The 124527-nt window shown below is 42.2% G+C and overlaps 7 protein-coding genes, 2 long non-coding RNA genes and 2 pseudogenes across 11 annotated transcripts; 6 read left to right on the top strand and 5 right to left on the bottom strand.

Moving 5' to 3' along the window:
* Window positions 1-13732: 13732 nt before the first annotated feature.
* On the bottom strand, window positions 13733-17402 carry LOC120439468 (annotated as a pseudogene).
* A 5550-nt stretch (window positions 17403-22952) lies between these two features.
* Window positions 22953-24154, top strand: LOC120439498. Of its 3 annotated transcripts, none has more exons than XR_005612665.1 (4): window positions 22953-23013; window positions 23121-23543; window positions 23712-23894; window positions 23983-24154. It is a non-coding gene; the product is annotated as an uncharacterized LOC120439498 (long non-coding RNA). The 3 variants fall into 3 exon arrangements; XR_005612664.1 differs by having other exon boundaries at window positions 22955-23013; window positions 23121-23194; window positions 23480-23894; XR_005612663.1 differs by having other exon boundaries at window positions 23121-23894.
* Window positions 24155-33290: 9136 nt separating this feature from the next.
* LOC120439463 (tripartite motif-containing protein 16-like) lies at window positions 33291-36408 on the bottom strand. Its single transcript, XM_039610476.1, has one exon. The coding sequence runs from the start codon at window positions 36330-36332 to the stop codon at window positions 34641-34643; it is 1692 nt and encodes a 563-aa protein (XP_039466410.1). The 5' UTR covers window positions 36333-36408; the 3' UTR covers window positions 33291-34640.
* Window positions 36409-52254: 15846 nt separating this feature from the next.
* LOC120439497 lies at window positions 52255-59091 on the top strand. The gene is made up of 4 exons (XR_005612662.1): window positions 52255-52469; window positions 54254-54286; window positions 58375-58534; window positions 58751-59091. It is a non-coding gene; the product is annotated as an uncharacterized LOC120439497 (long non-coding RNA).
* A 647-nt stretch (window positions 59092-59738) lies between these two features.
* Window positions 59739-74853, top strand: LOC120433882. Its single transcript, XM_039600854.1, has 3 exons — window positions 59739-59749; window positions 63914-65477; window positions 74518-74853. Exons 1-3 carry the CDS (start codon window positions 59739-59741, stop codon window positions 74851-74853), a joined length of 1911 nt encoding a protein of 636 aa, XP_039456788.1.
* Window positions 74854-79400: 4547 nt separating this feature from the next.
* Window positions 79401-82083, bottom strand: LOC120439467 (tripartite motif-containing protein 16-like). The gene has a single exon (XM_039610481.1). The coding sequence runs from the start codon at window positions 82065-82067 to the stop codon at window positions 80394-80396; it is 1674 nt and encodes a 557-aa protein (XP_039466415.1). The 5' UTR covers window positions 82068-82083; the 3' UTR covers window positions 79401-80393.
* Window positions 82084-97555: 15472 nt separating this feature from the next.
* On the top strand, window positions 97556-97976 carry LOC120439486 (histone H2B 1/2). Its single transcript, XM_039610541.1, has one exon. The coding sequence runs from the start codon at window positions 97573-97575 to the stop codon at window positions 97945-97947; it is 375 nt and encodes a 124-aa protein (XP_039466475.1). The 5' UTR covers window positions 97556-97572; the 3' UTR covers window positions 97948-97976.
* Window positions 97977-100095: 2119 nt separating this feature from the next.
* LOC120439476 (histone H1-like) lies at window positions 100096-100770 on the top strand. Its single transcript, XM_039610531.1, has one exon. The coding sequence runs from the start codon at window positions 100132-100134 to the stop codon at window positions 100768-100770; it is 639 nt and encodes a 212-aa protein (XP_039466465.1). The 5' UTR covers window positions 100096-100131.
* Window positions 100771-102819: 2049 nt separating this feature from the next.
* LOC120439485 lies at window positions 102820-103262 on the bottom strand (annotated as a pseudogene).
* Window positions 103263-103529: 267 nt separating this feature from the next.
* LOC120439481 (histone H3) lies at window positions 103530-104093 on the top strand. Its single transcript, XM_039610537.1, has one exon. The coding sequence runs from the start codon at window positions 103563-103565 to the stop codon at window positions 103971-103973; it is 411 nt and encodes a 136-aa protein (XP_039466471.1). The 5' UTR covers window positions 103530-103562; the 3' UTR covers window positions 103974-104093.
* A 1098-nt stretch (window positions 104094-105191) lies between these two features.
* On the bottom strand, window positions 105192-107189 carry LOC116311581 (histone H4). Its single transcript, XM_031728731.2, has one exon. The coding sequence runs from the start codon at window positions 107179-107181 to the stop codon at window positions 106870-106872; it is 312 nt and encodes a 103-aa protein (XP_031584591.2). The 5' UTR covers window positions 107182-107189; the 3' UTR covers window positions 105192-106869.
* Between the last annotated feature and the right edge of the window lie 17338 nt (window positions 107190-124527).

Here is a 124527-nt window from a genome sequence, read left to right as displayed (position 1 = left end):
GGGGTTAAAGCAACTCCGCGTTGATTGAACTAATTGTTATCAGCCTTTCTGAAACCGAATATTCCGAGTTGGACAGTTTGGGGTTACTCAACCCTGAGTATCATTTTTAACTCTGAGTTTTCTAAACCGGCTTTCTGAAACAGGGCCCTGCAGGTCTGACAGCAGGTGTATCACTCCTGTTTCTACCTGGAGACAGCAGTCACCTCATTGTTCTGACACACAACACAAAACTATCCACAACACTACACACTAACTACACAAGACAACACATTAACTACACACTCCAAACACGCTAAACGTCACAAATCTCTCACATCTCAAAACTTGCTCTCTCTCTTTTTCTGCTCTCTCTCTCTCTCTCTCTCTCCGTCACTCTTAAAACTTCCCCTGTTTTGTTGTTGTTGTTGTTGTTGTTGTTGTTGTTGTTGTTGTTGTTTTTTCTCATAAGCAGAGAGTGCTTGCTAGCGCAGTAAACGTGATGAAACTATTGAGGAAAAAACGCCGCGTATATATTGTTTATCATGACTCTGGTTTTACGTGGTCTATCAACACAATTTATAAACTGGTATATATCACCTTGTTGCTTTGTCTTTAAGTGGTCATGTGATTGACTTACCACGACTACTTTATTCTTCCTCAGTCAAACAGCAGCACTCGTGCGATTGTTTTGCCTCCTTAGCTCCAGGGGGATGTTCTTCGTACCTCGCTTACTACATCCAAGATCAAATGACACATCCAAGATCAAATCATCGCGCTAACTTTGAGCTCGCTATTCCGGTTCTCCGAACGCACCTGTTGTTGACGATTAGTACAGCTGGATGAAGTAATCTGAGATCACTGGGTGGCTTAAAAGGGGCTACGCATCGATAGTAGAAACATTGATCGGCAACCCTGTGATTGGTCGGCGAAGATGTGGAAGGAGCGCACTCAGTGTATTACGGCAGCAGAGCAAGAACTCTTGATTGTGGGATATCAGGAGTTTCAGAGTTTAATTAAAACGCAGGAGAACACTGCAAAGGCTGCAAAAGCAAGGAGAGAGGGCTGGCAGAAAGTTGCTGACAAATTACACTCGTAAGTGATCCATGATATTACATTATATCATGTGATATTATATTATACCACATTATATTATATTACATTATATCCTCTTCCACATTAGAGCCACAACAGGACCCACTAGAACATGGGAACAAGTAAAAGTGAAATATAGGAATATTCTACAGAATGGTAATATTTATCACTTATATTGCTTTTAGTCTATGACAAGAGACCCTGAAATAATCTGTTTGTTTGTTCATAACAGCAACCCAGAAAAGGGCAGAGCACATAAAGACAGGTGGTGGTCCTGCACCCCCTCGTCACACCCCTTTACGTACTGTGCCATTTATTGACATTGTGGGGTTTTTGTGTGTAGTTTGACATAACACTCCATCACTTGTACCTGTTCCCATGCAAGGGTGACTGAAGCATGCACAGTAAGTCGGGAGATATATATATCGAGAGAGAGAGAGAGAGAGAAAAGTAAATAATACCCTCACGGGAGAATCGATATCTCTCTATGAGCACACTGTCGCGCTGAGCTAAAGGATCCCGTCTATCCCGCAATCTACGCTGAATTCTGTAAACCCTCCTTATCAGTCTTGCACCTTCCGCAATGGGTTGCTCGCGTACAAACGGACAGGACATGGCTGCAACAGACTTCCCAACTCCACCTTCGCTTTTGTAGCGTGGTCTCTGATCTTGATTGCACGTAGTAATTTACTATTACTACTCTAAAATATGAATTACATCTGGAATGATCAAATACATGTAATAGAATGATTAATAATACATTTCCCTTTTTTTCTGAAATGACCTGTATGTATCTGTATGAAAGCAATAAAGCATCAAATACTGCATTATCTTTAGTTACATTGATAATATTTATTTATGGTAAAACAGTAGCGAAATATCGCTGTTCCTTTCGTATAAATGCAGCGGACATACCTGAGTGGCCGCGATCTAATCCTGTTTACATAAAGTAAACCTGCTCCCGAGCAGGCTTACTCTTGCGGCTCTGTTGCTATGACAGCAAGTCCCAGATGAGCTTCGGAGAACCGAACGATCCAAGATCACGCCAAATCGTCAACATTCAAATCCGGCTAACTTACTTAGCGAGGTACGAAGAACAGGCCCCAGGTGTTGTGCTAGACAGTGATCGTGATTACCGTCCGCGGGAGCGCGCAGCTGCTTAAAGCCGTAGCGTCCAGATTACTTACAGCTACTTCCGTGTGACTGATATAAGATGCGGTAAGATGAACACAGCTTCAACCGTCTGTTTGTTGAAAAATAGTAACGGACCGCGTTTCCTTGTTAGTAACTGTAACGGCGTTGTAACGCTAGGAATAGTAATTAGTTAGATTACTCGTTACTGAAAAAAGTAACGCCGTTATTCCCATCACTGTTTATGATAAAGGGATTTGAAAGTAGATAAAACACATTTGTGTCGGCCTTGGTTCATTAGAGTCTTTGTCTTTAAATTAACTTTGTATGTTTCAGGTACTGCACTCTCAAAGGCTGAATGAACCAGCATTGCAGCCATGGGTCACTGTGAGCATCACAGGGAAGGTTGAAGCTGCCCACTGCACCTGTATGGCCGGAGTCGTGGAGACCTGCAGCCATGTCGCTGCTCTTCTGTTTAAAGTAGAAGCAACAGTGTTGATCCGTGGCACAAGGACTGTTACAGATGAACCTGCATACTGGGTTTTGCTGGGTAATGTGACCAAGATACAGTCAGAGGTTGGCCATAAGATAGACTTCTCCTCTTCAGCTGCCCCCCAAAAAAGGCTCTCAATCAAAACATAAACAGACCATCCATAGTGTCACGTAAAAGAAGCCGTCCTCAGAAAAGAAAAATCCCACCTGCCACTGTGGAGGAGTTGTCTCAATTGATGGGAAAAAACGCAAGCAAACCTTCACCATCTTATCCAGAAGGCTCACCTCTTCACCCTCACATGGATGAAGTAATCTGATTGGCATGGTGGTGTGTAGCTGGGATGTCGTAGTGCCCGATGTGTAGCATTGGAACCCAGTCAGGATTTGTTTCATCCATTTCATAGGCTGGTTTGCTGCAATAATGAAAAACAATTAGCAACTCTATAAATAAAATGTATATTTACAAAATCACTCATTAGGATGTTTGTTCTAATTTGCTATGACCTCAGAGCGCATTGAACATAAAACTAATAGGCTATAAAGAGTAATATGAACTTATTTAGAACTTACCTGAATGAAAATGTCTGGAGCACCAACAGATATCTGGGGATGGTAGAGAACTGAATATCAGCTCGTCTCACAGCTGTTGTCAAGGTTAGACGCCTTCTTTTGGTAACGTCCGATACATAAGCTCCCTCACGTTGCTTCCAGGTGGGGAAATGATAAAAAAAGAGCCCATTTTCCAGCTTATTCCCTTCCCAATCGTGCGATCTAACATTACAACCGACAACATAGCAAGTGTGTACCCAGTGTTGGGGAGTAACGGAATACATGTACCGCTGTTACGTATTTAAAAGAAAAAATACCTCAGCACAAAAAGCACATGCATTTTAATACACCATACAAACACAAGACAAGCAACAGGGGTGGGTATGGGTGAGAGTGAGCCGCTGCAGAGAGCGCATCCGGTCCTGCAGCATATCTGTGCTGGTCCAGTCGACATTCCATCTGTATTGGGAGAGGACAAGCATGGAAGGGGATGCTTCTCCCTTTAAACAGTGATGTTTAAAGAGGCGGGTGCTCAAAGTTAAAGAGGGGCACATGGAACCAGGCTGAAGAACAACAACACACTTCTTTAAGAATCTAATATGGGATCTCATCATACCATATCACTGTCATCAGGTGGGGACAATGCAAAGCAAACGTAGCCTGTGTTTTACCTGATGGGTACAATGTTACTGTTGAGGTGTTGCTGCTGCTCCTGCTGCTGATAGTGCTGGAGGGCAGGGCTGTGTTGATCTGAGACTGTAGACTATAAAAAGTCCATATGAGAGATGGGAGCTGATTTAACTTGTGTTATGAGATAATAATAAAATGCAAAGATTGATGACAGTGTGTGGAACCATAGGGCAACAAAACTGTGGGAAATAAACTGGGCTCTGCCTGTGAATCACTCTTTGCCTCTCTTCCTCCTTCATCTCCTCATCTCATCTATCACTCTCCACTTGCTGTCCATCTGAGAACAAGGCACAACCTGCTATTGCATTGAGCTATTATTTAATTATCCACACTTAAAAAGTTAAACCCAAAGCAATATGAACATCATTTCATTTGAAATATGGTTTTTAGGGTTTTTATTTCCTAAACTGTTTCTTGGCACTTAAACAGATGTTGAAGAGTTTGTTAAGGGGTTTATTGGTTGAAGCTCATTTAACTCATCTTGATAGAAAGTTCATCCTCCAGAAGGTGTCCTGCTACTGTTATTGGCTGTTTCTCTGAGGTATTCAACACAAGGTTGTGTATCATCAGGAGAGCTGCCGATAATCCCAGTACTAATCCAACAACAGAGGCCTGTCTGCACTTCATCAAAACAATCTGTAAAAGTCAATAAATTAATTAATAAATAAGATTTAAAAAAAGAACAGTCTACACAGTCGGTGTAACAGAAAAAAAAAAAACTCAACTTACTAGTGATACAAAATTTATAGCTGGTAGAGGTGAAGCCTTAACCTGTGTCCACCTCACACAGGTACAGACCTGAGTCATCAGTCCTGAGTCTGGACAGTTGAAGTCTGATTCGTCCTTCTCTGAGGGCGTCTTTGTCACTCTGGACTCGTCCTGAAAACTCTTCATCCTGAGACTCTGACACTTCAACACCTTCATGAACCTGATACAGGACTGAGAGTTTATCACTGATGAAGAGTTCACAGAGGATGTTGAGAGTTTTGGTGGATCTGTCAGGGTTGGTGGTGAACGTCCACTCCAGTGTGATGTTGTGGTTCTCCTCTGCCTGATAGGAGGTCTGTGTCACATTGACTACAAATGATCCTGTTGAGGAGACAGAGAGGGAAAGAGAGGAGCAGACACACTGAGAACTGGAACAAATCTGTTGTTGAGCTTTATTTGGAGTTCATAAAGTGAAGCTGTAAACTAACCAGAGACACATGAGGTGAGGATGATGAGCAGCAGGATCCTGCAGATCATCTTCTCCCTGTGAGAGGAGACAGAGGTGAAGAGTCATCAACACATGAGGTCAAAGGTCAGTCAGTACAGCTAGAAGAAGGAAAATCTACAGATCAGTCAGATAATAACATTGACTGATCAAAACTACAAGAACTACAACCACAGCAATAGAAACAACCAGAAGAAAAACCTGCACTTTGATTTATTCTGAAAATAGTTCACATTTGAAAGTCTTCATAGCTGCAGAAATGATTGTTATCCACAAGGTGGCGCAATGTTTCACCTAATGAAGCAAATGAAGCTATAAAAGTCTTTTTCTCTGGCTTTCAGTCCTTCACTGACTCATGATTAAGTACAGAAAAGTTGATCACTTTCACTGATATTAGTCGATATTATCTGAAAATGTTTCATTTTGACCTAAACAGTGTAACAGCAGTATAGAGGGCACCTGATAATTAGAAGCAAGACTGTGGCTACACATAAAATATGAGTAGTTTGATAATAATCACTTTCAGACATGTATGTAGACTATTTATCCTTTAAAAAAACTGTTTTAATGCAAGGTATTTTTGTTAAATACATTTTTCTCCAAGCACTTCTTAAACTGTCTGAATGTGTCAGTGTGGCTCTTATCTGCGCAAAGGTACAATACGCTATCAAAGCTGACAGCAACCACACTCACACCTCAATATTGTCATTATTCACACAGTGTATTTATTTTTCATTGGTACAATGTGTGGCTAGCACAAATGATAACCATGAACTGAACGTAATAGGGAAAGCAGCTGCTTTGTTATAGTTCTTACAGTTTTAATACAACCTCAACTTTAAAGTTTAAGTTTTTGTACTGAAGGAGTTGAAAATATGCTGCTAATCAACTCTGGTGCTCATTGGAGCTCCTTCAGTTTTTTGTGAAGCTCTCTCGGTGCTCTTTCAGTGTTTTTTGTATCAATAGCCAAACCCATCTGTTCTCTGATTGGATAGTTACATTTGTGATTGACATGACATTGGCCAATCAGATGAAAGGAACAATAGGGTCAAAATTCGTACTTGTAACTTGAAACTTGAGTGCAGTTTCACATGTATTTTTTGGCTAAGTCCACACACAAATTGTTTTTACACAAACAAATCCTGATTTACAAGTACAAAATATTTATGACCACAATTTGAGCCTATACTCACCACCTTTATTGGAATTTGGACACTGTGAGGGTACACTGCAAAGTGGGCAGACTCTGAGGGCACTGACTTGTTTGCAGTATTTATGCTGATGTAGTCTTTTTCCCACATAGAGCCATGAGGAACTTTATTTACCAATCAAGAAGAGAAAAACTCTTTGGGTGCATATTAACAAACATCATTTTCATTAATAAATCCTGTCAGCTACCTCAAATAGAACTCAGTAGATCTCATCATGCTGCTTGTTTCATCTCTGAACTGATGAGGTCAGCACTGAGCGCTGACAATAAGATCTGATTATTGTTGTGTATTAAATGTTTCAGGCTAAGTTGATCATTTTAATACCTTTTAAAAGACGCTGATATCAGAATCTGTGTGCCAATAGAGTTACTCTGATTTACCTTTTTGTGGTTCCTTCTTGTATATTGACACAATGGCTCATTGTTGTCATGCAAATGTATTTATCAATAGACAGGAAAACTAAAGATTCCAAAGAATTTGACTCTCGATTCTAATCTCTACTTGTAACCTCTGTTCATGACTAAGCATGACATACTCTTACTCACCATGTGGAACTGCAACTTCTCCTTCTATTTCCTTTTGGATTAACCTTGCATATTCTCTTTCTCAGGGGATAACCGTCCTTAGGCTGTTCCCACCCTGATATCCTTTGCTATTCCCTCCACAGAGTCTCTCAGGGCCAGTTCCTTGTGTTTTGAAATCTGTGCTGTGTGCAATTAAAGTTATAAATCAAACACCATCCAGTCGCAACTGAGTCATGCGAAAGAGTCCAGTCTTTTATCTGCCCCTGTGCCCTGACAGTGTCTGTATGCTTAAGTATCGAATCACAGACAGGTGTTACAGATGCATATGATATGATTCAGAAGCATAAACTAAGATGTATAAATGTGTACAGTGTGTAACTTTTGATGACACACAAATACAGAGCAATTTGTCCACACTCAAAACTATTTTACAAATGTGTACATCCAAACCTTGTGATCTCCTGCAATGACTACATGAACAAATTGGAGTTTATAATTCAGATCTTTAATTTCTACGGCACCTTCTGATTTCTGTAATAAAATATTATGGCCAACAGTGTTGAAGACTGCACTGAGGTATAACAGGACCACCACAGCCATCAATGAAACTCTGATACCACAAATCACCATGGCAACGGTTACAGAAAGTAAGGAGCCACTGTTTTAAATGAGTGCTTGAAACATGAGTGTGTCAGTGTGGAAACTGATAAGATATCTACCAAATCTACTCTTCTTTAAAAGAAACACTGTCATCTAGTTAGACCTAGTAAGACTGAATGTTGCCTGACAGCACTTAATAATGCAGGGACAGTCTCATTTAGATTAGCAAGAATGAAACTAGTTCAGGAGAGCACTGCTAGATAAAGAATGGGGTTCATGTCGATGTGGCTTGTGGTGAAGCGGGAAATCACTGATTGAAGATTAAAAACAACTCAGGACACAATAAATCTGTAAAAAAGAGCAGAGAAGAGACAAAATTGTAAGAAGAGAGTAGTTTGATGAAGAGACCGAACCTTTAAACTGATCTCAAACATAACCATCTCCCTATATTGATATACATACAAGCTCCTCCTCCATGTGCACATGAAGTTAGGTTTTGAACCAGACAGATCTGGTACAGAATGACACAGCAAAATAAAGTGAAATGTTATTTATGCCAAAAAATAGTTGGGGAATTAAAAAAAAGATTAATGTAAGAAGAACAAATTTTATATATATGTATATATTAATATAAAACTGTAAAACTTTACTAACAAAAACTGTATAAGAATAAAGAGACATGTCTAGATATCCTTTTCAGGATGAAAAGTAACACGACTTCATATGAAACAATGCAACAGAAGAGGGGTTATATATTATTATTATAACTATTATAAATTATTATAACTATAATATTAGTCGCATTATTATATTCTAGTATTCTGAACTGTTGCCAAATCTTTATAGAAAGGACAAACAACGGCCATTGGATGTTTTCTGTCTTCTCACAGGAGCAGAAGAAGAAATACAGATCACATGACTGGAACAAACTTTAAACTGTATTTGTGTAAAATTAATTAATAGTCTTTTTATTGCAGATCAATTTCAGATTCCTATGACCACACGTAATAATTTAAATTAAAATAAAGGAAAATTTGTTGTTTTCTGTGTTTAGCATGATCGGGAACAAGATTGAGTCTCAGCAGTTATTCAGTTTCATTCTGCACTGAAACTGAATAACTTTCTAACCACTAAACAGGGGGCCATTCTTCAAAGCAAACACCGGCTATGTGTGTTTGTACCTGTTTGACAGAGTTATAAAGTTATGAATGTGTCTTCTTCAGAGGCCGTCTGTTTTTTGACAACAGATCATTTATTGCATTATGACTCACAGCAGAGGCGTTACTTACAGTGGCAATTTTCATTAATCATTTCTGCCCGGGAAGCGGTGTGTAGGGACGGTGCCTTGCTCAGGGGTACCTCAGGGTAGCAGTTCAGTGGATTCGATCTTCCGATTATGGGGCCACCACTCTACCTACTGAGGTACCTCTGCCCTACTTTCAACAGTGAAAAACTTGCACTGCACTGCAAATAGTCACACCTTGTTTCAGAAGTAAACAGTCAGTTCACATGTGTGCCACACACTGTAAATAAACCAGGTGTCAGTACCAGTAATTTGAGTCAGTTGAAGATTTAAACAGAGAAAAGAAAAGAAAAGAAAAAAAAGAAAAGAAAATAGGAGTCCCCTTCACATGATGCCCTCCTGGTCGTGTACATCTATTAGCCTGAAAGAATGGGCGAACTCAGAAAACTGCAACTACATGAAAAAAGAACAGCAGGAGAAAATTGTTTTTCACAACAGCTGCAAAACACAAACAGAATGATCAAAGAATAAACAAAACAAGTGCATCACACAACAAAAACATCCATTTTAACAAACCATTTTAAAATAATTGTAAATGTAAAAAAATATTCTGTTTAAAGAAATTCATGAAATTGGGTGGTATCTATAACCTGCTTTTCTATAACTAATGAGCACTGTCGTGCAAACTCGGTCACTTCTGCTTGCATGACATGTTTCATCAAATAGAACAAATCAGCTGTTCCTGACATTACATATTGTCAAGAAGACTGAGATCCCTCGGCTCAGACAAAAGCTTGTATGTGTGTATTAGGATTTAGCCTAAACAGCAGGCACAGATATGCAGAAATGGAAAGGTTTTTGATTTGATTATGTATATTTGTAACTCCCTCCAAGTTGAAAAACGGACACAAGGCGTTCTTGATTTTTACTGGCATTTATTGCACACAGGTGCCACCAACGATGCCATGAGAACTGTACAAACAACATAAAATAATCAATTCCCACAGTAAATTGTTCTCATAGAGAATAAACAATAAAGCACATTATTAAACAACATAAAAACATTCACAATTTTACATTTACAAATGTTAACATATTACACTTGACTACCATAAACTCGACAGTTCAGTTGCAAACAAACATCTTATTTTTCCTATCACGACATATAAAATACAAATTGCATACCTCATTGGCCGCATTAACTTGCAGGGGTTAATGAAAACACATCTTGCAGTGTCACTCCTTTTCACAGCTGGAAAACTTCATTGCATGCGTCTGCATAGCTCTACCACCGAGTGAGAGAGGAAAGCATGCTGCCCTCTATGAGTGTGGCGTGTAACTGAAAATATTGTCAACCCCAAACAACAGACTGAACATTGTTTCCACCCTGGAAACATTCTGTAAACCATTTAAATGTGTATTTTCAAACCAACAATGTATACATTAAATCTGATATATTAAAATAAAGTATTTTAAACTTATTTATTGTAACTTAAACCATGAAATTATCTTAAACTGCATAACTGCTGCTGACGGCAGCCACAATATTAATTATTAACTGATTGAGCTGTTCCCTTTGCTGTTGCTAAATTGCTTATTAAAGTATCTTTTCTGCAAATAAAGTTAATTTTGTGGACATTCCCTTTTTTTGACGTAAAGGTCGAACTTGGGCATGAGTATTAACATCTACTTTTTTAAGGTCCTTATACGTTATTCTAGTGTTTTAAAACTAACAGATCCATGGGGTCTGTTTTCCAGGCCATTAAAGTAAATCTTAGCAAATTTCCAAGTGCCAAAGATCATTAGAGAGGAGCTACAGTTAATGAATGTGACTGTTGATCATACTTTACTCAGGGTTGCTAGTAAAGGATGCAGTTTGCTAAATGATTGTGAACTGTGGGGAGGCATTCAGACGGAGGTAGTGAGTGCTGACAGATAAATAAAATCTGTTAACCTATCGTGGTAATACCCCTGAGATCAGAGACTCTGATCCTTTCAACTAGAAAGCCAATTTTATGACTATGCTGCAGTTTCTTTTGGCTAGAACTGGACAATGAACCACCAGGTGGTGCAGTTGTACATTTTTATATTTGTGTTACATTTTGGGATATTTAGGCAGCATCTTGGAGAGTTAAATCTTTGGTTTCACCACATCTCAAATAAACACGACTTTTGGAGGCCAATCAGGTCTTTGGAAAGAAACCAGTTTGAGATAATCTGAGCTTGGTGAAATGACCCTTCTGAAAACAGCTGATAGAAACAATGCAAACTGTAATCATGAATGCACAGAAATGCTGTGGTATATAAATAATCCTCAGATGCCAACAAAGGGAGGAAAGTGTGCCAGACAACATTCTTCATACTATCACACCATCTACTTGAGTTGTTAGAACAAGGTAGAAGTGACAGTCGTTTACCACGTCTTGAAGATATCCTCAGTTGAGGTCAGAAGCTTCACTGGACTCAGTGCAAAAAGAGATACAAACTATTAAAATAATAGAAAACAAAGAAACATTTCACAAAGAGTGAAAATAATATCACAACCAAAACCTTCATCTTGTGAATGTTGCTACCTGTAAACTTCATGTATCCAGTGGTTTATACAGTATGAATATCACATTTCATTTTACTTTGTGTATGTTCATTTTTACTGCCATATTTAGAATATCCTTATATATTGTTAGATGATTTGTTATGTCTCCTACAGAAGTAAAGATTAAAAGATGGATTTATTCATTATTTCAATACATACAGTGATAAGTAGGATGTATTCTAGATGTTGTGGTAAAAACTACAATTACAGAAAAACAATTCTACATGCAGGAGCCACTTGATTAGGTACAACTGCACATTAAACTCATTGAAATGACCGCATGAGAGATGATATTGCAAGTTAACTTCACACAATGGCAGTTATTTTAGTCGTGCAATATCTCCAATCACTGTTTGCCTTTAGTTTCTCTAGTGTGCATACTGATGTATTGTAGAATAATTTGGGGTTTAGATTCTTACAGTCAGACACTAACAGACATTAACAGGGAAAGTGTCATGGTCTGGGTGAGTGCTGTTTTTTTTTTTTTCCACAGAGCTGGTGGTTACACCTCTGAGTGGAGTTGCTGCATTCCTGCCTGTTGGCAATGAAGGTGCTGGTAGTTAATACCAGTGCTCACCACTACTCTTTGCCAGATCTTCAGCTAACCTCAGTTAGTGCAGACCATCATGCTTATTGAAACCTGTCATAGTGATATTCTCTGCTTACCTTATGTTTCTTTGCTCACAGTCATCCAGCCGACCTTTAAGATCAAATTCCGACATCACTCACCTTCATTCTGATGCTGGTTATTGTGGCTTTTCCACCTCAGCTCATGCTAGCTTCATCATCACTGCCTGGAACCCTCATCCTCACACCCGAGCCACTTACCCCTCCTGTGCCAATAAGTAAGACAGTTATAGTTCATGATTCATTCAAACCTGGTCTTCACTGAAACACATTATGAACTTTGTCTCCTCTCATTGCAGTGATTCAGAAACTTCTGGTTTTGTTCCCCCCTCACGTCACAGAATCCCTGTGTTCATAATTATTCTAGTGCCTTATGTTATTTTTTACAGTTCATGTTTTCTACTTGCATTCAAGTAAATCACACATCTCTCACAGGTCACGTCACACCATGGTTCACAGTTCACGTCAAGCCATCTCTATTACACTCTGTAAATAAAGTCTTGTAAATCCCATTCACCAGTGCCTCTGTGTGTGATCTGCATTTGAGTCCGTTTGTCTGGTTCAGCTTTTGGACGTGACCGGAAACCGAAGGTAGCCAGTATGTAGTGATAGGCCGAGTGGAATGTGTAGCGCTCATTGTTATCATAAATGGTCAATCACATAATTTGTATTCTCTGCCATTTTTTTCATGTCACTGTTATAATGAAGTACTTTGTCATGTAGTTTTCATCAATCATACATTTTTTTATTATTGCTTTGTTGTGTAGTGTCATCATGCTTTTGTGTTAGTTTGCCCTTTTTGTAGGGTGGCTACAGTCCGGCTTTCCCCTACAACCAACTCAGATGAAATTCTCTTCATGTGCACCAGTGACTGTAAAAAAACATGGACGACCTAATAGCTCCCAAAGATTGAAGCCAATCTATATCGCCACCCGGTGTCTCGCTGCAGCAAAGGTTAAAAACTCGCCTTCTTCATGATAGCAGATGGGACTGGGGCCAGACTAAAGTAAAAAATCTCCTCAGATAAATTTTCCTAAAGATTTTTTTATTCATTATCAGCAGTTCTCATGATGCTGATTTGTCTTCAAGGGCTCTCCTTTATCATATGTTTGATTCTAATTACTACCATAATGCTGTTAAATTGGGCTGTGACGCCAGCTTTGACTGGGAGCTGCAGTCACAGAGAAACTTGAGTCTCATGTTTGGGAATAGCAGATCGAGCGGGGACGCTGAGAGGAGGTCCAGTGTTTATGTTACAAAACCACGACCGACTGTTTCAACCTGACAGCCTGAGGTGTTCTTCAGTAAACTGGACTGAATATGTGCAAACAGCAGCATCTTTTCTGTCTCTTGCCACATCTGTAAGGACAGTAACACCAATTTGTTTGTTGTTTTTTAAAAGCTTCCACTGCAGTAACCCCTCATTAACCATTAACTATGGATTCAAATAGCAAAGCCCAATATTTATGTGCTGAAACCAATTACAGCCATTTGGCAGCTTAAGTTCAAAGTTATGTTTAATTTTTCCACTGATGATTTGTTTTTTTTAGAACTGACTCTGTGTTTATTTATTTATTTATTTTACTGAGTCTTTATTAAATACTCAAAAAAACAGTCTATGAACGATACCTCATTAAGAATCATTCAAAGTTACATGTGCAGTACTCTGTACAGCTTACAGCCTTAGAGAGGAATGACTTCAAGCAGTAACACTTTGAGGTTCACACCAAGAAAACTGCAATTTAAGAAATATTTCTTTGCATTGTTTATTCCTTTAGAACAACAGCAACAAAGTTGGGTTTTTCCTTTAATAAGCACAGGTGCAGGTAATTAGTCTTTCTCTTGTGTGAACCTGGAGCTGTGCGAATGCCTCGTGTGCTCTGTGCTATTTGGCATCTTTTACTTTTCTATGACAGCTGTATGTGGGTCCCATAGCCTTCTATTGGAGCGGTAGGTCACAGAAAATGTTCCACTTGCGTTTTGGTAATTTGGTAGAGGTTTAAAGTTATTTGTGCCCCTGTAGGAAGAAAATATTGTTTTATTCCTGTGGAGAAACTTGTAGTGGACTCCGCCTCCACTTGCCGATACTTATTAGGGTGTGACCCTAACCCTAGATATGAAGCAAGGTGGGAGGGATATTCCTGCTGAGGTCAGCTGTTCAGTGTAAGTGATGTCCTGCTTTAATTTAGAGATTGCTGAGCTGCTGCTTTGCCTGGGTGGATTTCTGGCTGCTGGGCCGAGGTCCTTATACACTGGTGGCTATTTTCATTTGTTTTTAAATTGGTTTAACTAGACAGGAGCTGAAGGCTATTATGGAGTAGATGACCTGCTCCACCTCCTGAGCTATAGTCACCTCAGTAGTGTTGCTAGCAGAAGTTGAAGTAAATTATGTAGAAATATTCATATTCATTCATTTTCTTTTCTACTCACAAAAAGCATGAATTCAGTCTCCTTGTTATTAAGGGTCAATTTATTGATATCAAACCACATCTTAAAAATTTCCAGTTCATTTTCAGTTGCATACAAGAGATTCTTTACATTTTATGTCCAGAACACAATAAATTTGTATCTTCTGTATAAACAACACAGTTTTCCATTTTCCAACCAGGAACAGGCGACACATCTTATTCCATATCTCTCTAGTTTCCTGAATAACTGATATGATCTACTGTATGAAAAGCTTTCTGTAGGTCAAGATAAAAACCATCAGAGAATTCATCATTTTACTGATTTTAAAAGACTATGAAACTTAGATTGACTCTCATCAACACAGCGTCAAAGCAGTTTGAGAATTATTCACAACATTTAATCTATCAGTTAATTTCTGCCACAAACTCCCATCGATCTTACTGAGTTCACGAGACATCACACACTGGACTGACTGAGAGACATGAACTACTTTTTGTGCAGGTTTTCTTGTATTAAAACAATATTTTCTTCTCTGTAAAGGAAGTAAATAAACAACAGAAAGGAAGAGAAATCCTGCCAATTCAGAAAATAGAACCAACTACATAATATGTGGTTTGTTCTATTTAAACTACATTAGACTGGCCCCCAATAAAATCCAAATCTTTAAGAAATAAAAATAAATAAAGTTCCAGTGTTATTGTTGTTTAAGCAATGAAAAAACTTGAGGCTCTAAAACTGTTGAATTATTGCTTGATTATGTTTATGATCATTACTTCCTTTACTTACTTTGGGGTCCAGTGGAAACTGTTTTGAAATAAATTTCTCACATGTCACTCTGATCTGTTCACAAAGACTCAACAGAGAAAAAGTGTTGCATTGATTTGAATACAGTTTCAGCTAAATTTACAGGTAACTACAGACAATCAATCAGAAGATGTCAAACTCGCAGCCATAAAGTGATCTCTGTGCAGAGAAGGAACAGCACAACAGTGAGCTCTCAACAGCAAAGACAAGAACAAAAAACTGGAAGCTCAAAGGTCTATTTGACTTTAATCAGCTCTGCAGTTGTTGCAGCCCCCCAAAGCCAAAGTCCAGCATAGAGCGGCTGAGTGAATGTGGTCTGGACTCTGTGGAGGAGAGTCATGGTTTCAGAGACGCTGTAGAAAGACAGAATACCTGCTCTGTGATCCAGGTACACTCCTACTCTGGAGGACCGAGGACCTGAGAGGACAGTTCGGACTTTGTTGTGAAAAAATATGTAACTGTTTGTGTCACAACGTAATGCCCAAGATTTGTCATTGTATCCAAATACACATTCATCGCCCCTCCCTGCTCTGCTGATATTCTTGTATGCAACTGCTACACCAACTCCCCCTCTCCACTCCACCTCCCAGTAACAACGTCCAGTCAGACTCTCTCTACTCAGGACCTGAAGCCATCCAGTGAATCTGTCTGGATGATCAGAATAAGGCTGTTGTTGTTTCATAAATGTTACTTTTCTGTTCCCCTCAGATAATAACAGACGTGTGTGTGCTGTGTTTGGATCCAGTGTGATTTCACGTGAATATTTTAAGAATCCAGCTCTGGTCTTTGGCTCTGGTGGTGACAGTAAAACATCCTCTTCAGTGACTGTCAGTGAGATGTTTGTCCATTCCTCTCTCAGAATGTCCTGTAGTTTATCTCTGGTCTCTGACACAGCTGCTGTCACAGCCTCAAAGTAGCTCAGAGGACGAATATTGATGCTGGATGAGTGTGTAGACTCACTGAGTGCTGACAGTGAGGGGTAGTTGTGTAGAAACTGGTTGTGATCCTCTGTGTGTGAGAGCTGCTCCAGCTCGCCGTCTTTCCTCTTCAGCTCAGCGATCTCCTGCTCCAGCTTCTCCTGAAGCTCTTTGACTCGACTCACTTCAGTTTCCTGCTGGGATCTGACCTGCTGCTTCACATCAGAGCTTCTTTTCTGGATGAGACGGATCAGCTCAGTGAACATCTTCTCACTGTCCTCCACTGCTTTATCAGCAGAGCCATTGATGGCCTCCACCTCCTGTTGAAGCAGCTTCACATCTTTCTCTCGCTCCTGGATTCTCTGCTGGATGTTTAGTCGTCTCACCTCGAGCTCCTTCTGCTTCTCAGTCCTTTCTGCTGCAGCTGGGACTGTTTCATGGCCTTTATGTTCATCCATTGTGCAGAGATAACAGATACTCTGCTGATCAGTACGACAGAAAATCTTCATCACCTCATCATGACGAGAGCAGATGTTCTCCTGGAGCTTCTTGGAGGGGGCCACCAGCTTGTGTTTCTTTAATGGAGCTGCATCATAGTGAGGTTGGAGGTGTTTCTCACAGTAAGAGGCTGGACAAGATAAACAGGACTTGATGGCTTTCAGCTTCCTCCCAGTGCAGACATCACAGGCCACATCTTCAGGTCCAGCATAGCAGTGATCAGCTGGAGCAGCTTGGAGTCCAGTCTTCTTCAGCTGCTCCACTAAAGCTGCTAACATGATGTTTTTCTCCAGGACAGGCCTCGGTGTGAAAGTCTTCCTGCACTGAGGGCAGCTGTGGATTCCTTCCTGTCCTCTTCATCCCAGAAACTTTTAATACAGTTCATGCAGTAGCTGTGTCCACAGGTTGTAGTCACCGGATCCTTCAGTAGATCCAAACAGATGGAACAAGAAATAGTTTCTCGGTCCAGCTGAACTCCTTTCTGTGCCATTTCTCCTCTCAGTTTCTCTTTGGCAGAAACGAAAGCATTCTGACCTCTGATCTCATAACATACTTTTCTGTAGTGAATGGAGCCTGTCGGCTCTGAAACGTTACAACATGTTTGTTATACCCATCTTCAAACTGCAGATCTAAAGGGGAGGGAACAAGGAAATACATTTACAGTGTTTCAGGAAGAAGAGGGAGGAGTTATCAGGCTTTGACACAGTCCAGGAAGTGGAGCAGTTTGACGTAGACGCTGTTTGTTTAACACTTTGAACATGAACAAAGGAGGCGGATCAGTTTTTACATTTATAATATATGAATGACAAGTAAATAAAAAGCTGTCACAGCATGGCACATATTATACCATGAATTGTTTTTTATTTCAAAAATGTTCACATTCAGACACAAAAATCATTAAATATTTCACAGTTATTAATCCTTCAAATATGAGACATTTGGCTTTCAGACACAGAGCCAGTGTCTTTATCTTTACTGCAAGTATTTTTGTTTTTTACGCAGTTGAATATCAAGTTAAATGTGCTGCATAATGTGAACATTTACAGAATAAAAAAGTCAGACTCTGTAGAACAGCGTTTTTTTTTTCATTTATAAAATGTTTTCACATTCTTGTCTTTTAAACTCGCAGATACAGAAAAAAAATATTTGCAAACAACTGATATTTACACAGCACAGTAATGAAGGGCACAGTACAGGCTTTACAGTCTTTGTAATCTGTGAGTGTGCATAGGTTTGCTCTGAAGAGGAAATAAACAACAAGAAATAACATTTAGATTCATGTCACGTCTGTAGGTTTATATAACAGTTATAATTACTTAAACTAAAACTCGTACACATATTTCTGTGTTAAACTAAGTAGATCCTAACTCTGACGTTACAGCGTTCACAAAGACAAACACAGTCCAACAGCACCATCTACTGACTACACAGGTTTACAGCAGCGTGATCATGTGACTCTAAATAGAGATTGACAGACCACGTGACTTTCGCGCACTGCATGCCGGGAACTCGTGGAAAAACATTCAAATTACCGCATTAAATGCAAGCATTTGCAGCACCGCAAAACGTTTATTCTCCGGTTCCAGTACCTTCTTGGTTTTTCTTTCCTCACCAAAAAAGCAATGTACAAAACGAAGGAGAACAATGCCGGTCCGTACAAAGACAGACTCGACGAAAAGGCAAAGAAAAGGTACTTGGAAAAAATCAAAGGAGTGAAAGGGTCAGACCCTTACAAGCACACAGAGTGGACAAAAGACGTTAGCGTGCTGCCCAACTTTCACCACGCTCATATTTATAATTATACGGTTCTTGGAGTGAGTGCATACACTCATGAAGTTTTTAGTAACTTCAGGTCACTGCAACAAGCCCAGGTACAGTTTACCGACGGATGCGTACAGGACCTTGAAATGCACCGTGTAAAACACAAGACCATCGTACGCACAAAGGTAAGTTTACCAGTCTCACAAATGGTCTTCATAAATACACATTCGTTAACCGTTTATTAATAGGACCTTTGAGCTCACGGTAATTAATTTGTAGTGAAAAGAATTTCTGGTACGCATTACAGAAATGTAGCAGTGACAATAATATTGTATGCTGTAATCGTACTGGGCAATTAGTGATACAAAAATCTATATCCTGTGAATAAAAGTATATGTTTTCAGCGCCATATAAGACGTATTAACTACTACAAAACACTGACCTTTGTGGAAATGCTTGGAGCAGACTAACGTGAGCTGGAGTGTATTCGAACGTTATATTAGGTCTTCTGATAGCGGCAATCCAGGCCATCCGTCGCCTCTTCGTGACTTCGGAGACATGGCTTGGACAATTTCTTTTCCACGCCGGAATCCGATAAAAACCAATCGCATTTCCCGTCGGCTTCACGCGGCTGTCGTTCGCCCGGCTTGTGCAGTTAATAATACAACAGCTTCTTGCCATTTTTTGTGTCTTTTTATCGCTGTGTAACTGATTTCAATTGAAAGCCTGTGCCCGCTAGTACCTCTTGCCACGAGTTCCCAGAATCCTTTGCGGTTTTACCCCTGAATGACGTCACATTTTCAATCTCTATTTGCACAAACATGAGTATCAAGCTGCAAACTGTCTGTATCAGTGTTTCCATTCTGAAAGACGTGGAGACGTTTTACAAAATAAAATACATATGGAATAAAATAAACTAATAAATCATAAAACTTTTAGATTCAAATATTTAATGAATTAAGCAATTCCAGATTCCCAACTTATGAGGACAACATAAAGTCTATTCATCTATTTTAATGACACAGTAAGTATGTTATATTACTGTGAACATTTAGAATCATCAATATTTGAAGACATGATTAAAGACAAAAATAAATCAATAAAACTGTGTCCACAAGCACAAAAAGCTGAATTTATTAAAGGAAAAATCATCATTGAACCTCTTATAAATGTAAAAATGCTGCAGACGTTTGCTAAAAATAGATCCACAATGACTGCATCCCTGCATCTGTTTCCATCCTGGTAATAATTAAAACAACAATAATGATGATACAGTTAACAATAGATACATAACAATAAATAAAACAATAAAAACAAAACAAAAAACAATAAAAACAGAAATGCTGCTCAAAACATAAACCTGTTTAACAGATGCTGATCAGTACGACAGAAAATCTTCATCACCTCATCATGACGAGAGCAGATGTTCTCCTGGAGCTTCTTGGAGGGGGCCACCAGCTTGTGTTTCTTTAATGGAGCTGCATCATAGTGAGGTTGGAGGTGTTTCTCACAGTAAGAGGCTGGACAGACTAAACAGGACTTGATGGCCTTCAGCTTCCTCCCAGTGCAGACATCACAGGCCACATCTTCAGGTCCAGCATAGCAGTGATCAGCTGGAGCAGCTTGGAGTCCAGTCTTCTTCAGTTGGGGGAAGCAGACAACTCCACAGTCTTTTGTCTCTTCGAGGACTCTGGGAGGTAGCAAGGGAGTGTGAATCTTAAGGTGTGAAACAGCTGTGTACTGCCTTTTGTTCCTGGAGAAGGTATTTAACTGAGAGCCATGCTAGGCTCAGGGAGACTCTGCTGACCGTCTGTCCCGCGGACATGCAGGGGCTCCACCAAGCTTGGTTGTCTGTTCTTTGTGTTTTGTTAGCTACCGCTCACCGCTCGTCTGCAGGCTTTATTTAAATGGAAAAACTTCCACAACAGCAGGGTTCAGCAGGGGTAGTGTATTCACAGTGTACAAAATATGTGGTATAAATGGTCTATGAGCCACTGTGAGCTTGTGCTGTTGTGAACTGAAGTATTAGAATTAAATATTAAAAAAGGCACAGTGTTTGTTTGTTTTTACATTACAGGGCAAACAACTATAGTCCCCCAGAGTCAGCTTCAGAAAAAGACAACAGGAATCTGAGTCTGTGTCTGCAACAGAATAGAATGACGGCTGAGATAATCTATGGAGAAAACTAATTCCCCAATTACATCTAACCAAATCTTTATTTAGTTATAGTGTTAGACTAAAAGTAGTTCAACAACAGATGAGAATAAGAAAAGGATTTTAGTAGTTAAACATTTCTGACAATGTTTCAACAGCTCCAAGAAACATGTCTAAATTTACTCTGACTGTTGTATTTTTATTTTTAAACAATAACAGAGCAGTTATGACACCAAATGTTTCTTTTTGTGTAAAAAACTATTATTTTACTTTCAGTGTGATCCCAGCTGACATTACACAGGATTCATTTAAAGCCGATGTAAGAGTTTTAGATGTCGATCCAAAACCAACAGGAACTTTAAGTAACTATGTTGGGATACCACATTAAACTGAATATAGTCTTACTTTATATACATTTTTAAATATATTTTTATAATTAGGCAAAATAGAAATAGTAATTGCAAGTTTTATTTATTCAAATAATTATTAAGAAAAATATCCTTGTTGTAAACCAGGGGTGTCAAACTCATTTTAATTCAGGGGCCACATGGAGAAAAGTCTATTCTCATGTGGGCCGGACTGTTAAAATCATGGTATATATAACTTAAAAACAACAACTTCAGATTATTTTCTTTTTTTTTAAATACAATACACATAAAAAATAAAGCTAGAGCCTGAGGACAGTGTGTCCAAAAGCACAACATAGCTATTACTTACAAACCACCTCAGGTTATTTGAAAATTCTGAGGACAACGAACACACAACCACACAGTACCTCAGTGATTTACAGAAGTATATCACAGATCACAGAACTCTATCAGTGTCTCATGCAGCACGTTCAGTGGGGTTGCAGAGTTTATTTGACTCCTGATACTTGGGATCTTTTAACTTTCACCAGCTCATCATTATCAGGCTTCACATCCTGAGTGGCAGCCAACTTCAGGATGTGATTCAAGTGCTTGTGAGTGAGCCTTGAGCACAGTTTTGTTTTATTTATGCTCATTACAGAGAAAACTTGCTCACAAAGATATGTGGTTCCTAACATGCACAACAGTTTTGCAGCGAGGGCTGTCAAGTTGGGGCAACCTGGCAAGAGATTCTGAGAAAATGTGTTCAAGCCAGCTGCGGCAGATTTGCCCTTCAAATCCGAGTCACACTGCAAGTCTATTATTTCAAGTTGATTGCTGACGGGCAGATCAGAGGGATTCACGGTGAACGGCGAGCAAAAAACTTCAAAGCGGCTTCAAAGCACATCAGGTTTAAATTTTGTGGGCAAAACAAAGTAGCTCACAATTGCTATTGCGCCATCCAATGGACGCAAATGGAACAGCAGTTTCTTTTTTGAAAATTTGCAGCTCATTTTTAGACTTTACAAAATCATCTTGTGGGCCGGATTAAACCCGTTTGCGGGCCTGATCCAACCTGCGGGCCGTATGTTTGACACCCCTGTTATAAACTGAATGTATTCCAGTAAAGTAAATATATTTAAACAGAAACCACAAATATATATTTATATATATTTCATTTGATCTGATTCCATGAAGTATTATTTTGTGATCATTATAAGGTAACTAATAAAAAGTATTCAAATGTGCTAACCTGCAACACAGTGAGTGTGTTACTTCACTGCGTTGGCTGTAGCTCAGGTGGTAGAGCGGGTCACCTACCTCCAGTCTACATGCCAAATATCCTTGGGCAAGATACTAACCCCATGTTTGCCTACTGGTGGTGGTCAGAGGGCCCGGTGGCGCCAGTGTCAGGCAGTCTCGCCTCTGTCAGTGCACCCCAGGGCAGCTGTGACTACAATGTAACTTGACGTCACCAGTGTGTGAATGAGTGGATGATTGAATGTAGTGTAAAGCGCTTTGGGGTCCTTAAGGACTAAGTAAAGCGCTATACAAATACAGGCCATTTAGCATTAAAACATGTACAAACTAAAATGTATCGTCTTCCTTGTTGTTGTAAGGTAATATTGAGCTTTTGGCTCAATGATATTTTTAGCTTTTCAGGTTAATTTCTCATATTTAATCGTGCCATAAATGATTATGTTTAAGTTTTCTGTTCATTCAAAATAACAAACTACTGTCCTCTACTGTTCTCAGAGAGTTACCTATAAACTGTCCATGCATAACTTTTGACACACCGTGTGTGTGTGTGTGTGTGTGTGTGTGTGTGTGTTTGTCTTTCTGTCTGTTTGGAAAGAAAAGCCTTCAAACACTGTTATTATTATAACATGAACACATACAAATAAAAAAAAACCTTTTCCCTCTGGTGGACAAACTCTGTAACTACAACATGTTTCTAAAAGGCTTCAAGCCTACTTTGATATTTTTGCAGTTCCTCATTATGTCTGTTTGGAGATGTTGTGATGAGTGAATGAAGTCAGACTGTAGATTTTCCTTCTTCTAGCTGTACTGACTGACCTTTGACCTCATGTGTTGATGACTCTTCACCTCTGTCTCCTCTCACAGGAAAAGATGATCTGCAGGATCCTGCTGCTCATCATCCTCACCTCATGTGTCTCTGGTTAGTTTACAGCTTCACTTTATGAACTCCAAATAAAGCTCAACAACAGATTTGTTCCAATTCTCAGTGTGTCTGCTCCTCTCTTTCCCTCTCTGTCTCCTCAACAGGATCATTTGTAGTCAATGTGACACAGACCTGCTATCAGGCAGAGGAGAACCACAACAAAAGGAAGAATATTAATGTATTTCTTTATAAATCACCATATTCTTTTGATGTTGCATTTTGAAATTATATATTAAATACTTATAATAAATGGCACAGTTGGCCAAACGGTGCCAAGTGTAAAATGGATTTAAAGAATTTCTTGAATGCGAATCAGTTTGTAATGTCTGACAAGGAAAACACATATCATGTCTGTCAGCGAGGGCAGCAGTCTAAACACAGATACCCAGAGATAATGTTTTTCTCTACATGATACCATATAAAATATAAAATTAAAAATATCTGATCAAATCATTTCATGCAGGAATCTTACAAAATGCAACAACAACCTCTCACCAGATTGGAAGATGGAAGAAATTACATTGAAGGTAAAAAGAAACAGTTCTGTTGTCTCCTTCCTGGTGGTTTGGGAGTTGTTTTTGTCACGGACCCGGTTCCAGGGACTCAGGGTTATTATTATTATTATTATTGTTATGGTTGTTGTTTGAGGGTTGTGTCTTCTGCACTGCTGCTGTCCTGTGTTTGTGTACTGTCAGGTGTGTATGGGTGTGTGCATGTGTGTGAGGGTGTGGTAGTGGCAGGCACCTTCAGGCCTGGTGGGTGTGGCCCTGCCAGCTGACCGGTCACACCCAGGAATCTCCACACACACCTGGTGCCGATGAAGCCTCGTCAGAGGAGCTTCAAAACAGTGTGGACGCTGGATCGTTGAGTGACTTCCCGTCAGTCTCAGTTTAATGTGCAGGGTTCGTGCAAGTCTGCCGTTGGGTTTTGTACTCACGGCTGCCTTTTGTATGCGTGTTTCCCCAGGAGGAATTGTGGCGACCAGGAGGCAGCACACGGACAGTACACAGGGAACGGAGACAGAGCATAGAGCACGGGATAAGGGAGAAGACACGGAACGGGAGTTGGGATCGCACTGGGGATTTATTGTTGTTTGGATTTACACCACTGTAAATAAACGCACTGCCTTCGTCATCAAGTCCTGCATTTTGGGTCCTTATTCCCCTCATCCCCACGGTCTGCCAGCCAGACCGTGACAGTTTTGGACTTCTGAAACTTACCAGTTATTAAAGTAGGTACAAGCTGCCAGTTATGCTCGCTCTTAGACTGTTTGTGAACTCAAGAAAAGCCTGCACAAAACCTCTCTTTAGGCTGGAGTGAGTTTGTCTTACTGTCACTAACTCTCACTAACTCACTGTCAGACTGAGTTTGAAAACAACTTTTTCCAAAATGATGGACATATAAGAGTTTAGAAGTTGGCCTGTAGTTAGAAATCACATTTGGATCAAGATTTTTCTTTTTATTAATTGGTTGCACAACAGTATGTTTGAAAGCAGCAAGTACACAATCTGATGACAAGGAAGCGTTTAATAAAAGTAGAATACTAGGTCCAATGACAAGAAGAGATTCCTTGAAGACAAGAAGGAAGAATACACTGAGCAGAATTAGGAGGTCCTAAGTGAGAGTTTACTTCCTTTAAGACAGAAAAAGTCACAGGCTCAAACTGCTGAAAAACAGTAGTAGTAGTGCCCCATGTGTAGTGTTGGAACCCAGTCAGGATTTGTTTCATCCATTTCATTGGCTGGTTTGCTGCAATAATGAAAAACAATTAGCAACTCTATAAATAAAATGTATATTTACAAAATCACTCATTAGGATGTTTGTTCTAGTTTGCTATGACCTCAGAGCACATTGAACATAAAACTAATAGGCTATAAAGAATAATATGAACTTATTTAGAACTTACCTGAATGAAAATGTCTGGAGCACCAACAGATATCTGGGGATGGTAGAGAACTGAATATCAGCTCGTCTCACAGCTGCTGTCCAAGCTAGATGCCTTCTTTTGGTAACGTCCGATACATAAGCTCGCTCACGTTGCTTCCAGGTGGGGAAATGGTAAAAAAAAGAGCCCATTTTCCAGCTTATTCCCTTCCCAATCGTGCGATCTAACATTACAACCGACAACATAGCAAGTGTGTACCCAGTGTTGGGGAGTAACGGAATACATGTACCGCTGTTACGTATTTAAAAGAAAAAATACCTCAGCACAAAAAGCACATGCATTTTAATACACCATACAAACACAAGACAAGCAACAGGGGTGGGTATGGGTGAGAGTGAGCCGCTGCAGAGAGCGCATCCGGTCCTGCAGCATATCTGTGCTGGTCCAGTCGACATTCCATCTGTATTGGGAGAGGACAAGCATGGAAGGGGATGCTTCTCCCTTTAAACAGTGATGTTTAAAGAGGCGGGTGCTCAAAGTTAAAGAGGGGCACATGGAACCAGGCTGAAGAACAACAACACACATTCTTTAAGAATCTAATATGGGATCTCATCATACCATATCACTGTCATCAGGTGGGGACAATGCAAAGCAAACATAGCCTGCGTTTTACCTGATGGGTACAATGTTGCTGTTGAGGTGTTGCTGCTGCTCCTGCTGCTGATAGTGCTGGAGGGCAGGGCTGTGTTGATCTGAGACTGCAGAGTATAAAAAGTCCATATGAGAGATGGGAGCTGATTTAACTTGTGTTATGAGATAATAATAAAATGCAAAGATTGATGACAGTGCGTGGAACCATAGGGCAACAAAACTGTGGGAAATAAACTGGGCTCTGCCTGTGAATCACTCTTTGCCTCTCTTCCTCCTTCATCTCCTCATCTCATCTATCACTCTCCACTTGCTGTCCATCTGAGAACAAGGCACAACCTGCTATTGCATTGAGCTATTATTTAATTATCCACACTTAAAAAGTTAAACCCAAAGCAATATGAACATCATTTCATTTGAAATATGGTTTTTTAGGGTTTTTATTTCCTAAACTGTTTCTTGGCACTTAAACAGATGTTGAAGAGTTTGTTAAGGGGTTTATTAGTTGAAGCTCATTTAACTCATCTTGATAGAAAGTTCATCCTCCAGAAGGTGTCCTGCTACTGTTATTGGCTGTCTCTCTGAGGTATTCAACATAAGGTTGTGTATCATCAGGAGAGCTGCTGATAATCCCAGTACTAATCCAACAACAGAGGCCTGTCTGCACTTCATCAAAACAATCTGTAAAAGTCAATAAATTAATTAATGAATAAGATTAAAAAAAGAACAGTCTACACAGTCGGTGTAACAGAAAAAACAAAACACTCAACTTACTAGTGATACAAAATTTATAGCTGGCAGAGGTGAAGCCATAATCAGTGTTCACCTCACACAGGTACAGACCTGAGTCATCAGTCCTGAGTCTGGACAGCTGGAGTCTGATTCGTCCTTCTCTGAGGGCGTCTTTGTCACTCTGGACTCGTCCTGAAAACTTTTCATCCTGAGACTCTGACACCTCAACACCTTCATGAACCTGATACAGGACTGAGAGTTTATCACTGATGAAGAGTTCACAGAGGATGTTGAGAGTTTTGGTGGATCTGTCAGGTTTGGTGGTGAACGTCCACTCCATTGTGATCTTGTGGCTGTTTTCTGCCTGATAGCAGGTCTGTGTCACATTGACTACAAATGATCCTGTTGAGGAGACAGAGAGGGAAAGAGAGGAGCAGACACAATGAGAACTGGAACAAATCTGTTGTTGAGCTTTATTTGGAGTTCATAAAGTGAAGCTGTAAACTAACCAGAGACACATGAGGTGAGGATGATGAGCAGCAGGATCCTGCAGATCATCTTCTCCTGTGAGAGGAGACAGAGGTGAAGAGTTATCAACACACGAGGTCAAAGGTCAGTCAGTACAGCTAAAAGAAGGAAAATCTACAGATCAGTCAGATAATAACATTGACTGATCAAAACTACAAGAACTACAACCACAGCAATAGAAACAACCAGAAGAAAAACCTGCACTTTGATTTATTCTGAAAATAGTTCACATTTGAAAGTCTTCATAGCTGCAGAAATGATTGTTATCCACAAGGTGGCGCAATGTTTCACATAATGAAGCAAATGAAACCATAAAAGTCTTTTTCTCTGGCTTTCAGTCCTTCACTGACTCATGATTAAGTACAGAAAAGTTGATCACTTTCACTGATATTAGTCGATATTATCTGAAAATGTTTCATTTTGACCTAAACAGTGTAACAGCAGTATAGAGGGCACCTGATAATTAGAAGCAAGACTGTGGCTACACATAAAATATGAGTAGTTTGATAATAATCACTTTCAGACATGTATGTAGACTATTTATCCTTTAAAAAAACTGTTTTAATGCAAGGTATTTTTGTTAAATACATTTTTCTCCAAGCGCTTCTTAAACTGTCTGAATGTGTCAGTGTGGCTCTTATCTGCGCAAAGGTACAATACGCTATCAAAGCTGACAGCAACCACACTCACACCTCAATATTGTCATTATTCACACAATGTATTTATTTTTCATTGGTACAATGTGTGGCTAGCACAAATGATAACCATTATTACCCTTAGAGACCCTGAAGCTTGAAGTTTATTACCTTAAAAGGCAAGTGTTATAGAAAAGAGAAGTTAAATGTCTGTTTATAGTTATTAGAGATGTACAAGATGTACCCTTGTCTGTAAACAATGACTGTACACAATGTATTTTTGACCTGTATTGACGTGTATGTGTGGGCGTTAATTTTCTATGCTATAAAACCAGAACCCAGTGTATTTTTGTCAGAGCAAAACAGGGCATATGCTGATGGTTGTTCTCCTGTGTTAATAAACTCATCGCTTGATTGCACTTTTCTGGAGCCTCCGTCGTTTGTTGTTCTGGTCTCCAATTGATTGATCTCGCACGATAATGGCAAGAATATCATCAGCATAGAGGAGGAGTTTGTGTTCCTGCTGTCCACTTATGACGCCTTTAATCTCCTTGTTTGATCTAATACTCACTGCCAATGTTTCTATAAAAATTAAGAACAAAAGGGGGCTTAAAGAACAACCCTGACGAGCTCCACGTGACAAACTAAAAAAAGGTGAAACCAGACCATTTGACATTACCACAGCCTTTGGTTCTTTGTATAGCACTTTAACCCAGTTTAAAAAGTGTGGAACAAACCCGAACCGCAACAAGGTTGAAAAAAGAAAGCTCCATTCAACTTTGTCAAAAGCCTTCTCCGCATCTAAGAAGAAAGCTGCTATTGGAGTATCTTTAGACTGGCTCAACCACATCAAATGGAGTAGCTTTCGAATGTTGTCTGAGGAAGAGCGTGTTTTCATAAATCCAGTCTGGTTTGGATGAATGATAACACCCAAAACTTGCTGCAACCTTAAGGCTAGAACTTTTGTAAGTATTTTGCAGTCCAAATTCAATAGACTTATTGGTCTGTAATTTGATGGATCTGTATTATCTTTATCTTTTTTTGGTATTAGTGAAATCAGTGCCTCATTAAATGTAGCTGGGATCTGCCCATTTTCAAAAGCTTCTTTATACACTTTTTGTAGCACCGGAGCAAGAATGTCAATAAATGTTTTATAATACTCAGCTGGTAGGCTGGATTGAGCCGTTCCGTTTCTGCAAATAAAGTTAATTTTGTGGACATTCCCTTTTTTTGACGTAAAGGTCGAACTTGGGCATGAGTATTAACATCTACATGTTTAAGGTTCTTACAGGTTATTCTAGTGTTTTAAAACTAACAGATCCATGGGGTCTGTTTTCCAGGCCATTAAAGTAAATCTTAGCAAATTTCCAAGTGCCAAAGATCATTAGAGAGGAGCTACAGTTAATGAACGTGGCTGTTGATCATACTTTACTCAGGGTTGCTAGTAAAGGATGTATTTCGCTAAATGATTGTGAACTGTGGGGAGGCATTCAGACGGAGGTAGTGAGTGCTGACAGATAAATAAAATCTGTTAACCTATCTGTGGTAATACCCCTGAGATCAGAGACTCTGACCCTTTCAACTAGAAAGCCAATTTTATGACTATGCTGCAGTTTCTTTTGGCTAGAACTGAACAATGAACCACCAGGTGGTGCAGTTGTACATTTTTATATTTGTGTTACATTTTGGGATATTTAGGCAGCATCATGGAGAGTTAAATCTTTGGTTTCACCACATCTCAAATAAACATGATTTTTGGAGGCCAATGAAGTCTTTGGAAAGAAACCAGTTTGAGATAATCTGAGCTTGGTGAAATGACCCTTCTGAAAACAGCTGATAGAAACAATGCAAACTGTAATCATGAATGCACAGAAATGCTGTGGTATATAAATAATCCTCAGATGCCAACAAAGGGAGGAAAGTGTGCCAGACAGCATTCTTCGTACTATCACACCATCTACTTGAGTTGTTAGAACAAGGTAGAAGTGACAGTCGTTTACCACGTCTTGAAGATATCCTCAGTTGAGGTCAGAAGCGCTCCGTCTTCACTGGACGCAAAAAGAGATACAAACTATTAAAATAATAGAAAACAAAGAAACATTTCACAAAGAGTGAAAATAATATCACAACCAAAACCTTCATCTTGTGAATGTTGCTACCTGTAAACTTCATGTATCCAGTGGTTTATACAGTATGAACATCACATTTCATTTTACTTTGTGTATGTTCATTTTTATTGCCATATTTAGAATAACCTTATATATTGTTAGATGATTTGTTATGTCTCCTACAGAAGTAAAGATTAAAAGATGGATTTATTCATTATTTCAATACATACAGTGATAAGTAGGATGTATTCTAGATGTTGTGGTAAAAACTACAATTACAGAAAGACAATTCTACATGCAGGAGCCACTTGATTAGGTACAACTGCACATTAAACTCACTGAGAGATGATATTGCAAGTTAACTTCACACAATGGCAGTAATTTTAGTCGTGCAATATCTCCAATCACTGGTTGCCTTTAGTTTCTCTAGTGTGCATACAGATGTATTGTAGAATAATTTGGGGTTTAGATTCTTCCACTCAGACACTAACAGACATTAACAGGGAAAGTGTCATGGTCTGGGTGAGTGCTGTTTTTTTTTTTTTTTTTCCACAGAGCTGGTGGTTACACCTCTGAGTGGAGTTACTGCATTCCTGCCTGTTGGCAATGAAGGTGCTGGTAGTTAAGACCAGTGCTCACCACTACTCTTTGCCAGATCTTCAGCTAACCTCAGTTAGTGCAGATTATCATGCTTATTGAAACCTGTCATAGTGATATTCTCTGCTTACCTTATGTTTCTTTGCTCACAGTCATCCAGCCGACCTTTAAGATCAAATTCCGACATCACTCACCTTCATTCTGATGCTGGTTGTTGTGGCTTTTCCACCTCAGCTCATGCTAGCTTCATCATCACTACCTGGAACCCTCATCCTCTCACCCGAGCCACTTACCCCTCCTGTGACAATAAGTAAGACAGTTATAGTTCATGATTCATTCAAACCTGGTATTCACTGAAACACATTATGAACTTTGTCTCCTCTCATTGCAGTGATTCAGAAACTTCTGGTTTTGTTCCCCTGCCTGAAAACTCCGTTTTCCCTCACGTCACAGAATCCCTGTGTTCATAGTTATTCTAGTGCCTTATGTTATTTTTTACAGTTCATGTTTTCTACTTGCATTCAAGTAAATCACACATCTCTCACAGGTCACGTCACACCATGGTTCACAGTTCACGTCAAGCCATCTCTATTACACTCTGTAAATAAAGTCTTGTAAATCCCATTCACCAGTGCCTCTGTGTGTGATCTGCATTTGAGTCCATTTGTCTGGTTCAGCTTTTGGACGTGACCAGAAGGTAGCCAGTATGTAGTGATAGGCCAAGTGGAATGTGTAGCGCTCATTGTTATCATAAATGGTCAATCACATAATTTGTATTTTATGCCATTTTTTCATGTCACTGTTATAATGAAGTACTTTGTCATGTAGATTTCATCAATCATACATTTTTTGTTTTTTATTATTGCTTTGTTGTGTAGTGTCATCATGCTTTTGTGTTAGTTTGCCCTTTTTGTAGGGTGGCTACAGTCCGGCTTTCCCCTACAACCAACTCAGATGAAATTCTCTTCATGTGCACCAGTGACTGTAAAAAAACATGGACGACCTAATAGCTCCCAAGATTGAAGCCAATCTATATCGCCACCCGGTGTCTCGCTGCAGCAAAGGTTAAAAACTCGCCTTCTTCATGATAGCAGATGGGACTGGGGCCAGACTAAAGTAAAAAATTCTCCTCAGATAAATTTTCCTAAAGATTTTTTCATTCATTATCAGCAGTTCTCATGATGCTGATTTGTCCTCAAGAGCTCTCCTTTATCATATGTTTGATTCTAATTACTACCATAATGCTGTTAAATTGGGCTGTGACGCCAGCTTTAACTGGCAGCTGCAGTCACAGAGAAACTTGAGTCTCATGTTTGGGAATAGCAGATTGAGCGGGGACGCTGAGAGGAGGTCCTGTGTTTATGTTACAAAACCACGACCGACTGTTTCAACCTGACAGCCTGAGGTGTTCTTCAGTAAACTGGACTGAATATGTGCAAACAGCAGCATCTTTTCTGTCTCTTGCCACATCTGTAAGGACAGTAACACCAATTTGTTTGTTGTTTTTTAAAAGCTTCCACTGCAGTAACCCCTCATTAATCATTAACTATGGATTCAAACAGCAAAACCCAATATTTATGTGCTGAAACCAGTTACAGCCATTTGGCAGCTTAAGTTCAAAGTTATGTTTAATTTTTCCACTGATGATTGTTTTTTTTAGAACTGACTCTGTGTTTATTTATTTATTTATTTTACTGAGTCTTTATTAAATACTCAAAAAAACAGTCTATGAACGATACCTCATTAAGAATCATTCAAAGTTACATGTGCAGTACTCTGTACAGCTTACAGCCTTAGAGAGGAATCACTTCAAGCATTAACCCTTTGAGGTTCACACCAAGAAAACTGCAATTTAAGAAATATTTCTTTGCATTGTTTATTCCTTTAGAAAAACAGCAACAAAGTTGGGTTTTTTCCTTTAATAAGCACAGGTGCAGGTAATTAGTCTTTCTCTTGTGTGAACCTGGAGCTGTGCGAATGCCTCATATGAGCTGTGCTATTTGGCATCTTTTACTTTTCTATGACAGCTGTATGTGGGTCCCATAGCCTTCTATTGGAGCGGTAGGTCACAGAAAATGTTCCACTTGTGTTTTGGTAATTTGGTAGAGGTTTAAAGTTATTTGTGCCCCTGTAGGAAGAAAATATTGTTTTATTCCTGCGGAGAAACTTGTAGTGGACTCCGCCTCCACTTGCCGATACTTATTAGGGTGTGACCCTAACCCTAGATATGAAGCAAGGTGGGAGGGATATTCCTGCTGAGGTCAGCTGTTCAGTCTAAGTGATGTCCTGCTTTAATTTAGAGATTGCCGAGCTGCTGCTTTGCCTGGGTGGATTTCTGGCTGCTGGGCCGAGGTCCTTATACACTGGTGGCTATTTTCATTTGTTTTTAAATTGGTTTAACTAGACAGGAGCTGAAAGCTATTATGGAGTAGATGACCTGCTCCACCTCCTGAGCTATAGTCACCTCAGTAGTGTTGCTAGCAGAAGTTGAAGTAAATTATGTAGAAATATTCATATTCATTCATTTTCTTTTCTACTCACAAAAAGCATGAATTCAGTCTCCTTGTTATTAAGGTCAATTTATTGATATCAAACCACATCTTAAAAATTTCCAGTTCATTTTCAGTTGTATACAAGAGATTCTTTACATTTTATGTCCACAACACAATAAATTTGTATCTTCTGTATAAACAACACAGTTTTCCATTTTCCAACCAGGAACAGGCAACACATCTTATTCCATATCTCTCTGGTTTCCTGAATAACTGATATGATCTACTGTATGAAAAGCTTTCTGTAGGTCAAGATAAAAACCATCAGAGAATTCATCATCCATCCATCCATCCATCCATCCATCCATTCGCTTCCGCTTATCCTTTTTCAGGGTCGCGGGGGGCGCTGGAGCCTATCCCAGCTGTCATAGGGCGAGAGGCGGGGTACGCCCTGGACAGGTCGCCAGTCTGTCGCAGGGCTAACATACAGGGACAGACAACCATTCGCACTCACATTCACTCGCACATTTACACCTAGTGGCAATTTGGATTATCCAATTAACCTATCCCCACAAGCTGCATGTCTTTGGACGGTGGGAGGAAGCCGGAGTACCGGAGAGAACCCACGCAAACACGGGAGAACATGCAAACTCCACACAGAAAGACCCCGGCCTGATGGTGGAATTGAACTCAGGACCTTCTTGCTGTGCGGCAACAGTGCTAACCACCGTGCCACCGTGCTGCTGAATTCATCATTTTATTGATTTTAAAAGACTATGAAACTTAGATTTACTCTCATCAACACAGCGTCAAAGCAGTTTGAGAATTATTCACAACATTTAATCTATCAGTTAATTTCTGCCACAAACTCCCATCGATCTTACTGAGTTCACGAGACATCTATAAAATCGGGTTCTTTTATATTCTTTTACTGACAGAGAAAAACCCGACTCAGTAGTCAAAACTTTAAAATTATTTTATTCAATCATTACTTTCCAGAAAGGGATGTGCCTGAGGCTAATCCTGTGCAGATCAGAAGCATTACAAGCATCTCCCTATGTTATAATTCTGCTCGCTCCTCCCTTACTAAACCGTCACTTGATATATTTCAATACTACATGTCTGCCCTATAGCTGCAAAAAAACATCTTCAGCCTTGCTGCCACGTCTTATATAGTTTCGATCAAAACAACTCTGAAGCGCACTCTGCCTAGTTTCACTTCCTGTCTACATCCTGCACCCTGCAGCTCTGCACAAAACGTCTCATTCTAAACAGTTTCCTGTGTTGCTCAGTATTTGTGACCTTTCCCCCACTTTATAACTGAGAAGTAGCATCTCTAATCTGCTGACCTACCTTAAACAATATAAACAGAAAATAATCACTAAGAGTATATATATTTTACCTTAACACATCACACACTGGACTGACTGAGAGACATGAACTACTTTTTGTGCCGGTTTTCTTGTATTAAAACAATATTTTCTTCTCTGTAAAGGAAGTAAATAAACAACAGAAAGGAAGAGAAATCCTGTCAATTCAGAAAATATAACAAACTACATAATATGTAGTTTCTTCTATTTAAACTACATAAGACTGGCCCCGAATAAAATCCAAATCTTTAAGAAATAAAAATAAATAAGTTCCAGTGTTATTGTTGTTTAATAAGCAATGAAAAAACTTGAGGCCCTAAAACTGTTGAATTATTGCTTGATTATGTTTATGATCATTACTTCCTTTACTTACTTTGGGGTCCAGTGGAAACTGTTTTGAAATAAATTTCTCACATGTCACTCTGATCTGTTCACAAAGACTCAACAGAGAAAAAGTGTTGCATTGATTTGAATACAGTTTCAGGTAAATTTACAGGTAACTACAGACAATCAATCAGAAGATGTGAAACTTGCAGCCATAAAGTGATCTCTGTGCAGAGAAGAAACAGCACAACAGTGAGCTCTCAACAGCAAAGAGAGACAAGAACAAAAACTGGAAGCTCAAAGGTCTATTTGACTTTAATCAACTCTGCAGTTGCAGTTTTAACCACCAAAAGACCAGCTGCATTAAAACCAACTCCAGCATAGAGCGGCTGAGTGAATGTGGTCTGGACTCTGTGGAGGAGAGTCATGGTTTCAGAGACGCTGTAGAAAGACAGAATACCTGCTCTGTGATCCAGGTACACTCCTACTCTGGAGGACCGAGGACCTGAGAGGACAGTTTGGACTTTGTTGTGCCAAAATTGAAAACTGTTTGTGTCACAACGTAATGTCCAAGATTTGTCATTGTATCCAAATATACATTCATTGTTCCTCCCTGCTCTGCTGATATTCTTGTATGCAATGGCTACATAAACTCCTCTCCCTCTCCACTCCACCTCCCAGTAACAACGTCCAGTCAGACTCTCTCTACTCAGGACCTGATACCATTCAGTGAATCTGTCTGGATGATCAGAATAAGACTGTTGTTGTAACCTAAATGTTGCTTTTCTGTTCCCCTCAGATAATACCAGATGCATATTTGCTGTGTTTGGATCCAGTGTGATTTCACGTGAATATTTTAAGAATCCAGCTCTGGTCTTTGGCTCTGGTGGTGACAGTAAAACATCCACTTCAGTGACTGTCAGTGAGATGTTTGTCCATTCCTCTCTTAAAATGTCCTGTAGTTTATCTCTGGTCTCTGACACAGCTGCTGTCACATCCTCAAAGTACCTCAGAGGACGAATATTGATGCTGGATGAGTGTGTAGACTCACTGAGTGCTGACAGTGAGGGGTAGTTGTGTAGAAACTGGTTGTGATCCTCTGTGTGTGAGAGCTGCTCCAGCTCGCCGTCTTTCCTCTTCAGCTCAGCGATCTCCTGCTCCAGCTTCTCCTGAAGCTCTTTGACTCGACTCACTTCAGTTTCCTGCTGGGATCTGACCTGCTGCTTCACATCAGAGCTTCTTTTCTGGATGAGACGGATCAGCTCAGTGAACATCTTCTCACTGTCCTCCACTGCTTTATCAGCAGAGCCATTGATGGCCTCCACCTCCTGTTGAAGCAGCTTCACATCTTTCTCTCGCTCCTGGATTCTCTGCTGGATGTTTAGTCGTCTCACCTCGAGCTCCTTCTGCTTCTCAGTCCTTTCTGCTGCAGCTGGGACTGTTTCATGGCTTTTATGTTCATCCATCAAGCAGAGATAACAGATACTCTGCTGATCAGTACGACAGAAAATCTTCATCACCTCATCATGACGAGAGCAGATGTTCTCCTGGAGCTTCTTGGAGGGGGCCACCAGCTTGTGTTTCTTTAATGGAGCTGCATCATAGTGAGGTTGGAGGTGTTTCTCACAGTAAGAGGCCAGACAGACTAAACAGGACTTGATGGCTTTCAGCTTCCTCCCAGTGCAGACATCACAGGCCACATCTTCAGGTCCAGCATAGCAGTGATCAGCTGGAGCAGCTTGGAGTCCAGTCTTCTTCAGCTGCTCCACTAAAGCTGCTAACATGATGTTTTTCTCCAGGACAGGCCTCGGTGTGAAAGTCTTCCTGCACTGAGGGCAGCTGTGGATTCCCTTCCTGTCCTCTTCATCCCAGAAACTTTTAATACAGTTCATGCAGTAGCTGTGTCCACAGGTTGTAGTCACTGGATCCTTCAGTAGATCCAAACAGATGGAACAAGAAATAGTTTCTCGGTCCAGCTGAACTCCTTTCTGCGCCATTTCTCCTCTCAGTTTCTCTTTGGCAGAAACGAAAGCATTCTGACCTCTGATCTCATAACATACTTTTCTGTAGTGAATGGAGCCTGTCATGTTTGTTATACCCATCTTCAAACTGCAGCTCTAAAGGGGAGGGAACATGGAAATACATTTACAGTGTTTCAGGAAGAAGAGGGAGGAGTTATCAGGCTTTGACACAGTCCAGGAAGTGGAGCAGTTTGACGTAGACGCTGTTTGTTTAACACTTTGAACATGAACAAAGGAGGCGGATCAGTTTTTACATTTATAATACATGGATGACAAGAAAATAAAAAGCTGTCACAGCATGGCACATATTATACCATGAATTGTTTCTTGCCCCACATATGTTGCTGTTCATGTTTTTCATTTCAAAAATGTTCACATTTAGACACAAAAATCATTAAAATAATATCAAGTTAAATATGCTACAAAATGTGAAGATTTATAGAATAAAAAGTCAGAATGTGTAGAACAGGTTTTTTCACTCATAAAATGTTTTCACATTGTCTTTTAAACTCGCAGATACAGAAAAAAATATTTGCAATCAACTGATATTTTTCACAAATATATTGAGAGCTGCAGACTTGCATTTCAAATTTTACTCTTATTTATTATTTGTACTACTTAGAACCACAAGTCTGTGATTCCAGCCTCAGATCAGTGAATACAAGTGTTCATCATGATCCGGGGTGTCGCTGGTGTTTTGGGGAATGTTTTCTTACTCTGTTCAAAGCTCAGGTCCTGCCTCCAGGTGAAGTTCAGGGTCTACATCTGCCTCTCTCCACATGCGGCTCATCGTAGGCAATCAGCAATAAAGTTTTATGGTCCACCTCAGAGTATTTATCAGATTGTCAACTAAACAGTAGTTTTAAATCAGCCTCCATGTTCTTCTTGCTCCAACTGTTCCTCTGTTTAATTTTGCCTTGTCTCCAGTTTCCTGCACCTCCAGATCATTATCCACTCACCTCCACTCTTATCTGGATTTCTTCTGTCGCTGGTCCTTCCCTCCAACCAGCTGCCTGCCTGAATCTTACCTGCCAGTAGGCGTCGCTCTGTTTCACCCAACTTCCTGTGGAGAATCTTGAAACCCACCTGCCTGCTTTCCTGCTCACTGTAACCATCCATCAGTCCAGAAAAGAAGGTCTCCCTCCCTCCAAAACCCAGATTCACCAGCCTGCCAAGGAAGCAATCTTCTTGCAGTACACTCTTCTGTTACAGTGGATCCAGCCTCTCAGAAGTTTCCACCTTGTAATATTTTACAGCTCTCTATCTCTGTATTTAATAAAATCAGTTTGGATCCATCCAGTGTGATGGCAACAGTAGGTTACGGTGTAACACTCATCTTCTTCCTGTCCCCTGCAATGGCTCAACCACATACACTGGACTATCAAGACCTTTCCTTTCGGTGATGACATGAATCATATCCTCCCAATAGCTGTGCAGTTTCCCAGGACCCCCTCTGGGTGTGAGATTTCTCACCAAGACATGGTCACCTGGCTGAAGCACAAAGCTCCATGCTTCTGTCCCCTTCTTGCACTCTTTCTCATGTTCTGCCTCGCAATTGCATAGGCCTCTTGCATAACTCCTCTTCATTTCTCTGCATAGCCACTATGTGATTGACTCTTCTCTTCTTCTCTTTTTGGGAAAAGCAGGTCGATAGGTAAGGTTGGTTCACGGCCAAAGAGAAGGAAGAATGGAGAAAATCCTGTTGCTTCGTGCACAGTCGAGTTGTAGGCATGAACTACTTTGTTCAAATGGTCTTTCCATTTTGACTTCTGAGATTCATCAAGTGTCAGCAGCATACCTAGGGGTGTCCTATTGAAGGGCTCTGCAGGATTGGCCTGTGGGTGGTACGGGGAGGTACGAGAATGGCTGATACCGCAGTAGCCTTGAAGCTTGCGGAAAAGATTGTTCTCAAATTCTTTCCCCTGGTCATGGTGTATTTTGGATGGGAAACCAAAGAGCACGATAAAGTCATCAAAGAGCTTTCTTGCCGCAGTCTTCCCAGACTTGTCCCTTGTTGCGTATGCCTGTGCATATTTGGTGAAATGATCCACGACTACGAGTATGTATTCGTCACCTCCTTTGCACTTGTCCAAATGCAGATAGTCAATAGATATCATCTCAAACAGCGCAGAGGTTTCAATGCTCTGAATTGGTGTTCTGGTTATTCTGTTAGGCTTCTTCTTCTTTATACAGCGACACACCTGAGTGACATAGTGTTCCATTTCCTGCCTCATTTTATGCCAGAAGAAGCGCTCCCTGGCGAGAGTGACCATCCTGTCTGCCCCTAAATGTCCTCCTCATGTAGATGTTTATAGACCATGGGCTTTATTGAGACAGGAACAACTAACTGCTTTCTCCTTGTGGTCTCACGCCTCAGAATGCCATCTCCATCAATCTGCAAATGGGGCCACTGCAGAAGAAGGTCCCTAACTGCCTCACTCTCTGCCATCTTTTCTTTATGCTTCAGGTAGGTGTGTGTTCTTTTCAGGGACAAAACTCAATTTATGGCTATGTCCACATCCTGGGCATCCCTGATGTCATCAACTGCAAAAGGCTGAAGTGGTTCTGAGATGATGCATCCCTCTGGCAACGCGTTGACATTACAGGTGACAGCTGAGATCCAGTTCACTTCTCCTGTTTTCTCTCTCTCTAGAGGTTTCCCAATACATTTAATGGCATGGACCCTCACCCACTCATAGAGTCCCCATGGTGTTATAAATGCGGTACAGGGTCTGCTGTTCTCACTCATGAAACCCTGGTGATAAGCCTTTCCCTGGTCCAATACTGTGAACCAGGAGTTGACCCCAAGGTTTTCCAGGATCTCCTGTATTCTCAGGATGGGATGTCTGTCGGGCAGTGTCTTTGCATTCAGGAGCCTATAGTCCACACACAAGCGAAGACCACCATCTTTCTTCCTGACGCATAACAAAGGCGAAGAATATGAAGAACAAAACTTTTGGATCCAGCCCCGATTGAGTAAGTCTTGTATGTGTGATTTTACCTCCTGATAAAGGTGTCTGGGGATTGCATTATATGTCATTTGCACAGGCACATTTTTAGCTGTATCTCCAGCTCTAGATCTTTAATGCATCCCGTGTCCCAGTCATCTTTTGCAAAAACATTGCATTCCTCCCTCAGCATCTGTTTTACCTGCTGCTGTTGGTCACTTGTCAGATGGCTCAAGTCCACTGGTGGGTCCCAGGGCTCAGTTTGTGTTGTCTGACTGGACTGCACTGTGGGTGAGGAAGCACTTCTGTCTGATGTCTTAGGAGACTTACCCTCCATACATTTTACCTGCGGCATGTAGATGGCATCAACATTGTGCAGCCACCCCAGTGTAGTGCGACCACAGAGGGTGATATCATGGTCAGTCATATTTTCCACAGTCACTGCAACTTTAGCATTATCTTCTGAGGGGAGCTGAATTAGCTGTTCTCTAACAACTAGGCCTGCTGGCCATCGTGTCTCACAGTTCGGCTCCAACACTGCATGTGACCCATTCAACACACTCTTATTTAACCAACCACATTGCACTGTCATCATGTTACGCTTCGGGATGGTCGCAGGTCGCCTTCCTACTCGGGCTATGTGGAGATGACTGTCAGGCGTTTGTTTCTTTAGGACAGACAGGACAGCTCTTGCAGTTTTGCGCTCCACCTCGAGTGCTGAGCACAATCTGTCCAGCATATGCTCTGTGGGGATACAGTCTTGGCTGGTGTCATTTCTCAAAGCTAATTCTACAAATCACATTAAAGCCGATGATGGGACATTCAATGTCACCACTGGCGACTAGGATTGGAACTTGGACGGGCCTGTTGGTCATCCCAGTCACAGCATTTTTGGACAGGCTGAACTCAGTCTCTATCCATCCTTCATATGGAATACTGGTCCCATTAGCAGCCGAGAGCTCTAAAGCTCCCTCTTCGAGCAGCTCTTCCACTGACCACACTTCAGCATCATGCAGGTGTTTCTTTCTCCAGTTCGTCCCCACTATCGATACTTGTGGGCTGGTGTCCCACAATATTGTGGTGTCCACACCTCCTAAGAAGCCACGGACCTGGCATCTTTTGCCTACCAGCTTCGCCATTTGTTGTTGTTTACCAGTGAGAGGTGCTTTGAGGCTGAATGGGTCAGTTTGGTGCTTCTCCCCTTCAGGGTTAAGTAAGATTTTGATCACTGCTGGCACTGTCTAACATTTGTGCTCCTAGGCTGTGATTGGTATTTCCGGTGAGGTGGTTCGGCCATTCTCATGTGCTGAGGTTGTCTGCTGGAGGCTGGCAATGTGAGTGGTGAGGTTCTGCAGAGCCTCACATATAGCCTTGTTGCCTTGATCAACTTTATCCATTAATGTGTCTCGTTTGACCACTCCACATTGCTTGTTCTTACTGTTTGATGTGTGCATACTGCTTTCTTTCTTCACCTCTTGATCTTCCCCACTTACTGCTGCAACTTTGACCATCTTTGCTCTTGATGCAGCTGACAGCTTATTCTTTCTTTCCATTTCCAGACTGTACGCCGCAGTCATTTTTTTCCAGAAGAACCTCATCTGTGATCTTAGGATTTTGCAGGTATAACTTCACATCAGCTTGGATGGTGTCATCATGGAGTCCAGTGAGTACTGTCTGGAGAAACTAATTTTGGATGCGCTCCAAACTGTACTTTAAACCGGACTGAACTCTCTCTGAAGCAAGAACAAGTTGTTGTCTCAAATCCATTGCTTGCATCAAAAACTGGATTGGAGTTTCTTTTGGCACTGGTACAGCACGTGTGAGTGAGTTGTGGGATCTTTCTCAATGTAATGAGTCTGTAATATTTGCCTGACAGCTTGCAAAGTCAAATCTACTCTACTCTGAAGATAGCTTTTCAGTTTTGTTCCTGGGGTTATAGCTTGAATGATGGCTTCAACAATTTCTCCTTCATCATATCCCCTCTTCAATGCCCTCTGGATTTGCCTTTACAAGCTAGTGTATGTTAATTTGTCCTTTTGGTTTGGTTCTCTAATTTATCCCATTATTTTCAGATCCCGTCGGCACAGTGAGTGCACAAAAGGGACACTTTGAGTGGCTCTGATGTGTGCATCAGTGTAATCAGTATAACAGGAAATCGTGCATTGACAAAAGTTCCCCTTTGTTTGGAATGCAAAGTGCGATTAAATGCGTAATTTCTTTTAATGTGTTATTTTTTTTTCAAATTAATTAATTGCAATTAACGCGTTAAATACCCACCCCCTAGTATTTTTAAACTAGGGTACACCGCTCCCCCTTGTTTTCCCTTTCTTATTCTGTCCCTTTTCTTTTCCGTCTTCTCCTGTGTTTTGCTAAACAAGAAAGTGAGTCGCTACCTTGTTGTCCGCTGTTAGGGTCTCCCATGGCAAATTGATACCGGGTGAGGGAGCAGACAAAGAGTGACTGAAATGGTCCACCGTGTCCATTTCAATTGCTCAAAACGTGAAATTCGACACGCATGCAGAAATTACATTACCAGAAAGGTCATGTAAAAGCAAGAAGTCGATAGTGAGCAAAACAAAGCAAGTAAGCTACCTGGCTAATGTGTATTTACATGTAAATGTGTTAATAATGTCTGTTTAAACACTTTCCCATGAATATGAATATTAACATGTTGGCTTGGAATAAAATATCTCCCTCTGCTGTTACTGCAGATTACTGTAACTTCTGTCCAGTCCACGGTGGACTGGCATGTCTATTATACGTTTTGCCATGATATCGTATTGGTTGAAGCAAGGGCGTAGATTTGGCATGGACGGAAGGGACATGTCCCCACCAATAATTTGATCTCTTCGAGTAAAGAAAAACAAAACCGATAGAAAGAAAAAAACGATCTGTCAACATCTCATTCACCTAGCAGTGCAGAAAGAGTTAAATTACGTTCTTTACTGGAGTTGATAGGTTTCTAGCTTGAACCTATTTGCTGGAACATTGAAGACAATGGAATTACACAGCAAGCAAGACACGAAGTAGGCAAAGTTCTTTATGTTTCACATGCACGGGAGAGAACTGGACAGGCGCCGTTCTTTCGCTTGACCCCAGTTGCTCTCGTCCGCTCCCCCGTAACACTGCTCTTTTATTGTGGTTACATGAATATGCATAGGTTCATTAACATATGACATCTTACATAGGTATACATGTGAACAAAGAATACCATGTGTGTGTGTGTGTGTGTGTGTGACTCCCCAAAGCTGGTGCCAGGAGTCTAGCGGTCCATCTAAACAAAAGGCTCTTAGACTCAAACAGATATACGTGTGTTTGCTATACCATATATCAGCAGGAGAAGATACGACCTCTCCTAGGAGACGTGTGATCTATACCAGAACACTCTGAGGAGGAGTGAACACACTCCCCTCTTCATGCTACACAGAGTTGTTACAGACCTCCTAGGATGAGACATTCTTTCAATCTACAAATGATTATATACTTCTAAGCATATATGAGTAAATATTTCTAAGCATAAATGGCAATAAACAATACAAATCTAACAGGAGTCCTACCTCATGTGACAAATATGGCCAATGTGATTGGCTGTGCCTTTCAGGGAGCTCTGTTTAGTTTTAGCAGCGGCAAGCCTGCGCTGCAAAGACCTCCGAGGAGGAGAGGAGGATGGCAGCAAAAAGGAAGAACCTGGATATAAGAAAGTATTTTTCAAAGAAACCTGTAAGTCACTTAAAGTCAAGTTCACTCATAAAATGTGTCCGTCATAATAACGTTACAGGCTATGCTAGGCCATACAGGCCAACCATCCCGATTCTTCTGGGAGAATCCTGAATTTCAGTGCCCCTCCGGAAAATCTCCCGGAGCCACCATTCTCCCAAGTTTCTCCTGATTTTCCACCCGGACAACAAAATTGAAAAACCATATCCCAGATTGGCCCAGCCAATTCCAGTTTCCAACAATGGCTACTACTACTGCAGCTACTTAGTTTTCATATTACTCTTATCACTCTTTCTGGGTCGCAAAATAAACTTTGTTCCTGAGTAAATCGGTTTGGCTGAGATTAAAGTTATTAGATTAGATTAGATTAGATTAAATAAAACAGAAAACTGATTAAACAGAAGTGTGAGATGGTTGAGAATTTATGCCAGCGTCCGGTTATATTTTAGATAGCAAGGAGCAGAAGGCAGAATTTCACTCCACCGAGAGAGCTCGTGACGTAGTTCTGAAGGCTAGACCATCCAATTTCACAGTCGCTCATTTCCGGTCTACCAGACTTTCGGAGGACCCGGCCCACTTAGATCGCGAAGGCCGGGTCCTCAGGTGGACGCACCCTCTGAATTTGTACACCCCCAGCCTGTTTCCGGCTGGACAATAATAACGGTGACATTTAACTTATTTTATCCGATAAATAAACACTGTAAAATTCAAGTTTTTTTGTATATATATGTATATGTATATACAAACTGTATGTATACTATATGTATACAGTTTGATTTCATTACACTGATATTTGCAGTTCTTTCCATAACTCCTGTGTAGGACCAGAAGAGTCAAAACACATAAAATTAAAATGCTTCAGTAATGAAATGTGCAATAAAGTATGCACTTTTTAAAATCATTATTATTTATTTTTTAATAATACATTTTTAAAAAGATAAATATGTAAATGTATTTAAAAATCAAAGATTTATTTCTGATATTTGAAATGGTGATGATAGAAGGGTAATACATTTCCCTTTCCTTTTAGCTCACAGATTAGTGATTATATTTACAAATGAATTAGCTTTGGAATTAACTATGGGATTAGCTCCTATATTAGCTAACAGAGCATGGATATATCATGGATATATTAAGAATATGAAGGGACTGCAAGGAAATGTAGAGCTGAACGTCCGAGTGGGCGCCCGTGGACAGCCTGACCACCTGTTGAAGGAGTCATGCTAACATGACTGTCTGATCATCTTTGCTTAAAAATTATTACGTCCCAACAGTATTAGCTAGCTACTGTTTTTAGTAAGCTAATGTGCTCTTCAGAAATAAAGCTTGAAGCAGCTCAAACTGTAAGAAGCAGCACTAAGCCCTGTTATGTTTATGCATAGTGTTAGAGCAATGACTGCAATCTACAGCCTTTAATTTGTGATTAAAATGCTGACAGTAAATATATCAGCATGATCCCCATCCCTCAAGAGTGAGGCTGGTGCCATTCCAGATATGTTAACAGTGTATAATCTTCTGGATAATCAGTTCTCTGGGTGCTCAGCACCCCCAAAGCTCTGATCCTAGAATCGCCCCTGTTTGTAACCTTCACTAAAGCTGTTTCTGTGCTGTGATGAGCTCTGAAACCTGACTGAAACTCTTCAAATAAGCCATTCCTCTGCAGATGATCTGTTAGCTGTTTGACAACTACTCTTTCAAGGATTTCAAGGTTGGAGATTGGCCTATAATTAGCTAAGACTGCTGGGTCTAGAGATGGCTTTTTAAGCCTAACTTTAAAAATTTAGGCGTACCGGCACAAAAGTTAGGCGCACTCAAATTTTTCAACCGCATCGCTTAACACCGCAGTTTTACATGTGCACTTTCTTTGGGGGGAAGTCCATACAGACAATATTCATTTCTAAATTATTAACTAACAAACTTGTGCTTAAAGTGCTTTGTCAATATTGTAGAAAATGTTAAACTTAATCATCATCTTGGCTCCTCTGACGACCTGTTTGCTGCTGCCTGCTGCTGAAAGGCAGTGGGGAGAGGGGACACTTGGGCAGTGCATTTATTGCAGCATATAATGTGTTTTCTGGATACACTGCTGTTTTTTCAGCATTCAAAGATTGATGGCACCATGTCAGAGCTGGCTATGAATTTCAGACAGATCAGGTCTTAACTTAACAAAAAAGTTATCAATAGTTCTTTTCATCTTTTCTTATTACCCACAGCTACATCCACTTCTGTCGGGCCTAGGCTGCTCACTACGGCTGGTTATCATCACTGATTTCTATAATCCATTCGATTCTGGTTCTCAAAGTCCTGATTCGATTCAATTTAGCCTCAGACAGTCAGAAATATTATAATTCTGATCATTTATCAGTACTGATACATGTGAGACTTCATCAGAATTGTGAACATCACAGCAGATGCCTTTGTGTGAAAGTAACTGAGGATAAAACACAGAAAAACATGAAGGAGATTTTCCTGGTCTGGCGTTTTATAGCAGATAACCTTAAAAATATTCTGCAATATTCTGCAATTTTGCATAATTTTAAGAAGTTTAAATTTCTTCAGTATTGAACAGCAGAAATTAGGCTTTCTTGTCCGAGGTCATTTAAGTGAAAAAAAGAAAAAGAAAAGAAAAAGACAGCGGCCGAATGCGCTGTAAACAACGGTAGACTGGTGGGTAATAAGTGAATGAATAATGCAGAAAACAGAGATTTGAGACGGAAACTGTTCTTGAAGTACAGAGAGAGAGAAAGAGAGAGAGAGAGAGCTGTGCATGAAGTGTGATTTTTATCGTGATGGAAGCAAAACAGCAAAAGTCAGAGGGAATTCATGAGGACATTGATCAAATGTGAAGCGTAGTTTGCTGCTTCTTTTGCTGCTGGCTCGGCGAATTTTGGTTGGAGAGACAAAACCTGCAGCTCAGAATCAGCGCAAAAAAGACGGAAATACAGCGCGGACCCGACGCATCAGAATCGCTAAGCTCCGACAGCGTGTCCGTGTTCGGGCCGTGGGGTGAGAAAGCCGAGAAAGACAAAGCTGATTCTGATGAGTGGGGTCAGCTCTGTGTTTACGTCTTTGTGTGGAATCCGTTAATGAATTGATATCGCTTTATTCAAGCTACTCACCTCTCTCTTCCACCTGCACTTTCAACTGGACCACGGCCAATCAGAGAGGTCCCGCCCCTGACTATCTCTGATTGGTTTAGTCCACGATAGGGGCATAATGTGTGTCTGTTGTTGACCACACGGAGAGTTGAAGAGATTTTTTTTTTTTTGTCACCCGAAATATTTCTTTTTAGTCACACCACTGAAAAATTTGGTCGCATTTGCGACCAAATTGGTCGCACTCTAGAGCCCTGTATTAAGTAAAAAGTAAACTGAGTGCATTTTTTGAACAGAGAATCACTTTTAATGTGTATGTATAATATAATACAGATATATAAAAAAATACACTCCAAAAGTAGAACAGTCCTTGAAATGTACAAATGTACAAAATATTAATTTAAAAAAAATATAAAAATGGAGGCAACTTTGCCTATGGTGCAATGTATGAAAAGATCTTCACTGCAGATACTCCTATGGCTGTGCAGATTTTTTCTTCATTTCAACCTATGTCGCCTCACCTTGAGGTTGGCAAATCTGTCAATCACTTTTGACATATCTGGAATGGCACCAGCCTCACTCTTGAGCTTCAAAAAGTTTTTGGCAACCATGACTTCCTCTGACTGAAGTTCAATATGGTAATGCAGTGCCAGGGCTGACAAATGAGGCTCAGACAAGAAGTGGTTTGAGGTTGGACTACACGCCTGAATCCCATTAAGCAATTCCTGACTAATACCAGAAAAATGCTTCTCAAGTTCAGAGATCATTCTGTCCAGACAAGGAAACAACAATTTCCTTTTAAGCTCTTCTGACACAGAAGAGCCACAGACTTCACTGCCTGCCCCACAGGTTGACTCAACAACAAATCCATCCATTCTCTTTTTTTTCTGCCTCTATCCAGAAGACTGCTCCAAAACGGCTATCTGGTTTGTCTCACACATAGCCCTTGTTCTTGCATGAAGATCTATAGCAGTGGCATCACTGCGCTTCTGCTTCAGTGTGTCAACCACCGCATCTTTGTATGTCTGTGCCTGGGCAATATTTATGGTCTCCTTTTGTAGGTATCTGTGTAAACATTCAGTTACAGACAGTAGATCCTTTAAAACAATCAGCAAATACACTGAGGAGAATTTACAGAGTTTTGCCTTCAATCCCACTGCAATAGGTGTGTTGATAGAGGAGAGGCACTCAATGATGGCAGGGAAATTGTTAAGCACAGCCGTTACTGAACGAACCTGGCATGCCCAGCTTGTGTTTGACAACTGCGCAAGTTCACTTTGCTCTAATCCTAATTTCTTCTGAGTGTCCATGAACTTATGATGGTTTACAAGAGAAGCACTAAAGAAGGAATGGAGACTTTCAAGCATGTTAAAGAACTCCATGGTTTCGGTAACAGCTCTGCATGTGTGACATAGGATGAGATTTAACTCATGTGCATAGCCATCCATCCATCCATCCATCCTCATCCGCTTTATCCGAGGTCGGGTCGCGGGGGCAGCAGCCTAAGCAGAGAAGCCCAGACCTCCCTCTCCCCAGCCACCTCCTCCAGCTCATCCGGGGGAACACCAAAGGCGTTCCCAGGCCAGCCGAGAGATATAATCTCTCCAGCGCGTCCTGGGTCTGCCCCGGGGCCTCCTCCCGGTGGGACATGCCCGGAACACCTCACCCAGGAGGCATCCTTGTCAGATGCCCGAACCACCTCAACTGGCTCCTTTCGATGTGGAGGAGCAGCGGCTCTACTCTGAGCCCCTCCCGGATGGCCGAACTTCTCACCCTATCTCTAAGGGAGAGGCCAGCCACCCTTCGGAGGAAGCTCATTTCTGACGCTTGTATCCGCGATCTCGTTCTTTCGTCACTACCCACAGCTCGTGGCCATAGGTGAGGGTCGGGACGTAGATCGACCGGTAAATTGAGAGCTTCGCTTTTACACTCAGCTCCCTCTTCACCACGACGGACCGGTGCAGCGTCCGCATCACTGCAGCCGCAGCACCAATCCGTCTGTCGATCTCCGGCTCCCTTCTCCCATCACTCGCGAACAAGACCCCGAGATACTTAAACTCCTCCACTTGGGGCAGGAACTCATCCCCGACCCGGAGTGGGCACTCCACCCTTTTCCGGCTGAGAACCATGGCCTCAGATTTGGAGGTGCTGATCCTCATTCCGCTGCTTCACACTCGGCTGCGAACCGTTCCAGTGCGAGCTGGAGGCCCCCACCTGATGAAGCCATCAGAACCACATCATCCGCAAAAAGCAGAGATGAGATTCTGAGGCCACCGAAGTGAAAGCCCTCCGCCACTTGGCTGCGCCTAGAAATCCTGTCCATAAAATTATGAACAGAATCGGTGATAAAGGGCAGCCCTGGCGGAGCCCATCACCCACCGGAAACGAGTCCGACTTATTGCCGGCAATGCGGACCAAACTCTTACAACGGTTGTATAGGGATCGAATGGCCCGTAGCAGTGGGCCAGACACCCCATACTCCCAACACCTCCCACAGGACACCCCGAGGGACACGGTCGAATGCCTTCTCCAAGTCCACAAAACACATGTAGACTGGTTGGGCAAACTCCCATGCACCCTCAAGTATCCTCGAGAGGATAAAGAGCTGGTCCAGTGTTTCGCGACCAGGACGAAAACCGCATTGTTCCTCCTGTATCCGAGGTTCGACTAACGGACGAACTCTCCTTTCCAGCACCCTGGCATAGACTTTCCCAGGGAGGCTGAGGAGTGTGATCCCCTGTAGTTGGAACACACCCTCCGGTCTCCCTTCTTAAAGATGGGGACCACCACCCCGGTCTGCCAGTCCAGGGTACTGCCCCTGATCTCCACGCAACATTGTAGAGGCGTGTCAACCAGGACAGCCCCACAATGTCCAGAGCCTTCAGGAACTCGGGGAGGACCTCATCAACACCAGGGGCTCTGCCACCGAGGAGTTGTTTAACTGCCTCAGTGACCTCGACCCCAGAAATTGGCGGGTCATTCCCTCATCCCCAGACTCTGCTTCCTCCTCGAAGACGTGTCAGTGGGATTAAGGAGGTCCTCGGTATTCCTTCCACCGTCTGACAATTTTCTCAGTCGACGTCAGCAGCGCACCGCCAGCACTATACACAGTGCAGGTAGAGCACCGCTTTCCCCTCCTGAGACGCCTGACGGTTTGCCAGAATCTCTTCGAGGCAGTCCGAAAGTCTTTTCCATGGCCTCCCCGAACTCCTCCCACACCCGAGTTTTTGCTTCAGCCACTGCCCGAGCCGCATTCCGCTTGGCCTGTCGATACCTGTCAACTGCCTCTGGAGTCCCACAGGCTAACCAAGCCCGATAGGACTCCTTCTTCAGCCTGGTGGCTCCCTTCACCTCTGGTGTCCACCATTTGGTTCGGGATTACCACCACGGCAGGCACCAACCACCTTGCGGCCGCAGCTCAATGCAGCAGCTGCAATGGAGACGCTGAACATGGTCCATTCGGACTCAATGTCCCCAGTCTCCCTCGGAATGTTGTTGAAGCTCTGCCGGAGGTGTGCGTTGAAGATCTCGCGGACCGGGGCCTCTGCTAGACATTCCCAGCACACCCTCACTACGCCGCGTTTAGGTGCACCGGGTCTGTCCAGCGTCCTCCCCGCCACCTGATCCAACTCACCACCAGGTGGTGATCAGTTGACAGCTCAGCCCCTCTCTTTACCCGAGTGTCCAGAACATATGGTCGCAGGTCTGGTGATACGATTACAAAATCGATCATCGACCTGCGGCCTAGAGCATCCTGGTGCCACGTGCACTTATGGACACTCTTATGTTCGAACAAGGTGTTCGTTATGGCCAAACTGTGATCTGCACAGAAGTCCAATAACAAAACACCACTCGGGTTCAGATCAGGGAGGCCATTCCTCCCAATCACGCCCCTCCAGGTCTCGCTGTCGTTACCCACGTGAGCATTGAAGTCTCCCAGTAGGACAACAGAGTCTCCAGGTGGGGCACCTTCCAGCACCCCGCCCAGGGACTCTAAGAAGGCTGGGTACTCTGAACTGCCACTCGGCGCATAAGCGCAGATGACAGTCAGGACCCGTTCCCCGACCCTGAGGCGCAGGGAACAAACCCTCTCATCCACCGGGAAAAACCCCAATGTACCGGCAGCAAGCCGGGGGGATATTAGAATACCCCAGCCAACATGTATATATGGGCCCCACCTGGTTTTTGCTCGGGCTGGATGGGTATCATGTGGGCATGGGCTCAAACTGGGCTTTTTGTATGGGGCCTACTTGGGTTTTTCACATTAAACCCATATGGGCAATCCCAAGTGGGCACTTTTAGTAGGTCCTAGCTGGGTCAAACATGGGAAACACTTAACTTGGTCCAAAATGGGAAACACACATAGGACCCACTTGGGTTTTCCACCTAGGATAGACATGGGCTAACACAGTCATTTAAGGATAGGCTGTTGTTGTGTGCCCCAGGTGGGGCAAAGTGAGGTAATCAATATATGTTTTAGTATCGATGACACAGGTGGGGCCCACATGGTCAAACTATATGGGTCACACATGGGCAAATGCAAGTCAGACCCTGAAAACATGTCTATGTGGGCCCCAGGTGGGGCAAAGGTGAGGTAGTCAATATATTTTTTAGCACTGATGACACACGTGGGGCCCACCTGGTCAAACTATATGGGTCGCACATGGGCAAATGCAAGTCAGACCCTGAAAACATGTCTATGTGGGCCCCATATGGGTTATGTTAAGTTAATATGGGCATATATTTTATGTGGGCTCAAGATTGTTTAGTATATATGGGACCCACTTGGGTTTCTAACATTAAATCCATATGGGTGGGCATCCAATGTAGGTCCTAGTTGGGTCAGTGATGGTAAATGTGTACATTGGTTCAAAATGGTAGCACATGCTTATGTGAGGATTCTTCTTCTGTGAAGAGCCTGAGAAAGTGTTATTTGAATAAAGGAGGATTTATTCCAAACAAGCCCATCACAGATTGCACACAACCCAGGGAGTTCTGAAAGTCAAATTGTAAAAAGAATCTCAAAACAAAGTATGAACATAACTCTCTTTTATAACCTGCAGACGGCACCCATGGGGTACCATTCTCTAACGAATCACCCTAACTTTAACATATTTGGCACAACCTCAGTCTATCACTTTTGCTATCCTTACGTACAGTCAGATGTTCTTTACCCTTCATTTTTGACCCTCTCAGTATTTAGCCTTGGCTAGCGAATGTACTTAAAGTCCACGTTGAGACCTCAAGATGTTATGTGTTATCAGACACTACAACCCAGCTGTCAAGTGAGACTATAGGAACTTTGATGTTTTTGAACATTCAATGTTACTCAAAACACTCTGCACACTATTCCAAATAACTGGTTTGAAACTGGTTACTTTTTAATTTTAGATTTCATTTAAGTACTTAATTTGAACTTTCAGCGCTCTGCATGGTGAGGCTCAGATAAGATAAAATAAGGACTTCATGATTCTTCTTAGGTAAATTCACTTGTCACAGCAGCAATAATAAGTGATTAAAACGGACACAAGAGTAGAAAAAAAGAAAAGCAAAAAATACAAATAAAAAACCTAAGATAAAAGTGAATTACACAGACAAAATCCAGATTTGGCATTTGCAAATTAAGGATTACTGGTTGTTCAGACAATTAAGACTTTTTACTTGAGCAAACATGCAATTGAGGATTTTTAGTAGATCAGAGACACTCTACTGTATTAGAGAAAAGACAGTTAGCTACATGGAAGTTGGAAGTTTTGGTTAATCAGATCCAGTAAAGCTCCTGAAATATATTACCGATCTGTTAAAATGTTACTCTTCAAACTTGTGACCTCAAATTATATAACCAGAAATAATTTATATTTTCTTTGAACTAGTGCAAGGAGAGGGAATGGGGTCTTTAAAGCAGTCACACTTCAACTGTGAAACTCCCTTGTCCTTATGGTGTACTGACACTATTGAAACTTTTCAAAAGCAGTCTAATGTTAGCTTTTAGGTAAACTGTTATTATTCTTCTTATCATTATTATATATTTTATTAATTATATTTTTATTATGATGTTGATTTGGGTGACAATTATTTGATAAATATTATGTATTAATTTTTTAAACATATTATTTTTATTTTAAACATATTTTTTTAACATAAATTTTTGTATCAGGTGTAAAATGACTTTTTAAATAAAGTTGTTTTTAATGTGAGCAGCTCCTATTGGCTCGTTTAAAAAGAGGGAGGAGCAGATTGCACCGCCTAGCGTCTAGTCTTCGCGGTCTTTCGTCAGTTGCGCCTTTTCTCTCCCTGGTGTTTGAGAATGTGGAGGACAAAAGGATACCAAAGAATGGAAAACTATGACAAAGGTAAATACTTAAAGTTTTCTAAGTTTTCATCAATGGTTATTTTAATAACTTTCTATAGTCGTCCTAAACGGTAATAGGGGGAGAAGCATAACATCTTTAGCTAGCAGATAGAACTGGGTTAATTTACTGCATTGTCTTTGGCAAACATAATTTAAAGTTAATTACAAAACTCTTACTGCCTATATTCTACTCGAAAAAATTCATCTTATCTTATTCTGTTTTCATTGCGCCATTCTCTCTATACAGTTTTTGAATTTACATATTATAACGTACACGGCAGTTTTTTTTTCTGTGCTTCTGCAACTGTTTCTTAGGTTTTCCTATAAGGTTTTTGTAATTAATTAAAAATATATATATATATATATTTTTGGCTTTAGTGGATTCCTCGCTCAGCTAACTCGGCCATTATGCACTACCCAGTAAACAAAATGGCTGAACAGTATCTTAAATGTTTGAACATGAGCTAGTCATACCATGTCACGTAATATTCATGTGCAGTGTAGCAAGCCCACCTTTATAGGGGTGTAAAACATGAGGTGTATGGAGGTTATTGTTTAAATTACAGGAGTAGATGCCTGCAGCTGAAACAGTTTTCTGATCTGAATGTGAACCTACCTACTGGTCACGTTCACGGTAATGTTACCAGATATGCATTGTACTATAGGAAAACGTGGTGGATCAGTGTGCAAAAAGCCCCAAAAGAAACACACAGCTTCTTTAGCTCAAACACTGTCTGATCTCTTAGATACTGTGCTGTTCCATCTAGTTATTGGTTACTGAGAAATGTTAGGTTATTAATTAATTAAGAGAGTGCAGCTGTTCAGATCAGATGGTGAAGTAGGAAAATGCAGAACATGTTACTATAGCTGAATACTGTGTAAAATACTAGTAATAAATCTAACTCCCATTTATGGCTTTTACTACTGTGGGGCTAAATAAGAAATTACAGACATAATGAAATCTGCTACACTTACAAAGCTTAAATTTAAAACAATTATTATATATTAAGCATTTTTTTTGCTCTTTTTTTATTCTTTTTGCTAATAATGGACTCAATTTTATTATCAAGTTCAAAGACCTATTAAACTTTTAAACCATTAAATCCAGGAAATTAGATGCCCGTAAATGTACGAGACCCTCTTTATGGCTAGTATCCCCAAATATTTAATAATTCTTTCTAAAAGTACACAAATTTTGTTCTTTTCAATTAAATAGTGCATGTTTAATGTATTCTTGAGCAGGTAAAATTCCACTAAATTAGTTTTTGCATATTTTTAAATATATTCAAATTTTTATAGTTTATAGTACTTTTAATTTGGAGATTTTGCCACTTGTTTTGAAGTTTGGATAGTGCTTTATAGTAATTTGTAAATGTTTTGAAGTCATCTGGCTTCTTAATAATTTAATAAAAATTAACAAGCCATGTAATAATTTGAAAACCACTAGGGACCACTTATTACTATGTCACCAATTTTTTACTTAAAGGAATTTAGGAATTATGTCTGTCAAGACATTTGTTCTGGCACAAGTCACCATTTTGATATATCTTCCTGTGACTTTAAAGTCTGTCAGCTAGTTAGATACATTTTTGCACTGCTAGTGTTTGCTGCTTGAATTAGTCAGTTTACCATATAAACACATGCAGTGCCTTTCAAACTTTTAATTACACTGTTCATTTTGTGCATTAGTAAGAGAATCTTTTATATTGAATTATACTGGGAAAAAAACGAAAATGTTTGTATTTTTTTCTCATGCACTTTCTTTCATTTCCTTATCACGTTTAGATTCTTCAAGATCACAAGCACCATCTTTAACATGTAAGTAACTTTCATATTATTTGTATTACTTATTATTATTATTATTATTATTATTTTTGAAAAGTGATGGTCTTTGGGGCATCCTTGAAAGGAGTGCATTACTTCATTTTGTTTTTTACTGGTATTCAGTGTATATATATATATATATATATATATATATATATATATATATATATGTGTGTATTTATTTAGGCACAGGAGGCAATGATCAATTTTAAAATTTAACATTTATTTAAATTTTCCATCTTTTATGCTAACAATAATGCCAACAGTGTTCTCTTCACTTGTCCCACAACTCTGACAGTTTTGGTCCTCTGCTCTCCTCACAATTGGCTGATTTCCATCTGAGCTGCTACTGCAAACTGCATTAAACTGATTTTACATTGCCTTGTTATTCTAATCTTTATCTGCGTTTTGGACTACAAACATTCACACCTGCTGCTCGTAACCAGAGCTCACAAGAGTGCAAGGCGTGTAGTTCAACAAAGTGATCGATGTGTTCACTAGCTGATTTCAATAAACCGGTAACTTATCAAATCTATATTTTATAGGAAGTACATTACTGATAAAAGTGGTAATAAACACGGTAACCAATAAAAATTTAAATTTCCTGTTATTAAAAAAAAAATACTGCTGTGAGCTCGGTTTTCTAACACCAGGTGTGAACATCTACAGTCTTTAAGCTCTGGTAAAGATTTAAAAATAAAAGCATTAAATAACATAACATTAAACACTAAGTTAGTTTGATGGTGTTGACTGCAGCAGCTCAATGTTAATCAGCTGATCATGATGGAAGCAGATGAACATTTTTCATCATAGTTGTTGGTGATGTGTTGGTCGAAACGAAACGGCTCTTAGAGCCGACTCTTTGAAGTGAACGACGCAAGCCTGTTTTTTTTTCTTTCTCTCACCCTCTCTCTCGCACTTTTTTCCGCTTCACTCCGCACACGAGCCTTGTGCTTTGCGCTGGGAAGAGGGGGGAGGGGCGGTAGTTACACTCGCAGTAGCACAGTAACAGAGCAGGAGGGAGAGAGAGAGAAAGAGAGCCAGGGACAACAACGTCACATTAGAAAGGTATAGTAATCATCCACAACTACTTTCAATTGCGGATGATAAAGGATTCAGAAAGTTTATTCATGCAGGCCCATATGACAGAGAATGTGCATCTTCTTTTTGTTTTCATATTTTAATTTATATTTGTGTTGTGGTTTGCAGTGTTTTGTGTTGTTTCACTTTAAATTTGTTTAAAAGGAAAAAGCTGAAAATTTGAATAGTTAAAAGTTGAAATGTAAGTAGTTGTTTTTTGTATTATATGATTTATTTATTACATTTTATGTGGAGAGAATAAATAAAAGTATATTTATGGTGCCCGCTAGAGACAAAGCACGTACAAACCCCAAAACATGTAAAAAAAATTCCAAAACACGTAAAAACTCCATAGCACGTACAAACTCCGAAGCACTTACAAAACACAACAGAAGTGCTCCAGGATGCTAGGCACAGTGTTGAGCTTTTGTTACCTAGTGGCTACACAAGCCAGGAAGTACCAACGACCGGATTTGGTGTGTGGTAGTAACAGGTAAATGAACAGTTTTTGGAATTATTTGAATATATATGAGTGCTTGTGTATAAATACACAAACAATACACATATGCTTTCAATTGTGTAATTTAAGTGATCTAGGTAGCTCTGTTTTGGAAGTTCAGTTAACGCTAGAAATGTGTTTTAGGGTTTGTACGTGTTTTGTCTCTAGGGGCCACCGTATATATTTATATATAAACATATATAAATACAACCACGTTTCTTTTTTTACATTAGTAATTCCTTGTGTGCATAATTTTATATTGTTGTTAATAATAAATTAATTAAAGCAACAAAACAACCTGAAGAGCCGGTTGGGAGCCCAAAGAGCCAGCTCTTTTTAGTGAGCTGAACCGAAAGAGCCGGTTCTCTAAAAAGAGCCGGAAATCCCATCACTAGTTGTGTAATATGCTGGTATTGATATGATCAAAAATGAACTGAGTTGTTTCGTATTCTATAGAAATTGTACATCTAATTAATAACAAGGCTTTCTGCTGATGTTATTAATTAAAAATTTATTGTTTTATTTTTAAGCAACAACTTTTTAGCATGCAATCAGTCCATGCTGTACAGGACAGATTTGTAAACTGTGCATACAAAAATAGACTATTTTACAAAATTGCTCATTCAACAAATGTAAATCACAGCAGATTTTTTTGTTGTAGTGCACTGTCACAACTAGAAATGTGGGGGGAAGTCCTCAAAATTGAAGGCAGAACAGGAAAATACATGGAAATAACAATTTTCCTTTAAGCACATCAGTAAAGGTCGATCCGGATACTTGATAACTGTTGGTATAGGTATGACATGAATTTGAATCTCCATTATCACAGGTTTTAATTGGGAGGCAACATGCAGATATACAGGAGGACTATAAACAGCAATTCCTATTGCATACAACTGTTTTACAACTGAAAATACCAACAACACTGTTAATTTATCACTTGCTGGTCTATAGACTTTACAGTGTGGATGGATGGAAAATCCATCTGGCTCCACTCTGGCTGAATTGGTGCTACAAACAACTCTGCGCTCGGCTTTCCTGGCTGTGTGTGGATTTATACTTACACATCCAAATTTTGACCCTATTTTTCTTCCTTTCAGCTGATTGGTCAATTTCATGTCAATCACCAATTAAACAATCCAATCAGAGAACATCTCCAGAAGTTGATTCTGTTCATCTGGACGTAGCGTTTTCAGTGGGAGAAAATGCTGAAAGCGCTACGTCCAGATGAACAGAATCAACTTTGAAGATTTACTTACCTGGATGATTGAGCATGCATCAAGACAATCAGACAACAGATAGGTTTGGCTGTTGGAGGGCTGCATTACGGAGCTTCAGGTCCTAGAAGAATAAATTCCCTTTACATACCAGACCAGCATTTTCTTCATTACCAAGAAGGAAAACAGTCTGTGCGTGTCAGAGTTCAGTGGTTTTTTGTGTCACAGGGCTTATAATATGTGTATAAATCTGGCCAGGGACCATCACATCACACTGCTATCATATTTTTCTGTTGCTATCATGTTTCTTTTCTGAGATGTTGTTACTTTTATGACAGATGTAATGAGAAATTTTCCAGAAAGTTAAATTTTTTATTCTAATCAAATATTTGATTCTGATGACAGATAAAGTTTATTTTTACTTTTGTTCTGCTATGATAGTTTATACAAATTTTGGCCAATTCCTATTTATTTTAACCCTCAGCCCCCAAAAAGTCGCCAGCGACAGGTTTTTCCAAACCTGTCTCGTCAAACCTGAGCTCTACCAGGGCTCAACACGCCTGGACTTTTAGAAGAAAAGAGATGTCCAAAAATAAACCACAGGGTCAAATACTTGATTTTGTTCAGTGTTTTAGAGTTATTAATTTGAATTGACTAATTTAAATATTTTATTCATGTACATTTTGATTGCCTTCAGTAAAAATGGCAAAATTTCAATTTCTTTTTTTTTTCCTGTTATTAATCCTTGATTACATTCATATAGTATACAGTAGAGGAAAAAACCTACCAGATGTGTAAAGTAGTAGTAATACTGAAAAAAGGGACAAAAGCACACACAGTCACAGCTGATTTTATGACACTTTTACAGCTAAAACAATATACAATTCTGGTTATCCTGCGTAACATTATTGGGGATAAAGGGTTAAGGAACCGCAATTAATTTTTTTAGTTTAGCTTGTGTTTACTACCATATTTTTTTATCACCACACAGTAAACATTAAGTAATATGTAAAGCGTCCATTTATCCTCCATTCCGGTCCATTATCTTAAGCTTAGGCTGCTGCCCCTCAACCCAATCCGGTACTAAGTAGAGAGGCCCAGACTTCGCTCTCTCCAGGCACTTGGCCCAAGGCAGTCCAAGGCCAGCCGAAAAACATTGTCCCTCCAGCATGTCCTGGGTGTTCTGGGTCTCTCTTCCTGGTGGGACATGCCCAAAACACCTCACCAGGGAGGCATCCTAACCAGATGCCATTATCTAATCTGTCCTTTTTGTATGTTCCCCTCAGGTTGCCATGGTAGCAGATACAGGGGGAACAAGTGTAGACGATGCCACAAGAAGGATGATGAAATTCCTCATATGACCTGAGCTGGCTGTGGAGTACAACATGCTTGGCCGACATGGGAAAAAAAAGTTCAGAGATTTACGTCTTTTTAATGTTGTGTATGGTAAGTTAGTTTCACTTGAGACATTTGAACTTTAGAAAACTAAACTTTTTTAATAAAGTGTTTAAAAGTGTAACTGAGATTGGTTATCATGCAGTTTATATATATTTTTTGAGGCAATAAAGTGAAATAAACATTGTTCTTTGCAAATCATCACCAAATTAAGTAAACTAAGATTAACTTTACTTTGGCTTGCCCATTTTTCTTCTTCATTTGCAGAGGCACTGAAGAAGAATTATTTAACATCAAAAGTCAACTTGCAAGAAGCAGAGAAGGCTCTCTCCAAGTGGTTCACTGGAGCTAAAGACAGAGGAGGACCGAGGGCTGCAAGGGTACAAAATAGACTTACGGCTCTTTAAAAAAACAAAAAAAGAAACCCTGCTGATTCAAGATAAGCTTTTGAGTTTTCCATCTGACTTTTTCTCACTGTTGCAACAGTTCCGAATATATAAGGAATTTTGATGTAGTTTGACATTTCTAGTTTTTTAAAAGTTTACGCACTTTGGAATACAGTTACGTAAAATCACAGTTGTTGGACAAAATAAATGTGAAAAATGTTGTTTTGTGTACCCTCGTGATTTTTGAAATGGTTTTATTTACAAACTAGTTTTTGTTTGTGGTCAGCTTTAATATATTTGGTGTCTTTGTGTCACAGAACCCGTATTAGCTGTCTGAAAAATTGATTTTGTGATTGTTTTACTACATGGGGCCCACTCAGTGCCAGAAATTAGCCAATTCAAACTAGAAGTAAGATGCAACTACAGAACCCACTGATAATGCCATTCCAACTTTTTAGCTCGTGTTTTCCTCATGTTGTACCCACTAAGAACTTGAAAGATGGGGCCCGGGTGGGTTTCTGTGTACTTTGCCTAGTTGGGGCCCATTTAGTTCCCAGATTTTACCAATATAACACCGAGATGGGCTTTTAAAATGGGGCCATTATGGAACCCATGGACAATCCCACTTAAAACCACTTTTTAGCCTATGTGGTGCCCACATGGTACCCACAAAAACTTGAAAGATGGGGCCCAGGTGGGTTTCTGTGTACTTTGCCCAGATGGGGCCCATTTAGTTCCCAGATTTTACCAATATAACACCGAGATGGGCTTTTAAAATGGGGCCATTATGGAACCCGCGGACAATCCCACTTAAAACCCACTTTTTAGCCTATGTGGTGCCCACATGGTACCCACAAAAAACTTGAAAGATGGGGCCCAGGTGGGTTTCTGTGTACTTTGCCCAGTTGGGGCCCATTTAGTTCCCAGATTTTACCAATATAACACCGAGATGGGCATTTAATATGGGGCCATTACGGAACCCGCGGACAATCCTATATGGGGCCCATTTTTCAGCCCATTTCCAAACCATATGGGCCCCACATATAAATGTTGGCTGGGACCCACCCCAGCCCGCCGCCTCTCACCAGGGGCAACTCCAGACTGAGACAGAGTCCAGCCCCTCTCCAGGAGACTAGTTCCAGAGCCCAAGCCATGCGTAGAGGTGAGCCCGACTATATCTAGCCGGTACTTCTCAACCTCACGCACTAACTCAGGCTCCTTCCCCACCAGAGAGGTGACATTCCATGTCCCTATTGCCAGTCTTGGCAGCCGGGGATCGGTCCGCCAGGGCCTCCGCTCCTGGCCGCCGCCCGACACACATTGCACCCGACCCCTATGGCGCCTCCTGCGGGTGGTGGGCCTGCGGGATGATGGGCCCATGTCTCCTCTTCGGGCTGTGCCCGGCCGGGCCCCATGGACTAAGGCCCGGCCACCAGACGCTCGCCCTCGGGCACCCTCCCCGGGCCTGGCTCCAGGGCGGGGCCCCGGTAACCCTATCCCGGGCAGGGTAAACTGTTCCCTCGATGTTCTTTTCATACGGGTCTTCATGTGCATAGCAATGAACATATATGGCCTCAGGGTGCTTCTTTTGAAAATGGGCTTGCACACCCCCAACTGTTCCGCTCATGACAGCTGCTCCATCATAGGTCTGTGCCACACATTTTAACCGCTCAATTCCCTTCTCTTGCAGCTGATTCTCAATAGCAGTATTTATCGATGCAGCATCAAACTTTGGAATTTCCGTCAGGGCAAGGAACCTCTCTTTAACTAAACCTTCCACACACAAATACCCCACACAGAGTGCCAACTGTTCCGTCCTTCCATCTCTAGCCTCATCAGCCATAATGGCATACATCTGTGATTCCTTCATCTCACGAACAATAGCTGCAGTTACTTCTTCTGAACAACATTCAATCACCTCACTCTGACTACTACAAGAGATGTATGTGGTGTTTGATGGGGGGGGGGGGGATCTCTGCAAGAATGGATCAAACTTTTCCAAAAGTGTCATGCACTCGCGGAAATTCCCTTTATTGTCACTCTCTTCTGTTTCGTCATGACCTCGAAATGATATTCCTTGCTTCCCCAAAAAGCAGGTCACTTCCACAATACGTTCCAGGTACTCCCTTCTTTCACTTACTTCAGTGGCACTTCCTGCCTCTATCTGTTCAACAATATTGCCTTGTGACAAACTTGCTTTGTAGCTGTTCCAACAAACTACACTGTCCTTGTGTGACCGGTCTGCTGTCCACCTCGTATCAGATCATACCTTAAGGTCCAAATTAGTCCCCTCAGCCGCACAAGAATCCGGGTCACTGGCACCAAGTATTAAATCCCAGTTCTTTTGTATTCTTTACGGCCAAGAAAGACACAGCTCAAAAAGTGGTCCTTTTACTTTAAAAATGATTTTTAATTTTACATATCCCGGGATATGGAGACTAAGCATACACAGAAACGCCTGCTCACACCAGCCAGTCTGAAGCACAAAAAAGGAAGCCTAGTTATTTATGTACTAAACGTCACACCCACTTCAATTTTCGATCAAACACTCTGCTTAGTTTCACTTTCTGGTCCTATGCTCTGCAAAAGTATGCAGTTTCCTGTCAGCCTGCGACCTTGTTTTACACTGAAGTCTGGGCCTCTCATAAAACACACTAATCAGCATTTAGATTATATATTTTATTTCCTAACACCGGGTGGCTTCATGTTTTTGAAACTTGCTCAGTGCCTTTTGCCAGTTACTGACTCCATCATTCACTAATGTGTCATACCTAAGACTTTTGCCAAAGACTCGACAAGCGAAGCAGAAAGCAGCATTTTTTTGGGAAGAATATTCTAACCATTTAAAGCTTTTGAACCAGTTTTCCAGGAAGGATCGTTTTTGTGTTCCAAATTGAGTGAGAGGGTACTGGGACAGTTTCAACTGTTTAGGACCAGTAGTCGTATCCCCTAAATCAAGAGCCATATCTTAAACTCCTTTGGATTGCTGACTGGAATGCTGCTCTGTCTGCCTCTCCTCATCTGGTTCCCTGGTCTGCTCTCTCAGAGTCTCTCCCTGTTCTTCTCCTCCTTGTGTAATGAAATTAACCAAACAGTAAATCATATAGACAATTAGGAAAATATAATGAAGGTGTCCTGTTCAGAATGAAGTCTAATGATATAAGGTCATGATTCTCAAACTGCCAGTGGTACATGAACTCCCCATTGTGGTACTTGGAGGAAAGTCATAAATAATTTTTGAAAATAAAAATACTTCAAACATGTACAATTTGATCAAAAAAAGTACAAAACTTTGAATTAAAATACATAAAGTATACTAAATTCATATTTCAAATATCCTAAGCATTGTCTTCCCTTTTCTTCTTGTTTCAGTGTCAGCCTGCTACATTTTCACGTTCTTAGGCTGCTCATTCTGACTTAATGCGCTTACTTTTTAATGTGACTTTTCATTTTAGTAACAGATTGGAATTTTGTCTTGTAAGATTTATGAGTTTCATGCTTTCATAGTGGAGCTTGACACTTTCTCAGGTGGTACACACTGTAAAAAGTTTGAGAAACACTGATAAGTGTATGTGTGCTTTTGGAAAACATTTAAAGCTGCTGTACAGAATCTTTGAAACAAGCTTAAAACATTTTTAGAATATAAACAGAGCATCTGCTTCTCTTTACAGCTCCTTACTCCATGCAGTACAGGTGGTGCACGTACTGCGGCAGTCATACAGACAACTAGATGGTCGAAAAGTTGGCCTACCTATTATTGGCTGAGGTTTAGTAGAGTTGTGGCTGAACCACATAAAAATATATCATTAATTTTACTCTCCCAAATCAATAATAATGTTATGTTAGAATGTTGTTAAAGAGGGTCAAAAATGTTTCAACTCAGTTTGTTTAGCAGATTCTGTATAGCAGCTTTAATATAGGGAGAAGGCAACTTCCAGATTGTATGAATAAAATTTGTTTTTTTTTCTTTCTCAGTTTAACAGTTTCTGTTGTGCCTGTCACTGTTCCCTGTCTGTTTTCTTACCTGGTTCTTCCTGACCTTTCACTTTCTCCTCATGTTCCCCTCTTTCCTCTCTCCCTCTTTGGACTGACAATCATACACAAATAGATTGTATTCAATTAGATGAAAAAATTGCACTAATATGAAAAAAATACTATTAAAATCACTAATAAAAAATTCCTCTCTCAGTGTACTTTCAACCAAAAGGCAAATAACCAAACCACATGTACATCTAATAAAAGATATAAATATTGAAACACTGATCCAACATTATTCTTGATTGACGGCTCATTTGATCCTACACTTTTACCTGAATGTGGCTCCTGTTTTTTGAAAAAAACGTCCTAATGTCCATTATTAACCCAGCTGTCTCTCTGTACACACACACACACACACAAACACAGACAACAGGAGTTATAAGGTTAATGGGCATTCAGTCAGTTAGCTAGTTAGTACCTTGGGTTTAATATTGGCACATGCACATATGACAAAATAAGCAGCTTCTCTCATTCCATTCCAAACAGGACAGTGGTAACAACAACAGGCTACAATATTAAGTTTTAGATTTAATAGGCTATATAAATTTCAATAGGAGCAACAGGATGGTCAAATGTAGCTGATTTTACTTCAGAGCAGGACGGATTGTAGGGTAGCAAACATCATCGGAAAACACGTTTTCAACACTGCAGGTTACCTGGTGTAATGTTTTTCAGCTAAAACAAACATGGTCTGACTCCTAGCTAACTATATAAAGAGTAAGTGAAGGTTAAATGCTGCTAATATGTCCTGTTTTAAGCCAGGCACTCACACCTCCGCTCCGCTGCGTCTCAGCCACTATCGCTCTGGCAGAAAGGGCGCTAGAGCCAGAGCAGGGGAGAGGCGAGCTGGAACAAACCATTTTGGGAGGGGGGGGCTTATCTATACTTTCGTTGTTAAAATGTTCCGTCTCAATTAAGTACTGTATGCTTTTTATATTTTTAGTAGTGTGTCACAAAAACAGCAAATATTGTCAAAAAAAGTAAGAAATCTTTGGGGGTGCTGAAGCACCCCGAAAAACTGGCTAAAATCGCCCCTGGTTTTAACCCACTTTGGCAAGGACGGCCTAAAGCTTGTACGTCAGTATGAGCAAACAGCACGTAAGATGGCGGACTACAGGAACCACCTGAGATTCAGCCTCAGATCCCGACAAAACAGGATTACTCCTAAAAGTCTGCAAATGAGCACTTCAGTTAAAGGCTTCCGGGCAACAAAAATTCTCCAGAAGGCACAGCATCAGTTGCTTAATGAACGGGTGAGGCAAACAAATTTTACCATTGACATGCTAAATTCTCAAGAGGAGCGGATCCGACAGAGACTGACAATGCTTTTAGATGAGAATACTCTTAAAAAGGTGTTTGACTTTACTGAGAAGGCTCGTCTAACACAGCACAAGAAGTCTAAGACCAGGCAACAAAGGAAGTTTGACTTACTTGTTGTTCATCAGAAACCACTGCAAAATATGGAGAGTGTCCTCAGTGACCAGAAGAGACAAGGATGCGACACCGAGGATGTGGACAAGTGGGTAAAGAATTTGTCTGACAGAAAGCTCACTCAAACAGAGAAAACCATCCTTGCTAAAGGGTTAAATTTTGCTGTCACACCGAGACAAATCCCGCTAGTGGAGCTGATCACAGCCACAGAAACAGCAATTCGTAACAACAATATTGCAGAAGTGGAAGCAGAGCAACTACGGACGAAAGTTTCGGCCTGTCTCAGCAATGCAAAGCCCCCAGCATCCAACATCACCATGGAGGAGAGGAAGGTACTCACATCACTTAGTCATGACAACAACGTTATCATCCTTCCGGCAGACAAGGGTAGGTGCACAGTATTGCTAAACCAGAAGGAATATCATGAGAAAATTTTGTCACTACTCAGTGATGAAAATACTTATGAGCCCCTGAAACGAGACCCAGGAAGTGGCTACAGGAAGAGGGTGATAGACTGTCTGAAGCAGTTAGAACAAGACAAGGCTATTGACCGGACCTCATACCACAGGCTGTACCCAGGGGAATCGACACCAAGCCTGTATGGTTTACCAAAAATACATAAACAGGGTGCACCTTTAAGACCGATTGTCTGCATGATCAACTCGGTCACCTATAACATCTCCAGGTTTCTGGCTTCGATCCTCAACCCGCTGCTGGGCAGCTCTGAACACCACATCCAGAACACCCTGGATTTTGTTGAGAAGGTGAGAGATGTCATTATGGAGGCAGATGAAACCATGGTCTCGTACGACGTTACATCTCTCTTCACTTGCATCCCAGTCACGGAAGCGTTGGAGGTAGTCCGTAAGAGATTACAGGATGACACCAACCTCAGCAACAGGACCACTCTCAGCATCAACCAAGTGTGTTTGCTTTTGGAACTGTGTCTTCATTCCACCTACTTCACATACAAGGGTCAGTTCTACAGGCAGAAACATGGGTGTGCCATGGGCTCCCCAGTTTCACCCATCGTGTCGAATTTGTACATGGAAGAAGTGGAAAAGAGGGCTTTGCTATCCTTTAAAAAAGAATGGACTCTATATTTAGGCTTTAATGACATTCCTGGAACATCAGCATCTGTCCTCTGGGAAGCAGGGAAAGCTGTGATGAGAGGTAAAATAATCTCTTTCTCATCACATAAGAAGAAAGAAGAAAACAAAAATATTCAGGAACTAGAAAAAAACATCAAATCCTTAGAAAAAGCCTATGTATCACACCAAGATCAAGAAATATTAAACAATATACGCAAAACAAAACTAGAATTAAATTAAATTATTAATAAAAAGACTAAATTCTTAGTACAAAGACTTCGCCTGCAAAATTATGAACACGGTAACAAATCCGGACAATTTCTTGCTAACCAGTTAAAAATCAATAAAGAAAAAACAACTATATGTGCTGTTAAAGACAAAATTTTTAGGGATTTCTATGAAACTTTATATACACCACAAATAAACCCATCTAAAAACGAAATTGATCAATTTCTCGACAACATAACTCTTCCAAAATTATTAGACAGTCAAGCAATGGCACTGGATTCGCCACTGATGCCAGGTGAACTCCAGGAAGCCCTGATAAGTATGCCCAATAATAAGGCTCCAGGTCCAGACGGCTTTCCTGCAGAATTCTACAAAGAATTCTGGAAGATTCTAGCACCAGTTTTTCACAGAATGTTGCAGGAAATCAAAGAAAATGGTAGACTACCACCAAATATGAACTCTGCAAATATCAGTCTCTTACTAAAACCAGGCAAAGACCCTGTATTTGCCTCAAGCTATCGTCCAATATCCCTTATTAATGTAGACCTTAAAATAATCTGCAAAGCCCTCTCAAAGAGATTAGAGAAAACAACCCCCCTTTTTATTCATCCTGACCAAACTGGTTTCATAAAAGGTAGGCACTCATCAACAAATACACGTAGATTACTTAATTTAACAGACTACTCATGCAGTAAAAACAGTGAAACCATAATATTGTCTCTTGATGCAGAAAAGGCGTTTGACAGAGTTAACTGGAAATTTCTATTTGGAACTTTACACAAATTTGGTTTTGGAACCTCTTTCATAAACTGGTTAAAAATATTATATAATTCCCCAACAGCTTGTGTCAGAACAAATGACCAAACATCCTCCAGCTTCTGTCTCCTGAGGGGCACCAGGCAGGGATGCCCACTCTCCCCTTCACTGTTTGCAATTTTTATTGAGCCACTAGGAGCAGCAATTAGACAGGCTACAACAATTAAGGGCATAAAATGCAAGAACGTGGAACATAAAATCAGCCTTTATGCGGATGATGTGTTACTTTTTCTCCAAAACTCACAAACCAATATCTCTGGGGTGATTGAATTGATAAATTCTTTCTCAAGAGTCTCAGATTATTCAATTAACTGGTCAAAATCTACAGTTCTTCCGATTAATTGCTCCTTCCATAATTCTTCTCCTACCCCACTGCAATCTGGAAATATAAAATATTTAGGTATTAATGTCTCTCCTAAGCTTTCAGAATTAACTAAATTAAACCACATCCCACTTTTAAAGACAGTAGAAGGCGACCTGGCTAGATGGAAATCTTTACCCATATCACTCATGGGAAGGGTCGCCGCTATAAAAATGATGGTCTTGCCAAAAATAAACTATTTGTTTTCAGTGTTTTCGGCTCACTCCTGGTGGCCGATTGGCGGGGCCTGGCACCTGTGGCCCGGCTGGGCCACTTCCGGGTGGGGTGCCCTCAGGCCTCTGGCCTCTGGGCCTGAAGCTTGGTCCTCTCTGGTGCAGCTGGCTGCCGGCAGAGCCCGCGGGCACGCCACTGCAACCCCCTCTGGCCTCTGCTCCGTGGCTGCTGGGTGACCTCTCGTTTGGGGCTCTACTCAGCTCTTCCCAGGAGGGTGGCATGGTTGCCCCCCTTTGGTGGTCCTCCTTGGGTCCTCGTACTCTGGGGCCTCTGGATGTCTGGGGCCTAGATCTCCTCCATACCTGCTTCATGCCCTGGCGGACGGGGCTATGGCTCCCCACACTCCCTAGCAGACCGTTACATGGAGAAACCTTTGGAATACAAGCATGCTTATCCACACAGGTGTACACACGGGTGTTCACAGACACAAACTACACCTTTCTTGGCTGCTACCTCAAAGCACATTGTGCGCTGTCTATCTTGCGTGCTGCACAATAACATTTAATATTTAGTATCTACTGGCTATTCTTATTTCTGTTAGTGATAAGAGACAATAATGATTTGGGGCATCAAAAACACCCTGGCAGCCTCTCAGCCTCTGAGTTAGTTGGTTACCATTCATGTTTCAGTGAAAGCTGAGTCAGTGCAAGCAGATAATGTTAACTCTCCGTGAATCGCTACCTTATCGTGGAGGAGGGGTTTGTGCGTCCCAGGGATCCCAGGGGTTATGTTGTCTGGGGGCTTTGCCCCCTGGTAGGGTCTCCCATGACAAATTGGTCCTGGGTGAGGGACCAGACAAAGAGCGATTCAGAAGACCCCTATGAAGAAAACATCGAGGGAACAGTTTACCCTGCCCGGGATAGGGTTACCGGGGCCCCGCCCTGGAGCCAGGCCCGGGAGGGTGCCTGAGGGCGTCCTGGTGGCCGGGCCTTAGTCCATGGGGCCCGGCCGGGCACAGCCCGAAGAGGAGACATGGGCCCATCCTCCCGCAGGCCCACCACCCACAGGAGGCGCCATAGGGGTCGGGTGCATTGTGTGCTGGGCGGCGGCCAGGAGCGGAGGCCCTGGCGGACTGATCCCCGGCTGCCAAGACTGGCAATAGGGACATGGAATGTCACCTCTCTGGTGGGGAAGGAGCCTGAGTTAGTGCGTGAGGTTGAGAGGTACCGGCTAGATATAGTCGGGCTCACCTCTACGCATGGCTTGGGCTCTGGAACCAGTCTCCTGGAGAGGGGCTGGACTCTGTCTCAGTCTGGAGTTGCCCCTGGTGAGAGGCGGCGGGCTGGGTTGGGTATTCTAATATCCCCTCGGCTTGCTGCCGGTATGTTGGGGTTTTTCCCGGTGGATGAGAGGGTTTGTTCCCTGCGCCTCAGGGTCGGGGAACGGGTCCTGACTGTCATCTGCGCTTATGCACCGAGTGGCAGTTCAGAGTACCCAGCCTTCTTAGAGTCCCTGGGGGGGGTGCTGGAAGGTGCCCCACCTGGAGACTCTGTTGTCCTGCTGGGAGACTTCAATGCTCACGTGGGTAACAACAGCGAGACCTGGAGGGGCATGATTGGGAGGAACAGCCTCCCTGATCTGAATCCGAGCGGTGTTTTGTTATTGGACTTCTGTGCAAATCACAGTTTGGCCATAACGAACACCTTGTTCGAACATAAGAGTGTCCATAAGTGCACGTGGCACCAGGACGCTCTAGGCCGCAGGTCGATGATCGATTTTGTAATCGTATCACCAGACCTGCGACCATATGTTCTGGACACTCGGGTAAAGAGAGGGGCTGAGCTGTCAACTGATCACCACCTGGTGGTGAGTTGGATCAGGTGGCGGGGGAGGACGCTGGACAGACCCGGTGCACCTAAACGCGTAGTGAGGGTGCGCTGGGAACGTCTAGCAGAGGCCCCAGTCCACGAGATCTTCAACGCACACCTCCGGCAGAGCTTCAACAGCATTCCGAGGGAGACTGGGGACATTGAGTCCGAATGGACCATGTTCAGCGTCTCCATCGCCGAAGCTGCTGCATTGAGCTGCGGCCGCAGGGTGGTTGGTGCCTGCCGTGGTGGTAATCCCCGAACCAAATGGTGGACACCAGAGGTGAAGGGAGCCACCAAGCTGAAGAAGGAGTCCTATCGGGATTGGTTAGCCTGTGGGACTCCGGAGGCAGCCGACAGGTATCAACAGGCCAAGCGGAATGCAGCTCGGGCAGTGGCTGAAGCAAAAACTCGGGTGTGGGAGGAGTTCGGAGAGGCCATGGAAAAAGACTTTCGGACTGCCTCGAAGAGATTCTGGCAAACCGTCAGGCGTCTCAGGAGGGGAAAGCGGTGCTCTACCTGCACTGTGTATAGTGCTGGCGGAGCGCTGCTGACGTCAACTGAGAAAATTGTCAGGCGGTGGAAGGAATACTTCGAGGACCTCCTTAATCCTACTGACACGTCTTCCGAGGAGGAAGCAGAGTCTGGGGATGAGGGGAATGACCCGCCAATTTCCAGGGGCGAGGTCACTGAGGCAGTTAAACAACTCCTTGGTGGCAGAGCCCCTGGTGTTGATGAAGTCCGCCCCGAGTTCCTGAAGGCTCTGGATGTTGTAGGGCTGTCCTGGTTGACACGCCTCTACAATGTTGCGTGGAGATCAGGGGCAGTACCCCTGGATTGGCAGACCGGGATGGTGGTCCCCATCTTTAAGAAGGGAGACCGGAGGGTGTGTTCCAACTACAGGGGGATCACACTCCTCAGCCTCCCTGGGAAAGACTATGCCAGGGTGCTGGACAGGAGAGTTCGTCCGTTAGTCGAACCTCGGATACAGGAGGAACAATGCGGTTTTTGTCCTGGTCGCGGAACACTGGACCAGCTCTTTATCCTCTCAAGGATACTTGAGGGTGCATGGGAGTTTGCCCAACCAGTCTACATGTGTTTTGTGGACTTGGAGAAGGCATTCGACCGTGTCCCTCGGGGTGTCCTGTGGGAGGTGTTGCGGGAGTATGGGGTGTCTGGCCCATTGCTACGGGCCATTCGATCCCTATACAACCGTTGCAAGAGTTTGGTTCGCATTGCCGGCAATAAGTCGGACTCGTTCCTGGTGGGTGATGGGCTCCGCCAGGGCTGCCCTTTGTCACCGGTTCTGTTCATAATTTTTATGGACAGGATTTCTAGGCGCAGCCAAGTGGCGGAGGGCTTTCACTTTGGTGGCCTCAGAATCTCATCTCTGCTTTTTGCGGATGATGTGGTTCTTTTGGCTTCATCAGGTGAGGGCCTCCAGCTCGCACTGGAGCGGTTCGCAGCCGAGTGTGAAGCAGCGGGAATGAGGATCAGCACCTCCAAATATGAGGCCATGGTTCTCAGCCGGAAAAGGGTGGAGTGCCCACTCCGGTCGGGATGAGTTCCTGCCCCAAGTGGAGGAGTTCAAGTATCTCGGGGTCTTGTTCGCGAGTGATGGGAGAAGGGAGCCGGAGATCGACAGACGGATTGCTGCTGCAGCTGCAGTGATGCGGACGCTGCACCGGTCCGTCGTAGTGAAAAGGGAGCTGAGTGTAAAAGCGAAGCTCTCAATTTACCGGTCGATCTACGTCCCGACCCTCACCTATGGCCACGAGCTGTGGGTAGTGACCGAAAGAACGAGATCGTGGATACAAGCGGCAGAAATGAGCTTCCTCCGAAGGGTGGCTGGCCTCTCCCTTAGAGATAGGGTGAGAAGTTCGGCCATCCGGGAGGGGCTCAGAGTAGAGCCGCTGCTCCTCCACATCGAAAGGAGCCAGTTGAGGTGGTTCGGGCATCTGACAAGGATGCCTCCTGGGCGCCTCCTGGGTGAGGTGTTCCGGGCATGTCCCACCGGGAGGAGGCCCCGGGGCAGACCCAGGACACGCTGGAGAGATTATATCTCTCGGCTGGCCTGGGAACGCCTTGGTGTTGGTTGTTTTTCTCCATACAGGTGGTTGTTTTTCTCCATACAGGTGATCCAGGTGTTTTGTTTGTTTTTTCTTTCTTTCTTCTCCCCTTTCTCCCCATCTCTTCTTCCCTCTATTTTTCTTTCTCTCCCTGTCTTTCTTTCATTCTTTCTCCCTGTCCTATCATCCAGTCATGTCTGTCCCGACTGTAACAACCGAAAATAAAATAAATACATAATTATAATAAAGGTCAATCAAATGGACCAATATGGCAAGGCCATGATGATCCACTTGGTAAAGTAAATCCGCTTGGCATCTCTCTTGGCCTTAAGACAACAATTCTGATGGCTAAAGATCCAAACGGGACAGGGGTAAAACCTGCAGATTGGGGAAACCTGCAGTCAGCTGAGACTGAAGAAGTCACTTGGATGAGTGACGAAACGTTTCTCCCACAAAACGCTACGTCCAGATGAACAGAATCAACTTTTCGAGATAGTTTATTGCTGGTTTTTAGTTTGTTTTTTGTCTTTTTGGGAGCTGACACAGTCTCAATGGAGATGGGTTTTTGGGGGGGTAGCAGGAGGAGAGAAGCTGCAGAGAGGCGTGTAAGACTGCAACTCTGCTTCCTGGTCCCAACTCTGGATAGTCATATTTTGGGGGGGGGGGGGTGTTAATAAATTTGTCCATATTTCTAGAAATGAGAGCTGCTCCATCCAAAGTGGGATGGATGCCGTCTCACCTAACAAGACCAGGTTTCCTCCAGAAGGTTTGCCAATTATCTGTGAAGCCCACATCGTTTCTTGGACACCACTCAGACAGCCAGCAATTTAAGGAGAACATGCGGCTAAACATGTCACTCCTGGTCTGATTGGGGAGGGGACCAGAGACAACTGCAGAGTCCGACATTGTTTTGGTAAAGTGGGGAAAAATGGTTAGACACATGAACAGGTTGGTGGTGTACCTGGGGCTTCTGTTTAAGACTATGCTTCCTCCTCACCATCACCCAGCCGTCCTCTTTCCCCAGCCGCTTGGGGTCTGCCGGGGAACAGCTAGCGGGGCCTATGCTATCTTCGGCTGCACCGGCTACAGGGGCCTGGCTAGTTACGGGTGACTGAAGGGTGCGAAGCCGAGTCTCCAATTCAGTAATCCTGGCCTCCAGAGCTGCAAAAATGCTACATTTGTTACAAGTATCATTACTGCTAAAGGAGGCCGAGGAGTAACTAAACATCTGATACAATGAGCAGGAAAGTGCAGGAGGGACAGGTGAAGTAGCCATGGTGCTAACGAGTCAGCTACGAGCTAAGCTAAATTAGCGAAACAGTACAGACACAGTGAGTGAATACTTTGGCTATAAATTAGGTAGTGAGTACACAGAAAGTGTGCTTCAGATGAAGCACATGAAGATTATACTATGAAAAAAGAATGTATTTAAAAGTTTTTAATTAAATTGCTAAGCAGATAAGCTACTCAGAAACACCACTGTGTTTGAGCAGGAACAGGAAGTGATACTGAATGTGGAGAGCTCATTGTTAACATAAATGGTCATTCACATAATTTGTATTCTATGTCATTTTTTTCATTTCACTGTTATAATGAAATACTTTGTCATGTAGTTTTCATCTGTCATACATTTTTTGTTTTTTATTATTGCTGTGTTGTGTAGTGTCATCATGCTTTTGTGAGAGTTTGCCCTTTTTGTAGGGTGGCTACAGTCCAGTTTTCCCCTACAACCGACTCAGATGAAATTCTCTTCATGTGCACCAGTGACTGTAAAAAAACATGGACAACCTAATAGCTCCCAAAAAATGAAGCCAATCTCTATTGCCACCTGGTATCTTGCTGCAGTATAGGTTAAAAACCCCGCCTTCTTCTTGATAGCGGATGGGACTGGGACCAGACTAAAATAAAAAATTCTCCTCAGTTAAATTTTCCTAAAGATGCTTTCATTAATTATCAGCAGTTCTCATGATGCTGATTTATCCTCAAGGGCTCTCCTTTATCATATGTTTGATTCTAATTACTACCATAATGCTGTTAAATTGGGCTGTGACGTCAGCTTTGACTGGCAACTGCAGTCACAGAGAAACTTGAGTATCTCTCTTTGGGAATAGCAGATAGAGGCGGGAGAGAGAGGCGGTCCAGTGTTTATGTTACAAAACCACGACTGACTGTTTTAACCTGACAGCCTGAGGTGTTCTTCAGTAAACTGGACTGAATATGTGCAAACAGCAGCATCTTTTCTGTCTCCTGCTACATCTGTAAGGACAGTAACACTAATTTGTTTGTTTGTTTTTTAAAAACCTCCACTGCAGTAACCCCTCATTAATCATTAACTATAGCACAGCCCAATATATGTGCTGAAACCAATTACAGCCATTTGGCAGCTTAAGTTAAAAGTTATGCTTTATTTTTTCACTGATAATTTTTTTTTTAAACTGACTCTGTGTTTATTTATTTAATTTTTTTACTGAGTTTTTATTAAATACTCAGGTCAAAACAGTCTATGAACAATACCTCATTAAGAATCATTCAAAGCTACATGTGCAGTACTCCGTACAGCTTACATCCTTAGAGAGTAATCACTTCAAGCATTAACCCTTTGACGTTCACACCAATAAAACTGCAATTTTAAAAATATTGTAGCGGGTCAGGGCTGTTCGGGGTTTTGTTATTGACAGTTATGTTCTGTTGTCATGTTGCCATGGTTACAGGTGACGCGCTCTCTCTGCGACTGTGTGTTTCCGGGTGAGAGAGCGCCCTTTTTTGTGTTGTTGTTGTTGCCGCGCTGAACGTTGGTGTTAGCTGTGTGTGCTCTTCGGCCGAAGGCTAATAAACGGCTGTGCTCCCTGGCTAGCTCATGGGAAGCAAGACCAAACGAAACCTCTGTCTCCTCCTTGTCTGAGCTTGCCACATTGGTGTCAGAAGTGGGATTGCTCACCCTCGCCGTAATGGAGAGAGACATTCGGAGGCTGGAGCAAGCTGTCGAGGAGAGCATTCGCTGCTTGGGAAGCTGGTGATTGAAGAGAGAGGAAGCGAGCGGCCATGTAAGTTCCCCGACGGGTCCTGACCGCAGCAGCGGCCCGTCGCGACAGACGCTAGGGGAATTCTTCATGGGCTGCCTCTGTTGACCGACACACCGAGCCCCCAACAGCTAGCAGCGATGCCTACAACGCCAGCTAAGGTTACGAAATACAATGGGCTAACCCCGCTAGAGCCCTACCTCTCACAAGTCCGGCTAGCCGCAAGGCATAGTGGCTGGAGCAACGAAGAGGCTGCCACACACCTAGCACTAGCATTGGAAGGAGATGCACTGCAGGTACTCCTTGACCTAGCCCCGGCAGAGCAGCATGAGCTCCAGGCCCTCACCGTGGCACTCGAGAGGCGATTTGGGCAGCGGCACTCCACTGATCAAAGCAGGGAGCAGCTGACCAACTGGAGCCATCGGCCGGGGGAGAGCCTGGGCACCTTTGCAGCGGATGTGTTGCTGTATGCTCGTCGTGGCTACCCGGAGTTCCCAGCAGCAGCCCGTGAGGAGCTTAGCCTGCATGTTTTTCTGCGAGGACTTTTTCCAGAGCGACTACGCCAACACTTCCACCTGGCCATCCCTCAAACTCTCCGTGAGGCGCTCCGTGAGGCTGAAAGGGCCGAGCTTGTGCTCACCTCGCGACCGAACCAGCACTTGGACCCCCCCAAACTACCCTCAAATCAGAGCCGCGGACTGCAAAGGGGAGGGGGAGGTCGCGGAAATATGCCAGCTGCAGCCCTCGGTGCCCTGGAGGCGTCCTCGTCGACCGACCAACCGCTGCTACCGGTGCGATGAGCCCGGCCACGTGGCGCGCGACTGCCCAGCACCCACCCCGAAGACCAGAACTACGCAGCCTCAGGGAAACGGGGTGGAAGCGGTGTAGCGAGGGGACCACCGCTCCAGCTTCCTGCCCCCCTCCAAGGACGATGCACGGTGGTGGGTCGAGTCGGGCACCTCAAGGGACTCTACCTGAGCTGCTGTGTTGAGAACCAGCCATGCCGGGCCCTGGTGGACACGGGGTCTACCATTTCCCTAATACGACCTGGTGTGCTCCCTGGAACGTCCGGGCCGCTTATGAAGGGTTGGTCACCCACCGACACCCAGCTGATGACGGTGACGGGGGAGAGAACTGACATGCGGGGGAAGAAACCGTTGCAGATCCGAGTGAAGGATCTGGAGCTGGTGCACGACTTCTGGCTTGCTGACATTCAAGACCAGTGCATCATCGGCCTTGATCTGCTGACCCGCTGGGGGGCCTGCGTTGACACCGCAAAGCTGGTTATCACTATTGGCACAGAGACTCTTGCCCTCCAGTGCCGTCAAAAGCAGTGAGCGGAGGGGACCAGAGGCAGACAAGACCGGCGTCGGGCAGCTGCCACTCAGTAGATTTCGGGTGCCGGTGGCTCTGGGTCATCTCTACTCACCTCAGCCCCAGCCTCTCAGCCCGACAAATCTCCCTCGACCGAGACAACCCGAGGCTGTTGATGACCTGTGGCAGCGCAGCAGCGTAGGTCTCAATGTTGACCAGCGCCAGCGGTTGAGGTGCCTCCTGGACGAGAATGTGGACATCTTTGCCGCCAGTGACAAAGACTGCAGGCAGACGGGGCTGGTCCAGCACACCATCGACACTGGCTCTGCTCAACCCATCCGTCTGCGCCCACACCGGCTGCCCCTCTCAAAACGGCAGGTGGCGGAGGAAAAGATCCGCGAGATGGCCGTGGCTGGAGTGATTGAGCCGTCCAACAGCCCATGGGCGGCACCCGTGGACCTGGTGGGAAAGAAGGATGGCAGCCCGAGGTTCTGCGTGGACTTTTGCCGTCTCAATGCAGTCACCAAGAAGGACTCGTACCCACTTCCACGATCGACGAGGCCCTGGATTACGTTACGTTATCGACCTACGCAGCGGTTACTGGCAGGTGGAGCTAGCCCCCGAAGCAAGGCCTAAGACTGCATTCACCATTGGACAGGGGCTGTGGCAGTTCAGGGTCATGCCATTCGGGCTCTGCAATGCGCCAGCGACGTTTGAGAGGCTGATGGAGAGGGTGCTCGTGAACATCCCTCATAGCCGCTGTGTTGTGTACCTGGATGACCTGATTTGTGTACGGTGGCGACTTCGACAGTGCACTGTCTCACCTGAGCGAGGTCTTCAGTGCCATCCGACGAGCTGGGCTGCGGCTCAACCCTGCGAAGTGCCGCTGTTGGCGAGAGAGACTACGTTCTTGGGCCATGTGATCAGCGCTCAAGGTATCGCCACCGACGCCGCAAAGGTGGCTGCGGTCCGGGACTGGCCGACTCCCTCGAATGTCAAAGAACTGCAGAGCTTCCTGGGCCTAGCCTCCTACTACCATCGGTTCATCAAGGGGTTCGCGACGATAGCCAGCCCCCTCCACCGCCTGACTGACAAGGGCCAGCCGTTTGGCTGGGGTGATGCCTGCGCTGCGGCTTTTGGACAGCTGAAGGAGGCCCTCACCAGAGCTCCAGTCCTGGCCTACCCCGACGCTCGGCAACCTTTCATTGTGGACACAGACGCTAGCAATGTAGGAGTCGGGGCGGTCCTTTCCCAGCAGGAGGAGGCCGGAGAACGAGTGGTGGCATACTTCAGCCGTGCTCTGGGGCGAGCCGAGAGGAACTACTGCATGACTCGGCGGGAGCTGCTGGCCATAGTGCTGGCGGTGCGGCACTTCCGGCCATACCTGCACGGCTTCCGGTTTCTCCTGCGCACTGACCATGCATGTCTGACTTGGCTCCTGAACTTCAAACACCCAGAAGGTCAGGTAGCCCGCTGGCTGGAGGTCCTTCAGGGCTACGACTTCGAGATCCAGCATCGGGCAGGTCGACAACATGGCAATGCTGATGCCCTCTCCAGACGACCCTGCGTGGCCGTTGAGTGCCGCTACTGTCTGCGACAGGAGGAGCGGGCCCAGGAGGCGCTGTGGGTGGAGCGGAGGGGGATGGCACCCATTGACCACGCAGCAGCTGAAGCGGAAGCAGGAGGCTGACGCGACGTTGGTTCAGGTGGGGGCCTGGCTGGAGGTGGCGCCACGCCCAGACTGGACGGGGGTGTCGGGGCAGGAGCCCTAAGCGAAGGCCTACTACTCCCAGTACAACAACCTGGAGACCCACGGCGGCCTCCTGTACTGGAGATGGCGGGCCCCCGGGCACGGCAGAGATCTCCTGTAGCTGTTGGTGCCTCGGTCGCTGTGGTCGCAGGTGCTCGAGCTTGTCCATGGCTCGGTGGGGGCCGGCCACTATGGGAATGCCAAAACTCTCCGCCGTCTCAGAGGACGGTTCTACTGGCCTGGCTGTCAACGGGATGTGGAACTTCATGTGCACTGCTGTGACACCTGCATGGCACAGAAGGGCCCAACTCAACGCTCCACTGCCCCCCTTCAGCAGTTCTTGGTGGGGGCCCCGATGGAGCGAGTGAGAGTGGACGTCCTAGGGCCTTTCCCCATTACGGAGTCAGGGAACCGGTATGTGTTGGTGGCTATGGACTATTTCACAAAGTGGCCGGAGTCCTACGCGGTGCCGGACCAGAGTGCATCGACGACGGCGGAGAAGCTGGTGGAGGAGATGTTCACCCGTTTTGGGGTCCCGGCTGAGCTCCACAGTGACCAGGGGCGTAACTTCGAATCGAAGGTCTTCGGGGAGATCTGTCGGCGGCTGGGGGTGGAGAAGACGAGAACCACACCGCTCCACCCGCAAAGCGACGGCTTGGTTGAGCGCTTTAACTGCATGCTGGCCACCCAGCTCGCGCTTCTCACTAGCCGCCACCAGCGGGATTGGGACCGACATCTGCCCCTGGTCCTTTGGTCGTATCGGACTGCGGTTCAGGAGTCCAGCCAGTGCACACCTGCCGCTTTGATGTTTGGACGGGAGCTCCGGATGCCTGTGGATCTGGTGTTCGGGTCCCCCCCCCGAGCCGGAGATTGACAGTGGGCCAGAGATGGACTACTACAGGAGGCTGAGGGAGCGGCTGCAGGTGGTTCATGACTACACCCGCCAGGCCCAGGCCAGCGTCGGAGTATGACAGAAAAGAGCCTACGACACCAAGTGCCGAGGGGGGGTTTTCGTGCCTGGCGACAAGGTTTGGGTGTACTGCCCGGTTCGCAAGAGAGGAGTGTCCCCCAAACTGTGCAGTCACTGGCAAGGGCCGGCAGAGGTCGTGGAGCGGCTAACAGAAGTGGTGTACCGTATTCGCATGCCGGGCCCGGGGTGCATGGTGGTGTTGCACAAGGACAGACTCTCACCGTACCGCTCGCTCGCTCCAGCAGACGCCGGGGCAGGGGATGCTGGTGGCACCCCATGTTCTGATACGAGTGACTTTTCCCCCGCCGGTCAAGATCGGCCGGTGCGCCAGAAGAAGACACTTGGACATTTGCAAGACTTTGTGTGGGGTAATGGGGTTGTCGGGGATGACTGACCCCTCAGGTGGGGGCTATGTAGCGGGTCAGGGCTGTTCGGGGTTTTGTTATTGACATTTATGTTCTGTTGTCATGTTGCCATGGTTACAGGTGACGCGCTCTCTCTGCGACTGTGTGTTTCCGGGTGAGAGAGCGCCTTTTTTTGTGTTGTTGTTGTTGTTGCCACGCTGAGCGTTGGTGTTAGCTGTGTGTGCTCTTCGGCCGAAGGCTAATAAATGGCTGTGCTCCCTGGCTAGCTCACGGGAAGCAAGACCAAATGAAACCTCTGTCTCCTCCTTGTCTGAGCTCGCCAAAATATTTATTTGCATTGTTTATTCCTTCAGAAGAACAGTAACAAAGTTGGGTTTTTTCCTTTAATAAGCACAGGTAGGTGCAGGTAGTTAGTCTATCTCTTGGGTGAACCTGGAGCTGTGCGAATGCCTCGTGTAAGCTGTGCTATTTGACATTTTTTCTTTTCTATGACAGCTTGATGTGGGTCCCATAGCCTTCTATTGGAGCGGTAGGTCACAGAAAATGTTCCGCTTGCGTTTTGGTAATTTGGTAGAGGTTTAAAGTTATTTGTAGCCCTGTAGGAAGAAAATATTGTGTTATTTCTGCAGAGAAACTTGTAGCGGACTCTGCCACCACTTGCCGATACTTATTAGGGTGTGACCCTAACCCTAGATATGAAGCAAGGTGGGAGGGATATTCCTGCTGAGGTCAGTTGTTCAGTGTAAGTGATGTCCTGCTTTAATTTAGAGATTTCAGAGCTGCTGCTTTCCCTGGGTGGATTTCTGGCTGCTGGGCCGAGGTCCTTATACACCACTGGCTATTTTCATTTGTTTTTAAATTGGTTTAACTTGACAGGAGCTGAAGGCTATTATGGAGTAGATGACCCGCTCCACCTCCTGAGCTATAGTCACCTCAGTAGTGTTGCTAGCAGGAGTTTAAGTAAATTATGTAGATATATTCATATTCATTCATTTTCTTTTCTACTCACAAAAAGCATGAATTCAGTTTCCTTGTTATTAAGGGTCAATTTATTGATATCAAACCACATCTTAAAAATTTCCAGTTCATTCTCAGTTGCATACAAGAGATTCTTTACATTTTATGTCCAGAACATAATAAATTTGTATCATCTGTATAAACAACACAGTTGTCCATTTTCCAACCAGTAATAGGCTACACATCTTATTCCATATCTCTCTAGTTTCCTGAATAACTGATATGCTCTACAGTATGAAAAGCTCTCTGTAGGTCAAGATAAAAAACATCAGAGAATTCATCATTTTATTGATTTTAAAAGACTATGAAACTTAGATTGACTCTCATCAACACAGCGTCAAAGCAGTTTGAGAATTATTCACAATGTTTAATCTATCGGTTAATTTCTGCTACAAACTCCCATCGATCTTACTGAGTTTACGAGACATCACACACTGGACTGACTGAGAGACATGAACTACTTTTTGTGCAGGTTTTCTTGTATTTAAACAATATTTTCTTCTATGTAAAGGAAGTAAATAAACAACAGAAAGGAAGAGAAACCTGCCAATTCAGAAAATAGAACAAACTACATAATATGTAGATTGTTCTACTTAAACTACATAAGACTGGCCCCCATAAAATCCAAATCTTTAAGAAAGGAAAATAAATAAATTTCCAGTGTTGTTGTCGTTTAAGCAATGAAAAAACTTGAGGCCCTAAACCAGTTGAATTATTGCTTGATTATGTTTATGATCATTACTTCCTTTACTTACTTTGGGGTCCAGTGGAAACTGTTTTGAAATAAATTCCTCACATGTCACTCTGATCTGTTCACAAAGACTCAACAGAGAAAAAGTGTTGCATTGCTTTGAATACAGTTTCAGGTAAATTTACAGGTAACTACAGACAATCAATCAGAAGATGTCAGACTCGCACCCATAAAGTGATCTCTGTGCAGAGAAGAAACAGCACAACAGTGAGCTCTCAACAGCAAAGAGAGACAAGAACAACAAACTGGAAGCTCAAAGGTCTATTTGACTTTAATCAGCTCTGCAGTGGCTCCATCTCCATAAAGATAAAGTCCAGCATAGAGCGGCTGAGTGAATGTGGTCTGGACTCTGTGGAGGAGAGTCGTGGTTTCAGAGACGCTGTAGAAAGACAGAATACCTGCTCTGTGATCCAGGTACACTCCTACTCTGGAGGACCGAGGACCTGAGAGGACAGTTTGGACTTTGTTGTGCCAAAAATTAAAACTGCTTGTGTCACAACGTAATGTCCAAGATTTGTCATTGTATCGAAATGCACATTCATCGCCCGTCCCTGCTCTGCTGATATTCTTGTATGCAACTGCTACATCAACTCCTCTCCCTGTCCACTCCACCTCCCAGTAACAACGTCCAGTCAAACTCTCTCTACTCAGGACCTGATAATAATATGTGAATCTGTCTGGATGATCAGAATAAGACTGTTGTTGGAACATAAATGTTACTTTTCTGTTCCCCTCAGATAATAACAGATATGTGTTTGCTGTGTCTGGATCCAGTGTGATTTCATGTGAATATTTTAAGAATTCAGCTCTGGTCTTTGGCTCTGGTGGTGAGAGTAAAACATCCACTTCAGTGACTGTCAGTGAGATGTTTGTCCATTCCTCTCTCAGAATGTCCTGTAGTTTATCTCTGGTCTCTGACACAGCTGCTGTCACATCCTCAAAGTAGCTCAGAGGACGAATATTGATGCTGGATGAGTGTGTAGACTCACTGAGTGCTGACAGTGAGGGGTAGTTGTGTAGAAACTGGTTGTGATCCTCTGTGTGTGAGAGCTGCTCCAGCTCGCCGTCTTTCCTCTTCAGCTCAGCGATCTCCTGCTCCAGCTTCTCCTGAAGCTCTTTGACTCGACTCACTTCAGTTTCCTGCTGGGATCTGACCTGCTGCTTCACATCAGAGCTTCTTTTCTGGATGAGACGGATCAGCTCAGTGAACATCTTCTCACTGTCCTCCACTGCTTTATCAGCAGAGCCATTGATGGCCTCCACCTCCTGTTGAAGCAGCTTCACATCTTTCTCTCGCTCCTGGATTCTCTGCTGGATGTTTAGTCGTCTCACCTCGAGCTCCTTCTGCTTCTCAGTCCTTTCTGCTGCAGCTGGGACTGTTTCATGGCTTTTATGTTCATCCATCAAGCAGAGATAACAGATACTCTGCTGATCAGTACGACAGAAAATCTTCATCACCTCATCATGACGAGAGCAGATGTTCTCCTGGAGCTTCTTGGAGGGGGCCACCAGCTTGTGTTTCTTTAATGGAGCTGCATCATAGTGAGGTTGGAGGTGTTCCTCACAGTAAGATGCCAGACAGACTAAACAGGACTTGATGGCTTTCAGCTTCCTCCCAGTGCAGACATCACAGGCCACATCTTCAGGTCCAGCATAGCAGTGATCAGCTGGAGCAGCTTGGAGTCCAGTCTTCTTCAGCTGCTCCACTAAAGCTGCTAACACGATGTTTTTCTCCAGGACAGGCCTCGGTGTGAAAGTCTTCCTGCACTGAGGGCAGCTGTGGATTCCCTTCCTGTCCTCTTCATCAAAGTGGGTTTGAATACAGTTCATGCAGTAGCTGTGTCCACAGGTTGTAGTCACTGGATCCTTCACTAGATCCAAACAGATGGAACAAGAAATTGTTTCTCGGTCCAGCTGAACTCCTTTCTGCGCCATTTCTCCTCTCAGTCTCTCTTTGGCAGAAACGAAAGCATTCTGACCTCTGATCTCATAACATACTTTTCTGCAGTGAATGGAGCCTGTCGGCTCATAAACGTTGCAACATTTTTGTTATACCCATCTTCAAACTGCAGATCTAAAGGGGAGGGAACAAGGAAATATATTCACAGTGTTTCAGGAAGAAGAGGGAGGAGTTATCAGGCTTTGACACAGTCCAGGAAGTGGAGCAGTTTGACGTAGACGCTGTTTGTTTAACACTTTGAACATGAACAAAGGAGTCGGATCAGTTTTTACATTTATAATATATGAAAAACAAGTAAATAAAAAGCTGTCACAGCATGGCACATATTATACCATGAATTGTTTCTTGCCCCACATATGTTGCTGTTCATGTTTTTCATTTCAAAAATGTTCACATTTAGACAGAAAAATCATTAAATATTACACAGTTATTAATCCTTCAAATATGAGACATTTGGCTTTCAGACACAGAGCCAGTGTCTTTATCTTTACTGCAAGTATTTTTGTGTTTTACACTGTTGAATATCAAGTTAAATATCCTGCAAAATGTGAACATTTACAGAATAAAAGGTCAGAATGTGTAGAACAGGGGTTTTTTTTCACTCATAAAATGTTTTCACATTCTTGTCTTTTAAACTCGCAGATACAGAAAAAAATATTTGCAAACAACTGATATTTACACAAATATATTGAGAGCTGGAGACTTGCATTTCAAATTTTACTCTTATTTATTATTTGTACTACTTGGAACCACAACTCTGTGGCTCCAACCTCAGATCAGTGAATACAAGTGCTCATCATGATCCGGGGTGTCAGTGGTGTTTTGGGGAATGTTTTCTTACTCTGTTCAAAGCTCAGGTCCTGCCTCCAGGTGAAGTTCTTGGTCTACATCTGCCTCTCTCCACATGTGGCTCATCGTAGGCAATCAGTGTGGAAGTTTTATGGTCCACCTCAGAGTATTTGCCAGATTGATGGGTCTGTCTAGCACAGGCCCACCGCTGGAACGAGACAATTTAACTACACAGCAAAAGCATTGAACACCAAGTAGGCAAAGTTCTTTGTGTTACTCGTGCACCGGACCGGAGCCAGATGTAGTTCCGCCCACTTGACCTCTGTCGGACTCTCAGCCAGGTTCCCTGTAGCACATCTTTTATTGTGGTTACATGAATATGCATGGGTTCCTTAACATATGACGTTTCACATAGGTATACATGCGGACAAAGAATACCTTGTATGTGTGTCGTGTAGGTATGTGTGTGTGTGTGTGTGTGTGTGTGTGGTCAAGATGTGAACCTGTGAAGACTCCCCAAAGCTAGTGCCAGGAGTCTAGCGGTCCATCTAAACAAAAGGCTCTTATACTTAACCACATACAGAGTAGGTGTCCTCCTATACCATAAATCAGTAAGAGCAGATATAACCTCTCTCCTGACCTTAAGTTGTGTGTGCATGCCAGGGTGCTCTGGGAGGCACACAGAGTGTCCACAGACTACTACGGATCAAACCTCCATTATTATGCAATCGGTATTAAACTCTAAGCATATATGAGTAAATATTTCAAAGCATAAATGACAATCCATTATATAAACCTGACACAGATTTTCATCTAAACAGTAGTTTTAAATTAGCTTCCATGTTCTGCTTGCTCCAAGTGTTCCTCTGTTTAATTTTGCCTTATTTGTGTCTCCAGTTTCCTGCACCTCCAGATCATTATCCACTCACCTCCACTCTTATCTGGATTTCTTCTGACACTGGTCTTTCCGTCCAACCAGCTGCCTGCCTGAATCTTACCTGCCAGTAGGCGTCGCTCTGTTTCACCCATCTTCCTGTGGAGAATCTACAAACCCACCTGCCTGCTTTCCTGCTCACTGTAACCATCCATCAGTCCAGAAAAGAAGGTCTCCCTCCCTCCAAACCCAGATTCACCAGCCTGTCAAGGAAGCAACCTTCTTGCAGTACAACTCACCTGCACTGGAAATAATACCGCTCTCCTCTGTTACAGTGGATCCAGCCTCTCAGAAGTTTCCACCTTGCCACATTTTACACCTCTCTGTCTCTGTATTTAATAAAATCAGTTTGAGGTTGAAACAGCCGTGACTTGAGTCTGCTTGTGGGTCCACTTTCAATGCTGGCCTCTCAGCACTGAAAGCTTGACTTCTCCCTCTCGAGTCTAAAATTCACGCATTGTGAGCTTCGACTTTTGCAGCACTTCTTAAGAGAAATCTGGGACAAAAATTGTACCTGTAGCTGAATGGGGACAGGGGGTGGTGAGGGGGTTTGTGTGATTGAAGGCAAAGAGACCATAGGAATGGAGGTCAGCCAATCAGAATGTTGATAACTGGTACGTATAGGGCTTTGGAGCGTGATGTCACGTGGCCACGCCCCCTCCCGCCATGACAGTAGGCCAAAGAAAGCACACGGAAGCGTCAGCTATGGTTCGTACGTGCTGTGTTGTCGGTTGCAACGTTAGATCACATGATAGGGAAGGCAAGAAGCTGGAAAATGGGCTCTCTTTTCATCGTTTCCCCTCCTGGAGGCAACGGGAGGGATTTCATGTATCTGATATTACTAAACGAATACGTCAGGCTTGGATTGCAACGGTCAGACGAGCGGATATCGAGTTCTCTGCCATTCCCAATTTTTTGTTGGTTTACTCGCGGCATTTTCTTTCCGGTGAGTTATAAATAAATTCATATCTCTCTTAATAGGCTTTTAGTGTTATTTTGAATGCGCTGAGGTCATAGATAATTAGATAAAACATCCTAATGTGTGATGCTGCAGAACCACGTCATGTTGATGGAGTAGCTTATTATTTGGCATTATTGCAGGCAAACCAGCATATGAAATGGATGTAACAAATCCAGACTGGGCTCCAACGCTGCATATGGGGCACGACGACATACCTGTGTCAAACTCGGACCGGCACGCAAGGCGAATGCAACGAAAGCGAAAAACAGCACCCATCAGAGGTACCCCCCCCCCCCCCCCCCCCGCAAAAAAAAAAAAAAAACATACAAAATTGCGCTCATTGTACGCTAAACTGCACATAACTTTCAGATGAATCACGCACCTGGAATACTGGTGTACATTTACCTTATGTGTATGCGCTACTTTTGTCTTACAGGCTTTCGTTATGCAGCTGCAGAGTCTGAAGGTGTGCCCCGTGCAGAAGTAATGGATGAAGATCTGACAGACACAACACTGCTTGATAAGAATGTTAAGGTCTGCTGTGTTTTAGTGAATATGTGCCACAGTGTGGTTGTCAAACCAGGGCCAAATGAAACTTGCTCTTGTTGAATATTCATAAAACTGCTGTGTTGCATGTACAGTTCATTGTAAATAATTGTACTTTCTGTAAAGTGGTTTCAATAAAACAGAAAAGTATGTTTTTTGGGGGTTTTTTAATTCAAGATCTGTTCACATGTACTTTGCATTTCATGTGTATGTACTTGCTAACTATTTACATGGCAACGCAGAGCTGGCATCAATCGTGAATCGTCATATATGGTCAACGTACTCACAACGTGGAGGCAGGAATTTATAATTCCGAAAATGATTCGCCGTGTATGCGCTGACTCCACAGACAAGGTACGCGCAAATATATGGATAGGACAACGGTGGTAGGCTGTCTGGGTTTCCACTCCACTGCCTTTTTTCATACGGGTCCACATTACCGATGCACGCTATTTTTTTCCAAGTACCGTCTCTTGGCGTCTGGGCGCAATCGGTCGCGATACAGCGCTTTGTCTTTTGTGCTGATTTTAAGCATGGTTCTGGCAGTCCTGCTTCCAACACAGTGTGTTTGTTTTGATTTGTAGCCTTCTGACATGGGGCCGTGATCCCACAATGCGTTGCGGTGTGACGTGAACTCCAAAGCCCTATTGCTATAGCTCTTTGTGTTGTGTGTCAGGGGCGATTTTAGCCCATTTTTGGGGCAATATTTGCTGTTTGTGTGACACACTACTAAAAATATAAAAAGCATACAGTACTTAATTGAGAGAGAACATTTTAACAACAAAAGTATAGATAAGCCCCCCCCCAGCTCGCCTCTCCCCTACTCTGGCTCTAGCGCCCTTTCTGCCAGAGCGATGGTAGCTGAGACGCAGCGGAGCGGAGGTGTGAGTGCCTGGCTTAAAAAAGGACATATTAGCAGCATTTAACCTTCAGTTACTCTTTATATAGTTAGCTAGGAGTCAGACTATGTTTGTTTTTAGCTGAAAAACATTACACCAGGTAACCTGCAGTGTTGAAAAGGTGTTTTCCGACGATGTTTGCAACCCTACAATCCGTCCTGCTCTGAAGTAAAATCAGCTACATTTGACCGTCCTGTTGCTCCTATTGAAATTTATATAGCCTATTAAATCTAAAACTTAAAATTGTAGCCTGTTGTTGTTACCACTGTCCTGTTTGGAATGGAATGAGAGAAGCTGCTTATTTTGTCATATGTGCATGTGCCAATATTAAACCCAAGGTACTAACTAGTTAACTGACTGGATGCCCATTAACCTTATAACTCCTGTTGTGTGTGTCTGTGTGTGTGTGTCTGTCTGTCTGTCTGTTTGGAAAGAAAAGCCTTCAAACACTGTTATTATTATAACATGAACACATACAAATAAAAAAAAACCTTTTCCCTCTGGTGGACAAACTCTGTAACTACAACATGTTTCTAAAAGGCTTCAAGCCTACTTTGATATTTTTGCAGTTCCTCATTATGTCTGTTTGGAGATGTTGTGATGAGTGAATGAAGTCAGACTGTAGATTTTCTTTCTTCTAGCTGTACTGACTGACCTTTGACCTCATGTGTTGATAACTCTTCACTTCTGTCTCCTCTCACAGGAGAAGATGATCTGCAGGATCCTGCTGCTCATCATCTTCACCTCATGTGTCTCTGGTTAGTTTACAGCTTCACTTTATGAACTCCAAATAAAGCTCAAGAACAGATTTGTTCCAGTTCTCAGTGTGTCTGCTCCTCTCTTTCCCTCTCTGTCTCCTCAACAGGATCATTTGTAGTCAATGTGACACAGACCTGCTATCAGGCAGAGGAGAACCACAACAAAAGGAAGAATATTAATGTATTTCTTTATAAATCACCATATTCTTTTGATGTTGCATTTTGAAATTATATATTAAATACTTATAATAAATGGCACAGTTGGCCAAACGGTGCCGAGTGTAAAATGGATTTAAAGAATTTCTTGAATGCGAATCAGTTTGTAATGTCTGACAAGGAAAACACATATCATGTCTGTCAGCGAGGGCAGCAGTCTAAACACAGATACCCAGAGATAATGTTTTTCTCTACATGATACCATATAAAATATAAAATTAAAAATATCTGATCAAATCATTTCATGCAGGAATCTTACAAAATGAATTTATAAGCAACAACAACCTCTCACCAGCTTGGAAGATGGAAGGAATTACATTGAAGGTAAAAATAAATCTCCAAAAGTTGATTCTGTTCATCTGGACGTAGCGTTTTGTGGGAGAAACGTTTCGTCACTCATCCAAGTGACTTCTTCAGTCTCAGCTGACTGCAGGTTTCCCCAATCTTATCAACAGTACATTTGCGGAGGTTCCGGTAATGGCGGCTGGCTGAAAGGACGTGCCCACCTCTGCTCCGCTATCTTTCTGTAAAATCCTGAATAATACTCGTTTGTTAGACATTGAACGACACCTAGGACAGCTGTGATGCCTCTCTCGCAAAGGAAACCCGGGAAAAACATTAGTAGACCGACTCAATCGAAATTATCTAACTTCACTTCTAAGTTGACCTCTGAGGCTAGCTGTGAAGCTAGCGTTAGCCGTGAAGATAGCGGGACTGGTATCAACGCTAGCCAGGCGATGGAGGAAGGAAATGATGAGCCGACTGAGAAGGAAGAGATGGCCAAGGCTCAGACGTAATACTGGCGGCTATTGCAAGCTTGAAATCGACTTTTCCTCCAAGCCTGACGGTATTTTGTCAGCAATAGAGTCCGTGAGGAAGGATGTTAATGAGTGTGTCAAGCGGGTCAGCGAGGCGGAGGCCCGGATATCTGCAGCAGAAGATAGCATTACCACCTTGGAAGCAAAGGTACGGACTCTTGAAAATAACAACAAAAACCTCGAGGACAAAGTGCTGGATCTGGAGACCAGATCGCGACGATCTAACGAGACTTGTTAACCTGCCCGAGGGCGCAGAAGGAGAAGACGCGCGCGCTTTCTTGGAAAACTGGCTACCGGAGGCTCTGAACTTGGCGCCGCTACGAACCGCTCTGACGCTGGAGAGGCGCATCGGGTCGGCCAGAAGAATATGTCAAATACCGCTGCACCAAGGACTATGATCATGAAGTTTCTAAACTACAAGGATAAAATGACCGTGATAAGAGCTGCCAGGGCAAAGGGACAGATTCTTTTTAAGAATCGCCCGGTGAGATTTTATGAGGACCTAGCGACTGGAGTGCACAAAAGACAGAAAGAGTTTGACGCCGTGAGACAACAGCTTCGCTCCATGGGTATCCGGTACGGCATGATTCCTCCTGCGCGACTGATAGTGACACATAACGGACGGTCCCGCATCTTTAACCTGCCAGGTGAAGCGGAGAACTTTGTGAAGGCTCTGAGGTCGGAAAGTGAACCGGGGTGAGATGATGTAATCATGGTCATACTACAGTGTGCTGGCATGGAGGGATGATTACTGAGCTTTAAGTTTAGAAAGAAGTGAGAGGGAGAGAGAGAAAGACAAGTTTGTTATACTTATTTGTTTACTGGTCCGGAGGCTTACAGCCACTGTTAGTACCCTGATTTCCTTATCGTATTCAATAACGAGTTTTTTTTTGGTCGCATAGCGGGGTGGGGTAAGGGGAAAGTGTTCAGGCACAGTCGGTTGATCCTCGCTTTTGGGTGGAACAACCTTTAGCTGTTAGACAGGTGCCAATATGTATAGGGGGAGGGAAATGGGTGCCCAAGTTCAAGTTGAAGGGGCATATTCAGTATTCATTGTTATGGATGTAGTTTTTGACATTCAGGTATTATTTGTTTCTCTATCCTTTAATATCTCAAATGTGTTGGGAAGCTCATTCAGTGTTATATGTTATGTCTGGTGGGATAAGAATTAAAATTTCTTCTTGGAACTGCAGAGGGCTACAAAAACTGGAGAAGGTAAAACAGGTAATGTCTAGACTGAATTCTATGCACTCTGATATCGTGCTGCTGCAGGAAACGCACCTGTTGTCTAGTCAAGAGGCGAAGATTAGGAGGAGGTGGCAAGGCAGTATATATTCTGTGCCCTTCACTTCTCAGGCAAGAGGTGTTATGATCTTTATTCACAAATCTATACCATTTCAGGTGACAAAGGTTATTAAAGACAAGGCTGGGAGATATGTTATTTTACAGGGCACACTTATTACGGAAAAAATAATCCTGATAAATATCTATGCTCCAAACATTGACGACCCAAAGTTTTTTCATAACCTTTTTCTTACAGTATCATGTCTGTCTGGTAGCCTCATTATGGCAGGGGATTTTAATTGTACGTTGAACCCAGAGTTGGATAGGAGCTCAGGTACTGATCTCTCTCATCCTAAAAGTAGGCAAACTGTTCAACATTTTATGAAGGAACTTGATCTGAGGGATATTTGGAGGGATATGAACCCTAAGGTCTTAAAATACTCCTGCTATTCACATACACATAAATCATACTCGCGTATTGATTACTTTTTAGTTTCTGCCAATTTGAGCTATAAAATAAAGGACTGTCACTATGATAATATTTTAATATCTGACCACTCGCCAAACTCGTTAATATATGAAGATCTGAGACTGAAGAGAGATCCCCCTAGGTGGAGATTTAAACAAAAGTGGCTCCTAGACTCAGAATTTATATCTTTCATAGATAACCAAATAAACATATTTTTTGATACTAATAGGGATGAAACATCACCCTGCTCAAGATGGGAAGCTTTTAAGGCCTACATAAGGGGTCAGATTATTAGCTTCACAAGTTATAGAGCAAAGCAAACTTATCAGAAAACAAAAAAGTTGGAGGCAGAGATTGAGGTGCTTGAGGGTGAATATTTTCAAAGTTTTTGTCCAAGAGTCCATCAAAAGCTTCTGTTACTAAGAACACAGTATAATGAACTTTCTGCTTCTAAGGCAGCCTCACATCTTTTAAGTCTTAAGCAGACATTCTATGATCAAGGGAAAAGCCGGGAAATTATTAGCCTGGCGCCTCCGTCAATTACAGAATGAGAAAAACATTGCCTCAGTTGAAAACAGTGACGGACAGGTTATTGTCGACCCTCTAGGAATTAATGAAACTTTTAAGGTTTTTTTTGAAAAGTTATATAACTCAGACATAACACACATGGGACAAGAGCAAGATCTCTTCTTGGATACCCTCCAGTTGCCCAGCATTTCAGGACTAATGAGCGCAGATCTTGATACACCTATAACAAAGGAGGAGATATCTATAGCAATAGACCATTTGAAAACAGGTAAAGCCCCAGGCCCAGATGGGCTGCCGACAGAAATTTATAGGGCATTTAAAACTAAACTGCTGTCCCCTCTTTTTGACATGTTTTCGGATTCATTTGAAAAGGGAATCCTTCCGGTTTCATTAAGAGGGGCCCTGATAACTTTATTGCCCAAGCCTGGTAAACCGTGCAATAAATGTGGTAACCTAAGACCAATAAGTCTTCTTAATGTGGATCTCAAGATACTTTGCAAAATCTTGGCTCGAAGACTGGAGAGATCTTTACCTGATCTAATTACCTGTGATCAGAATGGGTTTATTGCGGGCAGACAGGGATTTCATAATGTGAGGAGAGTGTTGGATATTCTTCATAGTCAGGAGGGAAAACCGGACACTGATCTACTATCATTAGATGCCGAAAAGGCCTTTGATAGAGTTGAGTGGCCCTATTTATTTGAAATATTAAAAAGATTTGGCTGTGGGGATAATTTCTGTCGGTGGATTAGACTTTTATATAATGAGCCATATGCTGAAATACTGACAAATGGAATTATATCTAAGCCGTTTGAAATTAAACGGGGCTGTAGGCAAGGGTGCCCTTTGTCCCCTTTATTGTTTATTTTAGCAATTGAACCGTTTGCCATTGCGGTGCGGTCCCATAAGAGCATAACTGGTCTATCGGTAAACCAACAGGAACACAGAATTGCTTTGTTTGCAGATGACGTTATTCTTTTCTTGAAAATGCTGAAGGAGTCTATCCCAGCCTTGCTGGATCTACTACACATATTTGGACGGATATCAGGATATAAAGTGAACAAAGAAAAATCTTCATTAATGATACTTAACTCAGGAGAGAGAGGGGGTGCTGGAAATCCTTTCCAATTCAAAATGGTAGACTGTTTTACTTATCTGGGGATTAAGATAGTGCCATGTTTGAGAGATATTGTTGGAGTTAACTACACCCCTATGGTAGACTCAATCACCTCATCCCTAGATAGATGGAAGCCCTTGCCCTTGTCACTTATAGCGAGAATTAATGTTCTCAAATTAAACATAATGCCTAAACTTTTGTACCTGTTCCAGAACATCCCATTGTCACCCCCTGCTAACTTATTTTCACATCTGAAGACAATTTTTGTACGTTTTTTGTGGAATGATAGACGACCAAGGCTCCGTTTATCACTCTTGTACTTACCGTATGACAGAGGAGGCCTCAAATGTCCCAATCCACTTTGGTACTATTGGGCAGCCCAATTGAGGACTATGATGTATTATTTTACAGATAAATCTCCCCCGCCTTGGACAAATATGGAAAACAGTTCGGTACCTCTTCCCTTCCCCAGTACCTACACTCAGCGAAAGTCAAAATGTTGAAAAAACAGACAAAAATCCTATAGTCAGAAATATGATTATGATCTGGTATCAGGTTAAAAATACCTGGGTGAACCCACCTCCTTCGCACGCTTTAGCCCAATATGGGGTAATCAATTTTTCCCTCCAGGCAGAGCAGACCCTGGTTTTAGGAAGTGGGCTGACAAAGGCTTGAAGACAATAGGGGATCTCGCGGGATCAGAGGGTGAGATTTTGATGTCATTTGAGGAGTTGATTTCCAAGTATGATATCCCATGCAAACATCGGTTTAAATATCTACAAGTGAGAAACTTTATTAGATCGTCTCAAAATCAGTGTTTGTCAATCCCTCCGTTTTCCACTTTGGAAACAGAAATGAAAAGAGATTGCTTTGGAAAAGGAATAATCTCCAAATTATATAATATGTTAGTAGAGGGATCCCCTGAATCTTCTTTAGGAAAACTTAATGCCTGGAGGGAAGATTTACGGGAGGACTTATCCTCCGAAGACTGGGAGGAGGCATGTGCTGAAGCACAAACACGAACTACCAGTACTCGTCTCAAAGTATTGCAATATAATTGGCTAATGAGGACGTATGTGACTCCAGAAAAGCTTAATAAGTATAATGGTGATACCCCAGACTTGTGTTTCAGGTGCGGTGAGGAGAAAGGGACGTTTTTCCACTGTGTCTGGGAATGCAATAAAGTACAACGGTTTTGGAAAGAGATTAAACAAGCTCTGGATACTATATTGGGTACACGATTAGCTCTTGACCCTAAACTTTTTATTTTAGGGTTATATCCTGATGGACATCTTATGTCTAGAAAGATAATTACCGCCCTGGACCTATGTCTACTGCTGGCAAAAAGAGTCATAGCACTCTCATGGAGGAAGACCAGTAAACCAAAATACATTGACTGGATTAAGGAATTGTCCACAACTTTACCTATGGAAAAATCACTTACATTATCAAGGGAAACTACCACTTTTTCAAAACATCTGGGGTTCCTTTATGCAATATATGGGAAATATGGATCTTGGCAGTATGGTGGATGGGGCAGATGGGGTGTAAATGTTGGTGGTCCTCTGCAGTTTCCTAAATTAATCTCTTTTATACTTGATCTTTAATGCTGTGTGATTTATACATTTGAGTTTGTAACTTTGAACCATGCACAATAGTGTAACCGAGTTGGTGTTGAGCAACCCTTGGAAATAGAGAAGCTTATTATTATTATTATTATTGTTATTATTATATGTATTTTTTTTTTTTTTTTTTTTTTGGGGGGGGGTTTGTGTTTTCTTTTTCCTTTGTTTGACTAAGTTATTATTTACGGGTCATATAGTTTGTACTTCCACTTAACTGTTGCTCTCTAACATCTTATAAGTGTCTGATTTGCCAGGGAGGGCGAGTGACTGTTGTACGATAATTTAGCTGCCCTGGATGTCCCCTTTGCTGTGGAAGCACTTTAATTTCTGTATGTAATTTTGAAACGCAATAAAGATATTGTTGGAAAAAAAATAAATGTCCTTCAGGAAGTCTGAAGAACTATTCCCAATGAATGCTTGTCTAACAGAGTTCAGGCTATGTTGAAGAATAAAGATGGGAATACCAAAAAAAAACAAAAAAAAACAAAACAAAAAAAAAAACAGTACATTTGCATAATGACTGAAACCAGCCCACTGAAGGAACAATGGGCTGTGAGGTCAGTTCCTTCATCATAATTATGCAAATTCTCATGACCATTGATCAACAATCACTAACCAAAACCCACTGATCAAAGAACACTGATCAATGGCCATGAGTACCATTCACAGAGAGTTGGGGAATGGCTGCAATCACAGCATTGTAAGATGGCGAAAGATGTACCCTTAGGCCCCCTCCTCGATTCAGAGATGGTCTTTCCCTTTTCACGTAAATGGCCTCCTTGACTCCGCGCTCAAACCAGCGTTCTTCCCTGTCCAGGATGTGTACATCCTCATCCTTGAAAGAGTGTCCACTGGCCTGTAGGTGTAAATAGACTGCAGAGTCCTGGCCTGACGAGGTAGCTCTTCTGTGTTGTGCCATCCGCTTCGCTAGAGGTTGTTTGGTTTCCCCGATGTATAAATCCTGGCAATCCTCCTGGCACTTAACAGCGTACACTATGTTACTCTGTTTGTGTCGGGGGACCCGATCCTTGGGGTGGACCAAATGTAATGCAAATATACTGTTTATAAGGTTTGGGGAAACCTGCAGTCAGCTGAGACTGAAGAAGTCACTTGGATGAGTGACGAAACGTTTCTCCCACAAAACGCTACGTCCAGATGAACAGAATCAACTTTTGGAGATTTACTTTCCTGGATGATTGAGAATGCATCAAGACGTAAAAATAGTTGGGTGGTGTGGGAATTGTTTTGGACTTCTGGAATTTACCAGTTATTAAAGTAGGAACAAGCTGCCAGTTATGCTCGTTCTTAGACTGTTTGTGAACTCAAGAAAAGCCTGCACAAAACCTCTCTTTAGGCTGTCATAGTTGGAGGAAGGAGTTTGTCTTACTGTCACTAACTCACTGTCAGACTGAGTTTGAAAACAACTTTTTCCAAAATTATGGACATATAAGAGAGTTTAGAAGTTGGCCTGTAGTTAGAAATCACATTTGGATCAAGATTTTTCTTTTTATTAATTGGTTGCACAACTCATGGTTCGGCTGTGTGGCAGGCAGGAAGTGGACCCAAACGCAAGCTCACGGAGGCAGGAATAAACTCAAAACACAGCTTTATTGCTGGACAGGAAAACGGCGAAGCAAACTGACATGAAACTAAACTGGGAAACAATACACTGGTACACGGAGAAACACACGGCCATGAATGAGGGAGAACGCGACACTGACACAGGGAAACGCAGGGCTAAAATACACTGGGAAGTAACGAGGGGAATGAGACACAGAAGGGGAGCACAGCTGGGAGAAATCAGAACTGACGAGACGAGGGAGCAAAGTAGAATACACTCACAAGAGACATGGACCTTCAAAGTAAAACAGGAAGTAGCACAGACGCAAACTAGACTAGGGGAGACGGAGCAACTAAGAAACACAGAACAACAACAAAGAGACACAGAGGGCAGCTATTAAATACTCAGAACTAAAGAGAATACAAGAAGGCCAAACTAAGACACTAGACTAAAGAATAAACTGGGGGAACAAAGGGAACTAAGACCACAATACAAAACTCAGAGACACAAGAAACTCAAAACACTGGGTCACTGACCCAGGACCATGACAACAACAGTATGTTTGAAAGCAGCAAGTACACAATCTGATGACAAGGAAGCGTTTAATAAAAGTAGAATACTAGGTCCAATGACAAGAAGAGATTCCTTGAAAAGACAAGAAGGAAGAATACACTGAGCAGAATTAGGAGGTCCTAAGTGAGAGTTTACTTCCTTTAAGACAGAAAAAGTCACAGGCTCAAACTGCTGACAAACAGTAGAGCACTTACGTCTAACACTCCCTGTGAATGTTGAGACCTTAAAGCTGAGATTTTTTCAATTAAGTGTTTCAAAAAGTTTTCACAAAGTGCAAAGGAAGCCTCCATAGCAACAGTGGCACAGGGGTTAATCACAGAGTTAAAAATATTAAAAAGAACTCGGCATCTTGTGTGCTAACCACATTATAACACACCCATAATGCAACTTATTGCACAATACTCTTGTATGTATGAGATCCCCAAGTTGCTTATTTTACACACGGTTCCATACAATCTGAATATAAGAGAGAAACCATACAAAGAACCAATAAGCTCCATTATTATTATTATTATTAGTATTATTATTATTATTATTATTATAGAAGCCTCTGTCTGTGGACATGGATCAGTTGACTCTTATTAAAAGTTGTGGACAAAGTCATTGAAACAGACCAATCAGCAGACACAGACTGATAACCGGCTGAAGGCTGTTTGTGGGTCTCATTTTGATTCTGAGTGAAGCTAAAACATTGATTTGACTGTGGAATTAATTTTAATGTTGCTCAAAGTATTATTATAGCTCAGACAAATATAAGGTGTAAAAATATAAACACTGTGACGTGATGACAGTATGAGGACTTTCATCTAGTACAGACCATCATACTGTCTCTCTCCAGGTACATATTATATGCATTTAGTGACAGCAGTAAAAGAAAGAGGTAATCGTAAAAGCGCTCCTACCTTGTGACTGAAAACCTTTCGGCAACACTTTCATGATATGAGGTAATAAGACACAGTTTCTTCAGCACCAACAGCCACTCTGATGCCACTCGGAAACATATCGGCCACTCTGCCTGCTGTGTAAAGTCAAACGGCTCCGGAGGTCCAAATTTAGCCATCTCTTCCTCAGCATGAAGTTCTTAATTCTGACACCATGTATTGAACTGTAGCAGCAGTGTACGTGGCTGCATCAATGCTCAGTAACAAACACACATAGGGGGGTGAACATTTAGAGACTGCATCCTCCTCAGGCCGCAAATGGCAGAAAAATGCGTCTCTTTTTTCCCAGAAATTGAAGGATGGGTTGAGTGTATCCTTCGTGAATAAATGAATTCTTAATTTGTATAATTTAATGAAGTTTACTGAAGGCAAAGCTGGAGCTAAGGCTAAGACCCGCTCATCCCATGCAGGGCTTCAGTTCCCCGTGGAAAAAAAAAAGCAAGATAAGTGTTGACAAGAAGCTTTCAGCTCTCTAAGTTAACTCAGGGTTTTTCCAGAGCGTTCTTGTGAAAGTGTTGGCAGCATCAAACTAATCTAACTGTCATCTACGGATCTAATTCACGGGTCATATCTGTTCTCCCACAGAAAATGATCCTTATTACTGCCAACTCTTCCAGAGATGTGAAAATCGACAATACAGAGATCATTAAAATCTACCAGTCAAACACAACACTGTTGTAAAAAGGAAGATGAGAGACGGGCGCTTGAGTTTGTGCAAATCAAAGTGGAATGAATGTGATTGGCTGAACAGGTGTTCTTGCTGTGTGTTCTGTGTTATCCATCAGCATCAAAGAGACTCAGCAGCAGATTAAAATGAAACAGAACAGCATTTATATATTAGAATAAATCACCAAATGAATACTTTTGCCCATGTTCCTGTGGAAATGCAACATACTGTTTGCTCTCCCTCTCTCTTTCTCTCTTCAGTCTAAGTTCAGTCTAATATGTGCGCTCCAGTGAGACATATTAGACTTCAGTAAAACTATGCAGTTACCTAATTATGCCCAGTGTTTAATCTCCACTCAGAGCTAAAACTCAGCGAAGTTTTAAAGCTGTGTGCTGGTGAGCGTAAACTGTGACTATCACCAGGTTACATGGGCGCTACAGAAACACAGAGACACGAAACCAGGTGGAATTGTTATTCAAATGATTTCATTGTTGGCTGAAGATAATACTGATACTAACACATCCATATCTGCCACACAGAGCTCTACATTTACTGCTCGTTTAGAACAAATGACTGTCTCAGCAAACGAGGACACAATCACACAGTCCACTGTCTTTGTTAGATGCGCGCCTGTTTCAGCAAAATTCATAAATTCCCTCCAACACAACGTCCGGCCCACTGTGCGGCTCCACCAATGAGCTCCGAGGGCCTGCGCAGTAGTATTAGCATACAGCCTGTATAAAAAGCGCTGCTCTGAGTCACGGAGCTCATTCGTCGAGTATCGAGGAAAGAAAATGCCTGAACCCGCCAAGTCAGCGCCCAAGAAGGGCTCCAAGAAAGCCGTGACCAAGACCGCCGGCAAGGGCGGCAAGAAGAAGAGAAAGACCAGGAAGGAGAGCTACGCCATCTACGTGTACAAGGTGCTGAAGCAGGTCCACCCCGACACCGGGATCTCCTCCAAAGCCATGAGCATCATGAACTCGTTTGTCAACGACATCTTCGAGCGCATCGCTGCCGAGGCATCTCGCCTGGCCCACTACAACAAACGCTCCACCATCACCTCCAGGGAGATCCAGACCGCAGTGCGCCTGCTCCTCCCCGGTGAGCTGGCCAAGCACGCCGTGTCTGAGGGCACAAAGGCCGTCACCAAGTACACCAGCTCCAAATAAACGGACTGGCCGTCAGACGTCAACACAACGGCTCTTTTCAGAGCCACACACTTTAAACTAACGAGCATAATTCCTACCGTCAAACATCCTACTTACTGTGTCAGCTACTAGAATCGCGGATGTGCACCTTTGTGTCACTGGGTGATATTAATCCGCTGTACTGAACCCAGTATACAGAAGTGTGTTCCTGCTTTTTACGTTGTGCAAAGACAAACTCACTACAAACCGAAGTAATGTGACTTTGTATTTGACACTTGGTTTTAGGGCCAAGTATAATTGTGTTTGGGTTTTTGTTTTTTTTTTGTTTTTTTTTTTTTACTCCTGATGCAAAGTCCAGTTGGTCATTAGATTAAAATGTGTTGGTGCAGAAAACTAGTATCAACATCATGTTGCAGCTTTTTATTGCAGTTGTTTCTGTATAGTTTTAGTCGTCTGTATTCATTTTGTTAGTTTCTCCATACATACATTCATGTGGTCCTGTCTGTTATATGCAGCACTGTGCTCTTGCTTCACTGTGTACTGTACTGCACATAGTTGAAATGATAAACCCACCTGACTTGATGTGCATTTTAACACACAACTAGACTAACTAGGATACAAAGGGCTCGTTTGTTGGACTATTAGAGGGCAAAAACTGGCTAATTAGATGCCAAAATGTATACAAAGAAAATATGAATTTGTATCATTTTTTTTCTGTATTTTTTCCTCACTTGTGGTGCCCCTGGATGGATGACACTGTAGGAATTTGCCTATACTGCCTATGCCACAGGCAGGCCCTGCTGTGTCCTTCACATCCAGCTTTCCTAGCAATGCCCAGAGGAATTTCCATCAAAGCTTTCTTCAATCTAATTTGGTGGCTCCGTGGCCACCTTTCTATCTGCCTTCATATAATGCAACTATTGTAGTAAGTGCTGTACAGGAGGCAGGAATGATTTCCTGTGGTGTTCAGAGGGGAATTTTGGTTCTCAGTCTCTCACTAAACCCACTCCTGTGACTGGTCAGCATGTGATGGAGTGGGTCAGAGCTATTGTGCAGCATTTTACTTATCATGCACGAAAAATTGTGGCCACATATTTTTCAGTAGGTGGGAGAATTACAGAATCCTCCAGAAAGAGGAGCAGAGACATACTGGGCATAATTAAAAATACTAGATTAAACTGAGGTCACTATCCAGGACATGAGATAAGCTTTATTAGTGCCAGAGCTGGGAAATGCACCAACATGGGCAGAACAGGATAAAATAAATAGCAAATAATAACAACAAAAATATTATATTACAATAATAATGATGAAATTTCCCCTTGTGGGATTAAAGGTATATCAAATAAATAAAATACAAGGATAAAATGTTCGACTAGTAGTGACAAAAAGAATGTTTAACAGTGAGATGGTGGATGTTTTTAGCAGGTATTGAGTATTACACATTGAGACACTTGGTGATCAGTTTGTGGATGTGTGTGTTCACGTGTTCATTGACTGCTGTTGTTTATTGTGGAGTCAGTAACTGTAGAAGGAAACAGAGTCAATGCAGACTAAGAGATCAGAGCCAAAGTGTGGAAGCGAGCTGCTGTAAGGTCACTAATGAAGCTTCTGATGTGCAACAATGTGAGTGAAACTGTGCTTTGGTTAGAAGTCAGCAGCTGTCACAGAAGTGTCGCTGCTCCGTGGGCCTCCAGCAGCATCGGTGTGTTTGCTGGGAGCTCGCGGCGTCACTTTGTCCCACAGCCGCGCTCACCAGATGCTGCTTTTAACTCGGAGTGCGTGAACAAACATGTGTATCAGCTGGAAAAGGCTTTTTACGGAGCTCTGCTGCGGCTCTATCGGTTTTAGCAGAGAAAAGAGTGCAAGAAGCCGCCGAGCAGCGCTGAGCTCCGCACCGAGTCGCTGAGCTTTGGGAGCTCCACGAACCGAGAGCCCGACACGAGGCCTGCACGACGAGACACAAGCCCGCTGTGGACTGCTCCACTGTCGGCCTGCAGTGCTGCTCACACACTCACTTTGAGCTCTTTGATCCCGAGACACGAAACACAAAATGAAGCATTGCGGGGCACACGCGAGAGCTGCGCGCGCTGCCTTCACTCTCCACGGTTCTCATGGTGCGTTTAAGTGCAGCGTGGCGCTTCCGACTTGCCATCACTGTACCGTGAATCTCGTTGAATCTCGATCAGACTCGAAAGGGGAAAAATGTCCGAGGAAGCTCCCGCACCTGCTCCCGCCCCGGCCAAGGCGGCCAAGAAGAAGAAGACGACGGCTTCCAAGCCCAAGAAGGTCGGCCCCAGCGTGGGCGAGCTGATTGTGAAAGCCGTGGCCGCTTCCAAGGAGCGCAGCGGCGTGTCCGCAGCCGCTCTCAAGAAGGCTCTGGCTGCCGGAGGCTACGATGTGGACAAGAACAAGGCCCGCGTCAAGACCGCCATCAAGAGCCTGGTGGCGAAGGGCACTCTGGTGCAGACCAAGGGCACCGGGGCCTCCGGATCCTTCAAGATGAACAAGAAGGCTACTGACAGCAAAGCCAAGAAGCCCGCAAAGAAAGCCGCTCCTAAAGCCAAGAAGCCCGCCGCTGCCAAAGCCAAGAAACCGGCAGCAGCTGCTAAGAAGTCGCCCAAAAAGGCAGCAGCAGCCAAGAAGCCCGCAGCCGCTAAGAAGTCGCCCAAGAAGGCCAAGAAGCCCGCGGCGGCGGCCAAGAAAGCGCCCAAAAGCCCCAAGAAGGCGGCCAAGAGCCCCAAGAAGGTGCTGAAGAAGGCTCCTGCAGCAAAGAAGTCCCCCGCCAAGAAGGCCGCCAAGCCCAAAGTCAAGAAGGCCGCCACAGCAACCAAGAAGAAGTGAGCTGCCACCACTCTCACACTCAACAACGGCTCTTCTCAGAGCCACCACAGCAACACACAAGAGCTCCTTCCTCACACTCACTCACCACTCTGTCATTCACAATAATATCCTTATTATTAAAACACACTTTTTTTTCCCCCATTGTCCTCATTACATTTATCAATCATATTAGTATCATGGTGCACATTTCATGGTGCACATTAGTGCTGTCTTCACAAGTCTGCAACTCAAGAAAAGACAACAATACAAATATTAACTCAATACTTACAATCATACCTTCATAGTACAACACATCACACCACTTCCTGTTTTACTATGAAACACTATCATACAAGAAATACACCTTTAAAAGTTATCACCTACATTTTAAAAGATTCTATTATTTCTTTTGCACTGATCAAACACACACATCCACACATGTGCAATAAGACTGCTGTAAGTGCAATTCTTTGTATTTTCTTACAAAGTTGTACTTTTGTATTTTCTCACTCAGTTGTATATAGCATTTGTATTCTATTTTATGCTGTTGTATATAGTATTTTATTTTATTCAATTCCAGTGTCATCTACTTCTTCAGTGTCTTCTGCTACATAACTTTGCACTTTTGCTGTAACGAAACAAACAAACCTGTGGGACTAATGAAGGTTATCTTATCTTAAAAAAGGCGACAAATGTGACTGAAAATATTACATTTATAGATACATGTTATGATCTATATGAGATATTTCACTTCTATTTTTATTTTTTGAAAGCCTACACTGGCTCTTTTAGTGGAAGTACACTGTATATTTTAATGATACTTTGCCAATATAATCCACTTGAAATGCTCTACTCTACAACCTTACCTGACTAAATCTAGGCCAGTTGAATTGATATTTGGTGATTTCAGGGACACATTTTACTCCAAGCTGAATTTTAGCATGTATTTATTTCATTACTCATTTCATAACCAATTTGATTCATGTACATTTGAACTAATGGAGTTCTGTAGCATTAAGGATGCAGGGAATTGCGTTATTTCAAAATATAGTCTTGAGGTTTACTTCTTGACCTCACCGATCCTTTTGATATCCCAGCTGAAGAAGAGTCTGGGGCTGCCCTGTGTCCCCCTCCTCTGTAGTATTTATACTACTTCTATTGTTCAGTCTGGGGGGGCCTGTCCTCTCTCCAGGCTAGTAACTGTGTAACTCTCATTTTATTGAATAAATTCTTCCCACTATACAGTTACACACCAAAGTTTATAGCTAAACCAACTGATTTGGCACGTCAGAGGTCAGGGTTCAGCAACTTAATCTCAGTCTTGAGAGCTTTAAGGTCGCATGAAATGCTTTCAGAACTCAAATCCTCTATTGTCCTTAGAATGACTTTGTCAACCCCTGTTTTAACAAAACCCAGACTTATCAATAATTTCCTGTTCTTCTGATCTCCAGCTGCCCCTATTACATAAGCACATTCTATTGTAATCGTTGTTTTATTCTACTCACAATAGACACAAAAACCTAAGTGTAGATGTAAGTGACTTTGCAAAATGTCCTAAATTCAGCAGCAGTGCTGAACATGTTGCTAACAGCTCCACATTTTCCTCCTCTGTACCTGGATAGTTCCTGCAGCACCAAAGAACTCCACCTGTCCCTCTCCTCCTCTTCATCTTCTGTGTTATGATTTGCTATTGCGTTTGACAAGATTTGTGGTCTTACCACACGTGTCATGAACCATGTGGTCTGTTTCCATGAGCTTAGGATCTGCTTTTATTATCAAGCGAGTGAACCATGATGCCATGATTTTTGGATGTAATGTTAAAATTTTTGAGTTAGAATTTCTACTCTTGCCTGATGACAAAATAAAGTAATGCTAGTAATTTCTTTAAGGTGCATTTGAATCCCTACTATGAAAAATGACATGAATGAATGTACATTTTAAAATAAATTTAAGATGCATCCCACTAAATTTCCTAGTACACAAGTTGTTAAAGTCACATTAATGTCAAGAAGGATGTTTGCTCAGAGAGAAGTGTGTGGCTCTTAAAAGAGCCTTTGTTGTTGGTGAAGCCGAGCGCTTTGCATTTACTTGGCCTTGACGGGCTTCTCGGTCTTCTTGGGCAGCAGCACAGCCTGGATGTTGGGCAGCACACCACCCTGAGCGATAGTGACTCCCCAAGGAGCTTGTTGAGCTCCTCGTCGTTGCGCACAGCCAGCTGCAGGTGACGTGGGATGATGCGAGTCTTCTTGTTGTCGCGGGCTGCGTTGCCAGCCAGCTCCAGAATCTCAGCGGTCAGGTACTCGAGCACAGCTGCCAGGTAAACGGGGCGCCGGCTCCCACACGCTCCCGCATAGTTGCCTTTGCGCAGCAGTCTGTGGACACGACCCACGGGGAACTGAAGCCCGGCACGGGATGAGCGAGTCTTAGCCTTTGCTCTGGCTTTGCCTCCGGTCTTGCCACGCCCACTCATTTTGACAGGTTCTTTTCTTCGTAGTATCGACACTAAGAGAAAATGTGGCCCGATCTGCTCAAAGCCTCGCTTATATTTCCGCAGAGCGCGCGCAGCTTCGTCACGCACCAATCGCAGAGAGGCTTGCGGCAGCGCGCAAATTCAATGCACTTTTCTTCAATGAGCAGCACACACCGAGGCGGGCGGTGCTCCTCTGAACGGTGCTGCGCACCACGTGCAGCCCCTCACCAATCACGAGCCGGAGCGGCACCGCGTCACAGCCAGTCACAGACTTTAAGAGCAGCGAGTCTCCTCTGTTTGCTACATTTTATGCTGTTAGCAGTAAAAAGCAAAGAGAGAAAGAATGGCAAGAACCAAGCAGACCGCTCGCAAGTCTACTGGCGGCAAAGCCCCCAGGAAGCAGCTGGCCACCAAGGCCGCTCGTAAGAGCGCCCCGGCCACCGGAGGTGTGAAGAAGCCCCATCGTTATAGGCCCGGTACCGTGGCTCTGCGCGAGATCCGTCGTTACCAGAAATCCACCGAGCTGCTCATCCGCAAGCTGCCCTTCCAGCGCCTGGTCCGCGAGATCGCTCAGGACTTTAAGACCGACCTGCGCTTCCAGAGCTCTGCCGTCATGGCTCTGCAGGAGGCCAGCGAGGCTTACCTGGTCGGACTCTTCGAGGACACCAACCTGTGCGCCATCCACGCCAAGAGGGTCACCATCATGCCCAAAGACATCCAGCTGGCTCGCCGCATCCGCGGAGAGCGAGCTTAAGCTACACGCTCTCCTACCAACAACGGCTCTTTTCAGAGCCAACTCACTCGCACCAAGAGCTCGCTCCATTCTTACAGTTACATCAATATTATACTCAAACTCCAATCTTCATGCTATTTGTATACTAGAAACTACAGTCGGCATGAAGGTGGAATTAACTGACTTCAGTTACAAAAATTCTAAATTAATGTTTAGCATGAATTGTTGTATGCTAAAATTTCCTTTACTTATTGACTTATTATTTTTTTCCCCCAAGCTCATCACATTGGAGTGCTTTATGCTAGGCAGCATGATAAACCCTGTGCTCTCAAGTACCTTTGGTAAATTCCTGTTGTTTTAATGTGATATGAAATACTATAGACATGACAGTAAGCCTAACATGAATCTGATTTTTTTTTTTTTTTTTTTTTCCTTCCCCAAAAATATATTACTTAAAATATTTACACAATTCTTTAAAGTAACTGTAAGGGTGGAAACACAGTGTCAGTCCTGCTCTGCTGGTAATGATCCAGTACATATAACAGTGCTGCTGTCTTATACTGTCGATAGCTGGATTGACCTTCTCACCTCTACCACTAAGAACCCCATGTGACAAATATGGCCAATGTGATTGGCTGTGCCTTTCAGGGAGCTCTGTTTAGTTTTAGCAGCGGCAAGCCTGCGCTGCGAGGACCTGCAAGGAGGAGAGGAGGATGGCAGCAAAAAGGAAGAACCTGGATATAAGAAAGTATTTTTCAAAGAAACCTGTAAGTCACTTAAAGCCAAATTAACTCGTGAAATGCGTCCGTCTTAATAACTTTACAGGCTATGCTAGGCTTTGGCCCACATCAGTCTAAAATTGTATGTAACCATGAATAACGTGTTAGTTAGCACTATTACTTATCTCAGTCTCCCAGAGCAGCATTTCTAATTTTGATTGAAACTGTCAGAGAAAACGGAGCCTCGAGCAAGCCAGGATATTAGTTTACAGAGGCTGTTAGAATTATGTCTACAATAAAATGTTGGTGACACAATAATTTCATTCTTTTAAAAATGCACTCACCCTACAAACATTACTGATGAGTCAAGATCTGCACAGACTGACAGAAACACTGAAACAGCTACACATTTTATTCTTATTGTCATGTATGTCCTATTTGTCAGGTGACAGAAGAACCAACACAAAGCTCAGGAAGTAATGGTGATACAAGATCACAGGTGAATCCAGTTCCAATCCAATCCAGTTTTATTTATAAAGCACTTTAAAATACCCAGCACAGGAACAAAGTGCTGTACAGAAAATACATTAAAACAATAGAATAACAGAAAACAGCAAAGATAAATAAATAATCAAGGTGAAATGTGATGATGACTTGATGGTTCATGACTGTATCTGAAGCACATGTGTGACTGCATGTATTTGGAATGTCTCACTGTTATTTATCAGGTGGCAGAGGCAGCTCTGCCATGTTGTAGCTCGGACAGGTGACTGACTGATGATTTGGTGCTGTAGATTAACTAGTAATTATTATCATGACAATTGTCAGGCTGCTTTTAGTCATCCCAGTATCCTCAGCTGAGGCTGAAAGAAGCTTCAGTGCTCTCACAAGACTAAAAACATGGCTCAGGTCAACAATGACACAATGAGATTAAACAATGCTGCTGTGTGCCATGTCCACCAGGAGAGACTGGACAGTATGGATTTAAAACAAATATGCCAGCAGTTTACCTCAGTTAACAAGAGAAGGCATGTGTTTGACTTAAATTGTAAAGTTATTACCCAGACTTTGTTATAAACTTGCTGTAAAAACAGAAATCTGTGTAGTAAGAACATAAACATTGTCTCATTGTTTGTTCCTTAAAGTACTTGCACTAAAAGTTAAAAAAAAAGACAGCTGAGTAGATTAAAGAGGTTCACACTTACAATAATTATAAATCACTGCAAACTCATTTAGGTCTGAGATTCATTTAGACCGACAGCGAGCCACAGCTGTGTGCTACATGCAAACACGCTTTGTGTATGGTGTATTTTCTGTAATTCTGATCTGCTCCCTCAAAGGAGCTTTTTTATTTTTATTTTTTTTTTACCTGGAAGCATGTCAATTAAACGTAGACAACCTGACGAAACTTCTTGTTTGCGATGTGCGTCGTTTCATCACAGAGCATTTACAGTTGCCGTTGATACTTTGTTTGCAGTTTAAACAGACATGTTGCATTTCAAATGCATGAAATCTGGGTACTAAAAACATCTTTAATAATGTTCCTTGTATGAAGGTTATGTCGGGATTGTAAGACTGAGTAAGCCTGTCAGAAGGAAGATCACACATCAAAACTGTTACATTGATATGATTGGTGAAAATGATATTTCAGACACATCAGGAAGAGGTTTCAAAAGCTTCACAGGGCTTCATCCACTCATGTCCACCCTCTACTAGATCAAAGGTGGGTTGGTTATCTTAAAAAATAAAAAATAACTAAGCACTGCTGCTTCAAGCAGATTTCTCAAGAAGGCATTTACAAATAAACTGATAGATCAGTGAAATCTGTCTTTCAGTGTATGACTGTTCACACTCCTGCTATAGGTGAGTTTTAATAAACAGTGATATTGAATAGGTCTGTAACCTCAGGAGTTCAGTTTGTTATTGCAATTTTGCTAAGAAAAGCACACGTTACAAACACCTTAATTTTATAGCGAAACGAAGAGTCATATGTTGGGAATCTCAGTCTGTAATTGTTTGTGAAGTTGTAACGCACTAGTACTTCAGAAGTCGGTGGGGATACACGGGCAGGTATTTTACTTACATTTCCAAGACTTTCCTCCAAAACATGACCAAATCAACAAGACCGCAGAACAAAGCTCTTAAAGTGAAGTGTGTGGCTCTTAAAAGAGCCGTTTGATGGATTAGAGTGAATAAGTTTAACCGCCGAAGCCGTACAGAGTGCGGCCCTGCCTCTTCAGAGCGTACACCACATCCATGGCGGTCACAGTCTTCCTCTTGGCGTGCTCAGTGTAGGTGACGGCGTCACGGATGACGTTCTCCAGGAACACCTTCAGCACTCCGCGGGTCTCCTCATAGATCAGACCGGAGATACGCTTCACTCCGCCACGGCGAGCCAGACGGCGGATGGCGGGTTTGGTGATGCCCTGGATGTTATCACGGAGAACTTTACGGTGACGCTTGGCGCCTCCTTTGCCGAGTCCCTTGCCACCTTTGCCCCTTCCACTCATGGTTATAGTTTCTTCCTTGAACGAACAAAGTCGAATAAACCTCAAGCACACGGAGCCGTGTTATTATGTGTGCTCGGCGGACGTAAAAGAAAACAGACGGTTCACTAGACTGCTCGAAGCTCAGTGGCTCCGCCCACTCTTCTATTCTCTGAATGTGGAAATATTGTCTTTTGTTAATGACAAAGTCTAACCGAAGGGTATGGGCTCAAAATGTGGTCATAAATATTTTGTACTTGTAAATCAGGATTTGTATGTGTAAAAATAATTTTGCCTGATTTACAAGTACAAAATATTTATGACCACATTTTGAGCCCATAAATGAAGTCTTTGGAAAGAAACCAGTTTGACATAATCTGAGCTTAGTGAAATGACCCTTCTGAAAACAGCTGATAGAAACAATGCAAACTGTAATCATGAATGCACAGATATGATGTGGTATATAAATAATCCTCAGATGCCAACAAAGGGAGGAAAGTGTTTCAGACAACATTCTTCGTACTATCACACCATCTACTTGAGTTGTTAAAACATGGTAGAAGTGACAGTCGTTTACCACGTCTTGAAGATATCCTCAGTTGAGGTCAGAAGCTTCACTGGACTCAGTGCAAAAAGAGATACAAACTATTAAAATAATAGAAAACAAAGAAACATTTCACAAAGAGTGAAAATAATATCACAACCAAAACCTTCATCTTGTGAATGTTGCTACCTGTAAACTTCATGTATCCAGTGGTTTATACAGTATGAACATCACATTTCATTTTACTTTGTGTATGTTCATTTTTATTGCCATATTGAAATTAACCTTATGTTTTTTTAGATGAATCGTTATGTCTCCAGATCAGAAGTAAAGATTAAAAGATGAATTTATTCATAATTTCAACACATGCAGTGATAAGTAGGATGTATTCTAGATGTCGTGGTAAAAACTACAATTATAGAAAAACAATTCTAAATGCAGCATGCATTTCTAATGCATTATTTTTGATTGATTTGTATCTCACTGTTATCTGGATTCACTTAATGTAACATCAGCAATCAGGACATGAGGTTACATGAAGATGGTTATAAACTCGATCAATAACCCAGGGTTTCCCAACTAGTTAGTAGCACATTCATGTGAAGGGGATGGAGCTGGTAGCACCTGACCAATGACAAACAGTGAGGCCTCTGGGTGACATGGACAAGCTAACCTGCTGAAGGTCAAACCAATCATCAAGATCAAGATTAAAACTGATTTAATTAACTGTTGGAGTGATTTTGATAAAAGTTTTCATTGTTGTGCTTAAAATTGTAAACCTTGTCTTAAACTCCAGGTACACTTGCATGTAAGATTCTGGTTTCCTTATTTGGTAAGGAATGTTCACTTCCTGGCCTTTATGGGCTCACCTGTGCTTGTATATGATGGACCATTAAAGGGGTTAAGCCATATACGGGGTGAGGGGAGATGACCCTTTTATGACTAGAGATGTTGTTAAAACGGTTGTAATCATATGACTAGCAGGAAGTCACGTATACAGAGACACACACACACACATTCACTCACGTGCTCGCACATGCATGCACACACACGCACACACACACGCACACACACGCGCACACACACACACACACACACACAGACACACACACACACACACATTCACTCACGTGCTCGCACATGCATGCACACACACACACACACACACACACAGACACACACACACACACACACACACACACAGACACACACACAGTGCCTTAGCTTTTATGACACACCATATGGGTTTTACAATGGGGTGCTTATGTTTTCACTAAATAAAAAGCTGCGAGGGAAGGCTGGAGTTGAAGTTGACTGAGATCAGGTGAGGAGCTTGGAGCTCTGGATCCTGACCAGACCGGCTTCCCTTGCAAGTTAAAATGGACTGAGCTCTGAGTGTCTTGCTTCGTTCACAGGGATAAGTCTCTGAGTTAGCGAGGCCTGCAAGTGCAGACCTAACAGTGACTTTGGACATGGCATGGCTGTTAGTCTGAGTATTTCATAAACTGCTGATGTGCTGAGATTTTACCCCACAAACATCTGTAGCTCCTAAAGTAAGGAAATCCCAAAAAGTTGATTCTGTTCTCTGTGTGAAAATGCTTTGCTGATGTCAGAGGTCAGAGGGGAATTGCCAGACTGCTTCCAGCTGATAGGAAGGCAATATAAATTCAGATGACTACATGTTACAATCGAGGTATCCAGAAGAACATGTCTGAACTCACAGTACATAAAACGTTGAGGCAAATGCACCACAGCAGCAGAAGACCACACTCCTATCAGTTTAGAACTGGAAAGTGAGGCTACAATTTGAACAAACTCATGAAAACTGAACAACAGAAGAGACATTGTCTGGTCTCATTAGTGTCAGCTTTTACTGCAATGTTCAGATGGTATAGTCTGAATTTAGTCTAAATCATGAATCCATTCTGATTTGCATCCATGGTACAGGCTGCTGGTGTCATGGTGTGGGGCATTTTTCTCGCCACACTTTGGGCTTCTTAGTACAAACTGAGCACCATTCAAACACCACATAACACTACAATATTGTTGCTGACCATGTCAGCAAAAATGTTACAGCTTGCATTAAAACGATGGGCAAAAAATTATTAAGCAAATGATTCAAATTGAGATTTGATTGGTAAAATGTCAGATTAGGTTCCATAATGAAAAAAATATGTGTGTGTATAATTGATTGACTTTCAGTTATAATAAATAAAAGTCAAAGTTAGTCAAATCATGAAGCACCAAAGTGATAATGACTGTACCACCTAATTTTCTTTATTTATTTATAAAAAAAACACTGAAAAAAGAATCGCGAGTGCCTCTCGGAGATTGCATTTTGTTTTTTCTTTGTCTTTCTGTCTTCTCATCACTTAGGGTACATTCACACCGCAGGCGAAAGCACATCAATCGTCTCTCTTTCGTCTCTCTTTCGTCTCTCTTTGTTACTGTTTGTTTATACTGGAGCACTGTAACCAAAAATAATTTCCCCTAGGGATCAATAAGGTATTCTGATTCTGATCAAATCTAACTTTTTTGACCCCATATCCAATCTAGGCATGACAATTTGAACAGCACAAATCTGATATTTTCAAATCTGATCTGGGTCACTTTCGTATGTGGTACTGAATCCGATACATATCTGATGTTTTAGAAAGCGACTGCTGTTTGAACGGTCATGTCGCATTAAATCCGTCTTTTACGTCACTGACACAAGACAGACGCCAATTATAAGCACCAGAGAAGACAAACCTCTGCACGGAGGTAGCAACCACTGCTTGAAACAAGGACATTGTTAAAGCACTGGCTCTCTTTTTTTCAGTGTCCTTTTTTCTCTAATTAATTTGTCCAAATTCTGTCGGTTACGACTGTGCAGAAGCTGATAGACAGCTGCAACAACACCTACTAGCTCTGTAGCCGCCATTTTTACTTCCGTAAACAGAGCGCGTTGTTTGTAACGTCTTCTTTTGCGCATGCAGGCCGCTTTCATTGCCGTGAACCGTTCACACTAGAGCGCATTTGCTGTCACATTTTATTTGTAGTGTGAACAACCACACAAAAAAATTGGATTTGATCAAAAAATTGTAATTAAGCATTAAGACCTGCAGTATGAATGTAGCCTCAGTCTCTTTGCTTTCTCACTTATCACAACAGGACGTTATCCCATTTTAAAGTGTGGGATCATGCAAAGTCCATCATTAGCTTGAGTGATGCTGATCATTTAACCACAGTAATACACTTGCCCATAGACTTGCACACTGCTGGCTTGATACCAGTGAAGAGCAGTGTGTGCGTTTGGATCTGAAATAAAAGGACTTTAAAATGAGCTCCACAACTGGTAAGGTTGAGATCGTTAATTTTTTTAACTGCATGTTAATTTTTTACTGGTCATTAGGAGCGCATCTACATTTCACGTCAGTTTTTGCTTCAATTCGTACCAGTTACACCTCACGCAGGTATTTTTTCATGTATTTGTATGAGACATTGACTACTTGGGTAAATATATTTGTACTTTCCAAAGTTTTTTGTGATGCTAAATTGTTTCAAATGTAATATTATTTAAAATGTGTCTAATATTATTATTAATATTATTATTACTTTTAAGATTATTGTCTCAAAAAACAAAAAAGACATTAAATCAACTTGTTTTCTGATAAAACTAATTGCATCATCAGTACACTGTAAACTTTAATTGCTCCAGCAAAAATAGACATGATGGTGGATTTTAATGAAATGTTGTTTCCAGTCTAACTTTTTTCCCCCTCAAACAACACTTTAAGCAGCATGTCAGATAACTCTTCATCCTCTGCCTTTGACTGCGTTATGTCAAGCATTGGGATTTCCATAATCATTGCTTTTCTCATCACCAAGATATTTGTTACCCTTTGTCTCTCCATCCTCATCCTCTACGTGGCTTACCAAAGATGGCAGCGGGAGTCTTTGGCAACAACAAGTCACTCTGACATTTTCACCTATAATGTGACTGCCATTGAACTGATATTTGTGTTGGGGGCTGCTGCTTTCTTATGTGGCGTATACACTAATAGCTCAGTGTTGCTTCAGTTTGGGATGTATTCAATTTCTATTGTCTTCCCAGGAGAGATATTCTTTAACACTGTTACATGTGTGGAGCGCTACCTGGCTGTTGTTCACCCCATCACCTATATGGGGCTGAGACAGTCGGGTGGGGTCAGGATCAGAAACATCTGCATTGGATGTGTGTGGTTGATGTGCTTTACTTGGATTGGAGTAACAGCTCTATATTACCCTAATGTTCCCTATGTTCTATATTTCTCTGTGATGGCGGCCTCATTAATTATCATCTCTTTTTGTAGCCTCTCTGTTCTCTTTGTTCTGATTCGTCCAGGTCCAGGAGAAATGCGAGCACACAAGGAGAAGATTGATCATTCAAAACAGAAAGCTTTCTACACCATCACAGCAATAATGATAGTACTGTTGCTGTGTTTTCTAGGAATGCTTGTTACAGTTGGCCTGAATAACTCAAATCTGTTACATAACACAGACCGATGTGTCATTTTCTTGTCTTATAACTGGTTCAATTTGCCCATGAGTCTGATTTTACCTCTATTATTTCTACACAGAGCAGGAAAACTGTCCTGTAGCTGTTTCAGCAAGAATTAAAAATAAACAAAACAGGCAATGACAAAAATAATAATAGGTGGAATTTAAGTAGAAGTGTTGGATTTGTGAAAAGTGTGCTTTTCCTGTGTCAGTTTGTGCGGCTCTTTCTAAATACTGTGTTATGTAGCAGGATTCAATTTGAATCAAACTTTGGAATCTGTTTTACATTGTTCACAAAAATGTGCACCAACCTAATTCAATTAAAGTATGGACAGCACTGAAATGAAATGAAATAAAAGCAGGTATAGAAAAAAAAACTGTAATGCCTGGACTGTGAAATAATTGCAGGAAACTGAAGTGTTCACTGAACCTTCTGACAAAAAAATAAATGTATTAAATTAAATTAAGTTAAATTAAATATCAACTGCATATGACTTTTAATTTGTATGATTTTTGCCACATTTGGCATTTTTGTGCAGTTTCTTGCTCATGGCAGTACTGCATGTGTCTGATTGTATACAACAGGTTTTTCGGGAAAAAAGTCACACCAGTGATCTGGAGATCTCAAAACTTGATGTATCACACATGATACACTTGGCTTTACAGTGAAGTTATAAGTTAAATAACGAGTAGCACATCTGTTTAATTAAAGGATAAGTTTTTAACTTTCAGATTTCAATATAAATTCAGAGTTACTGTGTGCACAGAAAAACAAATACAACAATCAGAAAATCTCATGAAAATCATTATTGAATTAATCTCTTTTTGTAGTCAGTCTTTATTTCATGTTTATTTGAATAAAAACATTGTCTTTAAGCTTGTATGAAACCTTTCAGGTGCATTTGATCTATTATCTATTTTGCATGTCTTGTCATCACAGCATATTCTGTATTGTAATTGTGTTGCATTAAAACTTGAGAAGTAAACTCATAATGTGTGTGCCTTTGCATTAACGTCTTCTATCAAATGCATAAATGCAAACTTTTAATCCAACATCCATAAACTGTATATATAATGAATCTGTATATAAGATCATAAATGTGAGAAAGAAATGTCCAAAACGATAATATCGTGTCTTTAATATATGTATGTGGCTTGTATCCTATTGATGGTGTAAGATGTACTGTCTTCCTAGCGACAAAAAAAAACATCTCTATGGCAACTGTATGCAGCCCCTCAGTTGTTTTGAATTTGAGGTTTTTGATTAGCAGTAGCACTGCAGGTTGAAGTCGAAGTAGTGGCCATTTGATTCACAGTAACCTTCATTTGCTTAAACAAACAAAACCATCACACCTGGCTGGGAACGAACGTGGAGAACATTTGCCTAATTCAGAGAACACTTGATTTTACACGTTCACAGTCAGCAAAGAGCACACATTATGGAAACATAGTCAAATTCTCTAAATGCTTGGTTTAAGTCAATATGAACAAACACCAGGCTTTATTTAGAGGTCATTTAGAGGGGATCCTGCCAAACAGCAAGTCTGTTTAGATAGTGAAGAATTGGCATTCCAGTAAAGATGACTGTTCATGCTCATTATGAAATGTACATTATGTAAACTCCATTTATGTTTGCCATGTTTTCATTCAAATTTGCCAGTCTTTGGTATTTAAATTATGCCAGGCGTAATTTAAATACCAAACACCAAATAGGTAACACTGTAACACCATTAGTAATGTTCACACTGATCACACTTTGTTCGTTTGCATAAAATAATTTACAAAAATAAAAGCATAAAATAAAGAAAAGAATCACTGCAGAGCAGTAAGGGCAAAGGTCAAACTGAAACAGAGGAAGACATGACACGAAAGGGAAATTATTAAGTGTTTCCCATTCATTTATTTATTCAAAGGTAATCATCCAACTCTATCTTTTAGGAAAAAAGATGCATTAAGAAATAGTAAACCGATTCCTGTAACCAGTCAGAGTGTACAGTCCTACGGCCTGCAAAACTCCTTAGTTAGGCACTAACATAGAAGAATACTAAATAGGTGTCTATACAATCTGATATTATTACATCGAAAAATAAGCAGGTAGTGGGTGTATCTTTAGCTCAGAGGCTACAACCTATAACTACTAAACTTCAAAGAAGGTGCAAAATTATGTCACAAAACACACTATTATTAATTGCTTGATATAAAAGGAACTGACAGAGCTTACATATATTGTTTTCTGAAGGACTCCTCTGAAGGACTGTTTTCAGATTCAACACAAATGATCTCAAAGACGTAGGTCATTGTCAATGTTCCCTCTAATTTTTCATGTGTCTGAGCGAACACACAAACTCCCTGAGCGATCCCTTGGACCACTGTGAGCGACATTAGACGTGTGCACTGTGGTCACGCCAGCATCGAATCCATCCAAGTTACATGGTTTATTAAAATAATCAAATTACAGCATTTACATTTATGTTAGACTACTTTTAATTAACTGCTTTAGCCCACTTATAAATGAAAATTTAAAAAATCTTGTTCATGACCTGTGTAGTATGTTAACACTATTGGAAGTAAAAATGACTTGAACTCCAATTTCGAAAACACAGCTTTTTTTTTATTTTATTTTTTTTATAAAGCTCTGACTTGTATTATGAGTAAGAGTCTGTGGTCCTGTAACTCTGTCTGCCAAATACAGTATATAATGACCAATGTTGGGCAATTAATTATTTAGTTACTTCTTAAAAAAAGTAACTCAGTTTGGCAAACAACAAAGTTTTTTGCAGCTATGTTTTTTTAATGCAGCCAAGGTGTTTTTAAATAAACATTTCAAACTATTTACAGAACAATCAGCTGTTCTGCATCAAATCTGATGCCACACAAATTATTTGTGCCACTCCAAAAAATAATTTCTGTCCACTATGAGATAAAGGAGAACAACAGCCTGATACCTGCAGGCCTGACAACAGGAGATGTATCACTGCTGTAACACCTGTAACACTCAGCAGTCGCCTCATTGTTCTGACACACACAACAAAACTATTGACTACACTACACACTAACTACACAGGATTTGCGCTAAACGTCTCAAATCTCTCACATCTCAAAACACCGCCGTCACTCCTAAAACTTCCCCCAGTTTCTTAACACCTAGATGCCACGTTGCCATATCATTTTTTGATTGGTCGACATGGTACATTTTTCGACCGATGGGAAAGGATGGGGTGTTTTGGTTTCGTCTCTGCTCACAGGTGGAGAGTGCTTTCCAGCGTTTTCCTTATAAAATGCCGTTTTTACCGTTTCTTGCCGCAGTAAATATAAACAACGACAGTACTCAGGAAGAAAACCAAACATTGTATATATTTTTATCATAACTCTGGTTTTACGTGGCCTATCAACACAATTTAAAAACTGGTATAAAATCCACACATTTCCCTTTTTCAATTGTTCCGTCTGTCCTGCTCACCTCTCCAACGGTTGTACACGTTGTCATTAACGTGGCTTCACTCCACATCAGCCACGCTGCTTTGCCAGCTAAAACACCGGTGTCGGCACATAACGACGCTGTCATAGCCTGTCAACCACGTTGATTGGCTGCGTATATACGAATGTGAATCGCATCAGTGGCTGGACTATAGGAAAAGGTGGCATCATTCTAATCCCATACGGGAGTAGCCAGTCACTTACTGACTAACACTGCAAAACAGAATTGTTAAAGTTTTAATTTTAATTTCAATTCAGGTTAGATTTTTTTATGCGCAACACAAATTTTCTTTGCGCAGAGACTGTGCCAGCAGTGCGCAATTGTGCACGTGCGCAGCTTAGAGGGAACATTGGTCATTGTCCAAATTCATGGACTGCATACTCCTGAGGCCGCATTTGAAGGCCGATTACGTCACAGCGATGCGCCGAAGGCTGTCCAAATTCGTAGACTTGAAGGAGTCGGGTGTATCACCACCATATCCCAGAATTCATAGCGCCACCCAGCCTATTCAAGTTTTCAACAATGGCCGCTACTAAGTTTCAATATTACTCTTATTACTCTTTCTGGGTCACAAAATAAAATTATAACATATTTTCAGGTGAGAAAGTATCTGTGTAACCTTCAAATGTCTGCTTGGTTTATCAAGACATTGCATATTTGCAAAAAACCAGCTCGATAGCTAGCCGGGAGCTCGAGGGTCACTGGAGACGCTGAGAACGGTAAACTCCCGGCACATCATTTTCAGATCACCGCGTTCTTTTAGATAATCTCAAAATGTTATTGTTTGGCTTTTTTCAGTGTTTTATTTGTTTGTGAGTAAATCGGTTTAACTGAGATTAAAGTTATTAGATTAGATTAGATAAAATAAAGCTTTATTAATTCCTTGGTTTTCACACAGCTGAATAAACGTCAAACAGAAAACTGATTAAAAAGAAGTGTGAGATCGCCGAGAATTTCCACCAGTGTCGTTATATTTTAGATAGCAAGGAGCAGATGGCCGAGTTTATTAAACTCCACCGTGACAGCGGTGACATATCTGAAATAGTGATGGTAAATTCTTTTTACTGAATCGAGTTTTAATGAGTCACTCACCAAAGTGAATCGGGTTTTTTGAGTCATTTGATTCACTGAGTCAGTTGACCAGAGAGTGCAAAAAATGTACATTTTCACTCAAACTTAATTTGTTTCTCTTTTCATGTATATCCTACTGTTAAGATGAGTGATTCTAAAAGAAAACAGCTATTTTATAGAGCAATAAAGAGCAAAAAGTTTCTAAAGTGAACATTTATTTTGTTTATTTTTATTTTATTAGTATTTTCTTTAAATGTGTAAATATATAATTTCTCATCTAAATGTCCACTGAGCTGTGAGCCAGGGGGCGGTAATGTGCCTTAACATTGGCTGCCAACCAAGAAGAAGAAGAAGCTGTGAGCCAGGAGGGAGGGGGTTAGTGAGTCCTGAGTGATTCGCTCGCTCTATGGTCGTGTCCAAATTCATGGGCTGCATCCTCCTGAAGCCACATTTGTAGACCGATTACGTCACAGCGACACGCCGAAGGCTGTCGAAATTCGTAGACTCCTCCGAATGCAGCCGACAAATGCGTCCTCCTTTTCCCCAAATTTGAAGGATGGGTCGGGTGTATCCTTCGTGGCCCACCATATCCCAGAAATTATAGTGCAGCCCAGCCAAACTCCAGTTTTCTGCAATGGCGGCCGCTACCAAGTTTTAAAATTACTCTTATCAATCTTTCTGGGTCACAAAATAAACTTTTAACATATTTTCAGGCGAGAATGTGGGTGTGTAAACTTGAAATATCTGCTCGATTTATTAAGATATCGCATATTTGCAAAAGTGCTTCGACGTTTTCGGAGACGTCTGTTACCCACCAGCTCAATAGCTAGCCGAGAGCTCGAGGGTCACTGAAGCCGCCGAGAACAGCACAACTCCCGGCACATCATTTTCAGATCACTGCGGACTTTCGCTACTCAGGTTAAACGTAATATATAAGTCACTTAGACAACCTAAAAATGTTATTGTTGGGCTTTTTTCAGTGTTTCGTTTGTTCGTGAGTAAATTGGTTTGGCTGAGATTAAAGTTATTAGATTAGATTAGATAAAATAAAACTTTATTAATCCCCCGGGTGGTTTTCACACAGCTGAATAAAAGTCAAACAGAAAACTGATTAAACAGAAGCATGAGACGGTTGAGAATTTACGCCAGTGTCCTGTTATATTTTAGATAGCAAGGAGCAGACGGCTGAGTCTATTAAACTCCACCGAGACAGCAGTGATGCAAATCTGAAGGCTAGACTGTCCAATTTCCCCAGCCGTTTACTTCCGGCCTACCCGACCTTCTGAGGACCCGACCGACATTGACCGCTGGGTCCTCAGGGGGATGAAGCCCATGAATTTGGACACGACCTATGATTCAGCACAGGAGAGAGGGGGTTAGTGAGTCCTGAGTGATTTGCTTACCCTACGATTCAGCACAGGAAGGGAGGAGGTGAGTAGCTCAAATGTGCTGTTAGCATGTTAGAGCGATGCTACTGTGAACCGAGGAGCTATTGTCTTGATGTGAGCTTCTACTCATGGTTTTTTTCTTCCAGTTCAGAGCAGAAATGTTTTTGTTAAGATACTGGATTTTGTGTTTTCTCCACAATTTTAATTATAAGCTAGATATATTGCTGCTAACAGCAACAGGGATGAGTCAGTGAGTCAGTTGGGCTTGTGAATCATGAGTCATTAGTCAGTAAAGTGATTCTGGAGTATTGAACGATTTGGTCATGATTCGCGCATCACTAATCTGAAAGCTAAACCGTCCCATTTTACAGCCGTTTACTTCCGGCCTACCCGACCTTCTAAGGACCCGGCCCACGTAGACCGCGAAGGCCGGGTCCTCAGGAGGATGCAGCCCATGAATTTGGACACGACCGTAGCCATGCTTTTCCCACTGTTTTCTGCAGTTCCTGCTCCCTGTCTTTCCAAATGTCAAAATAAAAGCTTCACACATTTCTGATGTATAACAATAGAAATAACATTTCCATGGGTACTTATTTGTCTCATTAGAATATAAAACAATTTCAAGACAGACGACTGACTTACAAATGCTCCGTCCCCAAATTAAAATACCCTTTACTTCTTCAAGAGCATATAAATTTAGTATACAAGTATTTTTATTTGATGTACTCACATTTTTAGAGAAAAAAATGGTAATTGCATTAACCCAACGTGTCATAAAAAAGTTAGGTGAATGTTGGACTCAAGCTTATTTAAGAACAGCAAATTAAAAATAGGAATTTGTTGCTTTTTCTAAAAGATGTGTTCAAAAGAAAATGCATCCTACTTAAGTTTGTTTTAAGTAAAGTTCACATTTTAGCTACATCTGATGTTTTTAGTCTTTCAGATGAATCTCTGTCACGGTTTGCGGGTGCAAGCCGTGTGGAAGTAAATTAGGACCGGGCAGCAGCAGCTCAAGTGCAGGTAAGAATTTATTAACAGTCGGCAAATAAACAGAAATGGCGAGTGACACTAACAGGTAACCTAAACTGGGAAAACTAACAAAGCAAACCAGAAACGAAGATGCAGGGAGGTCCGAGGAAACACACATGGAGAGACGCAGGGACATCTAGGGGAAACAACACAGACGAAACAGCAACTAACAGAGGCAGACACGAGGTTTAAATACACAGAAGGATAACGAGGGAATGAGACACAAAAGGAGGGCACAGCTGGGAGTAATCAGACCTGACGAGACAGGGGAAGAGTAAACTGAACACACTGAGATAAGACAGACTTTTAAAGTAACACAGGAAACACATGCACATAATGACACCAACTCAATACGCAGACTAAACACAGGGATACACTGGTAGGAAAGAATGAACACTAACCGAGGAAGAACAGAACCAAAATTACAATAATAGAAAACACAAAACGCTGGGTCAAAAGGACCCAGGATCATGACAATCTCGTGTTTAATCATCCTATAAATGAAGTTGTATTTATAAGTATGCACTTTTGGTAAAAGGAAATCATCTTTATTCTTGGTCAAAGTAATAATAGAAATATAAATCTAATTAATATAGTGAATGAGAAATGCAGTTTGAGTAATGAAAAGGTTTGTTCTAATGTCAGGATTTTTTGTGGGTGGACATGATCCAGCTTTGACCTTGTAAGATTAAGGTTTGTGTGTGTGACTGCAGGAATCATGCCGAACCATCATACAAAATTCTGAGTAAAAGAAATGGTATTGGGTAAACACAGAATCATAATTCATATATGATTTGGCTGATAGTCATTCCTATTTGCTTAATACTGATCAGAATATGATCACAATATGAAGTTTAACAAACATAACTGTATGGAAGAGGACTCCCTTACTAGGATTATTTACATTATAACTTGTATATCATACTAGGAGCACTGTTGCATTTTTAAAAAGCACCTTATCAAGCACTTTATTTAGCATTGCACCTTGAGCACAGATTTGCACATGAAGAACATTTGCACAGAAGTTTAATTATTTATTGAATATTTATTTTGTATTTTAAAATCAGTATGTAGCCTTTTGGTTCCAGGTCCTGCACAGCTGCTCCTCATTAGGAAGTGTGGCGGCTGTCTGCGAGGAGGAAAGGTTATTACTGAGAGCAAATAAGGTTAACCATTGAGGAGAGCTGGGGCAAATGTGTGTGAAACTCTAGAAATAAAGGTGGTGCAAAGAAGTGACTATGAGATGTGATTACTCACCTTTCTTTCCTGTGTCACCATTTAAAGGTTCAGGGAGAGGCCTGAACCTTTGACCTTGAATGCCTTCCCCAGGTCCACAAAACACATGTAGACTGGTTGGGCAAACTCCCATGCACCCTCAAGTATCCTTGAGAGGATGAAGAGCTCGTCAAGTGTTCCACGACCAGGGCCAAAACCACATTGTTCCTCCTCTATCCGAGGTTCGACTAACAGACGGACTCTCCTTTCTAGCAACCTGGCATAGACTTTCCCTGGAGGCTGAGGAGTGCGATTCCCCCATAGCTGGAATTCTTAAAGATTCTTAGATCGGAACCACCACCCTGGTCTGCTAATCCAGAGGGACTGCCCCTGATCAACACTCAACATTGTAGAGGCGTGTCCAACAAGATAGCCCTAAAACATCAAGAGCCTTGAGGAACTCAGGGCAGACCTCATCCACCTCAGGGGCTCTGGCACTAAAGAGTTGTTTATCTGCCTCAGTGACTTCACCCCTAGTTACCGGGGTCCGGCCCTGGAGCCAGGCCCGGGGAGGGTGCCCGAGGGCGAGTGTCTGGACTTTAAGGTTTTTGTTACATTGTTCACAAAAATTTGTACTGTTATTAAGAAATGATCAGACAAAAGAGGGCTTTCAGAAAATGTAAAAGATCAAGAGCAGACCTCGGATTGGTATTGGTAGACTGGTATTGGTGGATTGGTAGACCTCGGGTCCAACTTTTCCATTACAAAGTGGCCCAGGACCCATTCAGATATTAACACTGAGTTGAATAAATTGATGTTTCATTTGGTTTGATTTATATTTAATAGCTAAATCAAATCTAGTTAATTTAACAGCTAAAACCTTGTCAAATAAGCACGATGATGACATGATACAATGTAATAATCCCAAACTCATTTATTTATTATGTGTACTTGAACCTGGACATAAAACAAAATGCCAAACAGGTTAACAATTCATGAAAAAAAACAAACTGCAAGTAGAAATTCAAAGGCTCAAGTCAGAGTTAATAACACAAAAATAATTAATAATTCAATTTTACTACAGAAAAAGAAAAATAGAAATTGGATAAATAATGTGGTGTTAAAATAAATACATTGAAAATAATTTTCTAAGTAAATGAATAAACTCTAATAAAATTTCAATACAGCGCAAATGAACGTAAAGCCTTATAATCTGTGAACGAATCTGAAAGTTGCTTCAGCAGTAAACCTTTTTTCATTGGCAGAACCAAAAGTTACTCTTTATATTGGAGACAAATGAACAACAACAAACAATCACAACATTCAATTTTTTTTTGCAAGCTGCAACTCCCTTTTTATGTTCACCTCCTAATAAGACACTTGAGCCTGCCTCTGAGACACAAACATGTCGAGTCTGGGTAGAATGGAGGAAAGGCTCACTCTCAAAGTAGCTTCCAGTGTTGCTCTGAGTCTGTTTTGGGCTTTGGTCTTGGTTGTGGCCATAATGGAAAATCCTGATTCACACCTATATGTGGTGAACGGGAGCAGGAGTTTCACAGTTCTCAATGCCAGACATGGGTACTCCTTTGAGAAAGGAATCCAGAAGGAGCTCAGGTCCAGTTTCCCCCACTGCAACATTAAAGTGCTGTCAGTGGAAACTTCTAGTAGCTGGGATTCCAGATGTGAGGGCAAAGCAACATCATTTTCAGTAGGATGCACGGAAAATGTGTCCAAATTCCACATATGTGGAAATGCTTTGTACATATTGAACATATGTACAAAGCATTTTAAAAATCAGTTTATTACATTGGAATTCAAACAAGAATTTACAAATGCATAATTTATTCTACAACTCATTATTTAAGCACAGAATTCTTTATTTCGATGCGTGTGGCTCTTGTGGTCCTCCATAAGCATTTTAGGTTTTCTAAGTGACGCCTGTCAAATAAATTAAAATACTGTCTGGCCTTTGGTTGAGAATGGTTAGGCTGGTGTACAAAATTGCTGCCACACCGCCCCCTCGGCCTGTGCTTGGAAGTTTCTGGTGGTTAGAATGACTCGGGGGTGTTGATTCATTTAAACTAACATAATCATCCGGCTGCAACCAGGTTTCTGCAAGGCAGAGTAAGTTGATTTGTTGATCAATTATTAAGTCATGCACTAATAGGTGCAGATGTGGATACTATATTGTTCTTTCTTTGTGATTATTTTATATTTAAGTTGTTTTTGCCGATTTTTAGTTTGTTTTTTCTCTGTGTAGAAGCTGACACAGTCTCTAAGGGTATGGGGTTTTGGGGGGATTGCAGGGGGAGAAAAGCTGCAGAGAGGTGTATAAGACTGCAACTCTGCTTCATGGTCCCAAACATGTCGCTCCTGGTCCGATTGGGAAGGGGACCAGAGAAAACGACAGTATGGACAACATACTGGATAATGAGCAATGTACACAATCAAAAACAGCCTGCCAGTCCAGCAGCCAACAGATGTCGTAACATACGGAGGGACTGCCCCTCATGCAAAGTTCATCATTTGTTTGACTGATGCCCATCTTTATACCATATTCAGTAATACACTTGCACATCCTTACATACTTACATCCTTACGGCTGGATCCCAGTGAAGAGCAATGTGTGTCTTTGGATTAAAACAATACTAAAAGAAGAACAACAAATAGTAAGATGGGATTATTATTTTTATTATTTTTTTATTGCTATGTACATTTTCACTGCTCATTAAAAGATGTTGGGGACACCTCTATATTTCATGTGAGCTTTTGCTTCAGTTAGCACCAGTTACACCTCAGGCAGGTCACCATTTAAAGCATAGACAGTATTTTTGGTGTATTTATCTGAGACATTGTTTACTTTGGTACATTTCTTTAATTAGATGTCCAGACTAATGGTTTTCTTTCTTTTTCTCCACACAAGCCCCAAACACCACATGAAGCAGCATGTCAGATAACTCGTCTTCCTCTGCCTTTGACTGTGTTACCTCAAGCATTGGGATTCCGATGATCACTTCTTTTCTCATCACCAAGATATTTGTTGTACTTTTTCTCTCCATCTTCATCCTCTGCGTGGCTTACCAACGATGGCAGCAGCAGTCATTCTTGGCAGCAACAAGTCACTCTGACATTTTCACCTATAATCTGACTGCCATTGAATTGATATATGTATTAGGGGCCATTGCTTACTTATGTGGCATATACACCAATAACTCAGTGTTGCTTCAAATGGGGATCCATTCACTTTCCATTGTCTACCCTGGAGAGATATTCTTTAACACTGTGACATGTGTGGAGCGCTACTTTGCTGTTGTTCACCCCATCACCTATATGGGGCTGAAACAGTCGGGTGGGGTCAGGATCAGAAACATCTGCACTGGATGTGTGTTGTTGATGTGCTTTGGTTGTCTTGGAGCAGCAGTTTTGTGTTACCCTAATGTTCCTTATGTTCTATATTTCTGTTTGATGGTGTCCTCATTAATTATCATCTCTTTTTGTAGTCTCTCTGTTCTCTGTGTTCTGATTCGTCCAGGTCCAGGAGAAATGCGAGCAAAAAGGTCGAAGGTTGATCAATCAAAACAGAAAGCTTTCTACACCATCACAGCAATAATGATAGTACTGTTGGTGTGTTTTCTAGGAATGATTGTTACATTTGGTCTGTATAATTCAAATCTGTTCCATAACACGGAGAGATGTTTGCTATTATTGTCTGTTGATTGATTCACTCTGCCTATCAGTCTGATTTTACCTCTATTGTTTCTACACAGAGCAGGAAAAGTGCCCTGCAGCTTTAATAACATCTAATAATTATAAAAAGCAGGGAGCAGGGATAGCTCAGTAGGTAGAGTGGTTGCCCCATTAGAGAATGGTCGGCTGTTTGAATCCACCAAACGGCTACCCTGAGGTAACCTTGACCAAGGAACCATTTCTACACACTGCTCCTCGGGTGCTGGATTGGTAGCTGCCCACTGAGTGAATGGGTTAAAGGCAGAGGACTACAAATATTCTCACGTGTGGAACTATAAGGGCTTTAAAATATATACATAAAAGAGTAATGACAAAGCTGGAGATTCTTAGCTCTATGCTTTCCTTTTCATTTAAATTATCCCATTGCATTTCCACAC

Source organism: Oreochromis aureus, linkage group 3, assembly GCF_013358895.1.
Source record: "Oreochromis aureus strain Israel breed Guangdong linkage group 3, ZZ_aureus, whole genome shotgun sequence".
NCBI classification, from domain to species: Eukaryota; Metazoa; Chordata; class Actinopteri; order Cichliformes; family Cichlidae; genus Oreochromis; species Oreochromis aureus.
This window is presented reverse-complemented; position numbering and strand designations above follow the sequence as displayed.

Bases quoted from the DNA above. Each gene is read 5' to 3' on its own strand.
- LOC120433882 (XM_039600854.1), top strand. The intron at 65,478-74,517 runs GTCCTCTGGGAA...GACTTTTTCCAG, and splicing joins TTCCTGGAACATCAGCATCT to AGCGACTACGCCAACACTTC.
- LOC116311581 (XM_031728731.2), bottom strand. From the start codon at position 107,181: ATGAGTGGAAGGGGCAAAGGTGGCAAGGGACTCGGCAAAGGAGGCGCC.
- LOC120439486 (XM_039610541.1), top strand. From the start codon at position 97,573: ATGCCTGAACCCGCCAAGTCAGCGCCCAAGAAGGGCTCCAAGAAAGCC.
- LOC120439476 (XM_039610531.1), top strand. From the start codon at position 100,132: ATGTCCGAGGAAGCTCCCGCACCTGCTCCCGCCCCGGCCAAGGCGGCC.
- LOC120439481 (XM_039610537.1), top strand. From the start codon at position 103,563: ATGGCAAGAACCAAGCAGACCGCTCGCAAGTCTACTGGCGGCAAAGCC.
- LOC120439463 (XM_039610476.1), bottom strand. From the start codon at position 36,332: ATGGCGCAGAAAGGAGTTCAGCTGGACCGAGAAACTATTTCTTGTTCC.
- LOC120439467 (XM_039610481.1), bottom strand. From the start codon at position 82,067: ATGGCGCAGAAAGGAGTTCAGCTGGACCGAGAAACAATTTCTTGTTCC.